This window comes from Microcaecilia unicolor, chromosome 4, assembly GCF_901765095.1.
Source record: "Microcaecilia unicolor chromosome 4, aMicUni1.1, whole genome shotgun sequence".
NCBI lineage: Eukaryota > Metazoa > Chordata > Amphibia > Gymnophiona > Siphonopidae > Microcaecilia > Microcaecilia unicolor.
Window position 1 is genome coordinate 46,168,784 of NC_044034.1, and position 144,179 is coordinate 46,312,962.

Here is a 144,179-nt window from a genome sequence, read left to right on the forward strand (position 1 = left end):
CACAATAAAATCTAGACCACAACAAATACATGATCATGTGTATCATCTTTCATTGTGCTTAAAACGGTAGAGATTTTATATTCTGCTATGATTTGTTTTTAAATCCTTACATAATAAATTCAATAATTTGAAGACGTTATCTATACCTTTCAAGTTTGATTTTTCGTATATTTCAAAAAAAAAAAAAAAAAAGCCCTGAAAAACAACCTACCATGATAATTATTACCTAAAATTGCAATCCTTACATTCCAACACCTTCTGAAATCCTATTTGCATTGTATTAAATTTTCAAAGAAACTGATGCTATCTGGAGGCTTATATTTCAAAATCAAAAGTTCACTGCCCCGTGCCCCTAAGTTGAACTGCCTCTTACATGGGCAGGAAATTTTTAAAAAAGGCACTGATTCCACAAACAGAAAGCTTAAACCACCCGTTTTAACATTTCATTTCTGATCAGAACCTGTGGGGATTTACTGGCTATCAGTAGGGCTGTGGAGTGCAGTTCATTCAGAGGCTAAGCCCTTTCCTCTTCTTATCACCAACACACAAAAGGCCCAGCCAACAAAATGAAATTTCAAGCCTACAGAAATCCCAAGACAATTGTGTAGGGGCAGCAACCTAGCAGCAGAAGTCTGCGAAGACGACTAGAAGGGGCGATTGATGCGTTAAGGAGGGGACTGTGCTCAAAGTAAGCTAATATATCAAGAGGGGGGAGAAGTATGATATTTACTCTAGTAAACTTGTATCCCTGGAACGGATTTGCAAGAACTGTTAATTTTCATCTTGTAAAAAGCACAAAAGTAGTGATTACAGCATCTCCATAATCAATGTATGACCAGAATTAGAATTTCTGGACAGCAGCATTATCCACAGCAAAGAGAAACTGTTCTTAGTTCACTTTTGAAGAGGAAAATAAAATACTAAATACACTTTGGACTCATTTCTATTTACATTTCAAAAAGAACATGGTTTCAGCATCTCCTTAATTCAGGGCATCTCAACCCAGTCCGGTTTTCAAGATATATCTCATGCATATTCATTATGGATATCTACATACAATTGAAGCAGTGCATGCAAAAATATTTCATGCATATTCGTTGTGGATATCCTGAAAACTAGACTGGCTTGGTGTTCCGAGGATGGGGTTGAGAAACCCTGATTGGTTCCTCAAAGAAAAAGAAAAACAGGGGGAAAAAAACCCCAAAAGTCAAAATTTTACATCTTCATTAGATTCTTCATACTACTAGTTTAAGAATGTTTTGGCATTTCAGGATAAGAACTCAAAACGTGCAAACTGAAAAAACCTTACCATAAAGTTTTCTGCAGTAAAGAAGTGTTAATCGGAAATATTTCCTTGGCTACCTAAAAAGGGCACTTTAGTACTGTACTGGTTTGCCCTGCTATCCCCACCCCCACCTCCCCCAAAGAAAATACTGCACATACCTTTTGCTCATACAAACAAACAATAAGCACTTATTTTGAATATGATGTTTGGTAAAATAAAGACCGGGAACAGCAATTTCTACAAAAAAAAAAAAAATCTAATGGAAATACAGTAGAGTCGACTATAAAATGGGACTGACCCATTATCAGAGACTCTGCTGTGTACTCTCTCCCTCCCACTGCCTATTACCCCACCCATCCTCCCAAATAGATGCAGCTCCCCTGCTCCTGGACACCCTCTTTTAAGTTCTCCCCACTCACCTGCTCAACCACAGTTATATTGGGGGGGGGGGGGGGGAATTCCTCTGATACTTGGGCCCCCTCGTGGTGTGGCACCAGCATCTACTGCTATGGCTGCTGGGGATTCCCAAGCCCCGCTAGCCATAGCAATGGCAGCCGCCAGTGCCACACCATGAGAGAACCCAGGCCACCGAGGGCCACCCCCTTGAATATGGTTGAGCAGCTGATTGCGGAGAACTTGAAGGAGTGGGAGCAAGGGATCTGCATCAGTTTGGGAGGATGGTTGGGGTCCTGAGGTGCAGGGAGAGGGAGAGTGGATGGAGTACATTGAACCGGCCATCGGTTAATCCTGAGGCTTGGATAACCGTAGATCAGTTAACAGAGACTCTACTGTAAAAAAAAAAAAAAAAAAAAAACCACAATACAATTAACCTCAACTCTTGTTGCAATTAAAGATTTAAAGACCTATGAGAAAATGGGGCATGTAGGCACTGTTTTGAGGCTTAATGACTAAATTGGTATAACTAGCTATAGTAAGTGAAAGGTTTATAACATTACGTGACAATTTCAGATAATATAAAATGACAACAACAGTCAGGTAAAGAATAGGCAAGGAGAGAGAAGAAAAAAAAAAAAAAAAAAAAGAGAGAAACATTTTATGAATCTTACTAAAATTCTCAGACCATTATCTTTGAAAAAAAAAATGTTATTTCCAGTGTCATATTTTTTTTACACCAGGTGGTTATGTACAAAAATAAGCATACTATTCAAAAATAGAACAGAAATGCTCAGGGTTGTCTGTCAAAACCCTCCCAGCATGCTGGTTGACAGCTGACATTTCTTTTCACAGGTTGATTACAATCACGCTAAAGATCTCAGAAGACCTGAGCTGGAATCATCACCTTTAACTAACCTTTATGGCACTTTAAAGCTATGGAATAGTGAAGTACAGCAAAAACAGTCAAATTAATTTTTTTTTTAATCATGCAGTTGTGTGTGTTCTTCCGTTATTTTCTCTCACCTAAAAAGAAACTCCTGATGAACACAGGTGACATCTGACTGACGACAAAAACATTGTTTGCTGACCCTCCTAAATTTGCAAAAAACAAGAGTAGCTGGGACAGAGCTGAATTTTACACACTTATACCTTCAAACTAACAGAATTATGTAGCATTAGATGGTCTCTTTACTGGGAAACAAAATCCTGGATAAATCTCTGCTTCTAAGGAACAGCTGCATTTTGTATTTCAGTAGCTTACTGCAAAGCTCACCAAGGATTCGTTTCACATTTTCAAACTCTGCGCCATGCTGGTCTGCACAGCAACTTCAAATGATTGCTGCAGTAAATCAATGTCTGAATACCTGCTCCCATGGAGATCAGCCATCAGCAAAAGCAAAAAGGTGAGTGCTCCGGCTGGTTCTACATGCCTTCTACATGATTCAAAATGTTATCATTAAACGTAAATTGCCAATGGAGACATCCATTTAATCGATTCCATTAAGTTTGGCTAGAGGCATGGAGGGAGTTTAACAGAATACAGTGCTTATTTTGTGGTGGGTTTTTTTTCTTTTTCTTTTCAAGCCAAAGCACTGAAGTTAATCATAAACCAAACTCTGGATTTGTGAGCAGGATTGAAAACGCTGGCTCTAAAAATGAAAATATAGTGTCGCACTTTTTTTGCTCTTGCAAGCTAAGTTAAGCGTTGAGGAGGAAAACATAGGAAGGCATCAATGCAGATGACTACTGCACAACGCAGGCAAACGTGGATATTAGGACTGAATCCTTGATGCTGCATCATGAACCAGTTTTGGGTGCTTATCTGCTGAACAGGAAGCTCTGCATTTTCATTCACATTTCAGGTCAAGTGGCGAGTTATGGCACGAAGAGCATACAGCAGTTCTGCCTGCATCCGAGCTTCCATTAAAAGCAGATTTACATGGACCTGTGAAAGAACATGCAGCATGTAAGTCAACATACTTCCACTAGATTTCAAGCTCCAATTTAGAAACTTGGGGGGTGGGGGGGAGGAAAGAGGGGAAGAAAACTGGACAAGAGAAGAAAGGAATCAATATACAAATGAATTATTTGGCTAAAGTTTGGTTTAAGCTCAGCTGAAAAAAAAAAAAGACCATAATCTTAACCGGATATATTAATTAGAAAAATATGAGGTTAAAATTGCAAGCTGCACAGATTGGGGAAAAAATAATAAAATGCCAGGCTGGAGGCATTCTTAGTATGGTCTACAAATTTAACTTGTTAAAGCATTCTTCTGCTTTATAACTGCTACTACTACTATTTAGCATTTCTATAGCGCTACAAGGCGTACGCAGCGCTGTACAAACATAGAAGAAAGACAGTCCCTGCTCAAAGAGCTTACCATCTAATAGACAAAAAAATAAAGTAAGCAAATCAAATCAATTAATGTGTACAGGAAGGAGGAGGAGAGGAGGGTAGGTGGAGGCGAGTGGTTACAAGTGGTTATGAGTCAAAAGCAATGTTAAAGAGGTGGGCTTTCAGTCTAGATTTAAAGGTGGCCAAGGATGGGGCCGGTTAAAATTTAGAGGGACAGTTCCTAATATGTATAAAACCAAATAATGCACGGTAATGGAAAATAACTCATGACTGTGCCAGTGAAATGAGATAAAAGACATGCAGAGCACCTCATTATGCAAACTAAATAATGCAGTTTATACTTATCCTAACTAGCTGTATTTGTGAAAAGAATGCCAGCTTTGAGCTAGTATTCTTTTTCCTCCTTGGGAGAATCGGCTGCTAACGTACCACCCAATGCTCCTGGGGGCTACCTTAAAAGGACTGGGGGGCTATAAACAATCCTGCCCACCTTAACAGGTTTTACCCCAGGTTTAAAAAGAAACTGACCCTGCACACTGGGCCAAAATGGATATTCTGGATCCACACTCTTCATTGTCCAACAATGGATAAAGAACAGAACCAGGATATTTCCCCACAGAAATCATACAAAAATAAATGTCATCCTGATTTCATCTCAGTAACAACCAACATAAACCCTCTCCAGAGCCAGGGATGTTATAAAGTAATACAAAAAACAAAGATCTCACCAAGTAGCCTACCCAGAAAAAAAAAGGCAGCACCATAATTACTGCAATGGGTTCTATAAACGATTGTATTTTTTTTTTTTTAGACAATCTGAAAAATTGTATAAGCACGTAAAAACTGAAACAAAGCACTAGAAAAACTGAACAAGCTGGATTACTAATGATCCTTGTATATAGAAATTATATGCTAACAGAATACCTGGCCTCTGTCACAAGCTAACCAGAGAGACCCTCACCAATTACAGAAGTACCACAAACTAAAAACAGAAATATGTAGACTAATTGAATTGAAATACCACCAAACCATACTCTGCATGAAGTATAACATCTGAGAAATTGAAACACCTATGCATTTCCCCCTGTACTGTGCAAAATAAAAAGACTGGATTATGCCATCTTTGGGAATTTACATATTCTATCAGTAATTTGAAAATGAAATGCTTTCTACCACTATTGTCTGGCCATTTTATTTTTCTAATCATTTTGCTCCTAGTCTCTTGTTTCTGCTTTCCTCTAACTTTTCCTAGAATCTCCAATCCATTTGCTGCTTTTTTTTTTCTTCTCTTGTCTTCAATGTCAGGGATGGATGTAGAGGATTCTTTCATTTTCAGCTTCTCTGTCTACTTGGATTTTATCTTTTACCAACTCCCCTGCACCACCCTCTGTGCAAAGCTGGTAGACACTTATCCAAAATGACTCAAGGCTGTTCACTGCAAAAGGGGCTTTCACCAAGTATTGAGTCAAAAGTGTGAAAATGTACACAGCCAGAATGTTCTTATTCTTACTTTCTATAATATTCAAAGATTTTCCATTAACCCTAGACTAGTTCCACATACCTTATTCCTCTGTCTATCTGGACTGGTCTGGAGGACAAAAAGGAAGGAAGCCTTGAAAGGGCCTACTTCACTACTGTTCAGAAAACTTAATCCTGACCTATTTTCTTCTTCTGGAAAACAAAAATGCACCGTCAATTTAGGATGACTGCAAACTACAGAGGGGCAGTTTGGCCAACTCTGTCAGGAAAGCAGCTACTTCCTTTAAAAAACAGTATACACAGTGAAGGCAACCATCTGGAGAAGCTACTAATCTGGTTCGAATGAGAAACCAATCGCTTGGACAGTCTGCATCATCTTAGGCCATTTAGCTAAAACACGGCTTGTATTGAGTCATTCAGAAGATATTTAAGGAGAAATTAGGTCTTTCCTGCCTTTTCCTTCCATTAGTCCATCCCACTATTCCAGGACCTGTGGGACAGTTGGATCCATCAACCATCAGATGGAGATAGAGAACTGAAAACTGAGCTCTCTTTTGGCATCCAGTCCAGCTCTTCAGTATTTACGTAGACAAGCAGTAAGGCTAATACTCAGAATAAAAACCACCACCTTAAACAGCTCGCTAACCTAACATTAACCAGAGGAGCAAATGTGTGGACCCCTCATCTCTGGACAACTTAGAGAACAAGAAATATGCAGGAAGCACCATTCAAAGTGACAGTCGTTATTGGAACCATTACTTTGCACCAACTAAACACATCAGAAACATCAATGGTAAAGGGGATGGGATGACTTCTCACTGAGGAAAGGCTAAAGTGGCTAGGGCTCTTCAGCTTGGAGAAAAGGCGGCTGAGGGGAGATATGATAGAGGTCTATAAAATAATGAGTAGAGTGGAAAGGGTAGACGTGAAGCATCTGTTTACTCTTTCCAAAAATACTAGGACTAGGGGAAATGCGATGAAGCTACAAAGTAGTAAATTTAAAACGAATCAGAGAAAATCTTTCTTCACTCAATGTGTAATTAAACTTTGGAATTCGTTGCCAGAGAATGTGGTAAAGGCGGTTGGCTTAGCAGACTTTAAAAAAGGGTTGGACGGCTTCCTAAAGGAAAAGTCCATAGACCATTATTAAAATGGACTTGCGGAAAATCCACTGCTTATTTCTGAGATAAGCAGCACAAAATGTTTTGTACTTTTTGGGGGATCTTGCCAGGTATTTGTGACCTGGATTGGCTACTGTTGGAAACAGGATGCTGGGCTTGATGGACCTTTGGTCTGTCCCAGTATGGAAATACTTATGTAAGTGGGCCTCTGGAATAGAGGGAAGGACTAATGGAAAGAAAATGGTCTTAAGACCTAATTTCTCCTTCCATTACATAGCTTCCAACTATTCCAAAATCTGTGGGATGTATAAAAGCAATCCCTAGAGTGGGTGGGATCCTGGCACCACTGCCCTGAGGGCCAAAGCCCCATAACTGGCTTCCGAGTACACTGCAAAGTCCACCCTTAGTGGTTAGAAAAAGGTATGTGTCGACCACGCCACCGATTTGCAAATATCCACTGGAGAAGGTAGGCTCCACTCAGGATGGTCGCTGCATGCCTCACTGAATGTATGATAAGGAACCTACATCCCAGCAAGCGAATAAGCTGGCATGATAGTCTCCTTCAACCATCAGTCTTGTCTGATTTGCGAAACTCATTCAGGACTTCCAGATATCTAATGAAGACTAAGCATTTCGAGAAGCTTCAAGGAAGAATACTGAGTCTCTTCATCCTCTCCGCGAAAGGATGGAAGCTCCACAGATTGGTTGAGATGAAATGCTGATACCATTTTCAGAAGAAAGGAACTGTATGCAGGGAGACTCCCACAAGCAGAAAAAGGGATCCTGACAAGAGAGCCTGAAGCTCCAAAATCCTATGTGCTGACACAACAGCCACCAAGAACGCTGTTTTTAGAGTAATATCTTTCAAGGAGGCCTTCCAGAGTGGCTCAAAAGGAGGCTTCTGAAGAGCCCAAAGGACTAAATTAAGGTTCCATTATGGACATGGTGTATGACAGGGATGCCGCCAAGTGGTCCACTCCCTCAAGAATTGAACAATATCTGGGTGAGCTGCAAAAGACCTTCTGTAGTCGGCCCCTGAAATAGGCCGAAGACACAACCTGAACTTTTAGAGAACCCAATGACAATCCTTTCTGAAGGCCTGCCTGGAGAAATGCTAGGATGTACAAGATCTGAACAGAGAAAGAAGAAAGACTCCACTCAGAACACCAGCCCTCGAATACACCATGGATGTACTGCATTTCTGAGCCTAAAGCAAGGTAGCAATGACTGAATCAGCATAATCTTTTCGTCTCAACCAAGTCCTTTCAATGGCCAAGCTGTAAGAACAAAGGGGCATGGATCCTCCATGAGCACTGGGACCTTGCTTCAGTAGGCAGTGTCCAACAGTCAAATCAGGTACGCATACCACAGCCAATCTGGGACTATGAGAATTCGATCCTGGTGCAATGCGATCCTTTTCGACATGTGGTGTCCCTTGGGGCGAGAAGGGAAGACACACAGTAGATGTGTCTCCAGCCAGGGCTGCAGTAAGGCATCGAGCACGATTCTTTCTGACGGATAAAGAACTTGGGCACTTTGACATTCTGTTTCATCGCCATCAAGTCCAGAAGCGGAGAACCCCATCAGTCCACTATCAGCTGAAAACCATGGGTGGATAGTTCCCATTCTCCCAGGTCTAAGGAGTGCCTGCTGAGAAAGTCCTCCTCCACATTCAAGGACCCAGCAATGTGAGCTGTCAACAAGCAGAGAAGATTTTTCTAAGTGCTATATGCAGAAAGAAGTCCTTGCTACATACTTGCCAGGTTCCTTAAACTTTACATGAACACGGAAATATATCACTGGCTCTAACCTGAAAAATTAAAATTATTAAGTTATATCTGCAAGCAAAATAGAATGGCCTTCCACAATCAATAGAACATCGTTGCAGCACAGAAATGCACTAAAAGCAAGTAGTAAAAAAGGTTAAACTTGCCAATGGATAATAATCTGGCCATTGCACTATACAATGTTATGCTATAAAAAGTCTTCCAAAGATTTGGGTCACTGTTCCCAAAACATTTTAAAAGCATGACACACACCAGCTTTCCAAACGAACAAAAGGAAGGCCATGCTGAGTCCGACCAAGGGCCATTGAGCCCAATATCTTGTCTCTAACAGTGGACAGTCTGGGTCAGATCAAGAGCAATCAAGCCCAGTATCTTGTCTCTAACAGTGGCCAGTCTGGGTCACAAGTACTTAGCAGCTTCCAAAAGTTGATCTACATCTCATAGTTCAATTATCAGAGATGAGCAATGGCTCTCTCCAGTCTACCTGGCTAATTTTCACGGACTCTTGGATCAAGAACATGTTCCAAACCTAAACCCTGCCTTGGAAGTCACCTTGACCACATGATCCAGCAACAGATTTTACAGCTTAATTATGAACTACATGAAATAACACGTTCAAAAAAAACACACTTCCTATTGTTTGTTTTCAATCTGTTGGTCACTCGTTTCATGAAGTGCTCTCGTGTTTGTGTTTGAAATTTTAAAACCGTTCCCTCTTTAACCATTCTGTTCAACTCAATTTTAATAAACTTTTATCATATCCCCCACTCAGTCATCTTTTCTCCAAGCTGAAGAGCCTAACCTGATTAGAGTTAGCTTTTTATTGTTAAAAGGTTAAACACTAGCAGAAAGCTTCACTAAGCCACGCTGCTATTTTTCTTGTTTGCAGAGAACACATGGAGGCTTGTGAAATATTTGGCTATTAAACACTTACCTTCTCCGAGTGCTTGAACTGACGCCAGTAACTATCATACATGCGCTTGGTAGCTCTCTCAGGATAGCAGGTCACTGTCTTAATGTAAACCTTCAGGCTTTGTTCAAGTAACTGATTAACTTCACCATAATCGTAGTCATCATACCTAAGCAAAAAAAAAAACCAGAAAAAATGGTAAAGCTTGTGAACCCTGCCTATGTTGCTCATAGTCTGCTTCAAAAACTGAAGGCAAATTTCCCTAAAGCAAATTCCCTTTCAGAGCTTAGGGATTTCTTTTAAACATTCATGGAGTTTTCAAGTCCTGACTTGTCACAGGAGTTATGAAATCCAAACCTTGAGCCAAATGGATGGTCATGAAACATAGTAAATGGCGACAGATAAAGACCCACTTGGCCCTTTTAGTTTGCCCAACAAGATAGCCAGTTGCACTTGTTGATCTCTGCAGGTTACACCCCATTTATGCATGGTTTAAAGTGTTAAGGTTAAGTTTTGGTATGATTTGGTTAGAAAAGCTTATCCCAAGGACTCCACGTGTCTCCTCTGCTTGATACACATCAATCTAGTGACAATTTTGGATACATCCTCCCTTCCCTCCTCTCTCCTGGTTTTCCTGCTCCTTCCGTCCCTTCCCCATCCCTCCCATTATTACTTATGTAGGTTTTCTGTTGTATTAGCTTAATCTTACTGCATTGGCGTCTGCCTTTGCGGTGCGCTGTAAGCCACTTTGAGCCCGACGATGTTGGGAAAATGTGGGGTACAAATGAGATAATAAATAAAATAAATAAATTTCACCTTTTTTTTTAAATATAGGAATCCTGCTTATCTGATGTGTTTTTGAATTTCATCACTGTTCGTGACCCCTGTGAAAAAGTATTTGTTGATGTTACTCCTAAGTCTATTAGATTGGGGGTGTGGGGTGTGGAGGTAGCCCTAAAAATTATCCAGATAGTGTGTTTACAGCAGCTTTTGGCAAGCTTAAGTGCCCACACCCAAAGAGCACCAAGCTAGTATTTCCTAAAGGGCACGCTGTGCAGCACGCCCTTTAAGAATGCTATCTTAACGCAGATCATTATGGCATCAAACTCTGGGCAGTGAAGGTTCGCCGAAGCGGAGGAATGCTGAGATCCCATGACAAAACAACAGACAGACACAAAGAGTGGGAAATAGACCAGGCGACCCAGAAACAAACAAGGAGACTTCAATCACTGGAAGAAAATTTATTGGTGAAGACTCGACACAGTACCATGTTTCGGCCACTGGCCTGCCTCAAGAGTCTTTTTATGAAATACGTAAAATCATCAGATGGTCAATTAACGTTGATACAAGACAATGGTGATATATGGTCTTGAAAAAGATCTTTACTGAAAAATTAGTCACTTCTGTGTAAAGTGAGCTGTCACAGCTCCAATAAATTTTCTACCTTGTGTATTTCTATTGAACTGTGGGCGCCATTTTACTGAATCTGGCTACCATATACATGACAACCAGCTCATCCAGAATATAAATCTTATAAAGCAAAACAGGTCGCACTCAGCTAAAATAACCAACATTACAAATCAAGAAAGAAAAACACACATTTCAGCAACATACCTAATTCCAAACATACAATGAACATAGTTAAACAACGCTCTCCTCAGCATGGTTGTGTCCACATCTTCATGTGTGGCTATGGTGTTGTAAGTGAGATTATAGACCATCCTGAACTTCTCATCCAGGAGATGCCCAATGTCAGAATAAAGGCTGTTCACTAGAGAGAAACCATGATCTTCCCAGGAATAGTCCTATGGAACAAGAAAGAAATACAGAACAGACCAAGAAAGAGGTTAAGTGTGCTTCACCCTTAATACTGCGAGTTCCCAAATTTAAAGTCATGTCAGAACTTGATAAGACTTTGCAAATTACCACTGCAATAACTGTCAGTGTCCTTCAGGAAATATGAGCTCAAAAAGCCATTACAGCTTCACGCTCCTTGAGAATTTGTGCTAAAATGTAGTACTCAATGGAGAAATGAATAAATTTCCTTACTAATAGTGAGCTATACTTCTGCAGGGTATCCAGGAGAACCTGAGAAACAGTGCAGCCTCCCCCCCTCCCCCCCAAAGGGGCACAGGAAGCCTGGAATGCGGCAGATGGGGACATACATCAAATGCAAGAAATTATTTTAATTTTTTTTAATTCACTCCGAGAATGTACAGCCCAATGCATCTTTAACATTGCTGACTTTCAGTGGGTGAAAGTAGACAATTGTTTGAAATTGGACCACACGTGGCAAGCTCAGAGTCCACATTAACTGTGGTCTGTGGCCCTTAGCCTGTCACTGCAATGGCTGGGAAGAGATGAAAAGGGGATATTGAAAAACAAAGAAAAACAGAGCATAGTTGCAAATGAAGTCACAATGCTGAATCTCAATGTCAAAGACAAAGATTTGAATTATCAATGTCAAACAAATTTTACCAGAATGACCGACACTTCTGTGGCATGGACAAAGGCCAATCTGTAAGCATGTTTCGAAGCCAATAGCATACACATTGAATACCTGAACTCGGAATGTTGGCAGATGTTCTTCTCCTCGCCTGGCAAAGTCTTTGTACCCAAAACCAGGGTCTTCGATATAACGGGACACATTGGACATGGATACTACCTCATCAAAAACTAGAATAGGTAAGAAATGTCAGGCATAAGTGAAGGTATGCACAAAGGCCAAGAAACATGCAGATGCTCTTATTTTAAGAAAGTATATACCGTATTTTTCGGACTATAAGACGCACTTTTTTCCCCCCAAATTTGGGAGGAAAATGGGGGGTGCGTCTTATAGTCCGAAGATAGCGATTTCCCTCCCTCCCGCCCTCCCCCGAGTTCGGGATCGCCCTCCCCCCGGCCCTGTCACCACTTCTCCCTATTCACGTCACGCGATCTTCCCTGGTGGTCTAGTGACGTCGGGGCAGGAAAGAGCCCCCTCTTTCCTGCCCAGCGCGCTGCTCTCCGTCCTCCTGTATGCAGCCTGACGGTCTCGGCGAGATTCAAAATGGCCGCCGAGACTTCAATTCTCTGCGGCCATTTTGAATCTCGCCGAGACCATCAGGCAGCATACAGGAGGACGGAGAGCAGCGCGCTGGGCAGGAAAGAGGGGGCTCTTTCCTGCCCCGACGTCACTAGACCACCAGGGAAGATCGCGTGACGTGAGTAGGGAGAAATGGTGACAGGGCCGGGGGGAGGGCGATCCCGAACTTGGACAAGACGCACCGGAGCACCTAGGTTTTAGAGGAGGGAAAAAAAGGAACATTTTTTTTTTCTTATTTCCCTCCTCTAAAACCTAGGTGCGTCTTACGGTCCGGTGCGTCTTATAGTCCGAAAAATACGGTATATTATTTTTTGTTCATTAAACTGTACAATAAAAAACATCTAAAATTGAAAACAGGATCATAGTTTAAAATAAAATCTATGTGGGAGATGGTAGTTAATTTGCAAAAGTGAGACATGCTACAAGTGTCATGCAATAGCACAGATCACAGTATGTAAACAAACGTGACAAATTTTTAAATAAATATTTGAAGATCAAATAAAGCAGTAAACGTCATTCATTGGCAAATATGGAAGTGATCTAAACGGTTTAGAAGAAGGAAATCGTTTAGTTAGATAAGAAGGGTTTGGGGTGTTGAAGAACACAAATAAAGGTGCTCATGTGAGACAAAGCAAGAATGAAGAAGGGAACAAGAGTCTATGTCACTGTATTTTAGCTACTGACACCATCCCAGATTTTAAAGTGATGTCATGCATGAGGAAGCAAACTATCCAACAAGATGGTGCGAGGGAGTGGGTGGTACGTAGTCAGGTTCCCAGAGGATCACTCCCTTACCAAGACTGAGCCACCTCAGGGTATGTGGAGTTATACCTAAAGCCCAGAGAGAAAAGATTTCCAGGAAGAAGCCCCAAGTCAAGAGGCCTCTAAGGGAGTAGCAACTGAGGAGCTACAGTACCCAAGGGGAATGCCAAGGAAGAGAAGTAGACAGAACTAAGTGTTTCCATGGGGTCAAGTCAGCCTCCAGGAGTTAATGATACATGAACGAATACTGCTAAGGTAGGAGATAACCTTGCAGAGTATTCCTAAAGTGTATAAGTTTGCTGTGTGCCCAGGAAGGACCTGAGAAGGCATTTGTTGCCACAGTGTTTGGGCCTGGCTAGAAGCCAGCCCCACAAACAGTATTGACTGGGACTATATTGTGAGAGAGGGAAAGGCTTAAATGACTAAACCTAAAGGACTTTCTACTTTTATCTGCAACCTGTGTGTGTGTCACCTTTCCATAAGGTCCTGCAACCAGACGCTAGCCATACTGCCACAGGTGGCATCAAGATTCTGTTCACAAGCAGAATTGAGCTAGGCACACAAGTGGGAGATGTGATCCAACAGCACTGGCACAAACCGCTCTGACCTCAGAACGTTACACTAAAGTTCTGAACATGGGAAGCATTCTCAGCTCCTTATTTTGTTTTTCCACATAGCTGAACGGACACAAAACAAAGCTCTCCAGTATTTTGGCGTTGTTTTCAACTGTGTTTACTTAAAATTTTTGCAGTAGAAGATAGAAGGATCCAATCCATGCCTGAAAAGTGGCAGAAAAATCTAGAACTTTGACACATACTGATTACTTCTTGCACCTCGCTCAACCAAACGGACTGCTGGCATCGTGCTCAAACGTCGAACACAAACACAACGTAAATACAATTCTCACTATATAGGAAGCACAAGAATTATAATGCAAGTCATCTCTTAATAGGAGGAAAAAGCCTCAGAGCTCCAGACTATATTACAGTCTCTAGAGCTAAATACTCTTCATCATTGGCACAAAAAAAAACCCTACTTATTAGTCCAATCTATTGAAAAAAATGACTACTTAGCTCAAAACAAAGTCTTGCCCTCTTCTGCAGGATCACAGACAGTAGGATTGGTAAGGCATACAATCACTCCCATTCCCCCAAGAGCTGTCTCACTTTGAGCTTTGGAATTGAGGAGCTCAAGAGACTGCTATGCCAGGGAAGAGCTGTGTATACTCAAATTCTAGTGTAAAATTCAAGCTGGTGCTGTGTGATGTCACTTGTGTGCCTTACTGATTCTGCTATCTAAAGAAAAATACCCCTTATGGGGGAACAACGTTGCTACTCCTGGCCTGAAGATTATTACTGTTATTTTGAAAACATTTTTAAATATAATTCACATTTGAGTTTGCCAAGAACATTCACTGGCCATTAGCAGCTTTTTGGGCCCGTCAAACATGGGATTCCTCTCCAATTCATGCTCAAGACATCAGTTGTTTCACATTTCTAGAAGAGAATCTATCACATGCAAATGTACAGCAAAGAGAGACTGAAATGTCATTTTAAGATCAATGTGTATGTATAGTGGTTTGTAAGCTAATGGTTAAATGGCAGCTACAGTAACTAAGCATTTCTGTAGAGAATGAATGCTGTTACTAAGCATTTACACTCTTCTCTGTCTAGAATCAAATTGTTTAATCTTTTACTATCAGGTGGGTTGGCTACGCAACTACTTTCACTGGAGTTAATGACTGCATAGCTGATTGTGTCCAACCTTGATGTTAGTTCTTGGCATTACTGCCCACACGCTTTATAGGGGAAGCGAGCCGTATGACCTATGCTAGCACTTTCTTAGATTAACTACCTATCTTGAATCACTGGCGATCTATTCTCTGCCGTATTAAGCAATCAAAGCATAATTCAGCGTGGGAAGGAATCATGGCATTTGTCTATCGCTGATTCAGCATATACAGCTGCAAACTTGTTATCTTTAGCCTTGTCAATGTCACACTTTTATAGAAGGCAACAGAAAACAGTTACACCTTTTTCTCTTAAGTCTTAACTGTCCTCGATCAGCCATTAAAACAATTAGCTGCCAGACATTTTGACATCTAAATTCCTGCTCAAGTTGCCTAACTGTTATGTTTATTCATGTAATACAATGTTCTTACTACAGACACATCCACAGTAACAAACTTTAAAAGCCATTACAGCATTAAAAAAACCAAAACCTTTCACATAATATACTGTTCAAGTGAAAGGTACTCACAGACTATATTAATGGCAAGTGAGGATGGGACAACTGCATGGGCTTTATCAGCATATTGTATGAGTACTTGGGATAACCAAGCAACTGTCACCATGATACTGCTTATGTTCCTGCTCTAAATATTTACTGGTCAATACTGATCAGTACTTTTTTTGTTTAATGTAAATTCCATTTGTGGTTGTCAAACGTTATTCAGTATTCAGTGTCAGTACTGTATCTGGATAGTGGCTGGCACTGAATACCCAAATCAAGGTGGTCAGCACTGGAACTTATCCGGAAAACAGCAATATTCAGGTCTGCTAACCTGGATAGCAGACTGAATTACCAATATCTGGCTACATTCTGGGACAGTCTTGCACCACCCATGCTCTGTGGAGGTGGTCCGTAAGGATATTTAGAGGCGATATCCAGATGATGCCTCAAGATAAGTGCTTCCGAATATTAGTCCACTAGCTTTCAGGTGGTTTGAATTGCTAGGTTTACATAACTGGAACAGTGAGAGGCAACAATTTGCAAATGAACAAGAAGCAGAGATATAGGTAGTCCATATAGCATAGTAGATGAGATGGCAGATAAAGACCTGCACAGTCCATCCAGTCTGCTCAACTCACAGATTAAAGATGATGTGATACTACATATGCATACTTGATCCTGATTAACAATTCAATTAATTCTTAGCTTTATTTCATACATGCATGTTTGTGATGTCTCCTTTATATACTTTTATATTGATTTTAATGTTGTATTTAATTTTTATATTTATTGATATTCAATTATGCATAGGATCTTATTTTTGAAGCATATGGACATTTCAAAATACCTAAATAGATGTCCATGTGCTTGAAACATCCAAAACCCAATTTTGCAAAAGGCAGAAAAGGGACATCCAACATTGCAGTACATCCCAATAGTAAGGGAGCATGTTGTGGGCGGGACTAGTGAGGGCCTAAAACCAGGATGCCCAACAGCGATTACTGAACGAGAAGAAATGTCCAAGCTTAAAAAGGACTTCCTAAGTGAGACCTGTTTCAGTCATGTTCAGGGTACAAAAAAAGTGCTCTGATTGAGCAGCTGACCACTAGAAGGATTAAGGCATGATACCTCCTTAATCCTCCAGTAGTTGCTGTCCCCCTGCCTTTCCCCTGAAAGAGAAACTGAAAGGGGATAACAGGCTCCACAACAGCTTCAGGTGTTAAGGACATTCTTAGCAAAGCAGAAAGCAAAGCCTGAGGAGTGGCCTAGTGGTTAGTGCAGTGGACTTTAAATCAAGGGACTCAAGTTCAAACCCCACTTTAACTCTTTATTGTGAGCCCTCCAGAAATGAAAAAATACCTACTGTACCTAAATATAGAAGCTACAGAAGTGGTGTACATTCCGGTACAGTGGGTATTTTTCTGTTCCTGGAGAGTTCACAATTACAAAATATGAGTTAAAGTGGGATTTGAACTTAGGTTCTTGGTTTAAAAATCCATTCCACTAACCACTAGGCTGTCCCTTTCTTCTGTAGGGATGTCTGTGTGGTCATTCTTCTGCTGCCAGATGTCCTTGTCCCAACATATGAACAGCAAAAAAGCAGGATGTTCTAGTTTGTAAAATGGCTGTTCATGACGACGTCCATCTCATGTATTTTTGAACAGGAAATCTTGACATATTTCTCTTTGGAAAATACATGCAAGATGGACTTCCGTTTTGGATGTTATGAGCTGGAAATCCTTTCAAAAATGCCCCTCATAATGTTTTGGACTTTTGTGTTTTTAAATTTATGAATTTAATTTGTTGCAATGCTTGTCAAATTGGAGGAGTGGCCTAGTGGTTAGAGTGGTGGACTTTGGTCCTGGGGAACTAAGGAACTGAGTTCGATTCCCACTTCAAGCACAGGCAGCTCCTTGTGACTCTGGGCAAGTCACTTAACCCTCCATTGCCCCATGTAAGCCGCATTGAGCCTGCCATGAGCGGGAAAGCGCGGGGTACAAATGTAACAAAAAAAAAAAAAACAACAGTATTACCCCAAACAGCAGCATTTGTCCCACCAAAACACGTCCACATTGGGCGTTGCTCTTTTCACTTTTCCAACAATAAATCGTCTTAACTTTTTATTGTGAGGTCTGCCCCATATCTAGGTTTACCTAACTCCAGGAACAAAACTAAGATGGGTCCCAATGTAAACTCTTGCTTCTTTATTGGTTCAAAACCTCTATGCTATTTACTGGCAATTTGCCTTGCTTGGTCACTTTTTATCAGGTTAACTTATATTCATGCTGAACAGCAGTTTCTAAAATGGTTGCTTTGCTTACAATGCTGCTCAAAGACAACTTGGGTTTCTGTCAGGTACTTGTGACTGTCAGCCTAGAAGGAAACATGTCTTACTCAATAATTCTTTCCTTTAATCAAAGCAGATAAATCCAGAAACTAGTGGGTTATGTCCATCTACCAGCAGGTGAAGATAGAGATCACCGACTTGAATCCAGTGATATAGTACAGATAGCTCCCCATATACCCAGTATGTTGACTACCAAAGCAGCCTACTGAGCAAGGCCCCAACTTGCCCCACCACACACCAGGGCAGGCCTACTCGGCTTTTGTACCCTGATCAGCATTCTTCTGTGCTAGCGCTGCTGCCCGTAATGACCAAGGTTTTTTTTTAAACCCATGCAGAACAAGAAAATGAAATAGGGTGCCAAAGTCACAGTGCCCACAAAATTCCTACCTTAAAAGCAAGAAGCCTTCACAAACACAGCTGAGAGGGTAGGATGCTGAATTCATCTGCTGCGATTAAAGGAAAGAAAAGAAGACATAGTTTTTCCTTCCTCAGCATTAGCAGCAGATGAATCCCAAACTAGTGGAGAATGTAGCAAAGCAGTCCCTAGGAAGAGGGGGTCCAACGTGGAAAAAAACGCTGCTCCAAAACGGGAATCCCGATGCACCACCACATACAATTGATAATGCTTATTTTAAAAAAATGGAGAGGCCCAAGCAGCCACCTGAGTGATGTCCTCCAGAGAAAAAACACACAAAAAAACTCTCGATTCTGCCCAGGAAGTCGCCACAGAGCAAGTGGAATGTGCCTGCAACATCACCGTGGCTTCGCAACCCACCAGCATCCAGTGCGTCAAGGTTACCTTTGAAGCCATAAGGCCCTTCCGGGGCCCCAACATTAGAACAGATGGTCCGAACCACAAATGTCATTTGTCACCCACAGATAGAGAAGAACCCAAAGGGCAGCCAAACACCTACGGATAACCCTCCACCACAACCAAAGGGAGAAACAGTAGCTGATTGAGGTGGAATGTTGACACCACTTTAGGCAAGAATGATGGGACTGTACTGAGAATAACCCTCAATTCCGAGAACCGGATAAAAGGATGCTGACAAGACAAAGCCTGCAAGTCTGACAATACAGACGCACCAAGGACATAACCACCAGAAACACAGCCTTCAGCACTAGGTCCGTCAAAAACATTTCTGCAAGAGCTCAAAAGGGAGCCTGTTGCATGGAACGAAGTACCACATTCGGGCTCCAGTCCAGGCAGGGATGTTGCAAAGGGGGCTTCACCCAATTAATCCCCTTCAAAAAACGAACATCTGGATGAGCGGTCAGTGAAGAATTTCCAACATACCCCCAATAACATGCCAGGGCTGCCAACTGGCCCAAAGCAAATTAAATGCCAGGCCCTTCTGAAGATCCTCTTGCAAAAATGACAGGATCCATAGCAAAGAGGCAGCCAAAGGAGATACTCCCTGTCTGGAGCATAACTCGAATATGCACCAGACCTGCGCATACATGGCAGCAGTTGAGTGTTTGCGGGTCTGCAGAAGGGTGGCGATAACCCCCTTCAAATATCATTCCTTCTCAATCTCGACCTCTCAAGAGCCAGGCCGTAAGTCCAAACCGGGAGGGCTCCTCCATGCGCACAGGCCCTGACAAAGGAGATCCGGAACTAATAGAAGAAGGAATGGATTGTCCATGAGCAAGCGGACCAGATCCACATACCACACCCATCTTGGCCAGTCCAGAGCCACCAGAATCACCTGCCCCCAATGGTGCAATATTAGCTGCAGAACCTGCCCTATCAACAGCCATGGAGGGAAGATGTACAGAAGCATCTCCTAGCAAGGGTTGTAGCAGTGCATCCAGACCTTCGAACCCGGCCTCTGCTAAAAAGTCACCATTAAATCCATCGATGGTGTGCCCCACCACTCCGTGATATAGCCGAACATAGTCTGGGACAGCTCCCATTCTGCCAATCCGGCAACATTCTGCTGAGCAAGTCCGCTTGCACATTGAGGTACCCCACAACGTGAGCCACCGGCAGGAGCAGCAGATAGTGCTCTGCCCACGCACAGAGAAGGCTTGTCTCCATCTCTAGGGCAACACTGCTCCCCAGTGGTTGATATATGCTACTGCCGTAGTGTTGTTGGAGAAAACTCGAACCAGCCTGTCCTGCATCTGGAATGCTTTCAGAACCTGGGCTACAACCCGGAGTTGGTCCAGTGGCCCTGCGAACTGCATTTAAGACAATGGGCTCCCCAGCCCGCAAGGTCGGCATCCACCACTACCAAAATCCATCCCCCTTCCGCAAACTGATGTCCTGGAGCCACCATTGCATGCTGCGTGTGGCCTGCGAAGTCCAACAGAGCCAGAGTAATATAGTGGTTAAAAGCAGTGAACAGACAATAGGGAAGCCCAGTTCAAATTCCATCGCTATTCCCTGTGATCTTGGGTAAATAACTTAACCCTCCATTGCCTCAGATACAAACAACCTGGGAAATGCCTGTAGTGTCTGAATGTAGTTTGCTTTAAGTTATGAACTGATTTGCACTTTTCTGACCACTGACAGGTCAGTTATGACCCATGAACTGCATAGCTAAAGGCTCAAACTTAAAATGCCTGAATGCTGCATCTTTCTGTACTTTCTGCTAAAAGCTGTGAATTCGAGGTCATGCTGATCTACAGCAAGGAGCACTCTTCCCCTCCATGACAGAGTTGGTGCCACTGACTCTACATCACAAGGACACAATTTGAAAGCGAAGATATGTCGAGGTTACTAGACAAAACAATGATAAGACCTGGGTCCTGGAGAAATTCCTGTAGCAAAGTGACGACTACAATCTCCTGTAAAAGAAACCTTGGACTTGTTATAAGATGCTGTGTTCCATAACATTCAGATAGTGTGTTCCATTTTATGTAAACAATGAAGTAAGACAGAAATTAACTGAAGTTGCAAGCTGCATGATTTGGGAGGGAATTGATGCCCAATCCATTGTACAAAAAAGGTATATAAGTCACTGTTGTATTGTATTTAGGCAGAGGCTGAGATGATAAACAGTGAGTAAATCTTTACAATGGTGGTCTCTCTCTCCCTCTCATAACAAATTGCTATTTGTTATTGCCTGAGTGCTTTGTTATTATCTAAACTGATAAGGAATAAAGACTTTCTCCTTGGAAAGAACATAGCCTCTGTCTTCTCTGCCACCCCATATTTTGGGGGTGGCTGGTCCACTAATTCTTGGGGGGGGGGGGGCGGTGTAAGGAGGCAGGAACCCTATTGCCCCACTTGTATATTTCTTATGGTAAGTAGAAGGATCAGAGAAAGAATTCCCACATATTACAGCTTTCTCTGAGACTAGGTGGCTATCAGAGGGGACCATATAGCAACGGACTCCACTATAAACAGTTACTACCAAAAAGGTATGTGATACAAGCCTCTTCAGAAGTAACTGACGAGCATGAACTCTTAAGCCTTGCTACATGAGGCTCAAAAATCCTGACAAAAAGCTAGAATTTACTTTGGATTATGTTTTTCTTGTTCCTTGATTTTGAGAAGCAAAAGAAGTTTAGTAAAACAGGATGACCTACACCTGTAAGTGACTTCATCAAAAATAATAGAGAACATCTTTAGACCAAGTAAGAGTTTAGTACCTCCAGAAATAACTAGAAAACTTTCTTTCTTTTCCTTCTCAAAGCGAGTTAGCATTTCTTCCTGTGAAGTTTCCTCATCCTCACGATCCTCCTGGAGTCTCTTCATTCTTTCGATTAAGTTCTCCAGTTCACTTAAGGAATCATCAAGCTACAGCAAAACAAAATTATGGATAAAGCTGAATACTGATTTGACATAAAAGTTACATAAAAATTACATGCAGTGTCCGTGGAAAAACCGAAGATACATACCTGTAGCAGGTATTCTCCGAGGACAGCAGCCTGATTGTTCTCACATGTGGGTCGATGTCCGCATCAGCCCAGGAGTCGGACGGCATTTTGCAAGCAAAATATTAAAAAAGTTTTGCCAGAGTCTTCAAAGTACTTCAGATGGCAGGTATTCAGTGGCTCAAAAGGAGCTTAATCAGCTGAGTGAGAACGACGTTGAGATCCCATGACACTGGTGGAGGTTTGAAAGGGGGCTTTGACAAAACCAAACCTCTCATAAAGCGAGGCTGTCCAGAGATAAGCTTGCCCTCTACACAACGATGAAAAGCACTAATAGCACTAAGGTGAACTCTTACGGAATTGGTCTTAAGACCAGACTCTGACAAGTGTAGAAGGTATTCAAGCAGGGTCTGTGTAGGACAAGAAAGAGGATCTAGGGCCTTGATGTCACACCAGACGGCAAACCTTCTCCATTTGAAAGAGTAACATCTCTTTGTGGAATCTTTCCTGGAAGCAAGCAAGACTCGGGAGACACCCTCTGAAACATCCAAGGAGGGGAATTCTAAGCTCTTAACATCCAGGCCATGAAAGCCAGAGACTGGAGGTTGGGATGTAGGAGCGACCCCTTGTTCTGAGTGATGAGGGTTGGAAAACAGTCCAATCTCCACGGTTCTTAGGAGGACAACTCCAGAAGAGGGAACCAGATCTGATGCGGCCAGAAGGGTGCAAACAGGATCATTGTCCCGCAGTCTTGCTTGAGTTTCAGCAAAGTCTTCCCTATTAGACGTATGGGAGGATACGCATACAGAAGGCCTGTCCCCCAATGAAGGAGAAAGGCATCTGACGCTAGTCTGTCTTGGGCCTGAAGCCTGGAACAGAACTGAGGGACCTTGTGATTGATCTGAGTGGCAAAAAGATCCACCGAGGGGGTGCCCTACGCTCGGAAGATCTTGCGGACTATGTCCATGTTCAGTGACCACTCATGAGGTTGCATAATCCTGCTCAACCTGTCGGCCAGACTGTTGTCTCGGGAAGATAAGATTGAGCTGAGTGTTCAACAGGGCTCCAATGAATTCCAATTTTTGGACTTGAGTGAGTTGGGACTTGGGATAATTTATGACGAACCCCAGTAGCTCTAGCACCCGAATAGTCATTCGCATGGACTCCAGAGCACCCTCCTTCGAGGTGCTCTTCACCAGCCAATCGTCGAGATAAGGAAACACATGCACTCCCAGTCTGCGTAGCGACTACAGCTAGGCATTTGGTAAATACTCTGGGCACAGACACCAGGCCAAAAGGCAGTACACGGTACTGAAAGTGCTGTGTTCCCAGCCAATATCGAAGATACTTCCTGTGAGTTGGAAGTATCGAGATGTATGTGTAAGCATCCTTTAAATCCAGAGAGCATAGTCAATCGTTTTCCTGAATCAAGGGAATAAGGGTGCCCAGGGAAACCATCCTGAACTTTTCGACAAGAAATTTGTTCAGGGCCCTTAGGTCTAGGATGGGACGCATCCCCCCCTGTTTTCTTTTGCACAAGAATGTACCTGGAATAGAATCCCAGCCCTTCTTCCCCTGGTGGAACGGGTTTGACCGCTTGGGCCTGTTGAAGGGCGGAGAGTTCCTCTGCAAGTACCTGCTTGTGCTGGGAGCTGTAGGACTGAGCTCCCGGTGGGCAATTTGGAGGCTTGGATTCCAGATTGAGGGTGTACCCTAACCGGATAATTTGAAGAACTCACCGGTCGGAGGTTATAAGAGGCCACCTTTGGTGAAAAAACATTAACCTCCCCCCAACCGGCAAGTCGTCCGGTACGGACACGTTTACTGAGGCTATGCTGAACTGGAGCCAGTCAAAAGCCCGTCCCCTTGCTTTTGCTGGGGAGCCACAGTGGCCTTAGGCGCACGTTGTTGACGAGAACGAGCGCGCTGGAACTGAGCCTGGGCAGGCTGCCGAGAAGCAGGAGTGTACCTATGCCTAGCATGGGAATAGGGAGCACTCCTCTTCCCTCCAAAAAACCTCCTAGATGAGGAGGTAGTAGCAGAAGATACCCAGCGGGAGAGAGAATCCATAGCATCATTGTGCTTCTTGAGCTGGTCAACCAGATCCTCTACTTTCTCACCAAAAAGGTTATGCCCCCTGCAAGGAACATCCGCCAGCTGCTGCTGGACCAAATGATCCAGGTCAGAGACACGCAGCCATGAGAGTCTGCGCATCACAATACCTTGGGCAGTGATCCTGGATGAGAATACCCCTGGCCAGGAATTTGACACGCCTTCTGCTGCCTGACCACCTGGCAAAAAGGCTCGGCCTGCTCCAGAGGGAGTGCATCAACCAAGCTAGACAGTTGCCTCACCGAGTTCCACAAAGTGGACGCTCGTGAAGAGCTGGTACGTCTGGATTTTGGCAGCGAGCATAGTGGCCTGATACGTCTTCCTCCCAAAAGTCCAAGGTTCTAGATTCTCTGCCTGGGGGCGCCAAGGCATAGTCCCTAGTACTCTTGGCTCTTTTGAGAGCGGATTCCACCACCATGGAATTGTGAGGTAGCTGAGACCTCATCAATCCAGGCTCCCCATGGATCCGATATTGGGATTCAGTCTTTTTTGGAATCACGGGATTAGACAGAGGGAACGACCAGTTTCGCATAAGGACTTCCTTCAGTACATTATGCAAAGGAGTCGTTGCAGCCTCTCTAGGCGGAGAAGGATAATCCAGGACCTCGAGCATCTCAGCCCTGGGCTCATCCTCAACCTCCATGGGGAAGGGAATAGCTGCAGCCATTTCCCGGACAAAGGAGGTAAAGGATAGACTCTCCGGTGGAGAAAGTCTCCTTTCTGGTGGAGGGGAAGGATCAGAGGGAATCCCAGAGGACTCATCAGAAGAAAAGTACCTGGATCTTCCTCTTCCTCCCACGAACACTCATCTTCAGTATCGGACAAGACATCCCTTAGAGCAGTCTGAAACTGAGCCTGCCTCGATGCCAAGAAGCAACGTCCTCAATGGCGGTGCCAAGAAGTTGATGCTCGCCTGGACTGCGGTGAAGCTTCTTCCACCGACGTCGAAGGGGAGTCGACCTGGGTGGCAGCCGACACCAATGCCGCAGGCAGCACCGAGATCAGGGACATTACCACAGGTGAAGGGCCAGATGCCGCTGTAGCAGATGGTACGGAAGGCGCAAGCAGCCCTGAAACCGAAGCAGACTTGCACAGCAATCTTTCCAGAAGCTTGGGAAGTAGGGCCCTGATGCGCTTGAGCTGCCGTCAGACAAGGCTGCAGGGTCGGTAAAGGAGCCGGTGGCAGAACCTGTCGAGGCTCGGGAGCAGGTACTGGGCTGCCAGAAGACCGACGCATTGGCACCTCCTGAATGGAGGGGGAGTGATCCTCTTGGCGCCGACGCTTCTCTGGTGCCGATTCCCTCGACACCCCAGAGCTCCTGGCACCATGTGTCAAAGGAGAACGATGACGGTGCTTCTTCGCCTTCGCTTGACACCCGTCATCGAGACTCCTTGGTACCGATGAGGACGTGGAATCCTCACGCCTCCTCGGGGCCGGATCCAATGAAGGTCGGTCGCGGGGGGCCTGCATAACAGGAGGCCTCGAGGCAGGTGAAGACCCACTCAATGCCTAACTGCTCCCAGAGCGAATTGGTCTTTCAGCAGCCATTACCTCCACTCCACACGTCGATGCTTTCCTCAATGTCGATGCCGCCGACCTCGGCACCGATGTCAAAGGACCGGACCAAGCCCCAAAAGCTTTTCTTGTTGGGCGTCTCGAGACGCTTGGGTCCGTTTCTTCATATGAAGACACAGACTACAAGCGGCTGGGCTATGGTCGGGCCCAAGGCACTGGATACACTAGGCGTGGATATCGGTACCTGAGATGGTCCGGTTGCACCGAGTACAACGTTTGAAGCCGCTGGGTGTCTTCGATGACATGGAAGGAAAAATGGCTTCAGCAAAATCAAAAGATGCGATTGTGCCTGTTAAAAGAAAAAAAAGAGCACAAAAGAAGGGAACAACCTGACCGCGGGGCCTAAGCCGGCCGCGTCGAAAAACAAAGGAAACTTTAAAAGGGGCCAAAAAAAATAAAGGAAACTACGGGTACTTTTTTAGTGTTTTTTTTTTTAACGGTAAATTGTTAAAAGAAAATAAGAAAAATAAGGCAAAAAAGCCACGAAACAGATGAAGAGTTTTTCCGGGCCTCAGAGGAGCTCAGAAAAAAAACAAAACTCTACCGCACCTCAACACGGAGAAAAGAAAACTGAGAGGCACACACATGTGCCAGAAGACTCTGGCAAAACTTTTCCTATATTTTGCTTGTAAAATGCTGTCCGACTCCCGGGCCGACGCACACGTCAACCCACATGTGAGAACAAGCAGCCTGCTTGTCCTCGGAGAAACCACCATTATTCAATTGTTGGCATTTTGTATTTGAAATGTCAATGTTTACATTATTTTGTGGAGGGCCAGTCTGTCCATCAGGGATGCTGAGAAGGCCAGATGCAAGAGATATGGCTAGTAGCTGAACTCCCCACCAAATTTAAGACAAATAATCCTGCCAGACAACACTGACCTGGCAAAAAGGGAAGGGTGTGAATGAGGAGTTATGGCACAGGTCTGGGCCCATTTACTTTCACCTCATACCCACAAAGCAGAGAGGTGCACCACTCATGTAACTGACAAGGGATCCCCAAGCCCTGTCACCTGAAGATATTCACAGGCCACTGACTTCCATCAGAAAACTGCAGCTATGCTGTGAGCCACCGACACCGGCGCTGTGGGCATGCTCAGTTCATGCCTAAGAATTGAGCATGCTTGGAATGTTGGCATTGGTGTTCAGAAAGTGCCACTGACTTGACGCAGTTTCCTGACAAGAGTTTGGTGGACTGCAGATGTCTTTATCTGACAGGGCATGGGGATCAACATCAATTTATTTAATTTTTAAATTTGATAGGAGAGCAGGGGTCGGGGGGGGGGGGGGTGTGGAGGGAAGAGGAAATGCATATCCAATGGCAATGTTCTCCTCTCAAACTGGTCAGTAAGGTACAGGCCCTCTTCCCTGAGCTGGAATCAGCTGGTTCTCCTCTAACAGTGGAGATGGGGCAGGGTGGCTGAACTGCCTGCTTTCCTCAGGTAGTTGAGAGGGGTGGGGAGTAGTTTTAAGAATTCAAAAGCACAGCGTTCTTGAGAGGGGCGAAGAGAGCAATGTATGCTCTCCTTCCCCTACTATATCCTTTTCCATCCCTGTGCTGCTCTGCTTCTGGAGCCTGAAAAGAAGGAGCTAACTTATATTCCAGGCTGTTGCTATAGAAATTAAACTTAGAATATGTACCAGTGCATAAGATCTTGAAATGATAAACATAACTACAACTATTAGAAAGCATCAACCCTGAAACCATGAAAGTCTGCAACACAAGAAGGAATCAATATTTCTCTTCTTCCATTGCGTACAGCCAGTCCCATAATATGGTACAGGTTCATAAAAGAGGAAAGTTAGTTTTCATTGTTTAGGTAGGAGACATCAGGAATCTTTGAACACAGCACCATCAGAAGATTTTGCTGGAATGTTGCTCTAATCAGCACTTGACTGGCACTGACAGCATCCTGTCCCAACCTGCTTTCTCGCTCTGTTGCCCTATTTCTGGTTTTGAATTTGTAGTTTCTTTCCTTAATTCCTTTTAGCCTGTAAACCACTTTGTTTGTGTCCACTGAAAGGCGGTATACAAAGTGACAAACACACACTTCCTGTCTGAACCAAAAGTGAGTCACCAAGTTGTGGTATTTTGTTCTTATTCTTTTCAAGCCAATGGAATATTGGAAAAAATGGTAATAAGGGATTGCCTGGGAGTAAATAACACCACAAAAACCAAATGGGATCAAATTTGGCATGGGGGAAAAGATTGCGCTGAACTGGACCGAGGGATCAGGAGAAAGTCCCAATGTATTACTTTGACAGCTGCAGGATAGAAACCTTGCGACCCTGAAACATAGTGGTTAAGGACTTGCTAAATTCAAACTGCCCCTCTTCTGGTCACAGACATACAAAGAGCCAAAACAGATATGCATACACACCCAAAGATATATACACACACAGAAGGTTGAAGTAATTCCATGAGGTATGCTCTGCATGCTTTCCCCAACATGTATTTGCCCCCACTCCTTGCCATACTGGGTCTCAGTGAAATACATATCTGAATAACTATGTTAAAAATTCTACTGTGAAACCTAGTGACTGAACCATTTATGGTAACACCTAATAAATAAACAGGGTAGTTTGCTAGTGGGTGCTATGTGTACTGCCTCTTAGTGGTGGAGTACAATACTCATTGCTTTGGTGCAGTGGCACTGAATATTTATCCTCTGACATCTATTACTGACACACATACATACAGGCAGAGTGGTTGGAAAGAGTTTCATGAATCATGTGCCACGTGCCATTCCCATTTCTTTACAGATTTAAAATGACAGAATGTTTTCAAAGAAAGGGGACACCTTTTTTTTTTTTTGCAAAAACAGTCTTTGGTGCTAACCTCAAAGTTGCTACTTAGAAGGGATCTATTTTTAATGTTGTTGTCATTGGTAAGGTCACAGTCACAAAAGTTACTGATCAGTCCAGGACTGAATCTATTGGAGGAATGTTGTTCTTGCTCTGGATTGATGCCACTACCAAACACAAAGCTTGCCAATGCATGATAATGTGCCAGCAAGACCATGGCGTGCACCAGCTCAGCCAAAGACCAGTTGTTTTCCCCCGTTTTCACCAGCTCCTGAAATGAAAACAAAAATAAGTATCATGAGACAAACCTCTCAGTACTGTATTTAGAGGTCTCAAGGGTCTGTCTATGCACCAAGACACTGCCAGACATACTGGTCCTAAAAATATATATACATTCATCTTCCTTTTTATTCTGATACAATAAAGGGCACTAAAATCTCTAGTTAGTTCATAAAACTAGCCTATTTCTTCTTGGTCTTAGCCCTAATTTTAGGGAGATGGGCAAGAAATTCCATCAGGAAGGAAATGAACTGCAGAGTATGACCTTAAAATTTTCACTACCAGAAGATTTAAAAAAAAAAAAAAAAGTTACTGATCAGCACAAGATTAATGTTTGTTGGAATTTGTATTTTTAGGTGGGAATTAGATAATATTACTTCTACAGTCAACTTAGACAAAAATTGAAAAAAAAAGTATTTGGTGAAGATTAAGTTTTCTCTACAGTGGAAAAATATATACAGGCATATCAGGGGACACAAGAGATGGCAGAATTAGCAGAAGTTTTGAATCTTGTAAGGAGCAGTGGCATCATTGAAGGAATGGGTACAGTTCTGTTAAGTGAAGGCAATATCCTGTAATGTTCTTTTAACAGCAGCAAAGGCAGTATCTGGATGACTAATGGTACTGCTCACAAGTCAGAACTTCTTCCAATTCAAATAGTCCACCTACACTAAGCAGATTACGAAACGAAATCTGCAATTAACACACAATTACATCGGAATCAACAGATAAACAGATACTTATACACACTTATCTTAACCTTGCCTAGACAAAAAAAAAGCAAACAAAAAACACACTTCTGTGTCACTCTCAGTGTATAGTATTAGGCCCTGAACACCTGTTCGAATAAGCCTTCAAACCCTTCTTACAAAAGTAACTGAATCATTTTCCAGTCTAAAACTTTGCAAGTGGAAAACTATTCCATTTTCCTAGAGTCACTATGGAAAAAGCACAGGAACATATCTCCACAAAATGAATTTTAGCGATAGCCAGAGAATGTGGTAAAAGTGGTTAGCTTATCGGGGTTTAAAAAAGGTTTGATATCTTCCTAAAAGAAAAGTTCATAAGCCATTAAGATGGACTTGGGAAAATTCACTTCTTAATTCTAGGATAAGTCACATAAAATCTATTGTACTGTTTTGGGATCTTGCCAGGTACTTGGGACCTGGATTGGTAACAGAATACTGGGCTTGATGGACCTTTGGTCTGTGCCAGTATGGCACCATTTATGTTCTTATGCAAGATGACAAATGTATCTTGCAAGCATAAAGGCCCAATAAGGTTTGTAAATCTTCAAGAAGGTTGACAAACATGGGGCCTCATGACTCAGTGCTTTATTGATAACAGTAATACTTTGAGCTGAATTTGGTACAATTAAAGGCAACCAATGCAATAATTGTAGAATGAGTGAAATATGTGGAAAGGCAAGAAAATTCCCACAAGCTAACAAGTGGCCACATTTTGAACCAATTGTAGTAGTCTCAGACTCTGGGGTCCTTATACGAAGCTACGGTAAAAAGGGGGCCTGCGCTAGCATCAGTGCATGTTTTTGACACTCTCTGAGGCCCCCTTTTACCACAGCAGATAAACGGCTGTCTCTTTTGAAAAGAAATGGCCATGTGGTAAGTGAACTTACCATGTGGCCATTTCAGGGAGGAGTACTTACCGCAACCCACTGAGGTGGCAGTAAGGGCTCCTGCACTAACCCAGTGGTAACCAGGCAGTGTGAGGCACTGCCTGATTACCGCCGTCACACTGCCTGGTTACCGCCGGGTAAAAACCAGCACTACAAAAATAGAAAATATTTTTGTAGTGCCAGTAATAGCACGCGCTTGATGGTGGGAACTACCGCTGGGCTGCTGCGGTAGTTCCTATTTGGCGAGTGGTAAGCCTGTGTTGGGCTTACTGTTGCTTAGTAAAAGGGCCCCTCTGTTAAGAGACCCAAATATAATGAATTACAATAATCTATTCTTGTCAGAATGACATATTGTAGTAGACCAGTCCAAAAATTTTCAAATATGGGTTTGATCCTATAAAGCAATGTAAGCCTGAAAAAAAGCAGACCTAACAAAATTGTTTTCATGTGATGCCACAGAAAGTTTTGAATTCAATAAAGCTGTAACTGCAAAATGTCGGAGGAAGAGTAATGGAGCATTATGGGAAAAAATGCAAAGGCCATTTCAGGAAAGTAAGAAATTCAGCTATTGAAGTAGATTTATGATAAAAATTATTTGGTATTTGTACATAGTACATACATAAGTACATAAGTATTGCCATACTGGGAAAGACCAAAGGTCCATCGAGCCCAGCATCCTGTTTCCAACAGTGGCCAATCCAGGTCACAAAAATGTACAAAACATTTTATACTGCTTATCCCAGAAATAGTGGATTTTCCCCAAGTCCATTTAATAACAGTCTATGGACTTTTCCTTTAGGAAGCCGTTCAAACCTTTTTTAAACTCTGCTAAGCTAATCACCTTTAGCACATTCTCTGGCAATGAATTCCAGAGTTTAATTACACGTTGAGTGAAGAAAAACTTTCTCTGATTCGTTTTAAATTTACTACATTGTAGCTTCATCGCATGCCCCCTAGTCCTAGTAATTTGGGAAAGTGTGAACAGACGCTTCACATCTACCTGTTCAACTCCACTCATTATTTTATAGACCTTTATCATATCTCCCCTCAGCCGCCTTTTCTCCAAGCTGAAGAGCCCTAGCTACTTTAGCCTTTCCTCATAGGGAAGTCGTCCCATCCCCTATATCATTTTCGTCGCCCTTCTCTGCACCTTTTCTAATTCCATTATATCTTTTTTGAGATGCGGCGACCAGAATTGAACTGAATGTTCAAGATGAGGTCGCACCATGGAGCGATACAAAGACATTATAACATCCTCATTTTTGTTTTCACATTACAGTATTCCTTCTAAAAGCTTTTATGAATTAACCAAGTTTATGCCACTATGAAACTGCCTAGAAAAGCTGAAAACCTGCCAAAATACAGAGACATCTCTGGATTCTAAAAGCTGGCACTGTAGTTTTCCAGCTATGGCGTGGAGGGGTAGCCTAGTGCTGTGGTCTGAGAACTTGGGGAACTGGGTTTGATTTCAACTGCAGATTCTGGTGACTCTGGGAAAGTCACTTAACCATGCATTGCTCCAGGTACAAAATAGATACCTGTATATAATATGTAAACCCCTTTGATTATTACCACAGAACGGTGGTGTATCAAATCCCATCTCTCATTTTTTCCAGCTATGGTGTGATTTAAAATGCTTCCTACTTGAATTTATGGTCTATAGGTGAACTGCAGTACTATGGCATTCCTATCTGTGGTATACCTTTGGGTCACATTACAGATACATGGCTGGCTGGTTTCTAGTAACTTCTGTGTCAGGCTTTCAGATACTACTACTACTACTACTACTACTATTTAGCATTTCTATAGCGCTACAAGGCGTACGCAGCGCTGCACAAACATAGAAGAAAGACAGTCCCTGCTCAAAGAGCTTACAATCTAATAAAATAATGCACCTGCTCCAACTACTTCAAAATATTCTAGCTGGGTAAGTGTTGGGGAGGAAGGGAACTGCTTGAAAACTGCTATTTATACTATATGAACAACAGCAACCTATGAGCTGTAACTGCAGATAAAACATATTAATACATTAAGAGAATTGTTACTACTACAGAAAAAGTCCAAATACCTGAGTAAAAATCATGGAAAATGCCAGAATTTGTAGAATCCAGCTTATTATACCACTCTAACCTACAGAAGAGTCTTATTCCCTCTTCTGTATGGCTGTGTTTTAGTACCTGAATGTGCTCTTTTGTTATTAGCCAGGGTCTGTGTGCAAGGAGCTTATTGATTTCATTTAGATTCCTCAATCGTTGTGGGATGTAGTCCAAGCCATTCAGCCATTCTGCAATCCCTCCTGTTTTAAGGAACTCATCAACATGCATATTTATCAGGTAGGAACACTGATGTCTGGCTGATGCCTGAGAAGAAGGAAAACAATTGTGGAAATAAGCACAACATATTTAGGGGGTAATTCTATAAGGAACTGCTTAGTTTTAGGTGGCAAGAATATGCAGAAACAGTGGTAATCTTGTCATTATGCACAGAAGTGGCCACCGACATGTATAAATGACCTCTCAGAATATTAACTACTGGAAAAAGAATATGCTATGATTTGATGGCATGTACTTTGTGGTGGACATGCACATGGAGTACAGTAAGGGGTGAATTCTATATATGGCGGAAAAAAAAAAAAGCACTATTCTATAAGCCGTGCTTAAAGTTAAGCACGGTTTCTAGAATAGCGCTTACAACCGGGAATTGTGCCTAACTTTAGGCATGGCCATCCCTCCATATTCTATAAGAACACACGTAAATGCTAGGAACGCCCCCGTTCTGCCAAGAACCCTCCCATTTCCCTGCCCTCCCCCATTTTTTTTTTACTTGCACCTAAATTTACATGTGTAACTTCCAATTAAATCTAATTAGTGCCAATAATTGCTTGTTAAAAAGCCAATTACTGGCACTAGCTTGCTCATTATGTAATTAAATTGCATATTCAAATTTGCACACACAATTTTTGGCAACTTTTATTAAGAGGTATGTGCATTGTCATGTAACGCCTAAGTGCTACCCTTAGAACTCACCTAGGGCTAACCCTGCCGCCACCTGGAGGGTCTGTCTCAGCACTGCCCAGGCCTGCTTGCCCCTGCGCATGTGCTCCTACACTGGCATACCCTCCACCCACTACTGGGTCCTGCTTGCCTCTGGTCAAGTCTGCAAGTTATTTCCCTGGTGGTTTCCAAGGACACTGGGCCACAATCCCAGGGGTACCACAGTTCCTAGAAAACACCCACAGACCGAGAACACAAACCACCAGGATTCTTAGTCAGTCCAGGACAATAGAGCTAACAAACTATTAGGTATATTATCATAAAAAAAGGTAGAACAGTGAATGATAAAAAGGTGTAAACAGCAAACAGTGTCAGGTAAAAATAATAGGAATCAACATTAAAACTAACTAAACACTGTCTTACTACTTCAGTAGTACCTCGGGAGTTCAGAAAAAATCACTGTTCATAGGATTTGAACAGGGTCTCAGTGCAGAGGTCTTCACTCTCCACACTCCTACTCTGAGACTGGAGAAATTCCAGCATATTCTGGCTAGATCTTAGGCTTCAGGGTCAACCAGCGTCCAGAGCATGAGCACTAACACTAAGGGTTTCTGGCCAATGGCACTGCAAGTTACTCTCCCCCAGGGGTTTTCCTCTTTCTTTGGGGGAAGGTAAGCTAAAAAGAAAACAAACCTCTGCTACAGATATAATGCAGAGGACAGACACCACCTGCTGGCCAAACAAGGAAAATGAATTGAAGGGGAAAAATACAACATTCCAGGTCACAGATGCGGACAAACCCCAGCCTATTCAAAGCTATTTACTCAGATTAATGGGCCATTTGAAAACTGCTCACCCTTCTTGAAGATAAAACCCAGGTCACATCACAAGCCACACTACTGATTTATATAGTAATGTGACCTTCAATACCTAACATTAACCTGCATTAAAGGGGCTAATAATGCATGTTAGGACTGTAACGCACCCTAGGGGTCCAATATACCAAAAAAAAAGGTGGGCATCTAAGTTGGGGTGTAAATTTTTGCCTTATTTTCAGCTGAAAATCTTAAGTTATGAGCTTAAAGTTATACTTATACATTTAGGCTTATCATTCATTTGCCTAGCTAGTGCTGAGAATCAGTGCTATGCTCCCAACTTTTTTTTTTTTTACTCGTCCTAAACCCGCCTATTGCAACCCATTTTTTATGCTCCTAAATTTAGGAGTTTAGTGAAATTTTGAGTACAACATAAGCCCTAGAACATTTTCAAAAGAGACAAATTTAGGGGCACACTTCTGAAAGTTAGAGACATAACCTTTGAATAATTGTGCCCTGAATCTATTTCTGTTCATGTTCAAAAAGTGATGATTGCAACCCTTTTATTTTCACCTGAGGCAAAGCAGAAATGAAGACCTTTCAGAGCTATTTTGCTCCATAGCCAACATACTGCTGGGGCGAGATTGCCAATGCCACACAGAGGCAGAGCACCAGCTGAGCAGTTCAAAATGAGCTACATGCTGCCTGAAAACTTGGCCTATAATCCTGTCCCTCGAGGATCTGCATTTGTTCTCACATTCATGAGGGACTGATCCCAGGAACTTCAGCGTAAACAATAATACTTAGCTCTTTACATGTTCAGCTCAGGGCTCATTCTTATATTTAGTATCTGTAGGATGGTGAACTGAAACTAAGACTGAAGCAATGGGAACAACTGGCCAACGAGCAGGAAACTTCTATTTGCAGCTATAGTGCAAATAAAAAGAGACCACCCAAAGCAGCCCCAGCAGTGCACCCCACACCTGTATCTTCTTAGGTGATTCCCCCAGCTCTGGGGGCCCTTCAATTGAACTTCTGCCACTGCCTGACAGTATCCATTACTATTAATGAGATTGATAGTTCTTTAACTGGACAGTTTTGCATCTGCCCATCTAACTGCAAAGCCAGTGGATAGAAGCCTCATAGATATTTAAGAGGGAAACTATGCATGCACTTCCTCTTTAAAACCACCCATGTGTACCAACTGTTTTACCAGCAAAAAGGCAGGTGCAACACACTGACACTTCATATCCACATGCACAGTTTTCCAGCCCTACCCTACACATGTTCTAGGAAAATCTGAATCAGACTTTCACATCCTGTCCATAAGAACTAATGATTTCCTGTATTTTCAATACATGTACATCAGGGTATTCAGGGTATACCCGGTCCAGTTTTCAGGGTATTCACAATGAATATGCACAAGATAATGTTCAGTGGCGTAGGAAGGGGGGGCGGTGGGGCGGTCCACCCCGGGTGCACGCCGCTGGGGGGTGTCGGCTCCGCTGGCTCCCTGCTCCCTCTGCCCCGGAACAGGTTACTTCCTGTTCCGGGGCAGAGAGAGCAGGGAACCAGCGGAGCCGACGCATCTCCCAGTGACGTGCACTCAGGGCGGTTCGGCCCTCCCGCCCGTCCCTCGCCACTTTCCCCTGTAAGTACGCACTCCGGGGGGGGGGGGGGGTGCGCAGCAGCGACCCGCCCCGGGTGTCAGCTGCCCTCGCTACGGCACTGATAATGTTACATGTACTGCCTCCATTGTATGAAATCTTATCCATACTCAGTGTGAGCATCCCAAAAATCTTACTGGCCAGGTGTGCCCTGAGGACCCCTGATGTACATTCATCTAGTCAGGAAACACATACAGTTCTTGATTTTGTAAACTTTCTTTTGAATCAAGGCTTAGCTGGCATATCCACCTACCATTATGGCAATGTAGTGCCGGTAGTGTAAAGGAAGGGGTCCGTCCATGCGCAGCATATAAAACTGGGTACGGATGAAGGACTCCAGATACTGCGGATGCAAACTCATGACCTGTGTTATATTGTCCAGGCGGCCAGATGTGCAGAATTCTTCCACCAGCAGGCTGCTACAGTCAGCCACCGAATTAGCTTGCACTAGCTAGTGAGAAAGGAACAAACATCAAACAATGAGGAACAGATGTTTCCTTTAATAAACAAGTAAACCGTTAAGCAAGTGGATGGACTGCTGGTGTCGGCAGGCAAGACTAATTCTAACCTATGATAATTAAAAAATACTCACTCTCACACATTCCATAAAGATTTTTCTAAGTTAATTTAAACACTGTCACAGCGAGTTTCTCTTTGGCTATATAGAGATGCTTGCTAAGTGTATCTGTCAGTAATGAGAAAACTAAACTACAGACAAAAGCTGTAACAGTCTTGTCCTTCAAAAAGATAGGGAAGAAAGCCTGCTGATATTCAGCACATTTAAAACCATAAACCAAGGCTCCCAAAGTACCCTGTCCAGCTAGTAAGTTCCTCTTTAAAACCACATCAAGTGATGCACTTAGGGAGTAGAAATTCACGGGAGACGTATGTGTTAGGCGGTGAGAGTCTGATAGGTATGGACGGGGAGAGGAATCTTGGGGTGATAGTATCTGAGGACCTGAAGGCGACGAAACAGTGTGACAAGGCAGTGGCCGTAGCTAGAAGATTGCTAGGCTGTATAGAGAGAGGTGTGACCAGCAGAAGAAAAGAGGTTTTAATACCCCTGTATAAGACGTTGGTGAGGCCCCACCTGGAGTATTGTGTTCAGTTTTGGAGGCCGTATCTTGCGAAGGATGTTAAAAAAATGGAAGCGGTGCAAAGAAAAGCTACGAGAATGGTATGGGATTTGCGTTCCAAGACGTATGAGGAGAGACTTGTTGACCTGAACATGTATACCCTGGAGGAAAGGAGAAACACGGGTGATATGATATAGACGTTCAAATATTTGAAAGGTATTAATCCGCAAACAAACCTTTTCCGGAGAGGGGAAGGCGGTAGAACGAGAGGACATGAAATGAGATTGAAGGGGGGCAGACTCAAGAAAAATGTCAGGAAGCATTTTTTCACGGAGAGAGTGGTGGATGCTTGGAATGCCCTCCTGCGGGAGGTGGTGGAGAGGAAAACGGTAACGGAATTCAAACATGCGTGGGATAAACATAAGGGAATCCTGCTCAGAAGGAAGGGATCCCCAGAAGCTTAGCCGGTGGTGGGAGGCAGGGCTGGTGGTTGGGAGGTGGGGATAGTGCTGGGCAGACTTATATGGTCTGTGCCAGAGCCGGTGGTAGGAGGCGGGGCTGGTGCTGGGCAGACTTATACGGTCTGTGCCCTGAAAAAGACAGGTATAAATCAAGGTAAGGTATACACAAAAAATGGCACATGTGAGTTTATCTTGTTGGGCAGACTGGGTGGACCGTGCAGGTCTTTTTCTGCCATCATCTACTACGTTACTATGTTTGCTCCAAGCCATTTTAGTGCCTGGTTACATGCATCACCAAAGAGGCTACGCATGCCAGCAGCATTTGCACCTTTATTGTTACCTCTAAGGAGGACTTGGCGGTGGATGTGTCGCTTTTATGGCCTTTCAGCAGGGTCCTCTCTCTTATTGCCTTTGCGAGGCAATGTAAACTTTCTATCAGGTTCTTCCTCTCCAAACTTTGCCATCTGGGTGCCGAAGGGGAAACGTTACCTACACCAGTTATACACAGAGGATGGTACTCTTAAGTCTCTGGAAGATTTGCAACTACAGTATGGGATGGAGGGGAGGGATTTCTTTTCTTTGTTTCAGCTACGCCATTACATCAGGTCTCTCCCTCCCGCTTCTCTAACGCCGGTGACATGGGAAAAACTTCTCACTATTCTAGGGCTAGATGCTCAATTGTCAGTCCCCCTCAAATATTACCACTCTGGCCTTCGGGAACAATTGAGGGAATATGATTATGAAAAATTAGCGAATCAATGGAATAGAGAATTGTCAGTGAGTCTCCAGGGAGAAGAGCTGAAGACGTCTTTTGGGCATTCAAAAGTTAACAGTAATCAATAGAAATAAAATAAAACATGGAAAAGAAAATAAGATGATACCTTTTTTATTGGACATAACAATACATTTCTTGATTAGCTTTCGAAAGTTGCCCTTCTTCGTCAGATTGGAAATAAGCAAATGTGGTAGCAGATAGTATATATAAGAGAAACATCAAAGCATTTCAGTGACAGTCTAACAGTCTAACTCTACTCAAAAGTTAACAGAAAATGTGACGTTGACAGAGACCCTCTACAAGTTTTTAATGCGGATGTATATATCACCACATAGGGCTTTTAGGGCAACTATGAGAGTGGAAGATAGATGTGCTAAATGCGCTTGTTCTCCTGCAGATTTGGGACATATGTTTTGGACTTGTCCATCTATTATAGAGTTTTGGAGGCAAGTGTGTCTGCATGTCTCACACCTATGGGGGGTCATTTGGCGTCTGAGTCCGTCCCAATTGTTTGATATCTTCAGGATTTCCCCGTCTTTGCCCAAAGGGTTGAGGCCATTCTTAAAAAGGGCAGTGCTTATTGGTAAGAAGACTATTCTTCAACATTGGATAACCGCAGAGCTGCCAACTTTGCAACAATGGCGATCCAAAATGATTTTTCTCTGCTCGTTAGAACGTAGCGGTGTGGGGAATTTATCCTCCTCTAAGGAAGATTATTTTTGCAGGACCTGGTCCCTGTTTTGGGATTCCCGGACGGCAGTAGCACGCAGCAGAATCTTGAATTCCTAGGCTGTATGGCATGGCACGGGTGCGGGGGGGGGGGGGGGGGGGGGGGTAGGGTGTTGTTTATTCTATAAAAGGTTGAATTATTGTATTAGTGGCATGTAGTTAATAAGGCTTTGTCCTATAGATGTTGGCAAATTCATCATGTGCAACAACTTTCATGTGGTCTTGATGTAAGAGCTGTTGGTTATGCGTGAACAAAATGTCGTATTTGTTGGTATTATTGACCAAAGGTTACTTTGCAGAAAACAACAAAAAGATTGAAACATAAAACCACGTCAAAATGGTCTTCTGCGTATACATCTTTCTCAATTTCAACCACAATACTTTTTTCTTCATGGCCTATCAAAGATTTTCCCAAACTGTGGGTTGGGACTCCAAATGAGGGTAACGAAACCCATATTTGAGGTCACAACCTGGGTAGGATCTCCACAGGTGCATCATTATTCTGAACTGGAAGGGGGGGGGGGGGGGCGCACAATTTTACTTGTCTGTAATCCTGAGGTTACAGCCACAAAAAAGATTGATAAACCCTTGCCTACAACAGGGGAATTCTGTGTACAGCCCAGCTGACCCTACGATATGGCCCACTTAAGATTTTTTCAGGAACCCCCCCCCACAGAGGTCTGTAGAATAGACGGGAAACTGCATTCTCTTTGCTGGCAAAAGAGGTTGATCCAAGATGTTCATCAGCCTCGGCAGGAATATCTATCTATCAATATCACTAAATGCTGAAGTTAAGATTTATACCTACATTTTGGTGCATAGGTAGCCAGGGTGCTCACCAATTTGATTCACCTGGATCAAACCAGATTTGTTACATGACACTCCTAAAAACACTCACCTGCTATTTTCCGCCATTCTCAACAACAGTTTTTTGACAAGGAAAAGGCTTTTTGATTAGGTCTATTTAATTACTACTTAACATTTCGAAAGCGCTACTAGGGTTACGCAGCGCTGTACAATTTAACATAGATGAAAGTGGTTTGGATTTGGTTGCTGATTTTTTTTTTTTTAATAGGGCTCAGCAGTTATACTCTTCATCTACTGCATGAACATGGCTCATTTCAGAATTGTCTGGAGTCTTCACACTACGCTGAAGACCCATCAAGGCTGTGCCCGCTCACTGCTGCCTTTTTAAACTGGCATTAGAACCACAAGCCATAGTTATCTGTCAGAACTGCTCCATGGGATATGACCGCATGAAGTAGTAAATCTTGCTCTAGGCCACAGTTCTTCAATGGAAGGGCTGGGGGCAGCCCCTGGAGACCCATTATCATTCTATATTTTCTCTCTACTCTGCCTTTCTACCCAAGCTCACAACAGAAAGGGGAAAGTGGATTGGGGGGGGGGGGGGCCCGCATGCTTGAAGGACAAGGCATTTCTCAATAGAAGATCGGAAATGCCTAGCTCCTTGAGGATACCCCCAATGAAAACGTTTGAAGGTGGGCTGGTGGGGTAGATGTCACTGACACAATGGTCATCAGTGCTGCAGCCTCACATGGGAAGATATTTGGTGGCTCTTTAGCTCAACTGGATCCAAAATGGCCTCAGCTTAAAAATGAGTGAAGACCACTGTTCTATTCAGATGCTGAATGTAGCCCATTACCTTCCACCTTTGATGACACTGATGAATCTGATACAAGGCAAAATGGGACAAACCTCTTTTATAATCTTTCAACATACTCAGTATAAACCAGGATATCTTCTAGTATGCTTTCAGTTGGGAGCTAAATGGGTTAAGTATTACAGATAAGTTTTATGGAGAATATGGATACAACATTATATAGGGAGAGGAATAATACAAAAGCAACAGTGCATTGAACTCTGCTTCATCTCTCGGTGGGACCACTTCAAATCAATTAAGATGACTACACTAGTGGTAAACAATTCCCATATTTAGCTTCAGCACTCGTACAAAGCTACAGAAAATAAGCCAATTCACACGGGAATGGAAAATCACCAAGAACTGGCACTTAAGATGTTGACATGTTGGAGGAAGCAAGGGGGGGGGGGGGTCTAAAAAAGAATTCGCAGATTTAGTAGTTTCAGATATATAATAGCCCTCTCGAGATAAATTTTTATTTAATCCAGATTTTTATTTCAAGATAAGAGAATTCAGAGTGTTTTTGCATAGCATCACTATATTAATTCTGGGCAACCTTTAGAAAACAAAATGGGTACCAGTCAAAACTTAAGAGCTTTCGGAAACTGTGCGTTCATTTGGGAAAGTGTGTGGGGGCAAGGCCATTGTTAAGGTGTGCAACAGAATAATCACCCTGGGCCCCCAGTCTTCTTAAAATCTGAACATACAAACGTGCCAACGTGTTTTGGATCCCCTCCCTGGGTCTCAGCTTGCTCTTTTATGCTGTTCTTGTATACTCACTTACTGTGGATCAGTCACTGTGGCCGCCCCTGGTTCATGCAGACCCACGTTAACGCTGGAATCATCAATTACATTTTAGTCAGGCAGCCAAGATTTTTCCACCTCTGATGGTAGACTACAAAAAAAGGAACTTTACCTCTTTTTCTGGAATAAAGGCACTTGGTCCTCTTGTTGACTGAAGAGCTCTGCTTTCCTCCTGAAGAATGAAAAATATGCATTTGTATGAAGACAGAGGTTATGCACTGGATCTAAAGAAATTAGACATAAAACAGACTATATTTTACATATAGTGCACCAATGAGACTAGCAGAACGGTAGTGTTCCATAGCTAGATATATCAAGTTAGACATCTGGATAAAATCAAACATGGACTACTAGCTAGGAATACCTACTTTATGAAAAGTTGTTTTTTTAAAACTATTCTTTATGGCGCACAGATCTATACCTGATGCTATGATTTAACAGAACTAGGTGTTGTACTAATGCACACAAAGCTTGGTCAACAATGTTGATGACATCCCTGTGCTATTACACAGATAGGGGTAAGTTTTCAAATAAGCCAGTAGGACCTAAAATTAGCCCCCCCCCCCCAAAAAAAAAAAATCCTGAGCCGGATATCTTAAGTACCTTTTCAGCCATAAGAGTAAAAAGATGACAATGTGCTTGAGTGACCATGAGGGCTCCTAGCTGTTTAGCTAAAAGTGACTTTATGCTTTTTGGGGGGGAGGGGGAGACAAACAGGTCACAGTGTGACAAAGGTTGAGAATCCATCAAATAAAGAAAATTTGCTGGAGGTAAAACAGCCCTGAATTTTGCCTGAATTATAATAGGATTAAAAAGAACAACCCTTTAAAAACTGCAGTTGTACATATCTAGACAATCTGTACCTATACAAAATAGCAACATCAATATCAGCCAATCATTAGGTCTAAAATAAACTCCCGAAGCAATGAACAAAACAATCTGTCCTTTCCTACAACATGTTACAATAAGGGTTCTCACTGAATTAACCAGAGCTAAAACCCTATCTTGAGAATGATCACAGATTCAATGTCAACATTTTTATCAAATGCTAACAAAGAACTGCATTTTTCTCTGAGGTGGAAGGGGGGTGTGGGAGGACTAGGGGGAAGACTACTGAAAACAACATTTATCACGCAGAACAGAAGCAAACAACTTGGCCTTAGAAGTTTTCAAAGTGATACCAATACCAGGATGAAAAGTTTGCAGGCAATAATGTGATAACCTTGGTCTAATCCACACAGAAATTCCTCTGAGCACAGAACACACTGTAAAAAAAAAAAAAAACTTTGGTGCACAGTATGACCTGATACAATCAAATCAGTTCACATAAACTTCACCAATGTACGAAGAAATTGTTCCACAATAATTTTGCCTTGCACTTTAGTTTAATCAGCATTTGGTTTTTTTTTCTTCTAGAAATAAAAATCCCAGATTTCTCCTCCAGAGTAAAAAAGGAAGTTGATAATGTCATCCTGGCCGCTACATGCGCCCTTGACATGTGAGCGGAAAGAGAGGAAACTTCTAAAAAGGTTTAAATAAAGAAAAGCAGAAGCATTAAATAAAGAAAAGCAGAAGCAATTTTTTATGTTAAAACAGACAGAGATGCTTCTAACTACACCACTACCCCCCCCCCCACCCCAAAACAGAAGTACTGCATGCAGTACAAAACTGTCAATAAGAGGTCACCTCACATCCTATCCTTCTCTTAACTTGAAGTACTGGTTCCACGTTACTCAATAAGAGCTTAAAATTCTCAACATACACAAGAAAACACAAAGAACATCTTCAAAACAGTAAAAAAACAAAAACCAAAAGCAGCAGCAGTAAATCAGCCCTAGATAAGACAAAGTCCATAAGACAGCAGAGTCAAAATGCCAAACAATATAGGTACTCTTAAATGAAATATCACCCAAACAGCACACTGTGGGGACTAGTAATCAAAGCAAATAGTTAATGTCCCAAACATTTGTATCAAAAGCAGGATTTAGCAACATACCATCTGGTGCATGGGGAAAATCAGATTAGCTGCTTCTCACAACCATATGAACAATGTTGTTCTCTCGCACAGGCGAAATGGTGTGGAGCAAATCCTCATACAGTATAATCCCCTTACTTTTTTATCAATGTTCTTACATCTTTTGTATATCAAAAACTGTGCAAATTCACATGAATACTTATATGCATTATTTCCAAACATTCACTTATCTGTAAAAGGCAGCAATTTAACAGTAACAGGGAACCCCCGCCGACATGGCCAAGTTTCGCATAGTGCTTTATCAAGGAAGAGGCTCTCTGCAACATAAACCATATAAACATTACTATTTGCACTTAACAAAAACAGCCATCCGCTTTCTCACATTAAAGTAACATCATTACCGTTTCATCCTGCATATAACCCTGTCTATCAGAAAATGGCCGCGGCGTTTCTACGCGAACCTTGCTTATAAATGAGCTACAGCTGATCAGAAAAAGAGCTATGCGATTGGATCATCAGTCCCAACCAAACAACCAATGAGACAGCAGCCCATACAATTACATCATCGACCACCAATCAATTTCCGAATTAAGCCCGTCAGGAACTAAGGTTTGTAACTTGAATATCCATTTCTGCTCCCTAAAATTTAAAAGTTGAGCAGTATTACCACCCTCCCATCCCATACTAATGTGATCGATTATCCTCCATCTAAGGTCAGAGAGTAAATGCAAGGTTCGCGTAGAAACGCCGCGGCCATTTTCTGATAGACAGGGTTATATGCAGGATGAAACGGTAATGATGTTACTTTAATGTGAGAAAGCGGATGGCTGTTTTTGTTAAGTGCAAATAGTAATGTTTATATGGTTTATGTTGCAGAGAGCCTCTTCCTTGATAAAGCACTATGCGAAACTTGGCCATGTCGGCGGGGGTTCCCTGTTACTGTTAAATTGCTGCCTTTTACAGATAAGTGAATGTTTGGAAATAATGCATATAAGTATTCATGTGAATTTGCACAGTTTTTGATATACAAAAGATGTAAGAACATTGATAAAAAAGTAAGGGGATTATATGAGGATTTGCTCCACACCATTTCGCCTGTGCGAGAGAACAACATTGTTCATATGGTTGTGAGAAGCAGCTAATCTGATTTTCCCCATGCACCAGATGGTATGTTGCTAAATCCTGCTTTTCATACAAATGTTTGAAACAATACAGGTAGGCAGGTCTGGATTCAGTCTTCAATCGTAAATGGTAGCTTGTTCCATTCTACTGGTGCAATGACAGAAAACGCACCAATTCTAGTTACATCCAGACAAAAATGCTATAAAGCAAGGAACACAAGATTATGCTGGTCCTGTGATCACAACACACAGGTGGGTACATAGCATGTTACTGCCTTCAAATAAGTGGACGATTCTTGGTACAATACATGATGAGTAATTAATAACAGTTTGCACAAAATACGGTACTTAACGGGCAGCCATTTCAAACACTTTAATTACACTGTCATATGCTCCATGCTAGACAAACCAAACAGCAATCTCACCACCGAATTTTGCGTTACTTGGAGTGACTGTACACAAGATTTAGCCAATCCCAGATAGACAATGTTACAGCAGTCCAGGGCTCCTAAAGTCACAGCCTGGACTACCTTCTTAAAACCTTCCTGCAACACCAATGGTTTGTTTGCATAATATATGCATTTTGAAATAAATACTGGGCACCTTTGCCTGCACTTGCATTTGAAAAGAAAACAAATTATCCAATAACACTCCCAAATTTTTCACTTGCAAAGATGGTTTGTCACTCCCAACAGCGGCCAACTAGAAGTACTACTACTACTACTACTTAGCATTTCTATAGCGCTGCCAGGGTTACGCAGCGCTGTACAAGTTTAAACAAGGGGAAGGACAGTCCCTGCTCAAGAGAGCTTACAATCTAAAGTAACCTATAGAACTTTGTATGTCTAAGTGCTTTGAAAATGAGCCACATAGAGGGGCATAATCGAACGGGGCGCCCAAGTTTTCCTGAGAGCGTCCTCGCAGGACATCCTCGAGAAGGGGTGGGGAAACCCATATTATCGAAACAAGATGGGCGTCCATCTTTCGTTTCGATAATACGGTCAGGGACGCCCAAATCTCAACATTTAGGTCGACCTTAGAGTTGGTCGTCCCCGGTTTTCAGCGATAATGGAAACCGAGGACGCCCATCTCAGAAACGACCAAATCCAACTCATTTGGTCATGGGAGGAGCCAGCATTCGTAGTGCACTGGTCCCCCTCACATGCCAGGACACCAACTGGGCACCCTAGGGGGCACTGCAGTGGACTTCAGAAATTGCTCCCAGGTGCAAAGCTCCCTTACCTTGGGTGATGAGTCCCCAAAATCCACGCCCCACAACTGTACACCACTAACATAGCCCTTAGGAATGAAAGGGGGCACCTACATATGGGTAGTGGGTTTCTGGTTGGTTTTGAAGGGCTCACATTTACCACCACAAGTGTAACAGGTGGGGGGGGGGGGGCCTGAGTCCGCCTGCCTGAAGTGCACTGCACCCACTAAAAGTGCTCCAGGGACCTACATACTGCTGTCAGGGAGCTGGGTATGACATTTGAGGCTGGCATACAGACTGGCAAAAAATATTTTAAAAGTTTTTTTTTTTTTAGGGTGAGAGGGGGTTAGTGACCACTGGGGGAGTAAGGGGAGGTCATCCCCGATTTCCTCCAGTGGTCATCTGGTCAGTTCAGGCACCTTTTTGAGGCTTGGTCACAAGAAAAAAATGGACCAAGTAAAGTCGGCCAAGTGCTCGTCAGGGATGCCCTTCTTTTTACCATTAGCGGCCAAAGACGTCCATGTATTAAGCATGCCCCAGTCCCGCCTTCGCTATGCTTCCAACACGTCCCCGTGAACTTTGGTCGCCCCCGCGACAGAAAGCAGTTGAGGATGCCCAAAATCGGTTTTCGAATATGTCGATTTGGGCGACCCTGGGAGAAGGACGCCCATCTTCCGATTTGTGTTGAAAGATGGGCGCCCTTCTCTTTCGAAAATAAGCCTGCAAGTAACATAGTAAATGCTGGCAGATAAAGATGACCTATATGGTCAATCCAGTCTGCCCATCAAGGTGTCCAGAGCTGTACCTGGCACTCTGTGCAGGTTCCACTTCATGATTAAACACTGGTATCATAATCAGGGAAGTTGGTAAATTTCCACCTTGCCAACTACATATGATACAATCTAGGAATATACTGTTGCTTTCAAAGCAAAGAATGTCTTACCTTCCCTCACTGTTGACTAGTATCATTTATTCAGTATCTACATAATTCTACCCCTCCCCCATTGAGATATGCAACACCTACAATTGTAGCATGCACATACTTAATCTCTTTCAAAACATATATCATATCAATTGCCTCCCTGCCAATTTTGAGGAACAGACCATAGAAGTCTACCCAGCACTGGTTCTAATTCCCAACTACTGAAGTTGCCATTGGAGCAAACTCCAGTCGTGATTCTAATCTGACTTTTGCCATATATGGGACCCAAAGGTAGAACTCTGCTCAACACTGGTCTTACTTGCCCATCTCTGGAGCTGCTGTGAAAGCTCATGAGAGATTTGCATACAGTTGAAGCACTGTGCATGTAAATTCATGATTTGGGATACCCTGACAGACTGATATGTGGTCCTTGAGGAACTCAGATGGACATCTCAACCAGGCCTGAAGTTTCAAGAATGACCAGCATATGGTGTAGTTTAAATGCATACAAAGAAAAAAAGCACAACTGGGCCTTCAAGACAGACATCAGGAATCCTTTATTGAGATAAGACCCGACACGGGCCGTGTTTCAGCGTCAACAACGCCTGCCTCAGGGGTCTAGGTTTAATTGCGAGATATACAAGTAGGGGGTTTGATTCCCCACCAGAGGAGTATAAGATATTTCAAGAAAACGCCGTCAATCAGTGAAGACAGCCACAGTAATTAATGAAACTCCTGAAAAACGACGGATGATTCAGTATACACTTTTTGTGTATACTGTATCACCCTCTCTATTTGCTTTGTAGTTTAAATGCACTAACATTCCAGTCTAATACCACTCCCCAGAACTAGAAGGAAAATCATAATGGGGGGATGGAAAGGGAAATGGGACTTGATATACCGCCTTTTTGTGGTTTTTGCAACTACATTCAAAGTGGTTTACATATATTCAGGTACTTATTTTGTACCAGGGGCAGTGGAGGGTTAAGTGACTTGCCCAGAGTCACAAGGAGCTGCAGTGGGAATCGAACTCCGTTCCCCAGGATCAAAGTCCACTGCACTAACCACTAGGCTACTCCTCTGGATGGAGAAGACAGAACCACTCCACCCCCTCAACAGAGCAGCAAACCCTCTTTGTGAGTCAAGCATTAATGTCACGTTATGAACCTTATATTTCAGTAATCATTTTTATTGATTTTCAAGAACATACAGCAACTACAGAAAACAGTTGAAACATAACTGGCAGCAAAGATAATGCCGATAATGCCTGGGTTTGTAATCAAAGTGGCCAAGCGAGAATCAAGTCCCCGGGGGGGAAGGGGGGGGGGTTTAAAAAACAGAAAAATCTGTAGATAACAGTAAAGGTAGAGCAGAGCAGACAGGCATCTACTCAACCAAGCAGCATCACGTGACCTCCTAGACAATTTTATTTATATGTAACAGTAGGTTTTCTTTTATTGGTCTAACGGCTTTCAACAGAGATGTAAAAAAAATTGAAAGTCTGGATGTCTAATATAGTTTTAGGATGCAGGGAAATTTGTCATTTTCTCAATTTTTTTCCTTTCTGCAAGGCATAATAAATATTTATTATCTTGGGATTTTTGCTTCCTTTTCACCAGATACCCTTCCTTCTCTTTCAAGGTATTGTTGCTCTCTCTCTCTCCAGCTTCTTTCCTGCTATATACACTCCTGCGGTAAGGGACAGTTATCTTTCTGGGACTCTTGCCAGCAACATCTTTCTGGTCCAAAGCCTGACACATTAAACTCTGCTGTGGTGCTTACTAAAGACTGCTTTCTCAATCCCATTTTGTTGCAAGGTTCTAGTCCACCACTACTCTTTTATTTTGGTTTTACTTGCACGCAGGGCCGCCGAGAGCCGGGCCCGGGACAAGGCCGCCCCCGGGCCCCCCCACCCGAGGTCGCCACCCACCCGAGATCGCCGGGCCCCGCCCACTCAAGGTCACCGCCCACCCGAGATCACCAGCCCCCCCGCCGCCCACCCACCCGAGGTCGCCGGGCCCCCCTCCACCCGCTATTGGGCCGGGCCCTCGGAACTAACCTTAAGCCTCCTTTCACTTCGCAGCAAGCAGCGGCAGGGCAGACCTCTCCTCCTTCCTTCTGTGCCCCGCCCTCGCGGACGTTACATCAGGCGAGGGTAGAACATGGAAGGAAGGAGTGGCCTGACCTGCTTGCTGCGTCAGAGGAGGGCGGGCCCAGGAAGAAAGAAGGGACGTCTGAGGAGGCCTTCTGACTCGTCGATCAGCTGTTCTTGCCCGTGCAGCAGAGGTGAGAGGCGCTGCACGGGCCGGTAAGGCAAAGGGGGGGTCGTTGGAGGGGGGGAGCGGCAGCCACGACCAAAGGGGGGGCGGCGGGGGCGGGGCACGGGACCGGAGCATGGCGGGAGGCGGAGCTAATGTGGGAGAAGACACAGGAAGGGAGGATCGCCGGCCCGGGGCTGCTAAAATTTGAGTTTTTTCGGGCGGGAGGGGGGAATGGCGACCTCGGGCGGGGGGGGGGGGGCAACGACGGCCATACAGGACGCTCCTCACGAGCGCCTTTGCCCCCTCCCCACCCTTTTTTTATTTTTGTTTTGATTTGGGAGCCATGTGCTTGTGTTTTGGCTGTTTGTGGCATGCGCAGAGCAGCTAACATAACGATTGGCTGCTCTGCGCATGCTTTAGGAGCCGATTACCGATGTGTATTGTGATTCTTTGATACATTGTACTTTTCAATACCGATCCGAGCATGTGTGACTTGTTGTTTTGGTGCATTCTTCGTTTTTTTAAAATCGTTAGGGACTTTAACGATTTAGATTTTTTAACGTTTGCTTGATGCATCTGCCTCTAAGTTTCTAGATAAAATCTATTCAAGAATATAAATCCCCCAAGAATGCTACAACTAAGGAGTCCTTTTACTAAGCTGCGGTAAGCACTATCGTGTACTTGCATGCGCTCAGACATCCCACAGTAACGCCTATGTTTACTAAGGCGCGCTATGGGCGCTTTAGCATTTTTAACGTGTGTAAATGGTTTACACACGTTAAACGCTAACGCGCCCATTGAAATGTATAGGCGTGTTAGCGTTTAACGCATCTTAAATTTAAAGGTGTGTTAAAAACATATGGTCAAATTCTATTTTAAAAAAGTAACACAGAAAATGTGTGGTAATTTTTAAAATACATGCATACTTTAGCTTTAAAAATGCAAAGCTTGCACTGTGCAATTATATAAAAATTATCCTCTAAGTGGAAAAGGGATTCAATGGTGTGGAAGAGGAGAGGCAAAAGGTATTTTGTAAAAAGGCACACACATACAGGTAACATTGCTTTTATAAATCAAACTATACCTCAAAGCTTCAAATCATTCTGAAATTTACATAAAATAACTTTTTTGGATCATCATACTAGACCAACTTAACTTTATAATGCTTCTGTTGGCATAATCAGTTCATTTAAGACAACAGTTGCCTTGTGAAATGCACTTCTGTGCTCAAAATTAAAACAATTTTACTGAAGTGAAAAATACTTAGCTAGAGAGAGATGCATGACAATCGTGTCTGAGCAAATCACTGCATCTTTGTGGTAGGTTCACAGTTAATGCACAGTAAAACCACACATTAAGGGCTTTTTGTGTTGGGGGCGTTGCATGGGCGGAGAGCGGGTGTGGAACGTGTTTGACAGCTAATGAACTGCACTTACTGTGCGCTGTCCTGCAGAGTTAAATACTTACCGCCTCCTTAATAAGGAGCGCTAAGTGCTTCTGCATTAACCAGGAGCAGGTCAGGCGTGTAACCTGAATGTTCGCTAATAAAAAAAAAAATACATGGGAACACCTCAACGGTTGCTACATTAAAGTCTGAAGATACTGTAGGCTAAAATTCTGCAAACCACGCCTTCATAAAGATACGAACAGGACGGAGTCGGTACAGAGGGCAGCTACAAAATCGGTCAGTGGTCTCCCATCAAAGTGTACGAGAACAGAATTTTAGTCTTCAATTCCCCCGATTCTATAAAGGTCGCCAAAAACTGCACGCGCAAATTTAGGTACGCTCCCGATTTGTGTGCACAATTTAATAGCATCATGAGTCAGCAATTATTGGTACCAATTAGATTTGATTGGAACCTGCTCGTGTAAAGTTAGGCGTGGTCCAAAAAAAGGGGGTGGTGGAAATGGAAGTCAAGGGCATTTCAGGGCGGAACTGGGGTTTTGAGTTACATGCTAATTATAGAACAGTGCTCTGTGCATAAATTTTGGCACAGGCATTTGCACCATGTTTTCATTGGTGTAAATGGCCACGCCTAAATTTACACGCAACCTCTCTGCTTAAGCATTTAAACTGTGCTGAATTTTAGGTGCAGCTTATAGAACACCATATATGTGTGGGTTTTACAGCGACGATTTTTTAGATGCCATATATAGAATCTAGCCCAATATGTACTCTGGAAGTAAGGTGGGGAAAGGGGATATGATATCTCCATGGCATTAATGCACAAGAGGCAAGTCCATTCCAACTGAAATAAAACTCCAGAACGAGAGGGCATAGGATGAAGTTAAGGGTTGTATTTCCTTAGGTTACTCCTGAGCCTACTCTTACAGAAAAGATGATGGATACATGGAACGATCTTCCCAGTGAAGGAGGAGGAGAAGACTGAACTCAAGACAGCATGGGTCAAGAACATGGGATCTCTTAGGGAGAAGAGGAGATAGTGCATGGTGTGGATAGGCAGACCACAGTTTAGCAAAAAGGGCCTCTCAGCCTCTGACTGGGCTCCAAAAACCATTGTTATCCAAAGCAGCTAGCCTCCCACAGACTGCCGAATCTGAAGTGGAAAATCTGGTGTAATGCACCTGCTGAATCTTGCAGTTTGCTTAGGCTTTGGAGGAGTGGCCTAGTGGTTAGAGCACTAGTCTTGACATCTAGAGGTGCCCAGTTCAAATCCCATTGCTGCTCCTTGTGATCTTAGGCAAGTCACTTAACTATCCATTGCCTCAAATGTGAGCCCTCCAGGGACAGAGAAATATACCCAGTGTACCAGAATGTAACTCACTTTGAGCTACTACTGACAAAGATCATTCCAAATAAATAATAAAATAAACTAGCAGAAAAACGAATTGGAACCACTGCAGCCATGTCCTGAGAGTGGCTGGAGGGAGGGTGGTCTGGGGTCACTGGGAGGTTCCTAGAATTCTGTCCTCTCAGGGAGATCCTGCATGAAAGATTCCATATTTTGCATGGCTGTGCAGCTAAAACGAGGGGGATCTGCACCACTATTTTCATTTTGTTAAACCTCGTAGCTTGTGGCTGTTGTCCCGTCTTCTTCCAACCACCAGGGGGCTCCTTTAAGCAGTTGCCAGCTTTCGAAAGGGATTACTTATGCAAAACAGGGAAAGCTATTACAAATCTGATACAGTTAGCAACCCCAATTAACAAACACTAGGAAATTGCATGGAATTGTTCACGGCAAGGCCAAGAAAAATCTTACTGTAAATAAGAACTTCTGCAAACAATCTGCTGAACGTTTAGCCGACACTGGAGAGGTTTTCGCACACCACAATACATAGTGTTAGTTATGCAATGACCTGTATGGCAGAAGTCAGCAACCATTCCTATTATTTTTATTCATTTAGATTTTGCTCACACCTTTTCAGCAGCAGCTCAAGGTGAGTTACGTTCAGGTATACTGGTAATTCCCTATCCTTGGAAGGGCTCACAATCTCCTCATCACATAAGTCATGTCTAAAATATGCAGAAGAAAAATCATAAGCCTACAGCTTTTGAAACAAAACGGTTTTGAACAGATGAAATGAAAACCGAACTGTTATCCATTATATACGCTGAAGGTATGTGGCAGCCAGGGGCACACATTCACAGGGGGAAAGCCACTGTAAATAGATAGTGATTTGTGCCAGATGCTGTTTGCTTTTTAAAAAAAAATGTTAAGTGCTGATCCTGCCCCTGTTCCCCACCCCCTTTCAATTCTGATCATACACTCCAGGAGTACTTTACAAGTGCCTGTTTTCAGATGTACAATGCTATTCTACACAAAAATCACTTAAAATGCTACCCTCCGAATCAGGTGACACCAGAAGCATAGCCAGGCCTGACCCCTCACTCCCACCCCCACCCATGTGAGTCTAGCATCTTTTTTTCCTTCCCCACTTAGGTCCAGTATCTCTCCCCCTCACCCTTCAAACTTGCATGTTTTTCATCCCCAGCAATGAAGCCAGACTGCTTCTGGACAGCCTCCGGGCTTTCCCTCTGTCGCATCCCACCTAAGCGGCAATAGAAGTTGAGTCAGAGAAGGCAAGTCGCAACAGAAGGGCCCTGGGCTGGCCACAGACAGTCTGGTGGCTTCACTGCTGCTGGCAAAAAAACATGCCAAGGACAAAAGCAGCACTTTATTGGCTGGCAAACTGGGTGGGCCTGTGCCCATCCAGGCTTACCTGCAGCTACAACCCTGGGGACTCTACTCCCTAGGCTAAGTTTTAGACAAATGGCTTGGAGGTTCACTCCTCTTGAGTATTTATAGTTACTTCTATGGAGGAGTAGCCTAGTGGTTAGTGCAGTGGACTTTGATCCTGGGAAACTGGGTTCAATTCCCACTGCAGCTCCTTGTGACTCTGGGCAAATCATCTACCCCTCCACTGCCCCAGGTACAAATAAGTACCTGTATATACTATGTAAACCACTTTGAATGCAGTTGCAAAAACCACAGAAAAGCGGTATATCAAGTCCCAGTCCATAAGGGAAGTGGAATTTAACAGTAACAAATTACATCAAGAGGTTTCCTTGTTTCTGAAAGAATCCATGTGTTTAGGCAACAGACTTGTCAGGGATGTTACAAGGTTTCCCTATTTTCCAAACTTGGAAAATCTTTTGCTGTGGGTGCAAAATGGATGCCTCCTACAGCAGTGCACTCTTCACTGTAAACTTGCTCAAAACTGGCTTGCATTTAAAATATAACTTAAATGGCAGTGGGAGGATAAGATTGCCACCTAACTAGACAAACTACCCTGGATTTTAAGCACATTTAAATATTTCGATAAGTGGTTAAATACTGTTTACTTCGAAGTAGCCTAGTGGTTAATGCAGTAGCCTGAGAACCTGGGGAACTGGGTTAGATTCCCACTGCAGCTCCTTGCGACTCTGGGCAAGTCATTTAACCCTCCAGTACCCCAGGTAAAAAAATAAGTACCTTTATGTAATATGTAAACTGCTTTGATTGTAACCACAGAAAGGTGGTATATCAAGTCCCATCCCCTTTCCCTTTTCTAGATATGTACTTGCCTTACTTAAAATATTGTTCTTGAGGCAACAATAGATAAAAGGTTACATAATGTTGAGCTGTGGCCCAGTTATATTGAATATTTAAGTTTTATATATACATAATAGGGGTGTCGTATATGGACATAGTGCCAGACAGACTTCTACGGCCTGCAATCACACTCCAACAACTGGAGCAGAAGAAACCTGAAGTCTCACCACATGCAGGGCACAGTCCATAGAAATCTGTCCAGCACTGGCCTTAGGTCTTCACGGCTGGAGTCGCCATCTGAGCACCACTTAACACATCAACACACATGCAGAAGTTTTTAATTTTTTTATGGATAGTATAAAAAACATCTACATGTGTGTTGGTGCTTAGACAAAGACTCTGGCAGTGAAGACCTAAGGCTAGTGCTGGGCAGACTTCTACGGACTGTGTTCTGTATATGGCGAGACAATTTAGGATGGGCTGGAGAGAGCTTCAATGGCAACTCGAATATTTGGAACGCGATGACAGTGCCAAGCAGACTTCTATGGTTTATGTCCCAAAAATGGAAAAGAAAGACCAGGATCAAGTATTTTATATACCGCATTTCATTGTTGGTTTAATCATGAAATTGATCATGAGTGTTACTGTTGGGCAGACTGGATGGATCATTCAGGTCTTCATCTGCCATCATCTACTATGTTACTTCTATTTTACGGCTGAAGCAATCTGTAAATCAAACTTGCTGCACAATTCAGTAAACTTATGCCTCGATTTATGGAAGAAAACAGACAAAATGGATAGCAGATAAGCCTAACTTGGCCTTCCTCTCAGATACCCTTTATGCTTGTCCCATGCATTCTTGAAATCAGATATCCCCATCTGCACCACCTCTCATGGAAGGCTGGTTCCACACATTTACCATCCTTTATATATTTCCTCAGATTATTCAACTCTACCTTTATCCTACGGCCTCTCATTCCACCAAGGACAGAGCCAGAAGTCCATTGTTGGGAAAGGGGCCATATATTTCAGCTCTCCCCCTCTCACATTAAAAATTATACCTTTGCAAGAACGCCCAAGTCTCACCAGCCAGAGATTCAATGCCTGAATCCCCGCCCCATTTATCACTACCCTTAGTTGCCTACCACTGTTACCCAGTTATGGTATTTACTTTAGAGACTGTATCTCCTGTGCTCAGTTTATAAGTCATCTATGTGAAACCATGTCAAGCACCTTACTGAAATAGAAGGCCACCACATCTAGCACTCTGATCTAAATCTCTGGTCACTCAGTTAAAAAAATTGATCAGATTTGTCTGGCAAAACCTACCCTTTGTAAAATCCTGCTGCCTCTGATCCTGTATTCCAAAAACCACACTCTTCTGTTTTAGCAAGGTTTCCATTAATTTATCCACCACCGAGGTCAGACTAACTAACTGACCTGCAGTTCCCAACTTCCTCGTTACTTCCACTTTTGAAAAGAGGAAATACATCCACCCACATCCAGTCCTCTGGGACCTCCAATTCTAAAGCAACATTAAAAAGGTCAAACAGAGCTGCCAAAACTTAAGTTCTCTTCATAGCCTCTTATGTATCCCACCTAGCCCCATCACCTTATGTACTAGCTCAAGAACAGATTATTCTGAAAATTGCTCAATGTCTACTTCATTTCTATTTCCATTTGTGTCTGCCTTCTGTGGGCTGCTCCTGGCTCTTCCTCAGTAAACGCTGAACAGAAATCAGTTAAGCCTCTTTCTCAGCCTCTACATGCTCTTTCATTCACACCAGAGTTTGACAATGCCATTTTTTTGCACTTCCTCTAACATACCTCAAAACACAAAAACAAAACAAAACAAAGGAAAGCCTACACAAAGCTTGGCCTCTATTCTACTAATATACATTTATATTCAGAGAACAGTTCTAATTTGAGCCCTTCAGAGCAGAAGTGGGCCATGCCCGCTTTATTTATAGCCTCTATGGCCTAAAGACAAAAGAAAGGGGAAAAAAAATCGGTCCATATGTACACCTACATACATACAGGTTGAAGCCGATTCAGTCATTGCTTGTTCTTGTTACTGAAATGTTACTGGCCTCAAACTAGATGCCAATATCTCCCCCTTTTGTGCTCAGGGGTTCATTTGTAAACAAATGTCTCACTGATTGCATTGACCAAGACAACACATTCTGTAACATTTATAATTAGACCAATACACAAGTTCAACTGACAGACTCCTCAACAGTGCCACAGAATCTAAATTTAACAGAATACAAGTGACAAAGAGGTACAACATTAAACAACTTACTCTAAGAGCCCATTCACAGAGATTACTTTTTCATTCGACATAAACAAAGCAACAGTACCATGGAAAAATATCTTTGCAGCTGGTGTCACTTGAGCTGGGTAACCTGCATGGTTAATTACAGCTCCGATATCAATGAGCACAAAAGTGGCTGGTTGATTTGACAGCTTCACTGACTTTGGTGGCCATATGGATTACAAAGTTTGGTAGTAAAAAGACGGAAGGGCCTGCATGTTGAGGAGTGGCCTAGTGGTTAGGGTGGTGGACTTTGGTCCTGGGGAACTGAGGAACTGAGTTCGATTCCCACTTCAGGCACAGGCAGCTCCTTGTGACTCTGGGCAAGTCACTTAACCCTCCATTGCCCCATGTAAGCTGCATTGAGCCTGCCATGAGTGGGAAAGCGCGGGGTACAAATGTAATAAAAATAAAAAAAATGTTGTACTAAACCTCAACAAGACTGGAAAAGTGTATCAGCAGAGGCAGACACCACTGGGAGTTTAAACATGATTCAGGCAGAAGTAACGGCAGAGTACAGGTGAGAGCGAGATTGGGTGTAACACATGCAGGAAGGGGAGTTGGTGCTGGTTCAAGTATTGGACTTTTTATGATCACCTATCCACAGTGGTAGACAACCAGAGGAAGAGACAATTGGGAAGACTAGTAGTCTAGGAGGTCTTTTACTAAAGATTAACGCATGTTATCTGCAGAAGAACCCATAACAATAAAATGCGGATAGCATGCACTAATCTTTGGTAAAAGACCCCCTAAGTTTTTCAAGCCATTTTTTCAAATGCTGAAGGCAGCCTACATCATTAGTAATCTGGACCAATTCTACCGTACTGAATCATCTACTATGTTAAAGCTATGAATCCCCTTTGCGTCCCAGAAAAAAAAAAGCTGGAGAGAACATGACATTTTGATTAATGTTTCCATAGGGAACAGCTCAGCAATGTTTAGTTACATAGTAACATAGTAGATGACGGCAGAAAAAGAAATGCACGGTCCGTCCAGTCTGCCCAACAAGATAAACTCATATGTGCTACTTTATGTGTATACCTGACTGATTTGTATCTGCCATTTTCAGGGCACAGACCGTAGAAGTCTGCCCAGCACTAGCCCCGCCTCCCACCACCGGCTCTGCCACCCAATCTCGGCTAAGCTTCTGAGGATCCATTCCTTCTGAACAGGATTCCTTTATGTTTATCCCACGCATTTTTGAATTCCGTTACCGTTTTCATCTCCACCACCTCCCGCGGGAGGGCATTCCAAGTATCCACCATTCTCTCCATGAAAAAATACTTCCTGACATTTCTCTTGAGTCTGCCCCCCTTCAATCTCATTTCATGTCCTCTCGTTCTACTGCCTTCGCATCTGTGGAAAAGGTTCGTTTGCGGATTAATACCTTTCAAATATTTGAACATCTGTATCATATCACCCCTGTTTCTCCTTTCCTCCAGGGTATACATGTTCAGGTCAGCAAGTCTCTCCTCATAGGTCTTGTAACGCAAACCCCATACCATTCTTGTAGCTTTTCTATGCACCGCTTCAATTCTTTTTAAATCCTTAGCAAGATACGGCCTCCAAAACTGAGCACAATACTCCAGGTGGGGCCACACCAATGACTTATACAGGGGCATCAACACCTTCTTTCTTCTGCTGGTCACACCTCTCTCTATACTGCCTAGCAACCTTCTAGCTACGGCCACCGCCTTGTCACACTGTTTCGTCACCTTCAGATCCTCAGATACTATCACCCCAAGATCCCTCTCCCCGTCTGTACATATCAGACTCTCACCGCCTAACACATACGCCTGAAAATTCAGGCCCCTCTGGGGCAGCTGCTGCCACAACACCCTTACCTGCCTCTCATTTTTCTGTCTCATTTCACATGTGAAGACAGAAACCCTGGGGTCTCAAAAGCTCTTTATAAATTTTTTTAATTAATAAAAAAAAAATGTAAATCGCAACCTACCAAAACCATTACTGTAATGTAATATAAGCACACCAAACAGCCCACTTTTACTCATATTTTAGCATGAATTTTCTCTTGTATTTAACCCTATTTTAGTGTTGAAAAATGAGGTTAAGACATGTGTTTTAAAGTTATGTGCATTCTGTGCAAAAGGCCTCCAATGCAGTAGTGTGCACTCAACTTATGAAGTACATTGTTGTTCTCTTTGTTGCCTCCATTGTGGGTGTGTTCTTACTCTTGTGGATGGGCCACCCTTGTCATCTCTAAACGCTAGCCCAGCATATCCCTTCCCTCCACTACTCCTGTGTCCATCAGTTCTCCCCCCATCCCTTCCAATTACAAGGAGCTCCTCAAGAGAGTTGGAGCAACCTGAGGTTCATGAAAAACCTATTGACCTCGTAGTTCCCAATCTCATGAGCCAGCCGAATCAGAGAGAGAGAGAGAGAGAGATCCATCCCTCTTCAAGTCCCAGCCATACACTTCCAACAACTCCCAACTACAGACACCCTCCCCTGACATCCCCTCAGAACAGCAGCTGAAGACTGAGAAAGAAAGAAAGAAAGAAAGAAAGAAAGAAAGAAAGAAAGAAAGAAAGAAAGAAAGAAAGAAAGAAAGAAAGACCCACCCTGTATCATACACTTTCCAACATGTATACATTCTCAACTACAGACACCCTGCCCTGACATTCCACATCCCCTCAGAACAGCAGTAAAAGATCAGACACACTGCATCTCATCTGCCATCAGTCACTACCCATATTATGTCCACCCACCAAAACTCTCACATTCCCTGTCCTCCTCCAGAGTCAGAGATGAATTTCACCATAGCACTTTCAAATGAGCTCCTTAGCCCCTCCCCCCACATGCCTAAGACCGAACAAACAATAAACACGCCACTGTGTCACACTAAATGTGCACTTTTCATCCTAGTCAACAAGCAGAAGCGGCTTTTAATTTTACTACTGTTTTTAATGCATAACCAGGTGTAAAAATGTGTATCAGTCTAGTGCACATTTTTACTCATATTTTACTGTGAATTTTTTCAATACCTAATGCATTACACTGGGCATTTTTTTTTAAGTGTGAGTAAATGAAAACCTGCATTAGATTTACTCTTTTTATCACAACGGGGACAGAAGAATTCACTTAGGGACTCTTTTACCAAACTGCACTAGAGATTCCTGGCACAGCAATACCGACAAAGCCCATTCACTTTGAATGGACTTCGTTGGAATTGCTAGCCCAGTTTGGTAAAAGAGGCCCTTAATTTTTTGTGTAAACCTGATGAACCTAACAGACACTACTGACCTCCACTGCTTACTGTTCAGATTTGTAAACAGCAGCTGAGGTGGGGGGAGGGGAGGGGGAGAATGCCACAGGCTCAGCTACACCAGCCGAACTTTATAGTGTAGCAACTTCACAAGTGGACTGATGTTATCTCAAAACTATTCTAATTCTCAGGCAGGAATCTCAAGGAGGTGTTATGCATGGAAAAATAGGTGGCAGATGAAGAATTGCATTTGCAGAAAGTTGGAAGCCTGCCCTATTTGATCTGCCTTTTCCCTAGAGCACCACCTGGCGTACACTGAAGCTCAACAACTTGGACAGACTTCCTCGAGCTTTGCAACCTGGATATAGTACAGATGTTTTGATTTTTTTTAAAGGTTTTATCACTGTAAACAGAATGTAAATATAGACAACACTACTTCACAAGGCCTGGCTACACTAGCCATTTTCAAGAAAGACACTGAAATAACAGAGGCTATTGTGTCTGAAAAATCCCTATGACTTGATTCTGTGCTTGCTCCAAGCTTTCCAGAGTTATAATGCTATTTCTTTCTGCCCCTTCCTCCCCCATTTCTGTTAAAAGTATCCATACATCCAGTACGCCACCATCTCATTCAAGAACTGCTTCCTTATGTTACTTCCAGGTATTCCACCAACCTCAGTTTATAAGCCCTTGTACTGGAGCTCCATTTGGAAAGAAGAAAAAAACGGTTCTCATACATTGTTTATAGTCACAAGACATCCGAATTACTGTTGGTTATACCCCTCCATTTTATACACATTCAGTTCTTTAAATCTATCATCTTAGGATTCTGAGTGCCGACTACAACCTGTTAACCCCCTATTGGCCTCTCCCTACCCTATTTTATATTGATCCCTTTGTGGAGGCTGCATCAGGAGAACATTTCACCAGTAGTCTCAGTGATTTTTATAGTATTATTGAACCATTGCCTGCTGGCTGTAACTCCTGTATGGGCTAGGTCAAACTCTAATTCCACCTCCAATCAAGCTTTGCATTTTATCCATAATTTAAAAAAAAGTTTAATCTCATACCACCACCATTGCTGAAGCCCTATTTGATCACTTCTCAGACTTTATCCCCTCTGCAAGGATGCTTGAACACACCAAGGGGCATAATTAAGAAACTTGGGCAAGCAGTTAAACTGCACCCACACTACCACACTCACACAACCACCAGCCAATGGGTAAAAATCCTGTTCTGTTTAGTTGCAGCAGGATACAGGAGATCACGGGCAGAAATGGGGTATAGGAGACATGGCATTAAAGGGGAAGGGAAAGGGGACTTGATATACCGCCTTTCTGAGGTTTTTGCAACTACATTCAAAGTGGTTTACATATATTCAGGTACGTATTTTGTACCAGGGGCAATGGAGGGTTAAGTGACTTGCCCTGAGTCACAAGGAGCAGCAGTGGGAATTGAACTCAGTTCCCCAGATCAAAATCCACTGCACTAACCACTAGGCTACTACGGATCCTCAATATTCAACGCCTCCAAGGCGTCCAAAATGAGGGAGGGGAGCTCATCCCAATGAAAAATGCAAATGGCCTTAGGGTCATCCTGCTCATTCTCAAGAAACTCACCCTCCTCCATATCACCTAAGCTAGAAGGCCTAGAGGTCCCCCAAGCCCACAAATAACGACGAGAGGGGAATGAGGCCCCATGGAGCCCACTTAGGATACTGAAGACATCAATCTACGTTGAAGCGCAGGATTATCCAGAGGGACTGACATCAATGCATCCCCATCAGCAGAAGGCGCCTCCCAGGCAGTGGTAACAGGAAGGGGCAGTGGCTGGCCCTACGCAGCAGGCAGAGCTCGCTTCATTAAGTAGACCTGATGCATGAGAAGTATAAACTTAGGAGAAAAAAATCCGACACAGATTTCCCACCAGAAGCTGCTACCAAAGGCTCCCTCACAGTCATAACATCCTCTATGAGCAGACCGAAAGGCCGCCCGAGGTCCCCTGTCTGTGAGGCAGAGAAATCTACATCCACGGGTGTCTCCAAGTCCCTCAGCGTGGGAAAACTCCACGCCAGCGGGGACTGCTGAGTCTACCGCCCTACATCCACGGGTGTCTCCAAGTCCCTCAGCGTGGGAAAACTCCATGTCAGCGGGCACTGCTGAGTCTACCGCCCCTAAGCCATCCAATCAGCCTGCGCTGCAGATTCCCGCTGCATTGTGCCTCTTGCCACAGAGGGAAAATCTCTTAACAGCTTCTGCTGCCATACCGCTACGTGCAGCGCTCACACACAGACCCGCCAGTGAGACCAAAGCTAACACTTACCTCAACATCAGACAGTGCTTGTCCTCCAGTAGCCACTCACAGAAGGAGCCCGAATGGCGCTCCACTGCCCCAGCATCCAGTCTGTCAGACGTGTTCTGCCTTCAGTGCTTAGCAGTTAAAGCTGCAGAGAGGTTTTTTTTTTTATTTTTTTAATGTGAGGAACGAAAATGCAGCCAAAAAGAACAGCACACACTTGGGACCACTGGGAGAAGGGGAAAGAAAGGGAAATATGGGGTAAGGCAGGGACGTCGAGAGACTGAGCCGGGCCCGGGGCAAGGCCTCCCCCAGGGCCCCTGCTGCCGCCCCCCCCCCCCCCCAATCCCTACCACTGCCGCCTGCCTCTCCTGCTCTCAGGAGTCCCGCAGTCCCCCGTCTCTTCCTGCCCACCCCCAGCCCCGTCGACAGCCCCCTCCATCCGCCACCATGACTGGGCCCCCTGCATTCAAATCGGCAGCGCCTCACCTACGTGTGAAAGCGGCAGATCGCCTCTCTTCAGGCCTTCCTCACGGTCTCACCCCGTCTGATGGAGGGCACGAAGGGAGGCGATCTGCCGCTTTCACACGGAGGTGAGGCGCTGCCGATTTGAATGCAGGGGGCCTGGTCACGGTGGCGGATGGAGGGGGGCTGTCAATGGAGCCAAGGGCAGGCAGGTGAGACCGGGGACTGCAGCGCCGGCAGCCTGGGAGCAGGAGAAGGAGAGAGATCCCGGCTCCGGGCCCCCCTTGTAGGACCAGGCCTGGGGAATTTTGTCCCCCCTTGTCCCCCCTTGCCCCCCCTCTCGGCGGCCCTGGGGTAAGGCAGGGACCTAGCCCCCAGGTAGGACTCCACTGGGCACCCTCAGCCACACACCCCTGCTCAATTGGCCAAGCTCAGGAGCTGGAAGGAATCCATCCACCACCTGCTGGACATAAGGGATATGCTGAAGGGTGAAGGAGCTGGACATTCAGGGTCACTGCCTTCTTTCAGTGTTCTGTATCTCCACCTGCTGGTAGGTGGATATAACCCACCAGTTTCTGGATTCATCTGCTGCTGAGGCTAGGGAAATTAAGTTTTAAAGGTCCACCTAACCACAACCAAAACATACCCCCCGATTCAAAATATGTGCGTGCCACAGGTATACAGTTGTAAGTAGCAGCTTTTCTAGAATTCTGACTTAACACATATGCCCATTTATACAAATAAATTAGCTTTTTACACATGTAAATCCTCTAGAGAGAGCGTTGGAAGTTTAGAAAAACATAGTAGATGGCATCAGAAAGACCAGCTGCCTCATCTATTTATTTATTATTTGTATCCCACCTTTTCCCACTTATTAGTAGGCTCAAAGTGGCTTACATAGTTCCAGAGAGGTGGTTACAGACTTCGGTGTGAACAGATACAGTATAGGGGTACTATTACAGTAAAAAGTACAGTAAAGAAGTATCGGTAAATAGGTTTGGGTGATTCAGACAAAATGTTAGGGTGTGATGATGCGTCGGGGTTGAAAACTGTCCCTTTCCTGATTAAAATGCAATATCTCATTATTCAGTGTTTATGTCAGATACCGTAGGGTATGCCTTCTTGAACAGGTAAGTTTTTAGGTTTTTTTTTCAGAATTCTAGATGATTATTCGTGGATTTCAGGTGTTTTGGTAGAGAATTCCAGAGCTGTGTGCATATGTAAGAGAAACTTGATGCGTATATTGATTTATACTTCAGGCTTTCACAACTTGGGAAGTGAAGAGTTAAGTACGTTCTGGCTGATTCAATTGCGTTTCTAATTGGTAAGTCAATTAGTTCAGACATATAGCTCGGGGCTAGAACATGTATTATTCTGTGAACAAAGGTACAAATCTTGAAAGCGCTACGTTCCTTGATTGGTAGCCAGTGTACTTCCCCCCCCCCCCCCCCTCCCCCGGAGGGGTTTTGCGCTTTCAAATTTAGATTTTCCATAGATAAGCCTGGCTACCGTATTCTGAACAGTCTGTAGTTTCCTTAGGATTTGTTCCCTGCAACCCGCATATACTCCACTGCAGTAATCGACATGTGTTAATACCATTAAGATCTCTTGGTGCAGTAGTGAGATTTGAACCAGGCTTCCCTGGGTTTGAACCCATTGCTCTAACCATTAGGTCAGTTTGCCACTATTTCTAATAATTTAATTTCAATTCTGTGAAAGGACTTTGGATGGGGATTCATCCGTTATTCTTGTACACATTTTCAAAAGTATGTCTCAGCTTCAAGACACAAAGCATGATCATCTGTCAATTCCATGTAAAACAGTTTTTTGTGGTTCTCACCCACCTGTGTAGATGGGTAAGCAAATTAGAAACAATACATTAATAAGGGAGGCCAAGAGAGAACCTTCCCCCCCAGTATAACAAAAAAAAACAAAAAAAAAACACCCCTCCAACAGCCCAGTTGAACCACCAATTATAGGTTTAGAGAGAACTGAATTTTCTTTGCCCCCCCCCCCCCCTCCACTCCACCCCCATAGCCTTATTCTCCCAAAGGGCTAGATTTACTGAAGGGTACTACGGTGTTAGCATGCACTGACACATTGCATAAAATGGGACCTGATCTAAATAATGCTCATTAATGTGTGTTGGTGCACTTTACTATATCCAGGCCTAAAATGAATTTTCTGCTTTGATCTTTTACTACTACTACTACTTAACATTTCTAAAGCGCTACTAGGGTTACGCAGCGCTGTACAGTTTAACATGGAAGGACGGTCCCTCCTCGAAGAGCTTACAATCTAAAAAACGTTGCGGAGATACCCACACTGGGACCATTCTTTATAGGTAATGATTCAGAATTACTGAAATCTATGTTAATCTGCAAGAAGTGCTGGAGCAAATTGGCAAACCAAATAATAGCAATCACAGACAGTAAAGAGGTGATAGCACCCTTATCAAAGTCTCTGGTGAGGCTCCATTTAAAATACTGTGTGCGATTCTGAAGACTATACCTTCAAAAAAAGATATAAACAGGATGGAGTCAGTCCAGAGTACGGCTACAAAATTAGTCAGTGGTCTCTGTCAAAGTGTATGGGGCACACTTATAAACCTTAATATGTATACTTTGGAAGAAATCTGGGAGAAGGGGTATATGAAAGAGACATTTAAATATCCCCATGGCATTAATGGTCAGGAGGCGAGCCTTTTTCAAATGAAGGGAAACGCTGGAATGAGTGCACAGGATGAAGTTAAGAGGTTATAGGGCAGGAGTAATCTAAGGAAATACTTTTTCATGGAAAGGGTGGTGGATGCTTAAACATCATGGACTCTTGGGCAAACGCATTTCAACTAAAACTCAACAAAGAAAAAAAAACACATTGTCTCGTCATCTCATCCCAACACAGCGCAGACAACCCCACAATCATCAACACACCAGATTACACACTCCCTATCTCGGACAGCCTGAAAATCCTCGGAGTCACATTGGACCGCAACCTAACACTAGCAAGCCAAGTGAAAACCACAACAAAGACAATGTTCCACTCAATGTAGAAACTCAAATGCATGAAACAATTCTTCCCAAGAGAAACATTTCGCAACCTAATATAATCAATGGTACTAAGCCATTTAGACTACTGCAAGGGAATTTATGCGGGATGCAAAGAATAAACCTTAAAGAAACTTCAGACAGCTCAAAACACGGCAGCCAGGCTCATCTTCGGGAAAACGCGATTTAAAGTGCAAAACCCCTCCGCGAAAAATTACACTGGCTCCCAATCAAAGAACGCATTGCTTTCAAAATCTGCACTATGGTTCACAAAATAATCTACGGTGAAGGCCCGGGATACATGACAGACTTGATCGACCTACCAACTAGAAACACATTTGAATCATCACGAACGTACCTAAGCCTGCACTACCCAAGCTGCAAAGGACTCAAATACAAATCAACTTACGCATCCAGTTTTTCCTACATAAGCACACAACTGTGGAACGCACTACCAAAAGCCTTAAAAACTACGTACGACCATCTACACTTCCGGAGAACACTAAAAACGTACCTGTTTAAAAAGGCATACCCTACCAATCCAACATAAATGCCTGATCGCTGCAAAAATAAATAAATAATGGACATAACACAACCCTTACGAGTACGATTCCCTTATGTGGCTATACCACATGAACGTTATCTTATCACAACTTCACTACGTATTTGTTTACACCGGAGTCTGCAATCGCCTCTCCGGTACTATGTAAGCCACAATGAGCCTGCCAATAGGTGGGAAAATGTGGAATACAAATGTAACAAATAAATTAAAAATAGTCTCCCTAAGGAGGTGGTGGAGACAAGAACTGCTCTGAATTCAAGAAAGTGTGGGGCAGGCATGTGGGATCTCTCTTAGGGAGAGGAGGAGATAGTAGATGCTGAGGATGGGCAGACTAGATGGGCCATTTGATCCTTATCTGCTGTCAAGTTTCTATGTTTCTCTCTATGTATTCACTTCAGAGTTTTTAAGGAACTCAAAATGTGAACCCACTGTTAACATGTCATTCAGATTTCCCAATGCACATGAGGCCTGAAGAACAGCTAACGCAATGGCAATTTTTTAAAATGCCTCCAGGAGTAATCCAAGTAAATACAGATTAGAGATGCCGACATCAGTTACAGACAAGATGCAGGGTTTAATATTCCTCTTGCTGTATAATTTTCACTTTCAGCTGTCTGTCGCCCCCCCCCCCCCCCCCCCCATCTATCTTTACATTATTCCTCCCATTTTGGCAAACAGGCACAGTGAAGATGACAATAAAACACAGTCGGTCATGGTGCTGTTGAAACTTTTAATCAAAACTAGGCACGACTTGACACAGGACTGTGTTTTGGCCACTTTGCCTGAATCAGTAGTCTGATGCCACTGATGATACTGAATATGCACCAAAAGCATTGCTGATCAATTAACATTTGCAGCCAGGTGGCCGAAACACAGGCCCATGATGAGCCGTGGTTTTGATTATAAGTTTCAACTGCATCAACATCGACTGTGTTGTTTCATTGTCATCTTTGCTGTGCCCGTTTGCCATTTGTGCGGTTTGCAAGGATTTTTCTTCTGTTTTACTGTCATTCCTCCCATTTCACTATGGCAGCAGAGCACAAAATTTTAGAACACGAGTAAATAAATCCAAATCCAAAGTTGGATGGGCACCAGCACAGTAAGAGCAAGATAGCACCTTCCTGATACTCTTGGCTATTTTATTTCCTAAAGAGCTATACAGATGGAAAGCAGCAACAGCAGCCGCCAGAAATCCTGCTCGGGCCTCAGTACTGCCAGTCTCAGCTGGATTCTTGCAGGAGAGAAGTAGGGAAGAGAGGAAAGCTTGTCCTGCGATGGCTACAGGGCTTTTCTTTAGTTGCTAAAAACATGAACACCACCCACAGGTGTTCATGTTTCTCCTCTCACTACTCAATTAGCATGTGCTAACACTATTAAACATGATTTATTAGTAAATAGATCCTCTGCACACAAAAAAATGGGGCCTGTAGTAAAATAATGTATTGTATGTCAGCATATGGTACCTAGTAAATCTAGCCTTTAGGTTTTAACCATATGTTTCCTTAGAAGCCTAATGCACCGATATGACCGCTCTTAAAAATCATATCCACTGCTCCATGCAGGTTACCCCAATTTGTTCTTAGAAGCCAGGTGCAGTTACAAGTCCTGTTAGGATTACAACCTGTCACAGCAACTAACCATATCCATAGCTTGTGGTGACACTAGATCATGCTCAAATTATCCCTTCACTTTTTAAAGTAAGTATCTATACATTTACTCCATACCTTAACATTCTACTGAGTCACAAAGGTCATTTTACACGTGTTAGGTGCCATTTGCATGTATATATGCCAACACCCATAATATCCATGCAAATAGCAATTTTATAACTGTGCAGTTTTAAAAAGGGGCATGTTCTGGATGGACCTGAAGGTACACGTTATTTTCTTATTTTGCAACCCCCCTCCCCTCTGCATTTACACCTTCTCCCAGTCACACATGTTGGCTAAGTACTTGTTTGGATTTGTTAAGAGGGAGCAGCTTGGCTCATTAACTTGTCCCCTAGGAAAAGGTTTTGTGAAGTCTGCTATTTACACATGCAGAGCCCTGGGCAACTCTGCTCTTTGTAAAACAGCTGATCTCATACTTGATGGCAAATGTACATTGTTTTCCCACAGTCTTACAGGTGGTTTACAAAAGACTTGTTCAAAAAATCTTGTGATAAATACTCTGCAAATTATAAACATCCCAACTTGGGAGTCACTTTTTATGATCTACAGGACCTATCTAAAATCTGAACACAGGACTTGTACATATCTATGTAGTAACTGCACTAAAGTCAAAAGCCAGTATGTGAATAAAAATGTTGCTTCTGCTCTATCAGTATGAATTAGATAGGGTACCTAGCACAGCTTTATGTTTTCAAAAGAAAACAAGGGGACCAATTTATCGTGCACACTAGAAAAAAAAAACCTGGGGCTTATGCTGTTTCACTAGTGCTGGGCAGACTTATACGGTCTGTGCCGGGGCTGGTGGTTGGGCGGCGGGGATAGTGCTGGGCAGACTTATACGGTCTGTGCCAGAGCCGGTGGTGGGAGGCAGGGATAGTGCTGGGCAGACTTATACGGTCTGTGCCAGAGCCGGTGGTGGGAAGCGGGACTGGTGGTTGGGAGGCAGGGATAGTGCTGGGCACACTTGTACGGTCTGTGCCAGAGCCGGTGGTGGGAAGCGGGACTGGTGGTTGGGAGGCAGGGATAGTGCTGGGCAGACTTATATGGTTTGTGCCAGAGCCAGTGGTGGGAGGTGGGGCTGGTGGTTGGGAGGCGGGGATAGTGCTGGGCAGACTTATACGGTCTGTGCCAGAGCCGGTGGTGGGAGGCAGGGATAGTGCTGGGCAGAGTTATACGGTCTGTGCCAGAGCTGGTGGTGGGAGGCGGGACTGGTAGTTGGGAGGCGGGGATAGTGCTGGGCAGACTTATAGGGTCTGTGCCAGAGCCGGTGGTGGGAGGCAGGGATAGTGCTGGGCAGACTTATACGGTCTGTGCCAGAGCCGGTGGTGGGAAGCGGGACTGGTGGTTGGGAGGCAGGGATAGTGCTGGGCAGACTTATATGGTTTGTGCCAGAGCCAGTGGTGGGAGGTGGGGCTGGTGGTTGGGAGGCGGGGATAGTGCTGGGCAGACTTATACGGTCTGTGCCAGAGCCGGTGGTGGGAGGCAGGGATAGTGCTGGGCAGAGTTATACGGTCTGTGCCAGAGCTGGTGGTGGGAGGCGGGACTGGTAGTTGGGAGGCGGGGATAGTGCTGGGCAGACTTATAGGGTCTGTGCCAGAGCCGGTGGTGGGAGGCAGGGATAGTGCTGGGCAGACTTATACCGTCTGTGCCAGAGCCGGTGGTGGGAAGCGGGACTGGTGGTTGGGAGGCAGGGATAGTGCTGGGCACACTTGTACGGTCTGTGCCAGAGCCGGTGGTGGGAAGCGGGACTGGTGGTTGGGAGGCAGGGATAGTGCTGGGCAGACTTATATGGTTTGTGCCAGAGCCAGTGGTGGGAGGCGGGGCTGGTGGTTGGGAGGCGGGGATAGTGCTGGGCAGACTTATACGGTCTGTGCCAGAGCCGGTGGTGGGAGGCGGGGATAGTGCTGGGCAGACTTATAGGGTCTGTGCCAGAGCCGGTGGTGGGAGGCAGGGATAGTGCTGGGCAGACTTATAGGGTCTGTGCCAGAGCCGGTGGTGGGAGGCAGGGATAGTGCTGGGCAGACTTATACGGTCTGTGCCAGAGCCGGTGGTGGGAAGCGGGACTGGTGGTTGGGAGGCAGGGATAGTGCTGGGCAGACTTATATGGTTTGTGCCAGAGCCAGTGGTGGGAGGCGGGGCTGGTGGTTGGGAGGCGGGGATAGTGCTGGGCAGACTTATACGGTCTGTGCCAGAGCCGGTGGTGGGAGGCAAGGATAGTGCTGGGCAGAGTTATACGGTCTGTGCCAGAGCTGGTGGTGGGAGGCGGGACTGGTAGTTGGGAGGCGGGGATAGTGCTGGGCAGACTTATAGGGTCTGTGCCAGAGCCGGTGGTTGGGAGGCGGGGATGGTGGTTTGGAGGCGGGGATAGGGCTGGCCAGACTAATACGGTCTGTGCACTGAAGAGGACAGTACAAATAAAAAAGTAGCACATATGACTTTATCTTCTTGGGCAGACTGGATGGAGCGTGCAGGTCTTTTTCTGCCGTCATCTACTATGTTACTATGTTACCTTCTCCATGTGATCTGTCAGTAGGGTCTCCTCTACTCCCGCAATAACCTATGAAGCAGAGCCAATGTAATTAATGACCCAAATAAAAAAGTGAACCATCTGTGCACTGGCCACCACAGTTCTACTGCTCTGCCATTAATTAAAAATTTACTATTCTGGCCTTTTCAGTATCTATAACGAGCTATAGTTTCAAGCTTTAGTGATCTGTCTCCATGAAGAACAAACTAAGATTGCTGAATGCGTTCTCCTTGAACTACAGAGCATATTTATTTGCTGCATTTGTATCCCACATTTCCCACCTACTTGCAGGCTCAATGTGGCTTACATTATGTCGCAAAGGCGGACATCATTAACAGAATACAAAATATTGAGTCTTTAATCCCTTTTCAAAAACTGTTGAAAGCCAACTTGTTCCAACAGGCATTTTGTTGCCTTATATAAGATTTTAGCTTTTATTACCATTCTTTAATGTTTTCCTGGTATGTTGACATTTATGTTTGATTTTTATTATTATGTATGTACTCTTGTAAGCCACCTAGATTTTATAGATAGGCAGCATACAAGAAATTTAAAATAAGCAAGCAAACAAGCATTAAAACAAAGAATGAGACAAGTCTCTTGAATCTTTTCGGCAAAAATGTCTATTTTGCTCTTTAACCTCTACCTAGGAACTAATGCTTGACAAAGAAGTTTTAAATTATGATCAACTTGGAGGGGGGGGGAGCTAAGCATAGAATTCATTTTCATGGTCAGCATGGCAGATCAAAGTGAGGTCTTCATGCATTCCCCAACCCTTCCTTTAACAAAATTTCTTTAATTACTAGAGTCGATCCTCTTTTGCTCATCACATGACCCTTTGATTCCAGAGCTTCCTTTCCATTAAGGTGATCTGCCTTCTGTATATTTATGTATAGGTACAATTATTATTATAAATATATTTTTTAGCTTAATTAATTCAAAACTTTTAATGGTTTTTGATACATTTTGTTTACATATGGTTTTAATTAGATATGTTATATTTTTTAGACCCCTGAGGAAGGCTTTTGTAGCCGAAACACGGCCCGTGTAGGGTCCAAATAAAGTTGTGTTTGGAGCATCTTATCCTGGTGTTTGGACTGATCTCTTGGACTTGGTTCTTTTCCACCCTGTTTTTGTTGCGTTCGGTACATTTATACCTTTGTCCTATCTCGCCCTTTCTGCCTTTCCTCTAGAGACAGATAATTGGGATTGGAGGTGATGGGGTGACCATTGAGATGTACACCTAAGATTACTCATGATAAACACAGTACAACCAAACCAACTGAATTTAGGAACTGCACAGCAAAAAACTTGATTTAAAACATACAAAAGCAACCAACTGATTACAAGTGGAAAGGTCAATAGAAATGTTTTCTGCAGTGACCCCCCCCCCCTTTTTTTTAATAAAAAGGGAGAATTTGGTGTCTATGACCATGTAAAAGAGACCCCTGATGCAGAGCTGCACTTCCACTTCTGCATTTTCGTGCCAGGCATTAAAATTACTTATTTATGGCATCTTGAAGTATGATTTTTTTTGGAAGAAATTAATAAAACTTTATTTAAAAAAAGCCAAGTATGGACACGATTTTATAAAGCAAATGGCCACAGGAATTGACAATTTCCTGGTACTAACAGACAAAAATTGTACAAAGATACCAGCTTGACTGCTTCAATTACCTGACCTAAACTGACTTCAGGTTGTTTCCTTCATAGTGTACATACTTATATCTTTAAGTCTGTCCTTAACAGCTTATGATTAAGACCAACTACCATTTTAATAGCTAGTCTCTGGACCAATTCAATCCACTTTATATCCTTTTGAAAGTGTGGTCCACTACCTTCCAAATAGTACTCCAAAACAAGGTCTACATTTATTTGAAGAAGTAAACATGTGGATAAAGGTGAGCCGGTTGATATTGTGTTTCTGGATTTTCAGAAGGCATTTGACAAAGTATTTCATGAACTGAGGAAATTAGAAAGTCATTGGATAGGAGGAAGTGTCCTATTGTGAAGAACTGGTTAAGAGAAAACAGATAGTAAGGTTAAATGGAGAATATTCTCAATGAAAAAGGGTAAATATTGGGGTTCCCAGGGGTCAGTGCTGGGACTGCTACTTTTTAACATTTATAAATGATCTAGAAATGGAAATAACGAGTGAGGTGATTAAGTCATAGGAGGATTGTGAAAAATTTCAAGATGACCTTACAAGACTGGGAAATAACGGACTACTTCTATATATAATGCTCAAAATTGTGCGTGCAATTACTTAATGAGCCAATTAGCATTAATTCAGTACTATTTGGCAATAATTGGAATTTATGCACAGCTCTTTATAGTCATTATTCTATAAATATGTGTCCGTAAATCATGGATCCAAAAAGGGGTGTGGCCACGGAAGGTTCTAGGATTTGCACACAGTGTTAAAGAATTCAGGGAATCCATGCCTAATTTAGGCGCAGAGATATACACCAGGGTTCAGTTAGCGTAAATCCTCACACACAAAGTAGGGTGTGGATCCCAGTGCTATTCTATAAACAGTGCCTAACTTGGAGTGCAATTCATAGAATAGTGCTTAGTGCACATTTTTTTGGCAATTTTCAGAATCGAGACCTTAATGTGAGCAAGTAAAAAGTGATGCATATAGGGAACAGGAACCCAAACTATAGCTATTATGCAAGATTCCCCATCAGGAGTCACCACTCAAGAAAAGGATTTAGGAGTCACCAATATGTTGAAACATTTTGCTTTAACTGCTGTTCCACACTGAGAAAACAATGTTAGGAAGTAGGAAAGTAATGGAGAACAACGTAGATTATGTCTTTGTATCAACTCCATAATGCCTATAAAATACTGAGTGGAGTGGAACGCGTAGACATAAATCACTTGTTTACTCTTTCCAAAAATACAAGTACTACAGGGAGGGGGCATGCAATGAAGCTACTAAGCAGAAAATTTAAAACAAATCATAGAAAATATATTTCTTCACTCAACATGTAATTTAAACTCTGGAAATTTGTTGTCAGTGAATGTGGTAAATGTGCTAAAACAGACCTCAGTTCAGAATGGAGACCGATTATTTTCTTCTTATTCCATCGAGATGCTTGGGAAATACAGTAACTCTCACCCTTAATAGATGTTTCCTTTGAGGCTAGCTTTCAGTGCTGCTCTTTCACCAGCAGAGGTCCACCCATTCCCATCCCATAGTAACATTAACCATCTTCTCTTTCCAGTCATATTGGATAAAAGTTGAACTGAAGCCTATTCACTTGGGCCCTCAGACACTAGAATAAGTGAAGTGTCTCACATTATGCAGATCATAGTGAAATCTGGCATCTTAAACTGTGGCTCTCTCACACTGATTGGGAATAAAACCGATACTATGCTATGCTATCATTTAATATCTTTTATTAGTTTCATGGCCAATTTTGGGCATTTCAAAAGTGGAGAGGGAAGTCATGAAACCAGAGGAGTTCAAAAAGAACAAAAAGCAGAGTCTAGATAACATGACCTATGAGGGAAGCTAAGAGTTCAAACACTCCCAAATACTCCTTGTTTATGTGGGGCAAGTACAACCCGCCACTGCCTCAGGTACAAACTGTTAGCCATGGAAATATTTAGTACACCTGAAATGTAGCTAACCTTGAGCTAATACTTAAGACATATGAACTAAATAATAGAACAAGTTGAGGGGCCTATTTATTTTAGCTTGGAAACAAGAAAGCAGTAGTCGATTTAAATTATAACAGGGAAGATTTCCGTTTTGAAGGGCTCTCTGGAAGAACTAGGATCCTTAGCACACCTGAGCTTAGACCCCAGGTCCTTATTGTGTCTCTGGATTTAGGATTTAACAATTGTATATTAAGATCAGAGTGGAGGCCCAAGTTTGACTTTTTAAATTGGAACTGGCTTTACTATCCTTTCTTCCCTACCTGCTCAAAAAAAAAAGTAGTCACTGCTTAGATTTGGAGGCAGGTGATAATGGATATTTCCAATCACTAGGCCTCATTATTTGGCTCATTTTGCTCTATTATACCAGTTCACACTCTAGCTCAGGCCCCTTTCCCATCTTGACAATTAATGAGGTTCATGCTTGGTCCTCCATTTGAAGAATGCTCATTAACACACTGTAAAGTAAAATTCTGCTCAAACAATCCTTGTTGTACCACAGATTTCTATAGTTTCAAGCATTAGTGTGTTGTGCAGAATGTTTATGGAGAAAAATTCTTTCCAGCTCCAATCGACACATGTAGATGTCTTCAGTAATTACAAATCTCTAGTTAGGTAGGCTCATTGTTCTGAACTGGTTCATTCACCAGAAAAACTACCTTAAACACCTTTTTTTTTTTTTTTTTTTAAATACAGTGAAGGGGTCAACTTCAGGCTCACAAACCCTCAACCAACCTTTGATTATTGCTGATCAATTTGCCCAAGGTATGTGTTCGTCATAGAAAAACTGATGTAGAAGTCGATGAAATTTCCTCTCCTTCCTTTAAACTTTGGATCAGACTTACCAAGTCCTGGCCACTGGAATATATGGCCACTTTTCCAATCAACTCATGTCAGTCTTGGGAAACTCATCTGTGCTCCCTGACTGATGAGATACTTCCTTGGCTTTTAAAGGAACGCCAATCCTCTTTTGTGCCAAATACTATTAGACTTGATTAACTCTATCCCGAGTTTAGGCAAGTTGTCAAAATGCTAGAAAACAGTTCTCCACCGTTGTTTAAAACAACAAATCTGGAACGCTGTCTGCCTGAAAACTAATTAACTGGTTTCTAATGTGTCACCAAACTTGTTGGAAAAGCTCTTGTGCGGCTAACTTGTTTTCTTTTATCCATGCCAATCTGGCTTCCGAACAGGACATAGTACTGAAATGGTTTTAGCAACTATGCTTAATGAGGCAATGGACTCTCTCAATGATCTTAGCTGAATAAGGACATCCCTATTTCAGTGTCGCATTAGGACACGTTTTGGAAGAACTGATTCGCAGAAACAGGTCACGGACAAGTTGGAGTGGCCTAGTGGTTAGGGTGGTGGACTCTGGTCCTGGGGAACTGAGTTCGATTCCCACCTCAGGCACAGGCAGCTCCTTGTGACTCTGGGCAAGTCACTTAACCCTCCATTGCCCCAGGTACAAATAAGTACCTGTATATATAAGCCGCATTGAGCCTGCCATGAGTGGGAAAGCACGGAGTACAAATGTAACAAAAAAAAAAAAATAGAAACCACCATTTTGAGAACCTAGATAAAGCTTCGAGAAGTTGCAGACACGGAGGAAAAAGAATATGTGGTTGTGTGTAGAGTAGCAAAAAAATTTGTGAATCATTCCACATTAGTGTTGAGTAAAAGGATTGTTGATATTCATTGTGAACAACTGATGCTGGATAATAGGAGGCAAGATATTTAGGATCCGATTCATAAAGGAGTGCTGGCATTTTTAGCGTGGGCTAAAAATTAGAATGCGCTGTGCAGACACTCATAGGAATATTATGGGCATCTACATAGTTGGTGCGTGCTAAAAATGTTAGAAAGCCGTTGTAAACAGACCCTTAAATTTGCAAAAATTCTATCCCTTTCTTGAAATAAAGCACTGGTAGAGGAAATATCGATTTGCCATGTGATCAAATTTGAATCTAGGCTGAATAAGCTGCTCCTGCTGACCTGCAAGTGAACGCCAATGCTCTGGTCCAACTGCACAATCAGGTGACTACCAATTCAGTCTTTGGACTGGAAAGTGTATGCTACTAGAAAACTGCTAGTTCCAGCATACCGTAAAAAACCAAATGAGAGGAAGTCCATGGGACTTCTCATTTACCGCACAGGAATCGCTAGCGCAGCTTTGTAAAAGCCATCCAAAATCTTCTGGAAGACGTGCAATTGTACGGGGCACTTCATTTAGCATAACAAACCCTCAAATTGTTTTCAACTATGGAAAAAACTGTAGAAACACTAACCATTCACAACTGGAATGAAAGAACCATCCTATTAGCTCATGATATTCAGATCTAAGCTCTCAAGATGTTGAATTGGTTTTAAAGAAAAAAAAATATAAAGTACAAGAAGAAAAAAAAACATATTCAGCACAGACTGTACTGCAAAAAAGACCACATGCAAGAGGCTTGGCAATACATCTCTAAAAATATTATTTAGAGAAACTGGGTTTGATTTCCAAACCTAGCCTCTACTTTTTAAACATTAACAGTCCCTGCAATGCGAGAAAGGTACCCCAGCCATTGACCAACAATGACATCTAATGGTCAGACATGAGAGAAAGGAATACTAAGTTTCAGAGGGAGTCACAGCCTGCTGTCCGTGGTTGAAGGGCTGCCACTACAATGCTTCAGTTGGAGTAAAACAGGGAACTGAGATGAATGAAGCTCATGACTCTGCAGGTCCAGAAGCCAACGAAGCAGAAGAAACAAAAATGATTGTGCCACAAGGAGTGAACATTATCGCCTATTTCAACATCCTATGGTAATCAGCTAACATTTGTGGCACTGTACCAGGAATGAAACTGCCATTTTCTAGGAAAGAAAAAAAAATTCTCATGGATTTTTAAAGAAAAATAGCTAAATTATGTCAAGAGGAGAAGTTACAAGAACCGATGTTAGTAAACGCTAGAGTTTCACATGTTGAACTAAGCTTCGCAAGATTTTTCCTTGTAATTTAAATCCATCCTGTTTCTTCATTTCACATTAAGGCTCCTTTCTGTTCACCCTCTCTCTCTTTAAAACACTCAAATTAGTTATTTATGCCTCTAATTACTTTAAGTGGAGAGAACTATTAATGAGACAGCAATTAATTAAGACTGCAATCATAATGAAAGTTGTATTTGGTAGTAAATGTTTTTCTAATGCATTGCAAGATATTAGATTCTGTATCGAATGCATATCTAATTATGTAAATGTATTCCTGCTGAAGGAACAGCACATCCTGCAGTGCCTGCACTGTAAAAATGCCTTTTTTTTTTTTTTTAAGTACTTCTTGATAAATGAAAAGGGGAAAGATCATATTGTACAGCAAAAACAAATGATAGTCTTAATTTTGCAAAAGTGCTGAATGCATTCTGTTACGCTCCATAGCCCAGGGGTCAGCAATTTAAGTAGAAAAAAGGGCCCCTCTCCCTACAGCAAGTGAAGATTCTTACTTTTTAATCAAGCTAGGTGCTTGGTGTAAATGCTGATCAGACAATCCTCTGGTCACACCCTTGCAGAGGCAGGTACTTCCTCTCATCACAACATGTCAGGGAAATGTTTGGAAAGTGCTTCCACAGGTACCAGCTGTGTAGGTGCAACCAATGCTTAAACACCTCCAAAGTTGGGCAAACGTCCACTACATCCGAGAGGCAACCTGACAAAATTTAGCACCCCAAATCCTTTGGAAAGTTGGCACCTATGGGGGATGCAGTCCACTTTCATGTTATCACCTAGTTATAAAGCACATCATAGCTTGACAATGATTTGCAACAACCACACTCCTACTGTATGTCATAATTTTTTGGCTGGGCTGGAGGATGTTGGCTTGACTGCCAAAACCTTTTTCCTCCTTAATCCTATTCCCCATCATGTCTGTCTATGTTGTTACTATGTATTAGGATATTTCTATATTAGACATCCTTCAGGGTCTTAAGGTATTTAAGATGACGTGATTACAAAATTAAGAGAATTTAGCTTATTTATTTAAAACCATCAAAGTGGTGCACATACAAAAAGGCAGTTAATCAAGTTTAACTAAACCTTATTGTGTTTTTTTTTCTTTTTTAGTCTATATATCTACAAGGTCCACTGAAACTTGTAATCTCTCTTCCTCTGATTAATGGTGCTTCTAATGTGCATGGCACTTCTTAGCCGCGTGCCTAACTATGAGGTCTGTCTACAACGCCGCAGTAGAGCTACTGCAGCATTGTCACGCACCAATCTAGCACTGCAGCTGGCCTACTGCAGGACCATAACATGCGCCATTTCCAGCATGACAAATGTTTTTGCGTTAGGGGCTTACCCAGGAGGTAGAGAATGACATGGGAGCCGAAAAGATAAACATTTTTGTTGGTAATGGTATAAAATCCCATTGTAAGTAGGGTTTCTCCGACTGCCACTCTGGAAATAAGTGATTCCTAAATCAGTACAGTAGTGCACACAAGCATGTCTCTCAGGAGTCAACAGCTCATCGGTCTTCAGAAAGGGCCGCCCTGTGAAAACTGGCCTCAGTCACGCCAGCTCCAGTAGCCTCCTCAATGAACTTCAACAACCCACTGAAGATTCTAATTTCTTCTCTCACTGGCTTCAGTGGCTTGCTTTGATGAGTCTGAGGATCAGGGAAGGAGGAGGAAGAGGAGGCAGGCTGGCCTGGGTCTTCGAGGCAGGGAAACAAATGACTCACGACACGAGGTCTCTTTCTCGGCTGTTGTCCTTCCCTGCATACGCCGACGATGACTAAGGAGAGGCATTCCTTTCAGTTGCTGAGCTGCCTGCTCTACTGTGTTTCTCCTGCGCCTTTAAGAATTGAAATTAAATTGGAAGACTCAAGAGAGGCCAATCAGGGATCCTTCTCTTACTAGTAATAGTGATGTCACACTGAGATGTGGTGGGCGCATGTCACGTGCGTGCTTGTCCTGCACGCTAATAGTACTGCAGCCTGGAGGAGGCAGAGGGAGCAGGCAACTAATACTAGCAAGTAGCAACGACTTGAGCAGAACGGACGGGAAAAAGGTAGGCATCCATTTTACTAGGGGTACGATTTTACTGCGTATTACCGCAGTTGACCACATTTAACCGCTCCCGTGTCATTCTTTAACTAGTACTCTCCCTCTAAGTATCATGTTCTGCTCAAAATAAGTGTCTTGTCATCAAAAATAACACTTTCTAGTCTCAAAATCTAATATTAAACTTTAAAAAGAAACCTCAAGCTCTGTAGTTTCAAGAAAAAAAACAAAAAAAAACACACACACACACACACCAAAGTAAGTGTAAATAGTTACAATAAAAACAGATAACCAGGTCAATTAAGATGTTTCTTAAACAGCCAAATCTTCAGCAATTTTCTAAATTTAAAACAATTCTGTTCACACCTCACAGATGTCTGCAAAGAAGTAGGGTAGTTAAGCTTTTAAGTAAAGCTGTTTAACCTTTCAAAATATGGCATAAACAAAAGGGCACTCCATGAAACTAAATGGCTAGCAGAATGAAAAATGGTAGAAAGATCTGTGGTTATCTCCCCCCCCCCCCCCGTCCCTGCAGCAGAATCTGTTACCAGAGGAAGTCGTCAAGATGGCCAACAGCAAGGTTCAAAAGAGGGATGGACAAGTTCCTGGAGTCAATGTTCATAAAAATTATTAGCCAGATAGACCCAAGAGAACCGTTGGTCTTCCCTGCAAATGAGCTATGAGAAACGGGTCTATTTGGGATCTCTCTGGGTACTTATGACTTGGACTGGCTATTGTTGGATTCTGGGCTCGATGAATCCTGGTCTGATGCAGCAGGACTTATGTTCACTAGAATAAGAATTCAACTGGCATGAAGTACCACCAGAAATAAGGCAGGTTGCGTAAGTGGAACCCAGCAGCCCTACAGAAATCATGCAAAAAGGTGGCCCACAAGAACTTATCACCTGAAAGAAATCCTCAATGTGTGTGTGGGGGTGGGGGAAACCATCAATTCTGTGTTCTTCAATTAAGAAATATCAAATTCAATTTTATTTATCCAATGCCCTTGGGATTACAGCAATTGCTGCTCACAGAAGAAGTGTTCTAGAAGGACAGAGGTGGCTGCAACCATTCATACCGACACACAAGATGAGAAAATCTATCACTGACTGCAGGCTGTAATGCACAATTTTTAGGTTTTTAAGCACTCGCTTTTAGAGATCAAAACTGTACTCTTAACATCAGGAAATAAACACCTCTCAAAAAAGGTTTTGCTGGGGGCTGAAGGGTTACATTTGAGGTTGTACGGATTCTGGTGACAGGCCAGATTGGTGACCAGAAAAAGTATTTAGCACTCTGATGTGTGTCAAGAGCTAGCTGCCCAGCAACTTACTATGATCAGCAAATAGAGGTATCTACTCCCATGCTCACTCTTGCCAGATTCCAGAAACAAGACTACTAAACTGATCTCAGTATACCAGAATGCTCGATATCTGATGCGACTACCTGAAGCAATCTAGCTAGATTTAGAATCCCTGCTGTCCCTATTTTGACTATTGTATGTTTTATATGCTTTTGATCTTGTATTTACTAACAGAATTCTTTTTAAATTAAAAAATATTTTGTTTCCCTTGAGATATTACAGTAAAACAGCCAAGCTGTGTATTAAAAAGAGTGATATATTAAAGACTATATGCTACAATCCCACGAAGGCCCATCTAACACTTTTCTCTAAATTTGAATTCTGCCTTTTTCTGGCTAGTTCTGCAAAAAGATCCAGGAGTTACTCAGTATCTAGCATCTTTTACCACTGCTTCAGGGCCGGCTCAAGAGGTTGTGGCACCCTGGACCAACTTTTGTTTTTGCACCCCCACCCCAAATACTTTCTCCTCTTCTACCAGCTTTTGTCCCTCAAGCCCTCTTAAATAGTTTTTCATTTTCCCAAGCTTTTGCCCCTTGAATATTTTATTCATCTTTTCCCAGCTTTAATCCCCTCAGCTCTCCAAATATTTTCTTCTCTATTGTCCCCAACTTTTTCTTGCCTCGATGCCATGGAATATTCTTTCCTTACAACCACCCCACCCCAATGGTCCATCATATCGCCTTCTCCCTTCCCTAGTGGTCCCACATGCCTCCTTCCTTCAATGGTTTGGCATGTCTCCCTTCCTCCCACCACCAGTCCAACATTTCTCCTCTCTCCCAATGGGCCAGCATTTGCTCTCCTTCCCCTCCTCCATGGTCCTACATCTATGTCCTGTTTCCTCCCCAGTTGGTGAACTGCCATCTCAAGTCCCTCCCCAGAATCTTCCCTCTGACAGTTCCCGCATATGTGGAAAAAGGAAGTTATCAGAGTGAAGACTGTGCATATGCATCGCTGCTGCACTTCCGGCTGCAGCTCCACATATTAAAAAAAACACTTTTTTAAAAAGATACATCCAGGGCTTGAGAGGCTAAAGGAGATGACAGATCACTCATCAGGGAGTGAGAGAGGCATCAGCATCGCTGCAACGGAGAGCGAGCTGAGATGTGATCCAAAACCAGACTCTTTTTTAAATCTGTGCAACCGCTAGGTAAGCTTCCTCTGCCTCTGGGGCATCTGGGCCAGCTTAACCTATGGGATGGTGATGTCACAGACTCTGGAATTTGGCACCCTTTAATCAAAGGGGAGGTGGGCGGGTTTGTAATAACAATCAGCGTGCTGTCCTCGAAGAATACCTGCTACAGGTAAGTACCTTCATTTTCTCAGAGGACAAGCAGGCTGGGGTATCTCACATGTGGGGTATCCATAGCAACCAGGCTTACTCAAAACAATGAACATTGGTCAATTGGGCCTCTCAACGGCGAGGACATAACATAGATTGACCTGAAACCATAAACAACTAACTGAGAGTGCAGCCTGGAACAGAACAAAAATGGGCCTAGGGGGGTGGAATTGGATTCTAAACCCCGAACAGATTCTGTAACACCGACTATCGCGTCTGGTATCCTGCTGGAGGAAGTAGTGAGATGTGAATGTATGGACTGATGACCATGTTTGAGACTTGCAAATCTCCTCAATGGAGGCTGACTTTAAGTGAGCCACTGACGCAGCCAAAGCTCTAACATTGTGAGCTGTGACATGGCCCTTCAGAGTCAGCCCAGCTTGGGAGTAAGTGAAGAATAGCCAATTGGAGATTGTGCGTTTTCCGATGGCGACTCCCCTCCTGTTGAGATCAAAAGAAACAAACAACTGGGCAGACTGTCTAAAGGGCTTTGTCCACTCCACGTAAAAGACCAATGCTCTCTTGCAGTCCAAGGTATGCAAACTGCTTTCGCCAGGGCGGGTATGAGGACGGGGAAAGAATGTAGGCAAGACAATTGACTGGTTCAAATGGAATTTCGACACCACATTTGGCAGGAACTTAGGGTGCATGCGGAAGACTACTCTATTGTGATGAAATTTGATATAAGGTGCATGTAGTATTGAGGCCTGAAGCTCACTGACTCTACGAACTGAAGTAACAGCCACAAAGAAAACGACCTTCCAGGTCAAGTACTTCAGATGGCAGGAATTCAGTGGCTCAAAAGGAGCTTTAATCAGCTGAGTGAGAACGTTGAGATCCCATGACACTGGTGGAGGTTTGACAGGAGACTGACAAACCTCTCATGAAGTGAACAACTAAAGGCTGTCCAGAGATAGGCTTACCCTCTACACGGCGATGATAAGCACTAATCGCACTAAGGTGAACTCTTACGGAGTTGGTCTTGAGACCAGACTCTGACAAATGTAGAAGGTATTCAAGCAGAGTACGTGTAGGACAAGAAAGAGGATCTAGAGCCTTGCTGTCACACCAGACGGCAAACCTCCTCCATTTGAAAAAGTAACACTTCTTCGTGGAATCTTTTCTGGAAGAAAGCAAGACTCGGGAGACACCATCTGAAAGATCCAAAGAGGCGAATTCTAAGCTCTCAACATCCAGGCTGTGGGAGTCAGAGACTGGAGGTTGGGATGTAGAAGCAACCCCTTGTTCTGAATGATGAGGGTTGGAAAACAGACCAATCTCCACGGTTCTTCGGAGGACAACTCCAGAAGAAAAGGGAACCAGACCTGACGTGGCCAGAAGGGTGCAATCAGGATCATGGTTCCGCAGTCTTGCTTGAGTTTCAGGAAAGTCTTCCCTACTAGAGGTATGGGAGGATACATATACAGAAGGCCTGTCCCCCAATGTAGGAGAAAGGCATTTGACGCTAGTCTGTCGTAGGCCTGAAGTCTGGAACAGAACTGAGGGCCCTTGTAATTGATCTGAGTGGCAAAAAGATCCACCGAGGGGGTGCCCCACGCTGGGAAGATCTTGCGGACTACGCCCATGTTCAGCGACCACTCGTGAGGTTGCATAATCCTGCTCAACCTGTCAGCCAGACTTGTTTACGCCTGCCAGATAAATGGCTTGGAGAAACCTGCCGTCACGGCGAGCCCAAAGCCACATCTGGACTGCTTCCTGACACAGAGGGTGAGATCCGGTGCCCCCCTGTTTGTTGTGCAGTACATGGCAACCTGATTGTCTGTCTGAATTAGAATGATTTGGTTGGACAGCCGATCTCTGAAAGCCTTGAGAGTGTTCCAGATCGCTCAATTCCAGAGGTTGATCTGCAGACCTCTTTCCTGAAAGGACCAGGCTCCCTGAGTGTGGAGCCCACCTACATGAGCTCCCCATCCCAGGAGAGATGCATCCGTCTTCAGCACTTTTCGTGGCTGACGAACTTGGAATGGTTGTCCCATGGTTAAATTGGATCGAATCGTCCACCAGTGAAGAGAATTTCGAAAGCCGGTGGACAATTGGATTACATCCTCTAGATCCCTCGCAGCTTGAAACCACTGGAAAGCTAGGGTCCATTGAGCTGATCTCATATGTAGACGTGCCATGGGCGTGACACGAACTGTGGAGGCTATACACCCCAGAAGTCTCAACATCTGCCGAGCTGTGACCTGGTAAGACGCTCGAACCATGGACACCAGGGACAGAAAGTTGTCCGCCCTTGTCTCAGGAAGATAAGCTTGAGCTGTCTGAGTGTTCAGTAGAGCTCCAATGAATTCCAAAGTTTGGACTGGGGTGAGATGGGACTTGGAATAATTTATGACGAACCCCAGTAGCTCTAGCACCCAAATAGTCATTCGCATGGACTCCAGAGCACCCTCCTTCGAGGTGCTCTTCACCAGCCAATCATCAAGATAAGGAAACATATGCACTCCCAGTCTGCGTAGTGACGCTGCGACTACAGCTAGGCATTTGGTAAACACTCTGGACGCAGACGCCAGGCCAAAAGGAAGTACAAAGAAAGTACACAGTACTGAAAGTGCTGTGTTCCCAGCCGAAATTGAAGATACTTCCTATGAGCTGGAAGTACCGAGGTATGTGTGTAAGCATCCTTTAAGTCCAGAGAGCATAGCCAATCGTTTTCCTGAATCATGGGAAGAAGGGTGCCCAGGGAAACCATCCTGAACTTTTCTCGGACAAAAAATTTGTTCAGGGCCCTTAGGTCTAGGATGGGACGCATCCTCCCTATTTTCTTTTGCACAAGGAAGTACCTGGAATAGAATCCCAGCCCTTCTTCCCCTGGTGGAACGGGTTTGACCGCTTGGGCCTATTTGTGCTGGGAATTGTAAGAATGAGGTCCCGGTGGACAATTTGGAGATTTGGATTCCAGATTGAGGGTGTATCCTGACTGGACTATTTGACGAACCCACCGGTCAGAGGTTATGAGAGGCCACCTTTGGTGAAAAAATACCAACCTCCCTCCAACCGGCAAGTCGTCCACCACGGACACGTTTACTAAGGCTATGCTGAATTGGAGCTAGTCAAAAGCCCGTCCCCTGCCTTTGCTGGGGAGCCGCAGAGGCCTTAGAGGCACACTATTGACGAGAACAAGCGCGCTGGGACTATGCCTGGACAGGCTGCTGAGAAGCAGGAGTGTACCTATGCCTAGCATAGGAATAGGGAGCATTCTTCTTCCCTCCAAAAAACCTCCTAGATGAGGAGGTAGTAGCAGAAGACGCCCAGTGGGAGAGAGAATACATAGCATCATTGTGCTTCTTGAGCTGGTCAACTAGATCTTCTACTTTCTCACCAAAAAGGTTATCCCCCCCGGCAAGGAACATCCGCCATCTGCTGCTGGACCGAATGATCCAGGTCAGAGACACACAGCCATGAGAGTCTGCACATCACTATACCTTGGGCAGCGATCCTGGATGCTACATCAAAAGTGTCGAATGTACCCCTGGCCAAGAATTTTCAACACGCCTTCTGCTGCCTGATCACCTGGCGAAAAGGTTTGGCCTGCTCCAGAAGGAGTACATCAACAAGCTAGACAGTTGCCTCACCGAGTTCCGCAAGTGGATGCTCGTGAAGAACTGGTATGTTTGGATTTTGGCAGCGAGCATAGCGGCCTGATGCACCTTCCTCCCAAAACAGTCCAAGGTTCTAGATTCTCTGCCTGGGGGCGCTGAGGCATAGTCCCTAGTACTCTTGGCTCTTTTGAGAGCGGAGTCCACCACCATGGAATTGTGAGGTAGCTGAGACCTCACCAATCCAGGTTCCCTGTGGATCCGATATTGGGATTCAGTCTTTTTCGGGATCACGGGATTGGACAGAGGGAACGACCAGTTTTGCATAAGGACTTCCTTCAGTACATTATGCAAAGGAGCCGTTGCAGCCTCTCTAGGCGGAGAAAGATAATCCAGGACCTCCAGCATCTCATTCCTGGGCTCATCCTCAAGCTCCATAGGGAAGGGAATAGCCGCAGCCATTTCCCAGACAAAGGAGGTGAAGGATAGACTCTCCGGTGGAGAAAGTCTCCTTTCTAGTGGAGGGGAAGGTTCAGAAGGAATCCCATAGGACTCATCAGAAGAAAAGTACCTGGGATCCTCCTCTTCCTCCCACGAACGCTCATCTTCAGTATCGGACATGACATCCCTCAGAGCAGTCCGAAACTGAGCCTGCCTTGACGCCGAGAAGTCGACGCCCACCTGGACTCGGTGAAGCTTCCTCCACCGACGTCGAAGGGAAGTCGACCTGGGTGGCAGCCAGCACCGATACTGCAGGCGGCACCGAGGTCAAGGACCTCACCACAGGCGAAGGGCCAGATGCCGCTGCAGCAGATGGTACGGAAGGCGCAAGCACCCCCCCCGACACCGAAGCAGACTGGCGCAGCAACCCTTCCAGAAGCTCTGGAAACAGGACCCTGATGTGATCGTCGAGAGCTGTCGTCAGACAAGGCTGCAGAGTCAGTAAAGGAGCCGGTGACAGAATCTGTCGAGGCTCGGGAGCAGGTACTGGGCTGCTAGACCAATGCATTGGCACATCCTGAATAGAGGGAGAGTGATCCTCTCAGCGCCGACGCTTCTCGGGTGCAGATTTCCTCTATGCCCCAGAGCATAACAGGAGGCCTCGAGACAGGTGGAGACCCACTCGATGCCTCACTGCTCCCAGCACGAGTTGGTCGTTCCGCAGCCATTACCTTCACTCCCGACGTTGATGTGTCCCTCAATGTCGCCGACCTCAGTACCAATGTCAACATTGAAAGACCAGACCAAGCCCCAAAAAGCTTCTCTCGCTGGGCTTCTCGAGACGCTTGGGTACGTTTCTTCATGCGATGACACAGACTGCAAGCGACTGGGCTATGGTCGGGCTCAAGGCACTGGATACACCAAGCGTGGGTATCAGTACCCAAGATGGTCCGGTTGCACCGAGTACAACGTTTGAAGCCACTGGGTGTCTTCGATGACATGGAAGGAAAAACGGCTTTGGTGAAATTAAACAACGCAATCTGCCAAAAAGTAAAGGGCACAAAAGGGGGAAAACCCCACCGTGTCGAAAATAAAGAAAACTTTGAAAGTGCCAAAAAACAGAGAAAAATACTTGGGGGGGGGGGGGTTTAAAAGAAGAACGAATAACGAAATAAGAAAAAAAATATAAAAGAATCGTCAAGACTCTCTTTCCTGGGCCAGCGAAGCGAACAGAGAAAAACCTCTTCACCTCACCAGGGACAAGAAAAAAACTGAGCGGGAACGCTCACGTGACGGGTGGGAAGTCATCCGGGCATGCGCGCTAGAAGGCTCTGGCAAAATTTTTATAATTTTGCTGTAGAAAAATTTGCCACCACATGTGAGAACAAGCAACCTGCTTGTCCTCGGAGAAGGGACGACTTCCCTATGAGGAAAGGCTAAAGTGGCTAGGGCTCTTCAGCTTGGAGAAAAGGCAGCTGAGAGGAGATATGATAGAGGTCTATAAAATAATGAGCGGAGTTGAACGGGTAGATGTGAAGCGTTTGTTTACGCTTTCCAAAAATACTAGGACTAGGGGGCATGTGATGAAGTTACAATGTAGTAAATTTAAAACGAATCGAAGAAAATTTTTCTTCACTCAACGTGTAATTAAACTCTAGAATTCGTTGCCAGAGAATGTGGTAAAGGCGGTTAGCTTAGCAGAGTTTAAAAAAAGGTTTAGACAGCTTCCTAAAGGAAAAGTCCATAGACCATTATTAAATATACTTGGGGAAAATCCACTATTTCTGGGTTAAGCAGTATAGAATGTTTTGTACTTTTGGGGGATCTTGCCAGGTATTTGTGACCTGGATTGGCCACTGTTGGAAATAGGATGCTGGGCTTGATGGACCTTTGGTCTTTCCCAGTATGGCAATACTTATGTACAGTACTTATGTAAGAAAAATACATTCTAAGAGCACAGAAGTCAAGAACAGAAGACTTCAGTAGGTTAGAATTATAAGTCTACTCTGTCACAAAACACCTAGCCACTTACCTGGGGTTACCCCGTTGCCACTTAGAGGGTCTATCCCCAGCACAGATCAGGTCAGCCTGCACCTGCCGCTTGTGCTCTACACTAGCACTCTCCTCCCACCAACTGGGTCACAACCGCCTCTGGGCGAGCCTCCTGCTCTCAAATTATCCCTAGTGAATTCTAGGTTACTGGGGCCACACTGCCAGTGGTCTCACAGTTCCTAGAAAGAACTCACAGACCCAACACACAAAACCACCAGGATTCTTTATCAGTCCAGACAGGCAGCAACAATAAACTGAAAAGGAATGTTTATTGTCTTTAAAAATTAAACAGTGAACCAAAAGAAGTGCAATCAGCAAACAATAACAGGTAACTGAAATATTGATCAATTATAACACTAACTAAACATTTGTATACTGTCTAAACAGTACCTGGGAAGATCAGAATAAATAACAGTTCACAGTGCCTCAGCAAAGAGATCTGTCTTTTTTCACCCTGGCTAAGACTGGAGGCAAAATCAGTACAATCTAAAGGAAATGAGCCCAGACAACAAGATACTACTGTTTGCTTCCTGCTTGTGTTAAAGAAAAAGAACATTCAGTTCCCTGTAACTGCTTTACAGCAAAAGAACCACCACCTGCTGGCCAAACAGGTGAAATACACTTCAAGACATAATCAAGGCAGAAAAATATCCAATACATTTTACAGACCCTAAACACTGTTTCTTCACATAGTCCTTCACAGATGATCAGAGCACATTTCATCTCTTATCTCCTCATTAAGGCAGGGCCAGGATTAGGGGAGGGGGAGGATTATAAAAACAGGCCCCCAAACCTATCTAAAGGTGAACAAGATAGAGCCTTCTATGATGTGCTTTAACCACTTACTCCATTTCTGCCCTGGGCCTCAGCTATGCACCAAGTCCCAAATTTCTTTCACCTCTGAAGTTTGTTCTGGTTTGAGGTCTGTCCCAGTTTATCTAATGTTTGTACCATGTCTAAATATTTACTTTTCTTCTTTTCGCATAAGGGTCATGAACCTTCTGGCGACTCCTTCCTTGAAACTGTCCAAGTTCAGTGTTTAAGATAAGATTCCTAGATCTGAACACAGCAAGAATATCAAGACTAATACAGAGATAGCCTCCCTCTTCCCACTAGTGATACATATCCTTATCAAGCTGTGCCCACTGTTTGTCATCCCGACTTGTTCAGGTCTCTGTTTAGATTTCTGTATCCCCAAGTACAAGGTTAACATCAATCTGGGGCAGACTGACCACAGGAACAATAGGGCAATGCCCAAAGACCCACAACGGTAGGGGGTCCACTCTCCACTAGCTTCCATCTAATTTAAAATTGCTTTTGATAGATAATTAGGGGCCCATGACTTCCGTTATCAATTGAGAAAAAAAATCAAAGTGCAGGTGCCATACCCTTGATCTGTCTTCCAACTTAAGCCACCTTTCATTTTACCCTCAATAAGCATATTTTCCACTTTAGCCCTTCCATGAGGTCATCTAAAGACCTTGCAAATCACTTTTTTGCATATCCTTTAAGCACATACTACTTTAAAATGAAACACACCCACTGACCACCATTTCAGTCCTAGAACTAATGAGTTTCTTCACTGTTCTAAAAAATTTGAAAAAAGGTTGGTTGGGTGGGGGAAATAGGATAATACAAAAGGTCTGTAACCTTTAACAAAAATAGATGAAAGCATGAAAACTGGCAGAAAACGGGTCCTTACTGAAAGGCTGTAACTAACATCTCTTATATTAACTTAGGTCAGAAATGATGATATCCTGCCAGGTCAGAGATAACGAACCACATATCAACATTTAGACACAGCTGAATGGACAAAATGCGTCAGCCTTCACCTAGGCTAGACAAAGAAACACATGCTTACAAACAGAATATAGGCAAATCGCAAGTAAATTTTAGATAGCACACAGAGAAGCAATTCAATATTTAGAACACACAGAGGCATATTTTCAAAGCACTTTGGGAGGCTAAGTTCCATAGGTTTCTATGGAACTTTGGGAGGCTAAGTGCTTTGAAAATGAGCCCCAATGTCAAATTATAAAAGAAGGCTACATTTGGGATTTAATAGCTAGCAAGGGAAGAACATGAGGAAGAAAATAAAGCAAAGAAAACAAAAGACATACCACTGCCAACATGAGATGAAAAACCGCATGACAATGTCACTGTCATAAGAACAGGACACTTTTCCTTTAGGGGAGGGAGGGGAATTCTGGACGTTGTTTTGTTTTCATGATAAAGATAGGGATACACTTGTAAGATAGCACTCTGCATGGATCCCCAATATGTACTGGACAGCACTATGACCATATCGGATATGACCAAGTACTGTAGTTCCTTGCTAAGAAACAATGCCCATTAGGCACCAGCTCTCAATGAATCCCTTCCAAATCTAACAGAACTCACCCCCGCCCCATCCCCTCACCTCAGATTGAAGATTTAAAAAAAAAAAACTGCCTAGTATCTTGGTTTACATTTCAACAGCAGCAGATTCCAAATCAAGGGTTCTCAACTCAGTCCTCAGTACACACCCAGTCAGTCAGATTTTCAGGATACCCACAATGAATATGCACGAGATTTGCATGCACTACCTACCTGCATATTCACTGTGGAACACAAGATGAGTAGGTACTACAATTTAAAAAAAGCTTTTTACTAGTACAGAGTCCCGACTTCAATCTGGTTACACGAATTGCATTTGTGTAACCCATAATTAAACAGGTAGCGATGGCTGATTATGGTACTTGATGTCATGTACAGGAAAGCCAAGCATCCTAAATGAAAACATCATGCTGACAGCACTCGTTTCTCAGACCAAATCCAATATTATATATGCATGTAATTAGAAAGCCACAACTCAAAATGTTTTCCCTTCACCCCAGACACTCCAAGGTCTAAGACGGAGTCAGATAACTCTTGGAGAAGTTGATCACCCATCCCAGAGACTGTAGGAGGGCAATCACCCTGAAGTTGGCTGCCTGACTCTCCTGTTCTAAGGCCGCCTGGATCAACCAATCAGTCGAGGTAGGAATGCACCTGGATCCCGTGACCATCACCACCAAATGGAAGGGCCTGAAACTGAAAGTGGCAACCCAAGACAGCAAACCAGAGAATCTTCTGGTAACTGTGTCCAGATGGGACTACGGAGGTATGCCTCCGTGAGGTCCAGAACTGTAAGAAACTCCCCCGGCCGAACCACCGCCAGCAAGGACTGCAGCATCTCCATGCGGAAGTGCTGCACCTTCAGGGACTGGTTCACCCCTTTCAGATCCAACACCAGCCAAAGAGAGCAGTTGCCCTTGGGCATCACGAAACAGATGGAATACTGACTCTGGCCCCTCTTATGAGGCGGTACCGGCACCACCACCCCCAGACCCAATAAGGAGCGGAGGGCGAACTCAACCGCCAAACACACCACAGGGACTCCAAGAAAGAATCTCCAATGGGAGGGGAGAACTCTAGCTTGTAACCGTCTCAGATAATATCCAGGAATCATTGATCCATGTTGATATTGGCCCCCTATCCTGAGAATGTGCCAACCCCATCATTGGGAAGAACTGGCCTCCTGACCAGAACAGGGGGGAGACCCTGGCAGCCCACTTCTCATTCTAAAAGTAGGGGTGCTGCTGAAAACGGGCGGACGACAACCTACCCTGTTGGTACCCGGTACTGCCAATCATCACAGAGGCACGGCCTCGCTGTCCCTGAAAGAGAGGAAGGTTTAGGTTTAGGCTTGTCCTCCAGGAGCTGGTATGACTTGGTGTCCAAGTCCTTCACCAACTTTTCCAAATCCTCCCCAAATAAGAACTTGCCCTGAAATGGCAACCTGATAAATCATGGCGGCATCTACTGCCCAGTGGCACAGCCATAACAAACGATGGGAAGCGACTGCCAACGCCATCTGCTTGGCCAAGGCACAAACCAAAATCGTAAAGAAAGGCTGCCAAATATGCCAGAGCAGATTCCATCCACAGTAAAGAGGGCCAGGCTGGGAGCTCATCCACCTCGAGTTCTGCCACCTGAACACAGCTAAAGCAAGCCCAGGCTGCACAGGAACTACAGATTAAGGCTTGTAGGGCCAGAGTGGAAATCTCAAAGGAATGCTTCAGCAGTCTCCAAATTACTAACCTGCATGTCCTTAAGGGCCACACCACCCTCAACAGGGAGAGTGATCTTCTTGGTGACAGCCGCCACCAAGGCATCCACCCTGGGCAAGGCAAACTGTTCCAGAGAATTCAAGGGCACAGGGTACAGGTAAGACATCACCTTAGCCACCTTGAGACCAGCTTCTGGAGTAGTCCACAGGGCCGTAATGGACTCGAACAGGAAAAGTCCTGGATGGATTCCGGGTACTAGACATCTTTGGATTCACCACCGAGGAACCCTGGGCCTCTAGATCCGCAATAATGAGGGAGTCCAGGCCTTAGGAATCAAAAAGAGGGCAACTCCTCCCAATGTAAAATACAGACTGTGGACAGGTCATCTGGCTCCTCCAGAAACCAGCTCACTCTCCTCCAGCTCGTCCATAAAGGATGCAGGGATGCCCCCAACATGCCCCCTCCTCCGAGGGTATAGGAGAAGGGGTCCCAATAACCCCACTTCAGACACAGATGCAACCTGCCATCGTTTCTGAGCAGGGCCCATGGAATTCTATGTCCCCGAAAGATCTAGGGTCCCCTTGCCCACCCCATGGGGTGGACTGCAAAAGAGGTTGTGGAAGGGGAAAGGTCTGCTTTAACAAGTAGATCTGATGCAGCAAGAACACTAATTTTTTGGAGACAATGGCTCCCCAGCCCCTGAAGGCCCAGGGACCTCTTCCCCTCTAGGAACCATCATAGAAGGCGGCACCCCAGCCAGGACAGCGAGTCCGGGATAATGCCCGGATCCAAACAAGTCTACTGTGTAAAAGCTGACTCCTATGCACCCAATGAGCCAGCAGGATCATCAAATGCGCCATGTAGGCCCATGCAGGAAAGATCCCAGTTGGTGAGAGGAGAGGTCTCCACAAGATATCCCATGCCAGAGCACTCAGCTAGGCACACCATAGCCACAGACCTCCGTTTCCAACATCACAAACACCATTTCACAGCCTCCGCAGCCATGAGAAAAAAAAATACAGCAACGCAGCAGAACCAGAGAGCGTGAGGCAATTTAAAGTGATACATTCAACTCTCCCACAGAAGTCAGTCACAGGTCTGTCCCAAATAAGGATCCTGTGCCAGGGAAGCCTCCAAATCTGTCCTCACCAAGGGGTCAAGCTGCTCCAAATGCTCTGTTCTGGTCGTCACCACCTCCCCCCCCCCACCCCCAATGCCCTTTTAGTTTGTTTTTTTAGGTTTCTTGTTTTATGGTGTATCATTTTTATTGATGACAAACAAATAAACTACAAAATTCTGCTGAGTCAAATTCAATACAACGACTTGGTGTAAATAATTGCATCACAGTAAAGTTTATCATCAAACTTATTTAACATTTTCTCCCCCCACACCCCATATCCCACTGTCTTCGTTCCTTATTCAAATAGTCATGCAATTGCGAATCTGTCTTTTATTCAGAGTATAATCTATGATCGAACAGCACTATGGGCAAGTCACTTAACCCTCCATTGCCCCAGGTACAAATAAGTACCTGTATATGTAAGCCGCATTGAGCCTGCCATGAGTGGGAAAGCGCGGGGTACAAATGTAACTAATAAATAAATAAATAATAATGGCTTTCCTCTGGAAAGTGCATCACTCTCGTAATCGCTAATTGAGTTATTAACACTCAATCTGCTCGAATAGCAAGTATCTTATAAGATTCATTTCCTACCCGCCCCCAACCCTTCCCCTACCTGTCCGTCCCCTCCTTTGTTCACATTCCCAAGTATTCTGTAGGAGTCTACTTTTAGCTTTCCAGTCTCTATTAGTCATGCGCTATGATGAGGTATCCTGTTGTATATCCCCTGTTCCTAGATCCAACGTCAAGGAACGACCCCATACTTAGGTATATTTCTTCGGTTTTCTTGTTTTAAAAAAACATCTGCCTGAAATCTGGTGCTTTTGTGAGCTTCTAAAGTGTGCCACAAAGGCTGCTTAGCTGCAGTCTGAGCTGCCACACAAGAGACCAAAAGGGGGCAAAAGGAGAAACCTGCCCTCAGAGGAGACCATTAGATCAACAAAAAGGTAAGTGTTATCAAGCTAGAACACAGTAGGAACTCCAGGCAGACACAACCTGGCCAATTTAAGTTTCTGGTGGGCTTATCCTGCATCTACTGCCATCCCAAGCACCTTGACCTACTGCAGTGCAAATTTGCTTACTGAATTACTGTTCTGACCTGGATTCTGCCCTGCTAAACCCCACCCTGGCCTAGCCTCTCCATTCATGCCTGCCTAGGGCAGGCCTTCACACTAAACCTAATAAACTAGGCCTACACAAGCTCGAAAAAAGCATAAGATTGCAAAAACAACAAAGCTAAAGAAATCTTATTTTGTTGAACAGCAACATTACATTATATTTGGTCCGACTTACTTTTATTAGTTTATTGCTCATTAGAGTCTGCCTTGTGCTTAAATTAGAGCTGTATCTCTAATTGCACGTTACCTAGATAGAAAAGCTAACTTATTACAAGCCATCAGTGTTCCCTCTGAAGTGTGGCCTTCATTATGAAAACCATGGCATCAAGTCAGGGGTTCTCAACACAGCCCTCTGGACACACCCAGTCATGTTTTCAGGATATCCACAAGATAAATTTTCACCAGTAAATAAACAGTCCGGCTAGGAGGTCAAACTGATATAGGATATCAAATTATACTCAGATATACATCCAGAAAAAAAAAGATCTAGTATATATCTATTTTCTATGGTAGTAGGACTATCAGAAGAGTGGTAAAACTGGAAGTGCTCACCCAAGTTAGTCAAACAGTGCTCTAAATACTCAACTCACTGGGCTGATTTTTTTTTTCAATAATATCCAAGCAAATAGAATATTATAAACTTATCTGAATCAGTAGTTTTCTGATGAAAATATTCTACATTTTACTGTGTCTTCAAAGAAAAAGAAAATCACTTATCATTTGTGCCAATCTCCACTACAACTGTGTTTTATGAACAACCCTCATCAGGGTAATATAAATGTTATAAATCAAAATACCCAATAGATTCAAATAATAATAAACTGATTTTTTTAACAAATTCACCATCATTCAATAACAGAGGCTTCTTTTATCAAATAAAAATGCTAATTATCCTCCCACGACTTCTGTTTTCAATAATAGCATTGAAAAATCCTGAGAACACAAGCGCTAAGTAGCGAGTACCTTTCATTCTTGATTTGTGCATTTCTGCTGTATGTATATGTGTTTCATTCTGATTCACCCGAATCTGTGCCCCTGATGCAGACGTCTGCTGAAACGTGGCCATGTCATGCATTGACATTTCAATTAAAAAAAAAAAAAGCCAACACCACCTTTTGCTCTTCTGCCATACTGATTCTGTTTCTTCTTGTGTACCAATATTGGTCACTGTTCATCCATTACCTTCTTGTGAACTTCAACAAGGATTACTTGACCCTCCATGCCTCAGAAAAAAGGCAGACGACTAAGCCCTCAAGGGACAGAAAAAAATGTCCCTAAAAGGTAACACCTTGAGCTACAACCGAGGAAAAAGAAAACGCATGAGCTAAATCTAAAAATCACTGCCCTTCCCCTTCTAAATAGCTTGCTGCAGAATTTGTACCATCGTGCCTATACTGAATGCTCTACACATTATGCCTGATCAAGAGCACGTGTATGTGTGTACAATCCTGCTTACATTATAAAATTATGTGCATAAACCAACTCCATCCATGCTCTACCTTGTGCACATTTATCATACAAATATGCATTGGCTTGCACTGTGTGCATTTTTAGGTGTGACCTAGTTTTATAGGAGACCTTTTGCATGCCAGAATCAGTATTTTATACACAGAAGAGGTTTATACAATTACCACCACATGTCTGCAGGAGAAACACAATAGCCTCTTTTCCTGCTGGTGGTTTCCAGACCTGAACAGCAGCTGAGTTTCAGGGGTCTCCAACCTGCAAGTGGAGGTGGTGATGCGGTAGAACTACTCAGAAAAAGAAAAAAACAACTAAATAACAAACCCAAATTCTTAGTCCCTGGTTGATGAATTTTTTTTTTTAATTCAGCTATTTTACTGGCTTTTTTTGTTTTTTTATTTTAATTTTCCTATTTAATCTTGCCTTGTATTTTTTTAAATATTTTTGCCTTTACTTTTCTCTCCCCTTCAAAACACTCTCCTCCTCTCCTTTCCAGGGCTACCACTCTGCTTCCAGGTACCCTACTCTCTACTCCCCCACCACCACCACATTCCTTCTAGCAAAACTATTCCCAGACACTGTGTTCCCCTCCACACCTTCTTGTCTCCATATGTTCTGCCCCCTTCCCCACACATTTTCTGTGCTTCCAGGCACTCTCCCTTCCCTTCATGTACTCTGCTTAAAAGCTCTGCCTCCCCTCCCAACCCCATTTCCTTGGAGTTTCTGATTTTTGCTCTAGGCACTCTTCATCCCACCTTCCAACTTCATTTCTCTCCAGTCTCACTTGAATGGCCCCAAATATGCAGCCCAAAGCTCAGCTGACTTTCCGCACCATCAGAAATGCAATCTGGCTTTTAGTTTAACCAATAAAGTATCGTCACTCATGTCTCCAGTATAATTACATATTAATAAAATAGGGATAACATTTTTTTTATCTTTATGCTTTAAACATTACAGTTCTCCAAAGTTTGCATACAAAAGTGTCAAATTTACAAAACGTATCCACGGGCAGGCTGGAAGTTGACCAGACCTGCATTCTAAGACAGGTAACCAGAGGTCACACTCATCCAAATCAAGCTCCAGTTTTCAGATCACACCCCTCTGAAGCTGCCAACAGTTGCATCAGCTGTCAGAAAAATGTCCAGTTACTCCATCCAGTAATTTGTAAGGAAACCACACCCCCTAACGTTCCCAGAGGAAGGACTCCCTCTCACACCACTTTTGTTGGAACAGTAATAAAGGAACAAAAATGCCTTGGCAGTCTCAAAGAGCAGGATGCATGGTATTTTAAAGCACTCTAACTTTTTCACAGATGAGATGTGAGGAAATCGAGACTAATAAATGCTACCAAAGGTATCAATATTTGGCTGTTCATTTGTTCATAATTCAAATTTTAAAATTCATTTCTTAAGCCTTTTCTGCACCATGTGAAGTCACTGCAGTTATAAACTAGCCATGCAACATGTATGTTGCGTTTTGTCCCATCCAGTAATTCACTCCCACATTTCTGAGGTTTCAGACCTGCTGTAACACCCTGGGGATCAGGGCAGAAACTAAGAGGACCCAAAGCCTGTCTACAGGTCAGGTCTTCAGCACCAGGCAGGCTTGAAGCCCCTAGTAGCATAGGAGTCCAGGGCTACTGCCCTGGTTGCCCTGCCCCCCCCCCCCCCCCCCCCCAATGTTGGTCCTGCTGAGAATTACTAGCAAAACACTAAAGAAATGGGGAGGGGGGGGGAGAGGTAGATTCTGCTTTAGAGATGACGACGATGACAATTTACACACAAAAAAAAAAAACAAAAAAGGACTTCCAGGCAAGGAGGTTTAATACAGGAGATGGAACGAGCCTATCTGGCCCATTATCTGGGCTGGTCAGTGGGCAGAGCTTGCCTCCATATTGGTTTCACCAAAATAGTAAATGCTACTGAAAATAGCAAAACTTGTTTTATTAAGCCTCCTAGGTTTTACATTCTCTGTTAGGAGGGGATTGGGGGAGGGTTAATGTTTTTGTCAGTGCTCCACAGCGGCAAAAACGTAAACGAAGGATACTGCGGGATCTTCGAGATTCTCCCAGTGACCACTCGTGAGGTTGCATAATCCTGCTCAACCTGTCAGCCAGACTGTTGTTTATGCATGCCAGATAAGTGGCTTGGAGAAACATGCCGTGACGGCATGCCCAAAGCCACATCTGGATGGCTTCCTCACACAGAGGGCAAGATCCGGTGCCCCCCTACTTGTTGGTGTAATACATGGCAACCTGATTGTCTGCCTAAATCAAAATGATTTGGTTGGACAGTCGATCTTTGAAAGCCTTTAGAGCGTTCCAGATCGCTCTTAATTGCAGGAGGTTGATCTGCAGACCTTTTTCCTGAAAGGACCAGGCTCCCCGAGTGCGGAGCCCATCTACATGAGCTCCCCACTCCAGGAGAAATGCATCTGTCATCAGCACTTTTTGTGGCTGAGGAACTTGGAATGGTCGTTCCAAAGTCAAATTGGGTCGAATTGTCCACCACTGAACAGAATTCCGAAAGTCAGTGGACAGTTGGATTACATCCTCTAGATCCCCCACAGCTTGAAACCACTGGGAAGCTAGGATCCATTGAGCTGATCTCATATATAGACGTGCCATGGGCGTTACATGTACTGTGGAGGCCACGTGCCCCAGAAGTCTCAACATCTGCTGAACTGTGACCTGCTGAGACGCTCAAACCATGGACAGAAGTTTGTCCGCCCTTGCCTCGGGGAGATAAGCTCAAGCTGTCTGAGTGTTCAGCAGAGCTCCAATGAATTCCAATTTTGGGACTGGAGTGAGATGGGACTTGGGATAATTCATGACGAACCCCAGTAGCTCCAGCACCTGAATAGTCATTTGCATGGACTCCAGAGCACCTTCCTTTGAGGTGCTCTTCACCAGCTCCAAAAAGCTTTGGGCTTCTCAAGACGCTTGGGTCCGTTTCTTCATACAAAGACAGAGACTACAAGCGGCTGGGCTATGGTCGGGCCCAAAGCACTCGATACACCAGGTGTGGGTATCGGTACCTGAGATAGTCCGGTTGCACCGAGTACAACATTTGAAGCCGCTGGGTATCTTCAATGACATGGAAGGAAAAACGGCTTTGGCGAAATCAAAAGACGCGATTGTGCCTGTTAAAAGAAAAAAGGGCACAAAAATAAGGGAATAACCTGGCCGCATCGTAAAACAAAGGAAACTTTAAAAAGTGAAAAAAAAATCTAAAAGACACTACAGATTTTTTTTTTTCATAACTGCACAAAAAGTAAAATAAAGAACAAGATAAAGAACAAATAGCGAAAAATTCATGAAGACTCTTTTCCTGGGCCTGAGAGGAATGGAGATAAAATCCTACCGCACCTCAACGTGGAAAAAAGAAAACTGAGGAGGCACGCTCGCACAGTGGGCGAGAAGTCAGTACGCGCGCCAGAAGACTCTGGCAAAACTTTGCTTGCAAAATGCCGATTCCTGGGCCGACGTGGACGTCGACCCACACACGAGAACAAGCAGCCTGCTTGTCCTCAGAGAATGAAGACTATACTGTAATTACTAGCAAGAACTCATTTTAATGTAGCTAAGTTTTATATTTGCCTTATTAATTTTAGTTTTACTTTTTAATCAGTGCAAAATTCTAACTAGTGCTTTAAATGTACTCAGTTTAAACCAAATCTGCCCTACCTGACTTCAGGCTTTAGTCATTTTTTTTTTGAGTGGGGGAGGGAAGTTTCCGACATGGGCTACCATTAAGATGGATTATTTACCCCAACTCATGCCATTTTAACACAGGTCCCATTTTATGCAATGAGACCTAGTTACTAATACCCAACAGTAAAATGACTTGCCTTAACGATAGCCCATATTGATAAATTCCCCTCCCCCCCAGCATAAAGACAAGTGGGGAAAACACAGGAACATGGCCTGTGTAATTATCTGTAACATGCACACACGTGTGGAAGCCCTACACAGAGCAACCAGAAGCTAACTGCACAGTTCAGTAACTAAGAGTCACCTTACTAGGAAAGTTATATTGTTACATCACTAGGTTTCACAGCAGAATTTTAAAAACAAAGAAAATGAAAAAAATACATCCGATTCTGAATCACTAAGAACAAGGGGGGAAGGGGATGCACAATGGGATAAGCTCCTCGAGGCGAATCTTCTTGGCAATGGCCGCAACGCTTTCCTGCTCCATTACATTTAGTTCTTTTTTTATTGTCCCTCTTCACTAACATCTGATCAGAGGAACACTTGTCTTCAAGCTTTAGCTGATGCAGCAGTTAAGATTCCTGATCCCCTAATTGTTGGGAACTTCAATAGGCACATAAATGCCCCTACTCATCCTAGGGTTTCCTCTTTTCTTGCTGACTTGGACATTTCCCAACTCATCAAGCGGGCTATACTTTAGACCTAATCTTAATCCCAAATTCCTTTCCTCTCCAGATGGTTAACCTTACTACTACTTAGCATTTCTATAGCGCTGCCAGGGTTACGCAGCGCTGTACAAGTTTAAACATGGGGAAGGACAGTCCCTGCTCAAGAGAGCTTACAATCTAAAGGTAAAAACTATGTAGTCAGTGTAGGTATCAGGAATGGGAAGGTGGTTAGGCACCAAAAGCAAGGGAGAAGAGATGGGCCTTGAGTAAGGACTTGAAAATGGGCAGCAAGGGCGCATGGCGTATGGGCTCAGGAAGTCTGTTCCAGGCATAAGGTGATGCGAGGCAGAAGGGGCGGAGTCTGGAGTTAGCGGTGGTGGAGAAGGGTACAGAAAGGAGTGATTTGTCCTGAGAGCGGAGGTTACGGGTGGGAACATATGGGGAGAGGAGGGTAGAGAGGTAATGGGGGGCTGCAGATTGAGTGCACCCCTCTCCTGGCCAGACCACTATTTAATTCAGGTCTCTTTACTGCACACCCTCCACCCCCCAGTCTTTGATTAGAACTAACCCAGTCTCAGAGTCGCCATTATGTCGACCCTCAATTTTTGCCTTCTCTTCTGTCTCTTTCCTGAGAATTTTTCTCTCTCAATCTCTACCCAAGTCCAATGCTGGAACTCTGCCCTTACTGATAGCTTAAATACTTTGGCTTCCTACCATGCTATCTCTCCTAAAAAACTGCATATGCAACCCTGGTATCATGTAGGATTGCGCCTTCTTCTTAAATGACAACTCTCAGGCTGAACGCATCTGGAAACAGACAAAAACCTCTTCTGCTTTACAACTGTGTAGCTGATGCCACTTTCATTATAACTATTGAAACTGGCCAAGAGATCTTATTTCTCATCCCACATCTCGAAATCTGCTAATCCCAAGAGAGAGCTCTACTCAAATTTCCCAATCCCTTTCCATAGGCCTAAACTTTGATTTTGAAATTACTGCCATTGTCCAATAACCTTTCTGATTATTTTCATGCTAAAATTCTGACGTTACAGTCCTCCTTTAGTGCCTTTCTCCCCCGAAACTACCCCCTCATCCTTAGACAAGACAGTATCTGGGGGGGGTTTTTTCAGGACTTAGCAAATGGTCTTCCTTTCAAACTCAAAACTCTTATTTCTGACTAGTTATAACACAGTAACATAGTAGATGACAGCAGATAAAGACCTAAACAGCCCATCCAGCCTGCCCAACATGATAAAACTCATATGTGCTACTTTATATGTATACTTGACCTTGATTTGTCCTTGCCACTTTCAGGGCACAGACCGTATAAATCTGCCCAGTACTAGCTTTGCTTCCCAATTACCGGCGTTGCCACCTAATCTCCGCTAAGATTCTGTGGATTCATTCCTTCTGAACAGGATTCCTTTCTGTTTATCCCACGCATTTTTGAATTCCGCTACCGTTTTCATCTCCACCACCTCCCGCAGGAGGACATTCCAAGTATCCACCACTCTCTCCGTGAAAAAATACTTCCTGACATTTTTCCTGAGCCTTCCCCCCTTCAACCTCATTTCATGTCCTCTAGTTCTACTGCCAGTCCAGTGGCTCAACTCCCAGACTCAGCTTTCATTCCCAGGTCAGCCAAGGCTGGACACGATGCAAAGGCAGTCTGCATAACCCTTGGGGAAGAGGGAGTCTTAGCCATTTGTCAAATGGAGACACCTACCAGTTGGATAAAAGATGCAATTGCATCACATTCTGAGAATCACATCTGGCCACTGGGAATGGATTTCACTGTAATGGCTAGCTAGATGAGGGGTCATAGAAAAGGAATAACACTCCAGACAGTTCCAAAGATAGATAATAGCAAAGACCATAAGAAGAAAAACAAAAAGACCAAAAATTCAAAAATACAAACAAATCTGTAAAACCAACACAGCAGCAGTCAAACTTCCAAAGGCAGTTCTCAGAAGGGAGCTCTCAAAACAAGCTGTTCCATGCCTTTACTGTTTTAGTCTCCAGTGCTTCTAGTTTTCAGAACAAAGTTTTTAGTTTTCTGTTTTCAAAGTATGTATGGTTACTATGTTAGACCTAGGGATATTCACAGACAAAATGTTTTTTTGTATTTTCCAAAAATTTTCCCACAGTTTTCAGCCATTTTTTTCTGGTTTGTTTCAGACATTTGTTTTTTTAACAAACATGTAGGGTGGCAATATTCAGCCCAACGTAGTCAGCAGTTTTGAAGCTGTTGACAAGTCGTGAGCAGAATATCCAGGCTTAATTCAATGCTGAACCATAGCCAGCTACCAGCATTGAGTATCTGGGTCAGACGTCAACCCAGACTTTTTTATGTGGGTGCCAGCTGATATTCAGTACCTGCACCCGCATAGTTAAGCTGACAGAGATCACCTTTTGTGCAGTCCTATCTGCCCACTTAGCTCTGATGACACCGGCACTGAGTAAGGCTGGTGCCTGCATAACTGATGGTTCCTCTGAAACTCTACCTACAGACTGCTAATCAGGCAGTGCCACTGATTATCAGCAGCTGTGACGCTGACCGCTATTTTAAACGGGTGGGAGTCTCCCCTGTACATTTAAAAAACACTTAATCAGGCTAGCAGTGTACATTAGAAGTGAAACACATGCAACATCAATAAATTCATAGGTTATTGCACATTTAACAATCTTGCCAATGAAAGTGTACCCCTAATTAGTCCACTTGGCTATGTAAAAATAAAGTATTACTTATCGCCTATAAAACGTATTCAATTGCTTTTATGGCTTTGGTGGCAGTGGCTATTACAAAAATACCCAAGATTGGGTACAAACTAAATACACTAAAAACAAAACAGGAAAATAATTTTTAAAAAGATGTATACCCACCCCAAAAGTCCAATTAAAAACATACCCCCCCCCCCCCATCATAAAAATATGAAACTAAGTCCTAACATTTCTGCTGGCTATTCTAACTTTCCCCCAAAAATGGATCTAAACAGATGTACTAAATTAAATATGCGTTTTACAAAGAAAGAGGAAGATAACATCCTGAAGGAAAATTTCCTGACACAGCCAGGAAACATTTCCTTCTATACCCCTACCCTTGCCCCAGTAGCCCTAGTAATGGCAGGAAATATGTTTTCTACTGCAGAAATTCTGGGAAAGTCTGAGCAAACATTGCAACCATTGTCACCCTGAAAGAAATTCCTCCCATCCTTTCCAGCACAGCAGCAACATGTATGAATTATCTAAGGAGACAGCACTTCTGTAAGGCCTAATGCTATAGTAAGTCACTCAGAATATATCTTGCGCCCTATAAGTGGACAAGTATACATCCGACACCTAATTTCAAACCATATACTTCTCCAGCACACCCAAAAGTGTGGGAAGATTTTTCCTTCAAGAAATATCCCTTAAATTCTCAAGTGCTGAAAGCCAGGTTATCTTTAATAACTATAATACACTCCCGAAATGGAGGTAGCTTTCTTTTCAAGCTGGTTAATAGACAGACACCATGGGAGATTTCCAGGACACAATAAACCAACATAAACTTCTACATACTCGTGTGAGCATTTAGAAGGCATGGGTAAAAGCTTTGCACAAAAACACCTCACATGCATGCAGTCCCCTTAAGTCAGATATTAAGAAGTCTAAAGATCAGACAAAAAGGTTTAGTATCAGGGCTGGTGCAAGGTTAGGTGCACTAAGTCAGTTTTCAGCTTTGTAGCAGCCTTCCGGGTTCACAGGTCCCCCATTCCGAGATGCTGATAATTAAACTCACGTCACAATCACCCCAACATTACCCATGCAAGAACAATCCTGTTTAAAATGCATAAGCTTATGGTTCTTCGAGTGTCTGATTTTTCTGCTTCAGATTACATTGCATCACCTTTGTCCTCGGTAATAGGTATATATTTGTGTTCTAGGGCCTGTAATATTTGCAGTGTTGGCTTTTGGTAGGGTTTTGTTGTCCAAGGCTTCGTATTATTATGACATGGTAGGTTAGCTGTTTAGCTCCAAAGTGGTGGTTTTTAATTTTTTTTTTTTTTTTTGGGGGGGGGGGGGGGTTGGCAGGGTTTTGTGTGTTGCAAACTTTCTAACAGTGGAAGGAGTGTGTTGCTGTTACTGAGGTAACACCATAGTTTTGAATATGTTTGCTGATTTGCAAGCAGAAACATCAACCTATATTGGTAGAGCGTGCAGAGAGTGCATGTTTAAAAAAACAAATTGTAGGTGCTGGGGTCTATATTGTAATTCTGTCCCCCCTGTATAAGATGCTGGACATCCTCGCAGGTGGAAGGATTGGTTAAATGATGCAGATCAGTTACAGTGTAGGTGAATTGGGCTGGAGAATGCCTTTATGCACAGAAGACCTCCGGACTTTTTCTTGTAGTGTGGAAGGGTGTATTTAAGGAAAACACATGAACAAAGGAAAGAGGAACTAGGAATGACAGCAGCAAGATGAGACGTAGCAGAAGGATAAATATCAAGCAGTCAGAATAGGAAAAAGGATGTCAAATGGGAGAGGAAATGTAGAAAACTGGAAAATGAGTAAGGATGAAAGATAAATTTAAAAAAAGGAGATGAGGATAATAAAAGCTCACACAGAAATATCTGATGTCCTCTTCCTCTTCCCACGAGGCCTCACCATCGGTGTCAGACACAAGTTCACGGACCTGTGTCTGCAACCGTGCCCGGCTCGACTCCGTGGAACCACGGCCACGGTGGGAGCGTCGAGGTAGACTCCCTCGCCCGCACCGGCGAAGCTCCCTCCGCCGACGTAGTCGGGGAGCCTTCCTGGGAGGCTACCGCACTCGGTACCGCAAGCGGCACCGATGTCGGAGACCTCACCCCGGGCAATGGGCCAGCCGGCGCCTGGCTCGATGGTACCGGTGGCGCAAGCACCCCCGGTACCGGAGGGGTAGGGCGCAACAGCTCTCCCAGGATCTCTGGGAGAACAGCCCGGAGGCTCTCGTGCAGAGCGGCTGTGGAAAAAGACATGGACGCCGATGCAGGAGTCGATGTCAGAACCTGTTCCGGGCGTGGAGGCTGTTCCGGGCTGTCTAAAGGGGAGCGCACCGACACCTCTTGAACAGAGGGCGAGCGGTCCTCTTGGTGCCGATGCCTACTGGGTGCCGACTCCCTCGGCGACCCAGAGCTCTTGGTGCCGACACGGGAAGGGGACCGGTGACGATGCTTCTTCGATTTTTTGGGACGAAGCATGTCACCGGAGCTTCCCGGCACCGACGAGGAGGACGTAGAATCCAGCCGTCTCTTCCTCGGGGCCGAGGCCGAAGGAGGTCGGTCTCGGGGGGGGCTGTACCGCAGGAGCCCTCAGGGTAGGGGGAGACCCACCCGAAGGCTCACCGCCACCAGCAGGGGAATGGACAGCCCTCACCTGCACTCCAGACGAAGCACCACCATCCGACGACATCAGCAGACGAGGAGGTCTCGATACCACCGACGCCGACGCAGCCCTCCGATGTCGCCCCGATGCAGAGGGCCAATGCCTCGATGCAATCGGGGGCAAGGATGAAGGTCCGGGCGCCGACGACGTCGAAGCAGTCGATACTCCCCGTGCCGATGCCGATGAAGAGCCCGAGAACAAAACGTTCCACTGGGCTAATCTCGCTACCTGAGTCCGCTTTTGCAAAAGAGAACACAGACTACAGGCCTGCGGGCGGTGCCCAGCCCCCAGACACTGAAGACACGACGCGTGCCTGTCAGTGAGCGAGATTACCCGGGCGCACTGGGTGCACTTCTTGAAGCCGCTGGAAGACTTCGATGTCATGGGCGGAAAAATCGCGCCGGCGAGATCAAAACTCGAAATGGCGAAAATGGCACCACAAAAATAGGGGGAAGAAAACTTCGAACCGAGGCCTAAATAGGGCCTACCCCGACGATGAAAGAAAACTTACCGGGGCAAAACTAGAAGTACGGGAAGGGAGAAAACCATAAAGGTCTCCTTCCGACACCTTTTTTTTTTTTTAGAACGAAGTCGATAAACGACGCGCGAGGTCATCTTTCGGGGCGCGAACGGCAAAACACGACCGTACCGAGCGCGGACAAAAGAAGACTGGCCGGCACGAGCCGGTTTGGGCGGGAAGAAGGCCGCGCATGCGCGGTGCGCATCGGCGCGCGAGGACTAGCAAAGGACTTTGCTAGAAAGTGTTCCGATTGGAGGGGCTGCCGTGGACGTCACCCATCAGTGAGAACAAGCAGCCTGCTTGTCCTCGGAGAATACTATTCTCTCCTCTACTCTGGATAGTCTCACTCTTCCCATTCCTCAGTCTGTAAAGCATATCAAACTCCAGTCTTAGCTGACCTCTAGAATCTGCTACGCACATTCCTGTGCCCAATCTGCTGAACGCCTTTGGCTAAAATCCCGTGTCCCTGCTGACTTCATACATTTCAAATTCATGTTGACCTCCTTCCAGTCTGTTCCTTCACTTTTCAAACAAGACTACATCCATATGATAAACTCGTCTCAAACCCTTGATGTCTTTTGTCACACTGAACTCCATCTTCAAAGTGCCTTCACCTCCACCACCTTCTCCCCAAAATATGATTGAGTACTTTTCTTTCCTCCTCCAAACCAACTACTTGTTTCTCTGATCCTATTCTCATCCATCTTCTCAGCACTCACTCCTACTGCCATCCTTCTATGCGTCATGTCCTCATTCTCACTTTCCACTGCAACTGTTCTTGATGCCTCCAAACAAGCTGTAGATACATCACTCCTCAAAAAAAAAAAAACACCTTACTTGGACTTACCTGCCCTTCCAACTATCACCCCATCTCCCTCCTCCCTTTTTTATCCAAGCTACTTGAACGTGCTTGTCTTGAATTTCTTTGATCTCAAGCTATTCTTGATCCACTCCAATTTGGCTTTGGCCCTCTACATTCAACTGAAACAGCCCTAGCTAAAGGCTCTAATGACCTGTTCCTTGCCATATCCAAAGGTCTCTATTCTATCCTCATCCTTCTCAATCTATCTTCTGCTTTTGATACTGTTGATCATCATCTGCTCCTTGATATGATGTGCTGACTTGGATTGCAGGGCTCTTGTTCTTTCTTGGTTTTCTTCTTATCTCTCCCATCGCACCTTTAGTGTATGTTCTGGTGTATCCTTCTCCGATTCTATACCACTATCAGTTGGTGTACCTCAGGGCTCTGTCTTTGGACTTCTTCTTTTGGGGCTCTGATCTCCTCCCCATGGTTTTCAGCATCATCTTTATGCTGATGACTCCCAGACCTCTCTCTCCACACCAGAAATTTCAGCAGGAATTCAAGCCCAAGTCTCAGTCTGCCTGTCTGACATTGCTGCCTGATGTCTCACATCTGAAACTAAACATGGGCAAGATTGAGCTGCTTATCTTTCCTCTTAAACTCACCTGTCCTCGTTCCCCATTCTCTATCTCTGTGGATAACACTCATCCTCCCTGTCTCATTAGTTCATAACCTTGGGGTCATTTTTTACTCCTCTCTCTCTGCACATATCCAAAAGACCGCTAAAACCTGTTTCTTTCTCTATATCACCACCAAATTTTGTCCCTCTCTCAGCACACTACCAAAACCCTTATCCGCACTGCTATCACCTCCCACTTAGACTATGGCAACTTGCTTCTTATAGGTCTCCCACTAAGCCATCCCTCTCCCCTTCAATCCGTTCAAAATTCTGCTGCATGACTTACATTCCACCAGTGTCGCTACGCTCATTATTAGCCCTCTCCTCAAGTCACTTCACTGGCTTCCTATCCATTTCTGCATACAGTTCAAACTCCTCTTTTTAACTTACAAGTGCATTCAGTCTGCAGTTCCTCAGTACCTCTCTGTTCTTCTCTCCTCCCCTACCCCACTCCTCGTGTAAATCTCTCTTATTTGTACCCTTCTCCACTGCTAACTCCAGACTCTGTTCCTTTATCTTGCTGCACTGTATACCTGGAACAGACTTCCCAAGTCAGTAAATCAAGCTCTAGATCTGGCCGTCTTCAAATCTAGGCTAGAAGCCCACCTTTCTGAATTAGTACACCAATGGGGTGGACGCTGATGGGGGTTGCCATGCCCCAAGAAGAAACTACGAATGAAGTAAGAAACTGAGGAGGAAACGCAGAGAGGGTTGTTTTAAATTTACTTTATGGTAGGGTTAGAACCTGAAATTTTAACATGAAATCAAAATGAACCAAATTTAAGGCCCTGTTTACGTGGGCACGCTAGTCTTTTTAGCATGCGCTAAAAATTAGTACGTGCTAACTATGTAGATGCCCATAATATTCCTTTGGGTGTCTACATGGTTAGCACGCACTAAAAATGCAAGCACGCCTTTATAAACAGGGCCCTTAGTTTTTCTGTTCAATTTTAAAATGGCATGTAGCAAGGGTTTGTTATTCTGCTTTGGATATACCACAAAAAGGTGGTATATCAAATCCATGCCCCCTTACACCCCCTCCCCCTTTACATGGTAATTTATTGCCTACCCACTATTTCTTTATGTAGCATGTAGAGTTAGGTGTGCAATTGCATTCCTCCTTATAGAATACCAGCAATTGCATGTGCATAACTTAATGAGGTACTTGGCACTTAATTGGCACTTAATTGGCGGAGCTGGTGGTTGGGAGGCGGGGATATTGCTGGGCAGACTTATACGGTCTGTGCCAGAGCCGGTGGTTGGGAGGCGCGGCTGGTGGTTGGGAGGCGGGGATACTGCTGGGCAGACTTATACGGTCTGTGCCCTGAAGAGCACAGGTACAAATCAAAGTAGGGTATACACAAAATGTAGCACATATGAGTTATCTTGTTGGGCAGACTGGATGGACCGTGCAGGTCTTTTTCTGCCGTCATCTACTATGTTACTATGTTTTGAGGCTGCGTTTAACTCCTATTCACTTGATCACTACTCATATCCATTATCATTCCCAACATAAATAATTCCCAAATCTTTTATTTGTCCTATTTGTAAGCTCTGTCAAGCAGGGACTGTCTCTTACATGTTTAGAGTACAGTGCTGCAAATATCTAGTAGCGCTACAGAAATAAGTAGCAGTAGTAGTAACAATGACATCTGCACTCCAAGCACCTCTCATGTTGTGGCTTGAAACTGCCACTTCCAAATGTTTTTCTCTCAGTCATTTGCCAGTCTCGTCCCCAGCTGGGTGCAGTCTCCTTGAGGGGGGATGTTTCTGATGTTAATAGTGGCAACAGCCCTGCTCCTAACATCATTCAATAACACCAATGGGCCATGGGGTACAATAGCCCCTTCAATCTTTAAAGGCAGGGGGCCCTCCACACTTCATGTTAGCCTTCCCTCCAAAGAACTTACTATATTGGACTGAGGATTAGTCATGTGTCAGCCCTTGTGCCTTTGTAAGTGGAGAAGCAGCCTAAATGGTTAGTGCATTAGGGCTGAGAACTGGAGGAACTGGGTTTGATTCCCACTGTGGCTCCTTGTGATCATGGGCAAAAATCACTTAAGGGTTTGTACTTGGGTCAGTGGATGGTTAAGTCTGCATGCCCACTAGGAACAAAGTACCTGCATCTAATAAGATATAAACCAATTTGGTTGTACCACAGAAAGGTGGTATATCAAATCCACGACCCCTCCAACCCTGACTCTTTGTGCACACAATGGGCTCCCAAGTAGAAGTGGCAAAGAGGGAAGAAGGTGGTCTCACTACGCTCAGCAGTTCCAGTGATCATATACACACCATTCCATTAGATGATCCACAATACCTCCCTACCCTCATCTCCCCCTACGTTCCTATCCGTAACCTCCGCTCTCAAGACAAATCCCTCCTTTCAGTACCCTTCTCCACCACCGCCAACTCCAGGCTCCGCCCTACCTCACCCCATGCTTGGAATAAACTCCCTGAGCCCATTCGCCAGGCCCCCTCCCTGCCCATCTTCAAATCCTTGCTCAAAGCCCACCTCTTCAATGTCGCCTTCAGCACCTAACCACCATACCTCTATTCAGGAAATCTAGACTGCCCCAACTTGACATTTCGTCCTTTAGATTGTAAGCTCCTTTGAGCAGGGACTGTCCTTCTTTGTAAACTGTACAGCGCTGCGTAACCCTAGTAGCACTCTAGAAATGTTAAGTAGTAGTAGTAGTAATACCAACCAAGATGGAATCAAAACTTACAAGTCACTTTTCCCTCTCTTTTGATCTCTTAGAACAGTGAAAGGCAGAACTAGAAAGTACTGGGATACGATTGTTGGAGCTTCAGCAGCAGGATGTGATTAGATAAAAGCCAGAAGCCATCTTAGGCACCTTCAGGTGACACCTTTTCATTGGACTAACTTAACACATTTGACTAGCTTTTGACAGAAACCGAAAAAAAAAGTGCAGATAAAGACTATACTGCTTATCCAATCTGCTCATCTACACCAACTACTAACTCTCTCCCTCAAAAATACTTCTGAGATTAGATACATGCAAATCAAATAGACCTCATGCACATTCATTGTGGAAAACTTGAAAACCTGACGGGATTGTGGCCCTCAAGGACCGTGGCTACCCTATGCCAAATTACAAAGTTGCAGGCTGGATAAACTTTCATCAGTCCTGGATTTAACTTTCATCCCAAAGCAGTGTGGGATTTGTAGTGTCTGATCACACAAGGAGGACAGTTTGCCTAAGCTAGTCACCAATACATTGTAATAGTTACCACCTACAACATTCTAAGTTAAACTTTTTTTGTTCCCACTGTGGTTAGAAAACAAGAAAAACAACCCAGTCTACATGGCAGTGAAGTGGTTAACTCCAAATGAACTGGGGGGGGGGGGGGTCTGCTCCAGTTTATGCCTCCCAAGTCTTGCTACAATGAGCTGAGCTGCAAGTCTCAAATGAAATCTGATGCCAGGAGGATTGGGAGAAAAATAACTTTTGTTTCTAAGCTCAGCAAGGCAAGTTTTGTCACCTTTGTGCAAGTCTTTTTCAAAGCTCTATAATATTGTTTGATAAAAGGCAAGATAAAAATGTAAAAGATCCTAAGAAATGAGAGAAAAAAAAACATATGAAAAATCCAGTAGTCAACTGCAGGAGAAAGAGGCTTCAACAACAACTCTGATTGGCACTTCACTTATCCTGCCTCAGAGAAGAAAAAACAGTTTTTGGACAAAGCGCAAAAGAATTAAGATGAGCTTTACTCACTTTATTATTAGCAGATTCACTATGTCAGTTAGACGAACATCACGAATATTAAAATGTGCATTCACTCAGAACCAGCTCTGTAATTTGATTCATTTGCAACGAACTGCACTTTAACTAAAATCTTCCAAATTCAAATATGAAAAAGAGGGACTTCAATCTAAAGTGTGGTGCCGTGTGCGTTACAGAAACGAGCTAAAAAAAACAGCAAGAGTTCCAAACCACAAACTGAACACAAAGCAACGCTTAACCAGTTATCTTCCATTACATGGACGAAGTTTTTCAGGGAGACAAAAACACTGCCGACTAGCTGCATCTTATTAACAGGGGAACTCCGAGACGAACTTAACTCTATACTTTTCTGAAACATGTCGCAGACTTCAAGCTCGTATTGCAGTATATTTACTGCCACAAAATAGAATGTTTTTTTGACATTCTGCAAAAACAAAGATAACCCATGAAAAACGCCGAGTGCGCCACGATCCCGACCAGTATTTCATATTGCAAATAATATTCTACTAAGAAATCAGGATTACTGTTCGGTAGTAAGCACAGCGAGCTCTAGCCTCTATTCCAAACCTCTCATTATACTTTCAGTTACAAGTATTGTGAAATGAAGCCCAAAATTAGAGAATATCTTTGTCAATAAACTGCCCTTAAACATGCCCCTCCCCCACCCAAAAAAAAACAACAGAAAAAGTAACTGTAACCATTATGCAGTCTCTGTAAATTTTTTTTTTATAGACTCGAAATCATTGCAAAGATCCAAAAATAAAAGATATATCATATACTACCTATACAGCTCTATCATAGTTGACACTCACGTACAATAACCCGTACGTATCAATCTTGACATCTAGAGTGTTGCCATCCAACTTTTCCCCGAGAACGGGGCCAACCTGCTTTGCCTGTGGAGAAGAAGCTGAAACCCCGGTGCACCCTTGTTTTGAACCCCATTCCCTCCAGTTTTCCCAGGAGGAGGAGGATACCTTGCTCTTGCGGAGAAGTTTCTGACAGTTGCTGCACATCGTGAAATCGGTGCTGGAGCTACCCCGGTTCATTCTGCCCTCGCCGGACGAGTCCGTGCCCGCCCACCCTCTCTGACCAGCTCCGCGGAGAGCCGGGGTTGAAGGTGATGGGTGGGGGGGGTCTGACACTGCCGGCCTCAGTGCATCGGAGTGAGGGGCTACTCCAAGTTCCTGCGTGGGTCGTAAGGGGGCTGCGCCGTACGGCTCCTCCGCTCACGGGCCCGATCTTCCACTCTACCCCATTCCCTAGACCCACACACAAAGAGCGCTCTCGGTCTCAGCCGACAGCAGTCCGGGGAGACTTCGGGAGCTGCGCTCACAAGCTCCGCTCCACGCCTACGAGCCATCAAACCGCCAATCAACAACGCTGAGCCCCGCCTCCGCAACTGCCCAATGGCCGCGCATTGCCTGCTGTCCACCAGACAGCCAATCTGATCGCCGGGTCCCGCCCCCTAATGTCCAATCACTGCGCCACGCCTCTCCTCTCGCTAAGCCATCGTTTCGTCACCTCTCTCCGCCCAACTGTCAAGCAGGAGGCGGAACCCCCTTCCCTATACATATTAGACCCTGACTCCAGAGGCTGGAGGCAGGGATAGGTTGTGACGTCACATATGCTTCTCATTAATGGTGTGCTAAAGAACTATGGAGACTGGGGATATAGAACTTGGGGATGGGGAGAGAAGGAATAGAACCAGCTCTGTGCGTGCAGTGAGCAATCCGTTACCCAAATTTGTGTTGGGATACTACTCAAAATCATTTCCGTTTTGAAAAGCTGGTTGTTAAAAGCAACTACCAGGGAACAGAATCGGTCACGCTTCTGCTCTCTCTACTTGAACCGTGCTATCTTAAACTTTATTTCTGTTTTAGCCAGTCCCCCTCCTTCCGTGGCAAAAATATTTCCTGACCTTGTTCCTCAGTTTTCTAACTTGAAGCCTCAAGTTCTAATCTTATTAATATCTTTTGGGAGTAATTTGAATACCTCTTATATCACCCCCCTCCCTTTTTACCTCTTCTCTGTAATGTATGTGTTTAGGTATTGGCCATAGGCATAGCAGCCAGCTCTGTGAGTGTTTGAGCACTCCCAATGTTGAGCAAACTCCTTGCCTGTGTCTAGGGAGGGATAATTTCTGGTGGGTTTAGCACCCCCCCCCCCCCCATCATTTTGAAAAATTGGCTCCTATGGCCATAGGTGCCAGTCCTTGGGTAGGTGGGTGCTTGGGTGCCCCAGTATTGAGCAAACCCTTTCCCTGTGTCCAGGAGAGGTACTTTGTGTTTACCATGGCACCCCCAATCATTTTGGAATGTTGGCTGCTAAGCTTAGGACTTTTGAAGCAGACCCAGTACCATTTTGGTCTCAGATCCCTTAATGTCATTCCAGAAGTAAATTCTCCAGAATTAAATGCATAAAATTCAAATATTTACCAGATGCTATTGTCAAATCAGTTTTCCCGATGTAAAGTCTGGCTATTTACTCCACTGTTCCAGTGGTGTCTCTAGACAAATATTTGAGGAGGCTCGGGCAACAGAGGAAGGCAGAAGGAGGGGAGACAAAGTGATATTTCCACACATCACAGCTTTCCTCTTCCCACCCCTTCCACTTCACATTTTAATAGTACAAAAACAGATTCCAAAAGTATTTAATGTATAAAGAAGCCCCCAGTCAGTTTCAGCCACCCAGTAAAACCATAAATTAATGGATTCTTCTACCTGAGAGTGAAGTCTAGAGTCTATATTGAATGGGACAAAATATCAATATAAGCCCCATAAATTTCAGTTCTCATTCTACCTAAAATGAAGCTAGGACATGTTCCCTTACAAGGCACCATACAAAAATATAAAAATACTAGGAAAAAATGCCCGTTTCTGAGCACAATGAAACAGGCGCTAGCAAGGGGCCCCCTTCCTCTGTCCCTCCGAGCAACTTGCCTGCCTCCGTGTGACCGTCGGTCGTTGTTCAGGGTTCGCTGTGTGTGGGGAGGGTTTGTTTTTTTTGCTGCGCCTCCGTGGCCGTGCCTGTGGCGTTTCCGTTTCGGCCCTCGAGTGTCATTGCTCCGCCCTGAGTGTCATTGCTCTGCCCTCGACGTCATGACGTTTTGACATGAGGGCGGTGCAGACACTCCAGGGCACACCGGATATCTCGGGCGCCTCAACTTCCGTGGAGGCTTCATTAGAACGTTGGGGTTGCCTTTTATATAGAGAGATAACTCTAGTATCATGCCAGGAACAACACAATTGCTAAACACTTTGGGCACCTTTTACTAAGGTACGCTAAATGCTAAGACACCCATTATATTCCTATAGGCATCTTAGCGTTTTGCATGCACTAATCATTAGTGCATGCTAAAATCCGCTAGTGCATCTTATTAAACAGGGCCCTTTTGAAAAAAGAGTTAGAACCTATACACCCTCCTGGGGCCCAAAGTAACACACACACACTTTATTTTGTATTCTACTTTTGTCAGCGGGGCATTTTATTTTTCTAATTGGATTCATCCTAGTCTCTCTTTTCTACTTTCCTTAACCTGCCTCCACATTCATGGAAGGGTGAATTGTTACAATTGCATTGTCTCTGTAATAGATAGCACTGTGTACTGGGGTTCCCCCCTCCCCACTATAGTTTGTAGTTTTCTGTGAGTGATTCATTGTGGGCTCTCCCTATGGGCTGTCCACTCTGGGCTAGGGCCAGCCCTGCCTCTCTGTCCCTGGGGGGTGTGTGAGAGAGTCCCAGGCTTCCTAGCATGCCTTTGTGATCAGCAGTTATTCTAGGGGCTGATCCCTCCTTAATTTACTGTAGTTCCATCAAAATTCTTCTCCTTTTCCCAAGACATTTCCCAGGTTATTTTCCCCTTTGAGTATTACAGCTTTACCTCTCAGCTGGGCTTAAGTGCTGGCCATCTCCTTGCCTCTGAAGTGACTAGATATGGACTCTATGTGCAGAAGGCAACAATTTTGTTCAAGCAACTGTGATTTTCTTTATTTGCTATGATTGCTACATTAAAGAAGGGTTGGATTAAGAATTGAGAGTCTACTGGTAAAGTTTTTACTTGGGAATTGTTTAGCTTACTGTTGAAGCTTTATCACTTCTCATAGCCTAGAACAGCACATTCCTCGTTTCTGTCTTCTCTTAAGTCCTTTTCCATGTTTGCCTTTCCATTTTTTCTTGTTTTCCCTTCCTTCTGTACATTAGTCTATCACTGATCTTTTTTTTCTTAATTTTTTTTTAACTTATACATTTTTATTAAAACAACATCTCAGGTACAACATCGAGCCTCTGGCTCTAAACACTTTACAATTTATCATTTTCTTTCGAACCCTTTATCCCCCCTATCCTCTCCACCCCCCTCCAACCCCCCTATTCCCTGTTTGTTAAGGACTTTGGGGGAGATTCTATATGTGGCGCCTAAAAAATCGGCACCAACAAAAACGTGGCATAAATCCTGGCATGTAGATTTAGGCGCACTGGGCCATATTATATAACTACACACATAAATTTCGGAATGCCCACGAAACACCCATTTCCCCGTCCATAACCATGCCCCTTTTTGCCTGTGCACATTAGAAGTTCGGCACACTTTATTACAGAATTGTGCGTGTAAATTCTAATTAGTGCCAATTAGTGTTCATTGTTGTTTGTTGAGTGCTATTATCAGGGCGCATTAGCTTGTTAAGCTTGTTAAGTTATGCGCATTGTTATAGAATCCACTTGTTTATGCTTTACTGGTGTGACTGTAAGATGGAATATTTACAGGATATGTTCACAAAAGGTGGTTTGTGTTTTTTAAATTTTCTCTGAGTACCAATTATTTCTGTGATGGAAATGTTTAAAGCAAAATATGCAGCCTCTGCATTAAGTATACCATTTGAGTGAGGTCTGCCTCTCTCCAGAGCCTTCTACTTATCGACTTCCAAGTGTAGAGTTTGAGGAACAAGGACAGGTCTTTCAGTTAATATTGGATAGTCTGGCACTTATAGAGCTGCTGGAGAGGTTGAAAATGATGGCATAGAGTTCTGCAGGAAACAAAGGGGTAGATTCAAGAAAGTGTGCCAAAAATTAGGCATGAAAAATGTGGCCACTAAACACACCACTTCTCACCTGACTCAGGCTGGCTCCTCCCATCCCATGACGTTCCCGGAAATAGCTCCAATGCTGTTGTTTCCCGCACCACTTCTCCATGGACAGCAAGATCTTGTAGCTACACAGCTGAAGTGACATCACTGTGATGTTACTGACCCAGCATAATAATCCACATTATGGAAGGAGAATAGCTCTGGACTGTGCACGTCCCTAGTTTCCCGTAACTGTACACTAATTATAAATACTGTACTCCCACCCAAAAGCTCTGTTCTGTTATTCATTGTTTATTTAGTTTTCTTTCTTTCTTTTTAATGTTATTATTTTTATTATTTTATCTCATCATTCTGAAATTTAACTTAGCGGAATTCATTTTCCCAATGTCAAAACCAGGCTTTAAACACTGCAGTCTTTGGACAATCGCTGTTTACGCATTCCCCCCACTGTCTTTTGTTCACCTAGAATCCACCCACACCTGCGCCCTTTTCTGCTTAGCCCCTTCTCTCTGGAACACATTGCCAAAACATTTGCGTTTGGAGCTATCTTACTCAAACTTTAAATCCGGTCTGAATACTCACCTGTTCACCACTGTTTTTGATATACGATTCCCATTAATCACTACCTCCCCTCCTTAGATAACAGTGTCTCTGTTCTCTGCTATCCCTCTCCCCTCTTATTTCTTTCCTCATCTTTCTTTACCTCTATTCTGTTTACTTTCCTATTTGCTATTGCAGTTCTTTTCAAATTTCTTTAACATTTTGTTTTGTTGTAAACTGCTTTGCCGTGTATGCAAAAGGCGGTATATTAAATGCAATAAACCATAAACCATACATTAGGTCTGTTTTTCAGCTTTGCTGTTGCTGCTTCTAACCTGTCCAGGTCACCACTACTGCCTCACCCCCACCCCCCACACCAAAAAAAAAATAGTAGTATATACAAGTTTGCAGAAGGCCACTTACTCCACAGGCTGAGACCAGTGAAGGGGGTGCCACTCCCATGAGAACTGAAAGGGCACCATCCATGCTCTGAAGTCTTGGGATTCCTCCCGTCTCTAGAGTTTAAGGTTGACCAAGGTTCTGCCTAATGCAAGCAATAATTAGCTCTTGAGAGGCTGAGGTTTTGCAGGCCATTTTGTCTCCATGGAAGTAAGGACTTGATTTATAGCATTCATCCGTTCTGCTATTTCCAGAGCACAGTAGACAAAAGACTGGGGATGTTGAGATACATCTTATATGTAGTCTGCCTCCTAAATGCGGAAAGATCTTAATTCTTTCATGCTATTGTGAAGACCTGTATAATAGAGTTTGCCTTTGCAGCTTTTTTTCAAACTCGAATTTTTATCCATCCAACACAGCAAATAGATTTTTGTGTGGAAATTTTATAAAGGCAATTAATGGAAAAAGGATTATATTAGGTTTTTTTCACAGGTTACTTAGTTTAGGATTAGATTTTCTTTAAAGTGAGCCTTCAATGACAAAGCTTTCAGAATACATTAATAATGCTTTCTGAGTGCTTCATAAGAACATAAGTGTTGTATTGAGACAGAATGAACGTCCATCAAACCCAGCAGACTTAGATGCCATATCCAAAAATGCCCCTTGTGCATTTGACTTACCCAAAGTCACAAGGAGCAGCAGTGGGAATTAAACCCATGTTGCCAGGATCAAAGCCTGCTGCACTAACCATTAAACTACTCCTCCTCTGTTTTGGACGTTTTGCATTTGGAGATTTTTTGTTCAAAAATGGAAAAACAAAAAACAAAGTTCAAATCACAAGACGTCCAAATCACAAGACGTCCATAGTATTTTCGAACACAATAGATAGACGTCTATCATTTTCAAAAATGACCTTCTTTCCTGTTCAGAATTCTGATTTAGATGTTCTATCGAAAATGCCCCTCCACATCTTTTTTGAGATGCAGTGACCAGACTTGCACACAGTATTTGAGATGCGGTCGCACCATGGAGCGATACAAAGGCATTATAACATCCTCATTTTTGTTTTTCATTCTTTTACTAATAATTCCTAACATTCTGTTTGCTTTTTAGCCTCCGCTGTATGCTGAGCAGAAGGTTTCAACATATCATTAACATAGTAACATAGTAGATGACGGCAGAAAAAGACCTGCACGGTCCATCCAGTCTGCCCAACAAGATAAACTCATATGTGTATACCTTACCTTGATTTGTACCTGTCTTTTTCAGGGCACAGACTGTATAAGTCTACCCAGCACTATCCCCTCCTCCCAACCACCAGCCCCGCCTCCCACCACCGGCTCTGGCACAGACCGTATAAGTCTGCCCAGCACTATTCCCCGCCTCCCAACCACCAGTCCCGCCTCCTACCACTGGCTCTGGCACAGACCATATAAGTCTGCCCAGCACTATTCCCCGCCTCCCAACCACCAGTCCCGCCTCCCACCACTGGCTCTGGCACAGACCGTATAAGTCTGCCCACCACTATCCTCGCCTCCCAACCACCACCCCTCTTCCCCCCACCGGCATCCTTACTTAACTTAGTGCACAAACTATTTTCTTTAGAAGAGCGCTGCACTATGAGGGCAGTTCTATAAGTGGGTGCCTCATTTAAGATGCCCTGATGTCGTGCAATGAGACCCTATTCTGTAATAGTCCCTGAGCACCCAGATTCTGCTATAGAATACTAGCATAACCTGACATCAGCATCTCATCCACTTAGGCACTCGCAATAACACCAACCATAAACCAAATGTAAATTGCATGCATAAGTAGCAGCCCTGCCCATTCCCCTCCCATTCTTTGCCCATGTGAATGTCCCCCTTACAAACTATCTCCTAGATTCTATATTTGGTGCTGAGATTTGGGGTCCAACATTTTGAGCCATACACAAATTAATTAGCTTACGAGCCAATTAATTGCAATGAATTGATGTTATAAATTATTGCAGTTAATTGGCAATCATTGAAATTTGTGCATGCATCTCCCCATGCCCTGTTCTATAACCCCACATGCCTAAATCCCCTTTCCTGCATCTCAAAAGGGGGCATGGCCAGAGAAGTGGCAGGGGAATGCCTACAAGTTACAGGTGGGGTTATTGAATAGCCCCATTTCTGCGCCAACAGCATTTATACCAAGTTTCAGCCAGTGGCGTAGCCAAGGTGGGCCTGGGTGGGCCCAGGCCCACCTACTTTGGGCTCAGGCCTACCCAGTAGCAGCACACCTATGAAGTGTCTGGCAGGGATTCCCAAGCCTCACCAGCTGAAAATTCCTGTCCTTCCTGCATACCAGCCTTTCCTCTGATGTATTCCCGCCTATGCGGAAACAAGAAGTTGCATCAGAGGGAAGGCTGTGGAACCAACATGAGCAGTGTATATTATTTGCTGCTTGCTGCCAGTGAAAATCTGCTATTTAAAAGGTATGGGGGGGGGGAGGGGGATGTTTGAGAGACCATATGGCATGCAGGCGAGAGAGGGAGAGACCAAATCACTTGTGGGACAGGGCGGAGTTCTGCCCATCCATCTTGGGCTCAGGCCCACCCAAAATTGGGTGTCTGGCTACGCCCCTGGTTTCAGCTGGCATAAATACCAGCACCCAACCTTTGGCATGAAAATGGACTCTAGACGTTATTCTGTAAATGGCATTCAACCTGGAGCGTCATTTATAGTAACATAGTACGTGACGGCAGATAAAGACCTGAATAGTCCATCCAGTCTGCCCAACAGTCACACTCATTATCAATTCATGATTAAATCAACAATTAATGTGATATTATATACATTATCATGATTCTTTCTTTGGCATTTATGGGACATAGACCGTAGAAGTCTGCCCGGCTCTATCCTGATGTTTCACTTACTGGAGTTGCCATCAAAGCTCACTCCGGCCTATCCAAATCCATCTTGTCATTTGTGGGACGCAGACCATAAAAGTCTGCCCAACACTGTCCTCTGTTCCAGCTACTGAAGTTGCCTTTGAAGCCCTTTCCAGCTTATCCTAAACCGGATTGCCATATACAGACACAGACCTACAAAGTCTGCCTGGCACCAGCCTTAGTTCTTTACAGATGGAGTAGCCATCCAAGCACCACTCAGACATTCACCCCCTGCAGCCATTTAAACTTTTTATTTTATTTTTGTTTTCAATCATCTATTTTCAAAATAGAGTTCCTTTGTGTTCATCCCATTTTTACAGCGACAAGATCTCAGTGCTAGTTATAGAATGCCCTCCTACGCCACTTACATGTGCTTTTATAGAATAGCACCGAGGTGCTTTGCTGCCACTCACATCCAAGTATATACTTACCCACAACACTGACAGTATTCTGTACACTTCTGCCCTCAAGCAGAACGTAAATCTGGGTGCCCTGTAACAAAATGCTCTTTCATGTGTACACTGTTTGGTGTTTCAGAACCACTGTGATTCCCACCCTGTGTCAATTAATAAATTTACTGCTAGCTCATTGTTATTTATTTATTTATTTATTTATTTATTGCATTTGTATCCCACATTTTCCCACCTTTTTGCGGGCTCAGTGTGGCTTACAATAGGATATGAATAATAGAAATACATTTGTTACAATTTGGTTATGGATTACATTGTGCAAAGGTATAAGAGACATTCAAATATCAGATTTGGAATATGACAATGGGATATCAACATAGAAGTAATTGGAAGGGGGCAATGGGAAGCTAAAGGGTAGTGTTAAAATTCTACTATGGTGGCATGTGCACACAAGCCTGAAGAAGCGATAGGGTTAACAGAATGAATGGGAAACGGAGAGAGAAGTAGCAGACTGAATGCTGAAGGCCAGAACCTTCACTAAAGATAAATAATTTGCTTTGCTACTGAGTTGACCCCTCATTCATGGTGACATTTCTGTGAGTGATGCAAAGTCCCTTAGTTTCTGACGAAAAGACCTTGATGATGTTCTACCAGTAGATTATGATGCTCATTTTCAAAGCATATAGACTTACAAAGTTACATTGTAATGTATATGTAACTTTGTAAGTCTATGTGCTTTGAAAATGAGCCTCTATATATTCTCTGCACTACTTAGCATTCTCTGCACATTGTGTGTTCTCTGCACATTGTGTGTGCTCTTATCTAGAGAAGTAAGTACCCTCCTTCCACATTGGCCTAGTGCATTTCTATGGGATTAGGAGTTTCAGATGCTGTAGCATAGACACTTACCATACAGTGAAACGTAACAGTTAAACAAGTCCTCTTTTCAAATTGCCCCTCCCTATTCTCTACTATTCCATCCCTCAAACTGTCCCCACCCCCAAGTATTACTTCCCATAACTGCCTCACCATCACAAAAACTATCCCCTTCAACTGACCTACCACTCCACAAACAGTCCCATCTTCAGAACTTACCCTCTGCAAACTGCCTCACCCCAAAAGACTACCCCTTTGCAAACTCTCCTACACTCAAAGACTACCCCTGCAACTACCCTCACACTCAAAGCCTTACTGCCCCACCCCAAGTACTCCACCCCCCAAAACTACTCCACCAATCCACAAACTGCTACCATCCCCTAAAAACACTATCCTACAAACTGCCCTCACACTCAACATCTAACTGTCCTACCCCAATAAACTACCCCCTACAACTATCCTACCAACCCACAAACTGTCACCACCCTCAAAAAATACCCCCTGCAATTGTCCCATCACCCCACAAACCGCCATCACACACAAAACCTACTCCCTACAGATGTTCCACCACAAACAAACTGCCTCATCCCCCAAAATATCCCTCTGCAACTATTTCAACACCCCACAAACCAACCAGTAATAACATATACCCCAACACTGCCACACAAAGGTCAGCACTAACACAAACCACAGCAGTGGCGTAGCTACGTAGGGCCACGGGGGTCTGGGCCCTAAAATTTCCTCTGGGCCCCTGGTTTTGCTGGCGGGAGTCCCCAACCCCCCCACAGCCGAAGTGTTGTCCAGCACCGTTCTCCGGCGCTACCGCATTGCCTGCCCTGCTCTGTCTTCCCCTCACGTCCAGCACGCTCCTTTTAGTGAAACTGAGCATGCAGGTCCTACAATCATACACATGCACATGCATATCCCCATACCCAACACATTTGCACACGTATATAGAGGGGTTGGAAAGAATTACATGAACCATGCTCTGCATGTTTTCTCCACTTTTTTTTTTTAATTAAACAAGATTGGCTGTTACAGAGGCATCTGGAAACCCTGATCAGAATCACAGGAGCTGAACTTGTCTAGCAAGATCGGGTAATGCCAAAAATACAAAACAATTTTTATTAGTCCAGTAGTAAAATATCCCAGGCTGATGCTGAGAACCAAGACTCAAGTCAATATTTAAAACAGATGATTTGGTTGAAAGTACACATCAATCAATCAACACTAGACTCTTCCAATTACCACATTTGGGCAAGGCTTAGTTATGAACCAGGGAAATCTTGTAAACGGTAGCCCATAATTATCTTCAGGTAAAACAAATTCCTTTCCAAGGCCCTCGACAACAACCACAGTCCATCATAGTGCCAAAAGCATTTTCTAAAGCGACGATAATCCCTTACTTTGGACTTCTAACAGGACCACAACCACAACAGAGTTACCTACCAGCCTTATCTTCTTTGAGGTAATTTGCTCTTCTTCAATTTATTTGATCTTGACTTTTTAGCTACAGTTTTAAAGCATTCTGGGATTTGTGTTTGACTTGGAATCATCAAGGCAACAGCCCAGATGATTCTGGGATGCAAGAGATTACAAAAAAAAACCAACAAACAGCAAACATTTCAAATTTGTATTAATATTTTTAACCTGGTGATTTAACAGCAGGAAAAATCTTTTTGCAGTCTTCACTTACAGCAGGAAAAGAAGTAAAAAAATAAATAAACATTTATTTTATATATATATATATATATATATATATATATATATATATATATATATATATATATATATATATATTGCATCTTGACAAGGGACTTATGCTCCAGGACTGGTGCCCCTCTGGATGACAAGTGGCAAGGCCTGGACAAAGGCAGGGCTGCTCTTTTATTCACATAATCAGGCCTTGCATTTCTTTGTTTCACTATTTGAGGTTGCCCGTGCCCGTGTGATCTGGGACAGACAAAAAAAAAAAAAACAGTGAAACGTAGAATTGCACAACATCTTAGCAATTTCAGACTTGATCGGGATGATGTTCCTTTGATTGACCATTGGAGGCAGGCAAAACATAATGTGGAGGATTTGCATTTTGTGGTCCTACAACAGGTTTATTACAGGGGAGGGGGTTGGAGGAATATATCAGCAATTTTGATTTGTAGGGAGCAAAGAATGATATTTGTTTGGAACACCATTGAACCTTGGGACCTCAACAAGGAAATTGATTGGACACAGGTTTAGAAGCACCCAGTTGGGTTTATATTGAGTTATTTCCGCTGGTAATCCAACATCTGACAGTCTGACAGAGACTTCCGGTTCAGGAGTTCCCATCGGGTAGGATATCCATATCGGTAGTGTCTGTATGAAGATGTTTTATTAAGTTGTAAGGTATGTAAGCTACATAGAATAATATCATTATCTTTTGAATGTTGTATGATGTTTATGATATAAAGATATGTTTTATGTGGGTTGTATGTTTTAGTCTCCTGAAGATGCCGTTCTGGCAAAACATGATGCCGTGTTGAAACTAACCCAGCTCAAGAGATCAGTGTCAATGCAGGTTGTGAACTACAAACTTCTGCTATGAAGGTTTCCAGTTTATTCATCATGAATTTACAGGAAGACATCTGCATGTTGTATGTTATATGCAACACAATTATTGTGAACTGTGCGGAGTGATTGAGAAGGATTTTTCTTCTTTAGTGACAGTGAATTGGGAGCTAATTCATTGGACGTTTGATTCAAAGAGCTGGTTGCTCAATCATTAGCTTGGTTTTGTGTGATATAATTGAAGTATGGTTAACCTTATTGGAAAGTTTGGGGTTCAGTAAGATTTTAATATATAATTTTTCTAACAATATTAATAAAGCTGTCTCACTTTTTTTGTACAATGTAGTTCAATGATTTAGTATTTGTGTATCCATATTCATTATGGACATTCTAAAGGCCAGACCTACTGGTGCTTTCTCAGGAGACATTTGAGAACCACTGGCTTACTCTCTGGCCCTTATGTAGTAATCTGTACTCTCCTTTAGTACAGTGGTTTACTCCTGATTTTCCCATGCTAATCTAACTCCTGGTGCAGTTAAAAGGTTTAGTATGGGAAAATCAGAGATAAGACCACTGCACCGGATGGTAATGCAGTAGGCATGCAAAACGCTGAATAAAAAATTTCCCTGATGTTTCTACTACTACTACTATTTAGCATTTTTATAGCGCTACAAAGCGTACGCAGCGCTACACAAACATAGAAGAAAGACAGTCCCTGCTCAAAGAGCTTACAATCTAATAGACAAAAAATAAAGCAAGCAAATCAATTAATGTGTAGAGGAAAGAGGAGAGGAGGGTAGGTGGAGGCAAGTGGTTACAAGTGGTTACAAGTCAAAAGCAATGTTAAAGAGGGGGCTTTCAATCTAGATTTAAAGATGGTCAAGGATGGGGCAAGACGTAGGGGCTCAGGAAGTCTATTCCAGGCGTAAAAGCTAAAATCTATCATAGTTTTCTACTCTTCTCCTAGCGCTGAGTCTTTATGCCAGCTCGGGCTAAAGTAAAGATGCAGTGCAGGAACAAAAGGGTGATCTGAGGTGAAATACAGCACTTCACCTCAAATCATCCTAGATCTCTTGTGATACAAGTTGGTCCTTGGACACTTCCTTCCCCCTGACCCCACCAAAATAGCCCCTGGTGCTCCAAGGGGGTCCTTGGAGCCTCTGAACTTCCTACCTCTCTTTCCCTGATTCCATGTTTAAAAAGCTCCTGGAAGCTCTAATGGACCCCTAGATCCCCATCCCCTGACCCACCCCACTCACTTTTAAAAGTTGTGAGGCAAGATTGATGTCCAATTGCTCAGATACCACCATTTTCCAAGATGGCAGCATCTGACCCCTTGTGATGTGTCAAGACACATCACCACTAAGGGTCAGTCTGCCAAATAAGGCAATACTTCCCAAATAAAAGGAGCACTCAGTGATTTAGCAGACTGACCCCCTACCAGTGTATCCTGACTCGCTGATAGGAGTGAAGTGCCGCCATCTGACCAGATGGCGGTGGTGGAAGCAGGAACGAATGGACATCACTCCAGCTTCCCACCTTTAGAGGTGGGTTGGTGGAGTTTCATTCCACCACTAGAGGCTGTTTGATCGATGGCCTCTCTGTGCTGGGTTTGCAAGTGGGGGATGTTCTTGGGGTCAGGGGTCCACTGGATTGGAGGCCCAGGGCCTACTGGGTTATCAGGGAAATGTTGTGGGGTAGGGGACAGGAGTCAGGAAGTCCAGCAAACACAGTTCCCTCTAAGCTGTGTGTGCACGTGCACAAGGGTCAGAAAGGGAGCGCAAATGCCTTGTAGCTACACACACAAACCTTTTGCTGGCTTTCTTTATTGTGAACACAGGCTATACTGCACGCATTGAGTCAAGGCTGAAAACCTGTGCACAAAATGTTTTCATGGCCTAGTGGTTAGGGTGGTGGACTTTGGTCCTGGGGAACTGAGGAACTGAGTTTGATTCCCGGCACAGGCAGCTCCTTGTGACCCTAGGCAAGTCACTTAACCCTCTATTGCCTGCCGCATTGAGCCTGCCATGAGTGGGAAAAAGTGCGGGGTACAAATGTAACTAAAATAAAATATAGGCCTACAAAAATTAGAGCGAATATTGCCAGCAGGCCTGGGTTTGTTTGTTTTTTTCAATGTCTTGCTTCCTGTCGGTGTCCTTTCTCTCCACTTATACACTGATAGGAAGGGAGACATTCTACTCACGATGCAGCCAGCAAAAGGATGCATATTGCAACGTGTATAGTTTTTTTTTTACAGTGCACACGTTTTAAATTTTGTGCTGATTTGCATGCCATTAAGCATTAATGTACTGCAATGGGAGTAAAAGTTTTATTAGCACATGCCTAAAACGCTGTGTGCTGAAGCTTAGTACAGCTGCATTATTTACTGCATCATAGCTGAATGAACACCATTATCTGTCTGTACCTGCCTGCCGCCGTATCACCTCTCAGAATCTGTTTGTGTGTCAGCAGTATCAAACTCCTTAAGAAACTAGTAATGTAGTACTGATAGCTTATCACATTCCCAAAGTAGTCAAACAGCAGCCAAATGAAAACATGCCTATCTCTGGCAGCTACAAGGTCACAATCGGTAAAGCTCTTAAGGCATAACTGCATTATTTAGTGTTTGTAAAGCAACCATTGGGAACAGTTCAAGGAAAAAAACCTTTCTTCCACTGTCATTTTGACCTGGTCCTGGTTACAGCTGAAAGCTGATAAATAAAACAGAAGTACATAAATGCTCGTTCTGTGTAATAAATCTACAGGTCAGAGTTGCACCTGTAATTAGGAATATTTCTGTAATTTCATGACACAGTTCTCATGGCTTGTGAGGTGTCTTCATATTTTTACAATCTGTGTAGCGTGTTCCTGAAAGCTACTAAGTTATAACGCATACATACAGATCATAGAAGTCTCTGTACAATGCCATCTTTTCACTTAACCAAGACTGTCATTATAGCACTAGTCCATCAATTGACCCACTTATCCAAGTCTTCAACTGTCTACACCCTCTGTTCTGTCCAAATCTGGGAGTTATCAAATGCTTTTTTCCTCCAGGTTCCATGCTCTGCCCTCGGTCCTCATCCATAAAAGATATGAGCATAGATTAGCCTCTAGATCAGCAGTTTTCAACCGGTGTGTCACGAGAACCTGGCAGGTGTGTCGCAGCATGTCTCTCTCTCCACTCTCCTCCCCTCCCATTGTAGACCCAGCACTTCTTCATGGTTCTGCCCCAGCCACCCCTTCCCCCCCCCCCCCCCCCCCCCCGTGAGTCAAACCTTCACTTCTTTGCAGGCAGCGGTAGTCAGAACATAACATAGCATAGTAGATGGCATCAGATAAAAGACCTGTACAGTCCATCCAGTCTGCCCAACAATATAAACTCATAACATATAGTATGAAGTGTCACATCATATGTATACCTGTTCATGATTTATCCTTGCCATTTTTAGGGCATAGACCGTAGAAGTCTGGCCTTGTTCTAAAATTCCTGAAGTTGTTGTCAACATGTTCCCTGGGCTGACCCGGAGCCTTTCCTCCGCCATGTCCCGCCTCTGTGATGAAGCTTCATGTTTACGCGAGGGCAGGACACTGCAGAGGAAAGGTTCCAGGTCAGACCAGGAAATGAGTTCCCTGACTGCTGCTGCCTGAAAAGAAATGGTTGGACTCATGGTGGGGGGGGGGGGTGCTGCAGGAAGAAAACGGATGCTGAGCTCATGACGGGGAGGCTAAGGGAAGAAAACAGGTGCTGAACTAGCATGGGGGAGGGAGGAAGACAAGTGCTGAACTTGCAGGGGGGGTCTGAGGGAAGAAGATGGATGCTGAACTTGTGGGGTTGGGCTGAAGGAAGAAAAGAGATGCTGAACTTGCAGAGGGGGGGCTGAAGGAAGAAAGCAGGTGCTAAATTCATGGGGGAGGGCTGAAGGAAAAAGACAGGTGCTGAACTCATGGAGGGAGGATGAAGGCAGGTACTGAACTTGCAGGGGGGCTGAGATAAGAAGACACGTGATGAACTTCCGGGGGGGGGGGGGTGTTGCTGAGGGAAGAGAGGAGTTGAATTCATGGGGGGGAGCTGAGGGAAGAAGAGAGGTGTTGAAGCCATGGGGGGGGGGGGGGTCTGAGGAAGAAGATAAATACTAAGCTCATAGGGGGGCTGAGGGAAAAAGAGGGAGAGGTGCTTTACCCATGATGAGAGGAGGGAGACGTGCTAGACTGTAGGGGGAGGACAGGAAACAGGCTGGATCTGCAGGGGGAGGGGGACAGGAAAGAGAGTGGTGAAATGCTGGACTGTTAGAGGGGGGAGCTGTGGAGAGGGGGAGATTACAGACCATGGAGGGAGGGAGAGAGAGAGTAAGGGAGGGATCTTGGACTGTGGGGGATGGTGGGAAGAGAGTGCGAGAGATGCTATACCCACAGGAGATGCGGCTACAAAAACCTTGATGCTGTGCTCCTTCCCAGGTTCTATAAGCAGTGAACTGCACTTCGGAGGCTTTCACTTCTGGTGTGTGGTTAGCCGCTTATACAGTCCAGGAAGAAGCACAGCATCAGATTTGGGTATCTGCATCTGCTGCTGTCAGGCTGGGTATCCTGCAGCCGCTCTCCCCTCCAAGCTGCTATCCAACTGAACATTGATGTTGCAGGAGGAGTGGCCTAGTGGTTAGGGTGGTGGACTTTGGTCCTGGGGAACTGAGGAACTGAGTTCGATTCCAGGCACAGGCAGCTCCTTGTGACTCTGGGCAAGTCACTTAACCCTCCATTTCCCACCACATTGAGCCTGCCATGAGTGGGAAAGCGCAGGATACAAAAATGTAACAACAACTTTATGAGGCGGGGGGAGAGAAAAGGGACAGGGAGAAGCTGGACCATAGGGGGGAAGGAGAGAGAGAGGGGACATGGAGTTGCACCATAAAGGTGGAGGGGAAGGAAGAGGAGCCAGGGAAATGCTGCACCATAAGGGTGAAGGAGAGAGAGGTACAGGGAGATGCTGGGCTACAAGTGTGGGTAGAGAAAGAGAAACTGGAACCAACATGCTTGGGAAAATAAAATGCCCAGACAACAAAGTTATTTTAAAAGAGTATTTATTTTGAATTTATTAGGTGAAATACGTTACCTTTGGGAAATGTGCATCATGGATGTCTTTGTATTTTGTTCAGTACAAGAGGAAGTGCATTTCTGTTTCTGTTTCTCCTATGTTGTGGTACATGCCTAGTATGACTTCTTGGGATTCTTTACATTTCTAGATGTAATTTGTGATCTCTTGCTCTATATTTGGTGAGGGTTTGTCTGTGACGGAGATGTGGTATTTATTTATTTGTTACATTTATATCCCACATTTTCCCACCTATTTGTAGGCTCAATGTGGCTTACATAGTACCGGAGAGGCGTTACAGACTCCGGTGTAGACAAATACAAAGTGATGTTATGGTAAGATAAAGTTCATGTGGCACAGCCACACTAGGGAATTGTACAACGGAAGAGTTGTGTTACGTCCATTACATTCTTTAGTTTTGTTGTGTTGTAGAAATCAGGCATTTATGTTGGATCGGTAGGGTATGCCTTTTTAAACAGGTTAGTTTTTAGTGTTTTCCAGAAGTTTAGGTGGTCGTTCATAGTTTTCAAGGCTTTTGGTAATGTGTTCCACAGTTGTGTGCTTATGTAGGAAAAACTGGACGCATATTCTGTTTGCACGTAGTTTCTGTGTAGAATTTTGTAGCAGTCCCACTTGTTTTGCTTTACCAGTAGTAGGTGTATTGGTATTCTAAGGCTCTGTGTAATATTTGTAGTGCTGCTTGTTTGTAGATAGGGTTCATGTTGTTGGAATCATAGGAATTAGTGCTACTGTTGTATGGTAGGTTTCCTACATGTATTTTGTGTTACGAGTTTTTCAGGTTTTGTATTTACAATGTGCCTGGTAGTGGAGAGATTTATGTTGTTATTACTCAAATGACATGAGAATAAGAATTGTATTTTTTGTATGGTAGCTTCCGTATAGAAAATGTACTAGTTATGATCTGCACCTGTTGTTAGGGGGAGATAGGGTTTTTGTGGATGTAGAGCATGTTTACATTTAATTCATAAGAACTGCCATGCTGTATCAGACCAAAGGTCAGTGAGGGTAACGTATGAAGTGTGTCCCGAAAAAAAGGTTGAGAAACATTTCTCTAGATAAATGGCAATTCACACTTATAGACCTGCTAGGCTGAATACACTGCTATAAATATTCACTGACAAAACGGTGCATCCTTATAGGCATGTAGACAATTGCCAGGGCATAGGCCAGGCAGAGCAAGAGTGGGGTTGCAAAATAAAATAAAAAGCATGAGTACCTAAACATGCATTTACACCTTCTTTGGAGCATGTGTAAATTTTTTTTAATATTTTATTTATTTGCATTTCAAATTTAAACACAAGCATTTACATCTTGTTAAAGTAAAACAGAGCGATACAATAAAGAAATACTAAAGGAAAAAATATAACTCTTTCTTAGACCACCTAATCAAAAAGAGCAATGAGGGTGTTAAGAAACCATGGTGGATTAAATATAACAAAGAAAAAAGGAAAAATCAAAGAAGGCCTGGAGAACACCACTTATACTATCTTAAATCCAGCTTTTCTTAAATCTTAGAAAACTATCTAGCAACTTTTTAATTTTTAAAAATTCTTTCAGTTGCTCGGGTTCAAAGAAAACATAGAGCATGTGTAAATTTGTGTGTAAGGATTTGTGCACTACTGAAGCTGGTTCTGTCTGCCTATTATATAAAGGCACATGAAGCACCTATGTTGCATTTATTAAAAAAAAAAAAAAAAGTGAGTTATTTTGGACAGTTCACATTGGTGCCCTGGTATAAAATTACCCCCATCTGGGTTGGTTCTGTCTTAGAAAAGCTGAGAGCCACAATGCTGTGGGAAGTTCTGTGGTGCCTGTTCAGAGCTACAAATAATATAAACCAATTTCCCTTAGGCGCACAATGTTGGAGACCAGGGAAACATGAACAATCCATTTAGTAAGGTATTTATATAACAATTTTTTTTTATAGTGGGATACTCTGTGTGTAATTTGAATCATATGAGGCACCATAATCTCATTGACCATGCCATTTGACTCAATATACTTGAGCCTGACCCAAATCTTTAAAGGTCTGTTCAAACCACCACATCATAGGTGTGCCTCCTTGAGGTTTAAGTGAAAAGTGCCCAAACTAAAGATACAAATTAAAGGTACATATCAACTATTCACATCAATTCTCCAGTCCACAACATTAGCTACAAGCATAAAATCAAGGTAGCTGCCACTTTCTGAGATTTACCCCCCTGTTTACTAAGCTGCATGGCAATGCATTAGCATTAGCTCACGACAGCCGCTAGCATGGCTTAGTAAATGGGAGTTAGTGTTTAGTATATACTTAGTATATCCATGTCCACTTATTTGGAAAACTACTACTACTTATCATTTCTAAAGCGCTACTAGACGTACGCAGTCCATACGGTAGCAGGGTTCTACAGAGCAGTGGCGTAGCCACAGGTGGGCCTGGGTGGGCCAGGACCCACCCACTTAGGGATCAGGCCCACCCAACAGTAGCACATGTTTAGCTGGAGGGGATCCCAAGCTCTGCCAGCTGAAGACTTCCCCCTGATGGTAACAAAAACGCTACTCTCCACGATACTGGCACTTGCGCATGCTCAGTTTTCAGATCATGCCTGCTGCAGACTGCCAAAGTAGAAAGAAGCATTTTCCAGCCAGCTGAGATATTCATTTGGTGGTGGTGGTGGTGGAGAACACTTGGTTCCCACCCACTTCTTGCCTAGGCTCACCCAAAATCTGTTGTCTGGCTACGCCCCTGCTACAGAGCTCGGTTTTGAGAACTCCCCTTCTTCAGGAACCCATAAAGTATTTCAGTCTGCTCCCTTTAAAGAACAACAAGCCTCTTGGCGATGGCAAAATGGCACTGCAACATCACTTTGCCCTTTTCTCCATTACATTTCATCTGCCATTTAGAGGTCCAGCCTTCTAAGGGGCTCTATACTAAAGTGCGAAGTGACTTTGCAAAAGTGCACTTCACACAAAATAGCACACAACGTTTACAAAAAGCAAAAATGCTAAAGTATTATGCATGGAATTACTGTCTTCAAAGATTTCACACTGCATTTTGTTTCTTGCAGGATCTTTATCTTGTTTAACTCTATGCCATTTCTAATGTGTAGTGCCACCCTTTCCACAAATTTGATCCACCCTATCACTTTGATGTAATTTGTAACTTGGTATCGTGTCCCATTGGTTGTCCTCCTTTCACCAGGTCTCTGAGGTGCCTGTTATGTCTACATCTTTACGTAGGGCCTCTTTTATCAAGGCTCGCTAGAAGCTCCTGGTGCGGTAATGCCGACAAAGCCCATTCACTTTGAATGGGCTCCGTTGGCATTACTGTGCGGGAACCACTAGCGTGGCTTGATAAAAGAGGCCCTTAATGCTATCTATATATTTGCTAGACAATTTAATGTATATTTATTATTTGTGTTCACAAACTGCCTACCAGTTGATGGGGGTAATTTGGAACAATCTTGCTTTGTCTAGTCTTTATTTCAATTTCTGTGTGGCCAGTCTACTAAGAATGCTGGCTCCTCCTACATCCCAATGGCTTGATTATGTGTGGTGTTCACGTGGATGTTTGTTTGTTTTTTTCTGAAAATGGGCCAAAAAGATAAACGCACAGAGCACAAAAACATCTAGCAAATAGCCATTTTCGAAAAAAAAAAAAAAAAAAAAAAAGAGACGTTTTTCTGTTTTGAAAATTGTTATATTTCCCCACTCGAATTTTGGACGTTTTTAGCAAAATGTTCGAAGTTGGACTTAGACATCATATCGAAAGTGCCCCTCCATATCTGTTAGCTTGCCTTAATGAAAGGACCCCTTAGAATCTTCTGTGTACTTCACTGCATTGGTGTGGAATTGAGGCAGCCATGGGCATAATATATATAAGAAATCATATTAAGGGTTAATTCTGTTTAAAGGTGCTCAAATACTATTTTAAATTCTCAGTCCTGCAAATGAAGGAATGCAAGCTGGAGTTAATTACTCAATGTCTAGCTTGCCGAGCAAAAGGTTAAAAAGGTCAGAGACAGGAATTTCTTTCACCCTTGTGAATAATGAAGGCTAGCTCAACATTTGTATACTATTAGGCATATTGAATAGTTTTGCAAGCAGGCATGAGCCAGACATATGACATATTGTAGTTTAAAGATTAGGCAGAAATACTGTTTAGAGAGAGGCAATAGATTAGAATTTAGAAGTTCTTGATATTTAGAATATGTTTTATTCTGTAATTTCTATGTAGAATATTTGTTCAATTCTTTGTCTGACTTTCTAAGCAAAGACTGCTGTTTAAGAGGTCAAACATGTGTTTTGACTTATCTGCAGTTCTGGCTGGTTTAATGTATGGAGCTGATAGGTGAAAAGAGGTCAGGACTAGTCAGCTCTCTTCTCCTTGATTAATTATAGGTAAATGTAGAAATGGTCTTGAAAGTAATAACTGATATGTATGCCATTAAGTAAGACTGGCCCTTGACCCCTTTAATGAATACCAGAGTTTAGTTAGCAGTTAGTACTAGGAATATGAGAAATCAATCATAATAACATGTAAGAGACTGGAGCCCAAATGTCTGGTGTAAGGGGCCCCAGGTCACAGGTCAGTTTAGGATGTCTGGAACCTATGTAACTGATATTTGTATAGAGCTGATTGGTTGAGGCAAGGTAATCAATCTATTCCTTAACCAATTGGAGAGTAAGGGGGCTAGGCTAGGTTAGATAGAACTGTATTTAAGTGGGAGAAGAAGCAGTTTACGTCAGAAGGAGCTCAGAAGAAAGAGAAGGACAGAAGGAACAGACAGAAGAAGGAGGAAGACAGCATAAGAAGAGAAGCAGCTGAGACAGAAGCCACAAAGACACAGAGAGCTGAGAAAGAGAAGAAGAGACTTAATGCTGATGTTCTACTTTGTTTGCTGGCAAATAAAGAAGATTTCTCTCTCATTCTGGTGTGCTGTCTGACTTCTGAAGTATCATAAATTCATGCATCCATTCCTGCAACAATTCTTGGTGGCAGCGGTGGGATCCTGAATCCTGCATTAATCCCAGCACCCAACTGACTGGAGAACATTCGCCGGGTATGTATTTTGTATTCTGTATTATAATTCTAGCTAGAAAGTTGTAAACCAGCCCCTCAAAAATTGGGGGAAGGAGAGCCTGATCAACTCTCAGCGAAGGCCCTAGTACCTTCTAGTCGTGGGGACTAGAAGCGAAAACGCTTGAGCTTATCTGTATCTGAGAAATCTGAAATTGTTGGGTGGGATTTTCTGTACTGAATGAATGTGTGATGCCTGAATGTTAATGAGTGCGGACTTCTTATAGCTGCGTTTCCAATTAACGCGAGTTCAATTGGCCAGCGACGGAAGGAAGCGATTGTTGTCTGTCTACCATTTTGTTTCTGGATCTGCGGACCCCTTACCGCAAATCCAAAAAAAATTCCCCCCCTCTTTGTGTGTTGTAACTGTAAGCATTATGGGAGGGAAATCGTCTAGACAAATTGCTACCCCCCTAGATTGTATGCTTAAGAATTTTAAAAAAGGATTTTTAATTAATGACTATGGACAGACTTTAAGCTCAAGTACTCTAAGAACCTTGTGTGAAGTTGAGTGGCCATCTATGGGAGTGGGGTGGCCCCCTAGTGGCAGCTTAGATATTGAAGTAATCCGGAAGGTCTACAGCATAGTTGTAGGAGAACCAGAATATTCTGAACACTCCCCTATATAGATTCCTGGGACAGCCTTGTGACTGACCCTCCCTCTTGGTTGAAAACTTATATGGGATCCCCAGTAAAATTCATGTTGGGCCGCGTTCAAAGAAAGATTAGAAAATCTAAATTGGAAGAGGGAAAGAGCCCCAGGAAGCCTACCACCCAATCGGTGGCTTCCGCCCCTACCCTGCCTGAGAAACCCATACTCTCTGATGACCCCTCAGACCTTGAGCCACCACCTTATGGCCCATTGTTGGGGTTCCGTGCCGCCCCTAGAGATCCACGCCGCCCAGCCCAAGCTTCTCCAGTACAGGCTTCTCCGGATAGTTCCTCCCCCACTGTGCGAACCCCACCACATCCTAGGTTGGACTTTTCAGCCAGTCTCTACCCTCCTCTGCCACATCCTTCCCTGTTAACCTCCGAAGACCCGCTTTGGGCTCCATTCCCTGACTCCTCAACTCCTGACAGCCCAGCCTCTCCTTCTAATACCCCTCCCCACTCATTAGGGGCCCGGCATCCCTTTCAATGGACCGGATCACCTGTGACCACCTCTCAGTCTATGAGTACCCCTCCCCATCCCTCAGGGTTTCAACCTACCTCCCCTGAATGGGTTAGACCCGCTGCAATCACTTTTGAGCATGATAGGAGGGTAGCTCCTAGCTCTACCTCAGATTCCATTCCCACCTCCTCGAGAGTTCTGCCACTCCGACAGGTAACTACCACTCGACCGGATCCTAATAATCAGGGTCAGGTTATACAGGCACAGGCCTATCAGTATGTACCCTTCACAACCACCAATCTCCTGAATTGGAAGACGCATTACCCCTCTTATACTGAAAAGCCTCAGGCAGTGGTGGACCTAGTGGCTAGCATTATGGCCACCCATAACCCAACCTGGACTGATTGTCAACAACTTCTCCTGACCCTCTTCACAACTGAGGAGAGGCGGAAGATTTTGCAAAATGCTGAGGCCATAACGCGAGCGCGTGCCCCCGAGGGGACACAGAACCTAGAGGAATGGGTTAGAGCTCGGTTTCCTCGCGCAGCTCCAGTTTGGGATCCAAATAATGGGCAGCACTATGAACTGTTGTCTGGCTATTGCCGGGACTTGCTGGAAGGTATGAGGAAAGGCATAAAGAGGCCCATTAATCTGGCAAAGGTCTCTGAAATTCTCCAAGGGGCAGCTGAATCCCCTGGGGCCTTTCTAGAGCGACTAATTGAAGCCTACAGAACATACACCCCATTTGATCCTGAAGCCCTAGAAAACCAGAGAATGGTGAATAGCGCATTGGTGGCCCAGAGTATGCCAGATATCCGGAAGAAGTTGCAGCGTCAGGAGGGATTCGCAGGGATGAATACCACCCAGCTAATTGAGATCGCAACCAAGGTTTTCATTAATAGGGATCAGGAGGTGCGCCGAGAGGCTGACCGGAAGATGCAGAAGAAGGCCGACCTTTTAGCGGCAGCCATTACTAATTCCACCCTTAATCGAGGTCGACCTCTAGCTAATGGGAAGCCAAAGTGGGACCCCGGACCACCAGCCAGGCCCCGAGATTCCTTCAATCAATCCCGGCCAAGGGGGGAGAATCCCAGACCAAGATTGGAGAGGGATCAGTGTGCCTACTGTAAGGAAAGAGGGCACTGGAAAGATGAATGCCCCCAGAGGCGCCAGGGACTGAGAAGGGGACCAGGAGATCGAGGAAGCCGAGGCCGAGTTCGAGAGGGAAGATATGAGCCTCCTGAATCTGACATCATAGGGATAGCCGAGATGGCAGAATGGGACGAATAGGACAGACCGGGTTCCTACAAACTGGGCTCCCAGGAACCTATGGTCAAGTTAACTATAGGGAGCCGCTCAATTCCATTCATGATTGATACAGGAGCTGAACATTCTGTTGTGACGGAGCGATTAGCGCCTGTGTCTGGAAAAACTGTCCGAGTGGTGGGAGCCACGGGGGTGCAGAACCGGAGGCCCTTCCTGACAACCCGTAGATGCCAATTAGGCTCACACACAGTCACTCATGAATTCCTGTATATGCCAGACTGTCCAATCCCTTTGTTAGGTCGAGACCTGCTGTCCAAGCTTAGGGCCCAAATTTCCTTTGACTCTGATGGCCAGACTTCGGTCTCCTTTCGGCCCCCGATATCCAGCCCTAAGGGTATATTGAGTTTCTGCTGCCCCCTTGAAGAAGAATGGCGGCTGCATCAGTCGCAGGGCCAAGTTGACCTACCCCTGGCAGATAGCTTTCAGGTCAGTGGGGTATGGGCAGAAGATAATCCCCCAGGGTTGGCCCGAAATATTCCTCCTGTCCATGTAGACTTACTTCCAAATGCCCGGCCAATCCATCTTCGCCAATACCCAATTCCCAGAAAGGCTCTGGAAGGGATCCAAGCACACCTGAATCGTCTGTTATCCCATGGAATTATTCGTCCTTGTCAGTCTCCATGGAATACGCCACTGTTGCCAGTTCAGAAGCCAGGGACTGAGGACTACCGGCCAGTCCAAGACTTACGAGTGGTCAACAAATCTACTATCTCATTACACCCTGTAGTGCCTAACCCATATGTTCTGTTAGGATTGATACCTTCTGGAGCTACCCATTTCACGACACTAGACCTAAAAGATGCCTTCTTTTGTATTCGGGTGGCCCCCGCCAGTCAACTGCTTTTTGCCTTTCAATGGGAAAACCCAGTAACAGGAAGGAAGCTTCAGTATACATGGACCCGCCTGCCACAGGGGTTCAAGAATTCCCCCACCATTTTTGGGACAGCCCTAGGACAAGACCTTAAGACTTTTAAATCTGAGCCTTCCAGGCGAGTTTTACTCCAGTATGTAGATGACCTCCTGATTGCAGCAGTGACTCAGGAAGAGTGTTTTGAGGCTACCAGAGAATTGCTGAGCTACTCTTGGATGCAGGCTATAAGGTCTCACGCTCAAAGGCCCAACTTTGTCAGTCAGAAGTGAAGTATCTGGGCTTTTGTATTTCCCAGGGAAGTCGGAGACTGGATGTCAGTAGGAAGCAAGCAGTTGCTGCAATTCCTCAACCCAAGTCCAGAAGAGAAGTTAGGGAATTTTCTGGGAGCAGCCGGATTCTGCAGAATTTGGATTCCAAATTTTGCACTGATGGCGAAACCCCTTTACCAAGCCACAAAGGGGGGTGAAAAGGAACCATTTGAATGGGGACCTACAGCTCAACAATCCTTCATTGCCATAAAGAAAGCCCTACTCCAAGCCCCTGCGTTAGGCCTTCCTGATGTGGAGAAACCTTTCTCACTGTATGTCCATGAGCGACAGGGGGTTGCTCTGGGTGTGCTGACCCAGATGATGGGATCCTGGCAGAGGCCTGTTGCATACCTGTCTAAACAGCTGGATGGAGTGGCTAAAGGATGGCCAGCCTGCATGAGGGCCATTGCAGCAACAGCCTTACTGGTCCAGGAAGCTGATAAGTTGACCTTGGGGCAAGAACTGGTTGTTAAAGTCCCCCATGCAGTTCTCACCCTCATGGAATATAAGGGCAACCACTGGTTACAAATAACCGCATGGTTAAGTACCAAGCTAGTTTGTGTGAGAATCCACGGATACACCTGGAAACAGTGGCTACATTCAATCCCGCCACTCTTTTGCCAGCATCTGAGGGACCACCGGATCATGACTGTATCCAAACCATGGATGAAGTGTATTCCAGTCGACCAGATCTTAAAGATGTTCCGTGGAGGGACCCAGATGTAATTTATTTTACAGATGGAAGCAGTTACGTGGAGAACTCCAAGCGATTGGCAGGCTATGCTGTGGTGACAGAAGACAAGGTGATAGAAGCAAGAGCCCTGCCCCAAGGAACTTCAGCCCAGAAAGCAGAACTTGTGGCCCTCATACGAGCTCTGGAGTTAGCAGCAGGACTAGTGACCAACATTTATACTGATTCCAAGTATGCCTTCACAACTCTACATGCTCATGGAGCTTTGTATAAGGAAAAGGGACTCATAAATGCCGCAGGCCAACCTGTTAAGTATGGACCCGAAATACTCAGCTGCTAGAGGCTGTGTGGGCCCCTAAGAAGGTAGCTGTTATTCACTGTAGGGGACACCAAAGAATAGATACTCCAGTGGCCCGAGGGAACCGCCATGCTGATCGGGTGGCCAAGGAAGCTGCTCGAGGACCCCCAGCAAGTACTGTGACTCCCCTGTTCCCAAATTCGACTGCAAGAATGGACGCCTATGTACACCCAAATGGAAGAGAAATGGCTCAAGAGGAAGGTGCAGTAAGGAGACCTGATGGCTGGTTACATCTCCCTGATACCAGAGTTCTGGTGCCACGCCACCTAGCTTGGCCTGTAGTGTCTCAAGCTCATGACCTATCGCACTTAGGGAAAACAGCACTAGCCCGCCTACTCAGTCGAGTAGTGGTGCTGGAAGGATTGGATAGTCTGGTTGCCACTGCCTCAGCCCGATGTACTCTCTGTGCCCAGAATAATGCTCGTCAGGGACCCCGTATTCCACCAGGAGTTCAGTCTAGAGGACTAACACCCTTTGAGTCCCTAGTTATAGACTTCACAGAAATGCCAGGAGTGGTAGGCTCCGATACCTCTTGGTCATGGTCTGTACCTTTCTGGGTGGGTGGAAGCATATCCTACAGTCACTGAGAAAGCCACAGAAGTAGCTCGAGCCCTCCTTAGGGATGTCATCCCCAGGTATGGACTGCCCCTTACCATAGGTTCAGATAATGGTCCCGCCTTTGTTGAAGCTACACTTCAGGCCCTGTCCCGCGCATTGCGCATTACCTGGAAATTGCATTGTGCCTATCGTCCCCAGAGTTCAGGGCAGGTTGAGCGGGCAAACAGAACCTTGAAAAATAGCCTAGCAAAGATTGTCAGGAAACCCAACTGAAATGGCCACAGGCACTGCCACTAGCCCTCTTCCGCCTCCGATGCACCCCAACTAAGGAACAGCCCTCTCTCCCTTTGAAATTGTGTATGGGAAGCCCCAGCCATTTTGCAGGGAATTAAGGGAGATATAGGGACTTTAGGGTCTGCCCAGGTGCAGAGCAGGTAGCCCTCTTGGGCAAGATAATTTCTGAGCTTCAGTCTTATGTGAGAGAAAATAACCCTGTCCCCTTCCAGGCTCAGGTACATTCCTTCCTGCCAGGGGATAGAGTTTGGGTGAAAGACTGGAGGCTCCAGCTTTTGGGGCCCCGGTGGAAAGGACCTTTTACTGTTTTTGCTTTCTACCCCTACAGCTGTGAAGGTCGCAGGGATAACTCCATGGGTCCATTGGTCTCGAATTAAGTCTGCTGACCGACTGAGCCCAGCACGGATCCGACGGAGCCTAGACAGTGGAGAGCAGAAAGAGATCCTGCGGAGCCATTGAAGTTGCGCTTGACCCGAACCAAAGAATCTACTAGCTGAAAAGAAGGGTCAATTGCATACTGCAGGAGCTGCTGAACTTCGGCTTCACACTGAGACTCTTTCTTGCCTAGATTCTGGCTTTCTTGGAATTTGAGAGCTTGATCCTTGTCAGTTGAGGGTCTATCCCAACTGGTATAAGAACTCAAAGGACTGAGAACACTATATTAGAGTAATCTGTGATTAGCACAGACTGTTGAAATATTATTGCTTAATTAGTTTTGCTGTATTGTTTTAGATTAGGAAGAAAGAAAATGTTAGTAGTTTGGATGCTTTTGTTGTTTCTACTCCTTGCCTCCTTGTTCCTAAACCCCAACTCGTTCCAACCTTTGGTTACACTCTGTCCAGGAACTAATTAGCCAGGCAAAGATTACTTCCCCTTGTATTGTGTGTTCCCGATTTTCTCCTTATACTACAGATGTCCCAGCTGTTCCTGTCCCTGTGCAGCTCCCAGCTCTTATACCTCCCTACTTTTCGAGTTCAGGCCCTTGGAGCCAGGATTATACTTGGTGGTCCTTTTATAATGCTACTTCCCCCTCTGACTCTTCTCTAAGGCCGGTTTTTACGTCTCCCTATCCAGCTTCTGGAGTGTTTTGTTTAACAAGAGACATCTCAACTGTTCTTCCCATTCCCTGTAACTATACTAATGTTCTTCCAGAGAAGGAGGAACCTGTGTGGGTAGTTTCTCCAGGTACTCCTATGTGCCCTACTACCATACCTGCAGATTATGACCAAGGTGATTATCTGGCTCCTAACTATACTACTGAGAAGACTATAGTGTCCCATCCTATTTTCTACTTTCATAAGTCCCCGGGGTATGAAGGGGTTGCATCATATGAGCGGTCTGTTACAATTGGGGATTGGCACCTATGGTGTACAAAGTCTCCATTCTTCTTCGTTCCCCCTGGGATAGGGGCTCGCATTATGGGCATCCTAATCTCCATAATGTGCCTACATTTATTGGGAACTTTCGTCGCCCTCTCCTTGGTCATTACTGGCTCTGTGATAATGTCCTCCACATGATTCTTCCCCCCACATATGATTTTTGTGTATTGTAACCTTGAATTATTTTCCTAAAGTTATTCCTCTTCTCAAACCCACCATCCCCGCACTGCTCTAAGCGAGAGGCCTTGTCCTTACCCTCCTCCGTTGCCACAGAGGATGAGCGATTGAATTAGCCCTCCAGTATATCAATTCTACTTATCCCTCTGACTAAAAGAGGACTTGTAGCCCTTTCTGCCACGGCCTGGATTTCCAATGGGGGCCCGGTAGCGGGTATTACTGAACTAGGTATGGCCACCCAGAGACTTCAATCCCTACTTCATGTTCTAGTTCATGAGCTGAACGTGGTAGTCAATGCATTGCAGGATCAAATTAATGAATTAAGTATAGTTTCTCGGTATAACCGTATGGGTCTTGACTATCTCTTTGCAGCCCAGGGTGGCCTCTGCACAGTGCTAAATTCTTCAGAGTGCTGTACCATTGTCATAAATAGGACGCATGTAGTTAGGCATGCCATGGATAAAGTCCTACAGTTGGCCAGCCTTAATGTGGAGGATTACCGAGGAGGATTAGACCTTACCTCCTGGTGGTGGTCATTGACCTCCTGGATACGTCCCTTGTTCATTTCCCTAATAGTCTTAGTTTTAGCAGGGTTGTTGTTTTGTTTCCTGGCCTCATGTGCTTCGGCAGTATGCCGTCGGACCTTAACAAGTAGGGTAATGGTGGTTCATAAGTCTATTCCTAGTTAGGATCACTATAATCTCCAGAGTTTGAGTAGTGAGACTTATCTCTGCATAAGCTGATTTTAGTCTCAAAGGGGGGAATGAGGCAGCCATGGGCATAATATATATAAGAAATCATATTAAGGGTTAATTCTGTTTAAAGGTGCTCAAATACTATTTTAAATTCTCAGTCCTGCAAATGAAGGAATGCAAGCTGGAGTTAATTACTCAATGTCTAGCTTGCCGAGCAAAAGGTTAAAAAGGTCAGAGACAGGAATTTCTTTCACCCTTGTGAATAATGAAGGCTAGCTCAACATTTGTATACTATTAGGCATATTGAATAGTTTTGCAAGCAGGCATGAGCCAGACATATGACATATTGTAGTTTAAAGATTAGGCAGAAATACTGTTTAGAGAGAGGCAATAGATTAGAATTTAGAAGTTCTTGATATTTAGAATATGTTTTATAAGGATGCTTATTTTAGAATATGTTTTATTCTGTAATTTCTATGTAGAATATTTGTTCAATTCTTTGTCTGACTTTCTAAGCAAAGACTGCTGTTTAAGAGGTCAAACATGTGTTTTGACTTATCTGCAGTTCTGGCTGGTTTAATGTATGGAGCTGATAGGTGAAAAGAGGTCAGGACTAGTCAGCTCTCTTCTCCTTGATTAATTATAGGTAAATGTAGAAATGGTCTTGAAAGTAATAACTGATATGTATGCCATTAAGTAAGACTGGCCCTTGACCCCTTTAATGAATACCAGAGTTTAGTTAGCAGTTAGTACTAGGAATATGAGAAATCAATCATAATAACATGTAAGAGACTGGAGCCCAAATGTCTGGTGTAAGGGGCCCCAGGTCACAGGTCAGTTTAGGATGTCTGGAACCTATGTAACTGATATTTGTATAGAGCTGATTGGTTGAGGCAAGGTAATCAATCTATTCCTTAACCAATTGGAGAGTAAGGGGGCTAGGCTAGGTTAGATAGAACTGTATTTAAGTGGGAGAAGAAGCAGTTTACGTCAGAAGGAGCTCAGAAGAAAGAGAAGGACAGAAGGAACAGACAGAAGAAGGAGAAGACAGCATAAGAAGAGAAGCAGCTGAGACAGAAGCCACAAAGACACAGAGAGCTGAGAAAGAGAAGAAGAGACTTAATGCTGATGTTCTACTTTGTTTGCTGGCAAATAAAGAAGATTTCTCTCTCATTCTGGTGTGCTGTCTGACTTCTGAAGTATCATAAATTCATGCATCCATTCCTGCAACAGAATAGCTAGTAGCCTGCTTACAATTCATTTTAATATGCTGTGCGTTGATGTTTACCGTGCAAGCTAACCTCCATGCCGAACCCTTTTCTGCATTTTGTGGTCAGTAACATGCCCACAGGTTTCTTGCTAACCGCAAGTCTGTAGGTGCTTTCTCCTTCACTTCAGCCCCTGAGTTTGGCTGATGATTCAGTCAGGCAGGTTCATCTTTCCTTTCTCTCCTTTTTTTTTTCTAACCTCAGGCGATGCCTACAGCAGAGTACAAAATAAACAAAAAAGGCAAGCATGAGGAGGGGGATGGGGATAGTGAAGGCCAGCTGGCAGTAATACATGAGAAATTGCTGCATCTTTCTTACTCTTCAGTGCTGAAATTAGTCAATCTACTGTATCTTCCCAGTTCTTGTTTATTTTTGTAAAGATTCAGTTTCTGCAAGGTCCAGGCTTATTTGAAGCTCGTGATATGCAGAGGTTCCTGATGGAAGTTGTCTGTTTATCACGAAATGTGTGTGGGGGGGGGAGGGGTTTGATTTGAGCTAACCAGAACTTAAAAGAATTTCTAATTCTAACAAGGAAGGAAGTGAAAATCATGCATATGAATGGATTTCCAGTATTTTTCAGCTTTACCGATGGAAAATGACCTCAATGTTGGGATAATTTCCAAACAGTATATTCCAGGCCCAGGGATGGCTTTCATGCCAACTTTGATTCTGATTGTGGGCAATATTTCCAGATGGATGGACAAATTAAATTTTTCAGAGTTGTACTGAAAAGTGCTAAAAAAGAAAATCTAAAATTAAAGATTATGGGTTTTCCAAAAGTCATAATTGAGCTATGGCCATTCTGTTTTAGTTTTAATTTGCATTTATAAATTTAGAACATTGATGCTAACAAGACATTTGTAGTGTATCTTCCATGAAGCTTTTCCCACCAAATTTATTCAGCTTTGATAATCAGCAGGGATGTGCATTGATTGTTAAGGGCCCTGTTTACTAAGGCGCGCTAGCGTTTTTAGCGCGTGCTAACCATGTAGATGCTCATATGAATATTATGGGCATCTACACGGTTAGCGCATACTAATGCTTAGCATGCGCTAAAAACACTAGTGCGCCTCTAGAGCAGCTTAGTAAACAGAACCCTAAATAAAAGAAAAATGCAACCAAGCAGATGTAATTTGTTTTGTTTTAAAATGGACCAAAAAAATTCCAGAACTTAATGAAATGAAAAAATAATCATACAAAATGAAGTTCAGTAAAAGCCCTTTTTTCCTTTCTTGCCCTATGTTAGTTACATAAGAGGGTTACAAAAACAAACAAACAAACAAACATTTTTCCTCCTTGGTATCTTTGCATTCTATGGCATAGGCACACTCAAAAAACATACTAAGGCGTCCTTCTGCTAAGGTGTGCCAAAAAACAGCCTGCGCTTTTGTAGACGCGTGTATTGGACGCGCATAGGTTCATTTTCAGTGCACCTGCAAAAAGACCTTTTTTGGGGAGGGGGGGCCCAAAAATGGACGTGCGGCAAAATGAAAATTGGCATGCGTCCATTTTGATCCTGACACCTTACCGCCACTCATTCACTTAGCGGTAAGGTCTCATGCGTTAACCGGGCAGTAATCGTCAGCGTGCGTACAGCCCGGTTAGTGCCGCATGCTGGAAAATAAAATATTATTTTCTGGTGCACGTAGTGGGTGAGTGTAATAAATGAAATAACTGCCCAGGCCAGGCGGTAGCCAGGCGGTAGTTCTAAATTGGTGTGTATTGGGCGTGCGTAGGCGCCTACGTGGCTTAGTAAAAGGGCCCCTAAATAATTAGTCCAAAAATAGAGTGGGTATAGAGGATATTGTTCCAAGAACTGTATTCTCTGGGGCACCAATCTCTTGTCTTTGAGGCGTG

At 43.9% G+C, this 144,179-nt stretch overlaps 1 protein-coding gene across 1 annotated transcript; it reads right to left on the bottom strand.

The window, feature by feature from the left end:
• Positions 1-2,376: 2,376 nt before the first annotated feature.
• On the bottom strand, positions 2,377-111,652 carry SESN3 (sestrin 3). The gene is made up of 10 exons (XM_030200217.1): positions 111,322-111,652; positions 41,085-41,144; positions 35,721-35,918; positions 32,170-32,352; positions 28,112-28,348; positions 21,360-21,507; positions 11,894-12,009; positions 10,948-11,138; positions 9,358-9,502; positions 2,377-3,626 (listed from the first exon to the last, which is right to left on the bottom strand). Exons 1-10 carry the CDS (start codon positions 111,391-111,393, stop codon positions 3,540-3,542), a joined length of 1,437 nt encoding a protein of 478 aa, XP_030056077.1. The 5' UTR covers positions 111,394-111,652; the 3' UTR covers positions 2,377-3,539.
• Between the last annotated feature and the right edge of the window lie 32,527 nt (positions 111,653-144,179).

Coding starts and splice junctions, on each gene's coding strand:
- SESN3 (XM_030200217.1), bottom strand. CDS start 111,393: ATGAACCGGGGTAGCTCCAGCACCGATTTCACGATGTGCAGCAACTGT. Junction 41,145..111,321: donor AACTTCTCCGCAAGAGCAAG/GTATCCTCCTCC, acceptor TTCATTCTTCAG/GAGGAAAGCAGAGCTCTTCA. Junction 12,010..21,359: donor TTTTCTAGTTATTTCTGGAG/GTACTAAACTCT, acceptor TACCTATTCTAG/TTTTTGATGAGGTAGTATCC.